General features: G+C 42.8%; 2 protein-coding genes across 7 annotated transcripts; both read right to left on the reverse strand.

Moving 5' to 3' along the window:
• Window positions 1-6,139: 6,139 nt before the first annotated feature.
• LOC106561064 (protein inscuteable homolog) lies at window positions 6,140-104,787 on the reverse strand. 3 transcript variants are annotated; one of them, XM_014124675.2, is made up of 14 exons: window positions 104,262-104,787; window positions 95,643-95,722; window positions 54,041-54,297; window positions 38,351-38,699; window positions 37,171-37,223; window positions 36,927-37,050; window positions 35,989-36,102; window positions 31,545-31,670; window positions 21,447-21,618; window positions 21,009-21,187; window positions 20,853-20,919; window positions 18,248-18,403; window positions 11,204-11,280; window positions 6,140-7,677 (listed from the first exon to the last, which is right to left on the reverse strand). In XM_014124675.2, the coding sequence occupies exons 3-14, from the start codon at window positions 54,277-54,279 to the stop codon at window positions 7,549-7,551; spliced, it is 1,785 nt and encodes a 594-aa protein (XP_013980150.2). In that variant the 5' UTR covers window positions 54,280-54,297; window positions 95,643-95,722; window positions 104,262-104,787; the 3' UTR covers window positions 6,140-7,548. The 3 variants fall into 3 exon arrangements, with proteins under 3 accessions (XP_013980150.2, XP_013980151.2, XP_013980154.2); XM_014124676.2 differs by lacking the exon at window positions 95,643-95,722; XM_014124679.2 differs by lacking the exons at window positions 54,041-54,297; window positions 95,643-95,722; window positions 104,262-104,787 and adding an exon at window positions 39,016-39,109.
• A 10,259-nt stretch (window positions 104,788-115,046) lies between these two features.
• calca (calcitonin/calcitonin-related polypeptide, alpha) lies at window positions 115,047-120,378 on the reverse strand. Of its 4 annotated transcripts, XM_014124089.2 has the most exons (6): window positions 120,265-120,378; window positions 119,152-119,243; window positions 118,266-118,409; window positions 116,583-117,382; window positions 116,018-116,203; window positions 115,054-115,709 (listed from the first exon to the last, which is right to left on the reverse strand). In XM_014124089.2, the coding sequence occupies exons 2-4, from the start codon at window positions 119,235-119,237 to the stop codon at window positions 117,193-117,195; spliced, it is 420 nt and encodes a 139-aa protein (XP_013979564.1). In that variant the 5' UTR covers window positions 119,238-119,243; window positions 120,265-120,378; the 3' UTR covers window positions 115,054-115,709; window positions 116,018-116,203; window positions 116,583-117,192.
• Window positions 120,379-144,179: the final 23,801 nt, after the last annotated feature.

Here is a 144,179-nt window from a genome sequence, read left to right on the forward strand (position 1 = left end):
CTTTGCATTGGGGCAGGTAGCGTTCTCCTGGCATCCACCAAATATTCATCACTCCAGAAAACATGTTTCCACTGCTCCAGAGTCCAATGGCAGCGAGCTTTACACTACTCCAGCCGACACTTCGCATTGCACATGGAGATTTTAGGCTTGTGTGCGGCTGATCGGTTATGGAAACCCATTTCATGAAGCACCCGACTAACAGTTCTTCTGCTGACGTTGCTTCCAGAGGCAGTTTGGAAGTCGGTAGTGAGTGTTGCAACCATAGTAGTGAGTGTCACTGTACATAGATTTTTCTATCATGTTTACATTTACATTTACATTTAAGTCATTTAGCAGACGCTCTTATCCAGAGCGACTTACAAATTGGTGCATTCACCTTATAATATCCAGTGGAACAACCACTTACAATAGTGCATCTAAATCTTTTAAGGGGGGGGTAGAAGGATAACTTTATCCTATCCCAGGTATTCCTTGAAGAGGTGGGGTTTCAGGTGTCTCTGGAAGGTGGTGATTGACTCCGCTGTCCTGGCGTCGTGAGGGAGCTTGTTCCACCATTGGGGTGCCAGAGCAGCAAACAGTTTTGACTGGGCTGAGCGGGAACTGTGCTTCCTCATGTTATTGACTGTACATTTGTCTGTGTAACTCTGTGTTGTTTGTGTCGCACTGCTTTGCTTTATCTTGGCCAGGTCGCAGCTGTAAATTAGAACTTGTCCTCAACTGGCCTACCTGGTTAAATAAAGGTGAAATTTATATTTTTTAAACGAGGACAGATGATTTTTACGCACTTTGCTCCGTTCTGTGAGCTTGTGTGGCCTACCACTTTACGGCTGAGCCGTTGTTGCTCTTAGACGTTTCCTCTTCACAATAACAGCACTTACAGTTGACTGGGACTGCTCTAGCAGGGCAGACATTTGACGAACTGACTTGTTGGAACTGAGCTATTGAGTAAGGCCATTCTACTGCCAGTGTTTGTCTATGGAAATTACATGGCGGTGTGCTCGATATTAGACACCTGTCAGCAACGGTGGTTGAAATAGCCGAATCCACTAATTTGAACGGTTGTTATTGGGAATTTTCCAGTACATGTGACATCTTGAAGTAAAATAAGTGCACTCTGTGTGTCTAGGTCATTAGACACCATTAGACATGCACCTGTCTTGGGAGTGGACATGTCTGTTTTTTTTGTACCATTGCAATGGCCTAATATTTACTTTTGTATTGGTTAAGCCTATTGGGAATTTTCTAGAACATGTGTGCACATTATACATCTTAGAGTGGTCAGCAGAATAAGTGCACTCTACATGTGTGCCTAGGTCATTAGGCACCATTAGACATGCACCTTTAGACATTGTCTTGGGTGTGGACATGTCTGTTTATTTTTGCACCATTGCTATGGCTCTAATGTTTCTATGCCCTAATGTGAAACCAAACTAAAATTAGTGCAAGGCAAAAAGATAACGGTGGCTAAATGCCAGAGGGGATGAATCATGAACATAAAGAGGAGTTACAATGTGTGTGACATAAGGATGAAACCTGTATAAAAAGTGTGTGACAAGGCTGGAAAGGGAGTTACTTCATGAACAAGCTCGGCTTATATTACTTTGTAATAGAAGTCTATATTTGAGAAATATTATTGACTGAATATTTCCACGACATTGTCCACATACTTTTGTCTATGAAGGGTATATGGGGGATACAACCATCCCAGCTCTGCAGATTTTGCTGCAATGAGACAAAATCATTAGATCACTTGTTTTGGTACTGCCAATTAGTAGTTTGTTTTTGGTCGCAGGTTCAGGAATGGCTGAAAAAATGAAACATTTACTTGGAGCTAACTCTGCAAATAGCACTGCTGGGTGATTTGAAAAGTCATAGTCAATCGATCAATAATATAATAATACTCTTAGCAAAGCTGTTTAACTTTAATCTGCAATCTGTAGAAACTATGAGAATAGAAAGATTCAGAACTTTTGTGAAACATCACAGCACAGTTAGATAGATGGTAGGGGTTGAGGGTAGCTGAAGGCTGGGACTAAAAACAAACAACAAACAAAAGATTACTAATGTAAAATATACTGTCCGTGAAATGTATTTAGTATGTATAAATTGGAAGTGTAAGCCCAAGTATTGTTGTCCATTAGTTGTCTATGTCGAGTCTCATATCAAAGGGTCTGAATACTTCTGTAAATAAGGTATTTATGTTTTTTATGTTTAATACATTTGCAAAAGTTTCTAAACCTATTTTGGCGTTGTCATTATGGGGTATTGTGTGTAGATTGATGAGAGGGATTTACATTTTTTTAATCCATTGTAGATTAAGGCTAAAAGTAACAAAATGTGGAAAAAGTCAAGGGGTCTGAATACCTTCCGAATGCACTGTTACAATTTTTTTTTTGAAACATCCCCCCCATCAAACACCTGAAGTCAGACATTTCAATACATTTTACAATGAGATTTTTTTTTTATTCAAAAGGTACTTGCGCATCTGAGCTGTCTTTGTTGCGGGTGAATGGTAACATTTGAATAACATGAGAAAAAATAAGAAACTGCTAGTATCTCTGTTCTTTTTCTCTGCTCTTTATTAAGCCTTAAGTAGGCCTTCGTACGTAAAGCATAATAAAGAGCAGCGATACTAGCTAGAGTAGTGTGCCGGTTTCTTCTTTTTTCTCATGTTATACAATTATATTTTTTTCATATCAGCATAAAGCAACAATTGTATCAGCCACTATAACCCTACTTTCCACTTGGTAGTACTTCAGGATGTGGTACATGGCTCACACATGGTCATATTCCTTTGTTTCTGTCGTCTGGTAGATGTTAGACCAGGGATCATCAACTAGATTCAGCCACGGGCCGATTTTTTTTCTTGAGCGGATGATCAGGGAACATAATTACAAATCATTTCTAGACTGCAAGAAGCCCAAACATATATGTTTGACTAAAACATCATAATTTCAAACCTTGCTTACATTTGTATATGATCCTGTGTCTCTATTTGCATGGGAATACTTGGGAACAGATTTCTCAAATTGATTTACTGTTACAGTCTTATATCCAACATGAAAAAAATATTGCTCATAAAACTTGGGGTCCAAATAAAACCACTTGCGGGCCAAATTCCCTCACAGAGCCCTTCTTCACTAGCTCCATCAGCAGCACGGTGACCAGGAAGGTATACATTTCACTGATGTTAGTGTTCACTCATTTTGAGAGCTTCCCTTTTACGCCAGGGGTAGTCTTCTCTTTCAGTTCATGAGAATACCTGCAAACAAATATGTATATTTAGTAGGCTAAAGGCATTCTGAATTTTGATACATTTGAAGAGAGCTTTTTCTGTAATATGATAATGGGCATACCTGTTGGTTTCCTGCACCACACTCATCATCAATACCTCATCAAGGAACAGTTTAAAACACTGCCTCTTTTTTTAATCTTTATTTAACTAGGCAAGTCAGTTAAGAACAAATTCTTATTTTCAATGACGTCCTAGGAACAGTGGGTTAACTGCCTTGTTCAGGGGCATAATGACAGATTTTTACCTTGTCAGCTCGGGGATTCGATCTTGCAAACTACTCTAACCCCTAAGCTACCTGCCGCCACATAAATGGAGGGGGCAGAGATTGCACCATCTGAGGGGCAGTATGCAAATTGGATGGGTCTAGGGTTTCTGGGATGATGGTGTTGATGTGACCCATGACCAGCCTTTCAAAGCACTTCATGGCTACAGACGTGATTGCTGCGGGTCGGTAGTTATTTAGGCCGGTTACCTTAGTGTTCTTGGGCACAGGGACTATGGTGGTCTGCTTAACCTCTCTAGGGTAGGTGGCACCAAATCGTCCCACCTACGTAACAGCCAGTGTAATCCCGTGGCGCGTTATTCGAAAACCTCAAAAATGCAAAAACTTCAATTTTTCAAACATATGACTATTTTACACCATTTTAAAGACAAGACTCTCGTTAATCTAACCACACTGTCCGATTTCAAAAAGGCTTTACAACGAAAGCAAAACATTAGATTATGTCAGCAGAGTACCCAGCCAGAAATAATCAGACACCCATTTTTCAAGCTAGCATATAATGTCACATAAACCCAAACCACAGCTAAATGCAGCACTAACCTTTGATGATCTTCATCAGATGACAACCCTAGGACATTATGTTATACAATACATGCATGTTTTGTTCAATCAAGTTCATATTTATATCAAAAACCAGCTTTTTACATTAGCATGTGACTAGCATTCCCACCGAACACTGCCGGTGAATTTACTAAATTACTCACGATAAACGTTCACAAAAAGCATAACAATTATTAAAAAAATTATAGATACAGAACTCCTCTATGCACTCGATATGTCCGATTTTAAAATAGCTTTTCGGTGAAAGCACATTTTGCAATATTCTCAGTAGATAGCCCGGCATCACAGGGCTAGCTATTTAGACACCCAGCAAATTTAGCCCTCACCAAAGTCAGATTTACTATAAGAAAAATGTTATTACCTTTGCTGTCTTCGTCAGAATGCACTCCCAGGACTTCTACTTCAATAACAAATGTTGGTTTGGTTCAAAATAATCCATAGTTATATCCAAACAGCGGCGTTTTGTTCGTGCGTTCAAGACACTATCCGAAAGGGTAAATAAGGGTGATGACCATGGCGCAATTCGTGACAAAAAAAATCTAAATATTCCATTACCGTACTTCGAAGCATGTCAACCGCTGTTTAAAATCAATTTTTATGCCATTTTTCTCATAAAAAAGCGATAATATTCTGACCGGGAATCTGCGTTTAGGTAAACAGACAAAAGAAAATAAAGCATTCGGTCGACTCGGGCACGCGCCTAAGCCCATAGTACTCTGATCGGCCACTTGCCAAAAGCGATAATGTGTTTCAGCCAGAGGCTGCCTCGATATCGTTCAGCTTTTTCCCGGGCTCTGAGAGCCTATGGGAGCCGTAGGAAGTGTCACGTTAGAGCAAAGATCCTCAGTCTTCAATAAAAAGAGCCAAGATGAAACACAACTTCTCAGACAGGCCACTTCCTGCATGGAATCTTCTCAGGTTTTTGCCTGCCATTTGAGTTCTGTTATACTCACAGACACCATTCAAACAGTTTTAGAAACTTTAGGGTGTTTTCCATCCAAAGCCAATAATTATATGCATATTCTAGTTACTGGGCAGGAGTAGTAACCAGATTAAATCGGGTACATTTTTTATCCGGCCGTGTCAATACTGCCCCCTAGCCCTAACAGGTAAAACATTTTGACATTACAGACTCGCACAGGGAGACGTTGAAAATATCAGTGAAGACACTTGCCAGTTGGCCAGCGCATGCTCGCAGTACACATCCTGGTAATCCGTCTGAATGTTGACCAGTTTTAAGGTCTTACTCACATCGGCTGTGGAGAGCATAATCACACAGTCTTCCAGAACAGCTGGTGCTCTCATGCCATGTTTCAGTGTTATTTGCCTTGAAGCGAGCATAGAAGTAATTTAGCTCGTCTGGTAGGCTCATGTCACTGGGCAGATCTCAGCTGTGCTTCCCTTTGTAGTCTGTAATAGTTCGCAAGCCCTGCCACATCTGACAAGCGTCAGAGCCGCTGTAGTACGATTCGATCTTAGTCCTGTATTGATGCTGTGCCTGTTTGATGGTTCGTCGGCGGGCATAGCGAGATTTCTTATAAGCTTCCGGGTTAGAGTCCTGCTCCTTGAAATCGGCAGCTCTAGCCTTTAGCTCAGTGCGGATGCTGCCTGAAATCCATGGCTTCTGGTTGGGGTATGTACGTACGGTCACTGTGGGGACGACATCATTTTGTTAGTGATAAAGAAACAAATTTGAGCATTGTTCCTTGGAGATGTATGTCTGGCAGTGTAGCAGCTCTCGTGAGAGAGGCGTGGCTATGGACCTTAGGCCCTCATTAGGCCTTATGAAGGGATATAAGGCATCATTGATAATTGAACAGTCATCTCCTGTGACATGGTCTCGCTTTGATGAGCCAAGTTCTACCTTTGGCGTGCCGTGTTACTCTTGTTCTTCATAGCTTTTTCTGGTCACATTAGCACAGTAGTGAAGCCGAGTTTCAATGGAGTCAGTTTCTGAATGGATACTTGTCTTGACAGTGACAAACAAACACAACATTCCGTTATAAGATATGCTCCCTTTATTACAGTATATGCATGCTATACAATGTCATTTATTTTTAAATATATATCTTTTTTAAAACAGTTTCACTGCAGATATTGTGTTTTACGATCCATTTATGTTTCTTGGTAGCAAATACAATGTTTGAGATCTAAGGCGAGATTGTAAAATACAATATGGTCAATTTCAAATAACTTTGTTGCCAGATAAACCTACTTCAGGAGTCGTCTTCTGCTCCAAACAGTAACCTATTTTATTAACTCTGAACTAGGGAGGTTTAATTAGATCATGTAATCAAATACCTTGACAAGATACTGTTTGTGCCACAAACTCATTTTACAAATTCTTATCTGAAAGTAACAGAGCACAATAGTAATTTCTAATATATTAACAACCCATTAAATTGGCAGCTGACAAGATGTAAAATAGACAGTCAGTGAAATCTTTGACAAACTGACTGATTTTAAAATGATGCAGGAACTGACCAACAAGCTGTTCATTTCCAACACCTACACTGTGTTGGGAGCCTGACACTTCAAAAGGTAGACTCGGTGAAATGTTGCAACGAGCAGCACCTCAGATATTGAGATGAGCAAGATACAGGACTATACAGTCACACAGTTTCTGCACGTGTGCACAGGTTCACTTCAGGTTGTTCATAGTGTGGTTGCCAGGGCACCAGAATAGTGGAGAAGTTGAGCCTTGCGCTTCAACGCTGTTGTTGCGGAAATTGACCCACCGCTGTTTACGTTCTGCTTCTACGTCATATCGCTGAGTCTACCTTTAAAGTGTTCTTGGTTCATTATCTGTCACTTTGAATTTCCTTTCTAGCACCCACAGTGTTAGGAGCCTAACACTTTAAAAAACAGCTCTTGATTCATTATGGGTAACTTTGTACATTTCTAACACCCACTGACTTTTTAACACTTGGTTTAATGATGGTCCCATATGTACACTGTGGGTGTTAAAAACACTAAGGAGATTTTGGTACTAATTCATGAATGCTTCCATCATGTACATTATTTTAGCTTACCAGCTTGTCCTCAAATTTTGGTGATATGTACTCTGAGAATGGAAGTTCTGAAATGACTAACGGCAATTCCGTTCATGCTCAGATTTCTTTGGTAAACAGTCAAGGCGTGCGTTGGGATATAGGGACTGATTTCATCAACCCTTCCTTTGTCTGTGTTTTTAAGTCTCAAGCTGAAACAAAAGCTCACTGCGACTCCCCCAGTACCTGTGCACCAGTGGAGGCTGCTGAAGGGATGACGACTCATGATAATGTGCGGAACGGAGTCAAACACGTGTTTGATACCATTCCATTTTTCTCCATTCCAGACATTATTATGAGGCGACCACCCCTCAGCAGCCTCCACTGCTGAGCACCCAACCCCTCTGCTCTGGATCTTCTCATACAAAGCTCTCTTCCATGTTGGAGCACAGCAGGAAAGAGTCCACCAGTCTGGGCTTGATCAGCTGCTGGTGGTCGGCGGCCTCGATGCTGTCTGGACACCCCGCCGCCAGCCTCCTCAGGGCAGCCTGCAAAGCACAAGGAGGGGAATGGATCAGTGAAGACACTCAACATCTATTCCAATGACTGCACTATAGCACATGACATAGCATAAAATAAGATTAATCTATATACAGGTAACTGACAAAATGAGCGTTGGGCCACCAAGAGCCGCCAGAACAGCTTCAATGCGCCTTGGCATAGATTTTACAAGTGTCTGGAACTCTATCGGAGGGATGCGACGCCATTCTTCCATGAGAAATTCCATAATTTGTTGATGGTAGAAAACACTGTCTCAGGCACCGCTCCAGAACCTCCCGTAAATGTTCAATTGGGTTGAGATCTGGTGACTGAGACACACACCCTTTAAACCCGCTGTGCTCTTTTAAGACCCCTCTTTCAAAGTCCCAGATCTTTTCTTCTATCCATGGTAGCCAAAATAATGGGCATATTTATACATGGCCCTAAGCATGATGGGATGTTTTAATTGCTCAATTAACTCAGGAACCACACCTGTGTAGAAGCACCTGCTTTCAATATACTTTGTATCCATCATTTACTCAAGTGTTTCCTTTATTTTGGCAGTTACCTGTAGAGCAATAGACTATAGAGCTAGATATTGCTGATTCGCAGATATACAGTGCCTTCTGAAGGTATTCAGACCCCTTGACTTTTTCCACATTTTGTTATGTTACAGCCTTATTCTAAAATGGATTAAATATAAGAAAAAACATCAGCAATCTACACAATACCCCATAATGACGAAGCAAAAACAGGTTCAGAATTTTTGGCAAATATATATAAATAAAAAAAACACGTATTTACATAAGTATTCAGACCCTTTGCTATGAGACTCGAAATTGAGCTCAGGTGCATCCCGTTTCTATTGATCATCCTTGAGATGTTTCTACAACTTGATTGGAGTCCACCTGTGGTAAATTCAATTGATTGGACATTATTTGGAAAGGCACACACACACCTGTCTATATAAAGTCATGTCAGAGCAAAAACCAAGCTAAGAGGTCGAAGGAATTGTCCTTAGTGCTCCGAGACAGGATTGTGTCGAGGCACAGATCTGGGGGAGGGTACCAAAACTGAGCAATCAGGGAAGAAGGGCCTTGGTCGGGGAGGTGACCAAGAACCCGAAGGTGTAACGATCGTCGAAAGGAGTAGACCAAGGTGCAGCGTGGAAAGTGCTCATATTTATTGTAACTCAGAACACTAAATCAAAATAACAAAACAACAGAAACCGAACGTCACGTTCTGCAGGCTTTACTGAGCTGTACCAAAAACAAGATCCCACACGGAAGGACTGCCTAAGTATGATTCCTAATCAGAGACAACGACAGACAGCTGCCTCTGATTGGGAACCATACTCTGCTCAACACAAAGAAATAGAAAACATAGAATGGAACATAGAAATACCACAACCTAGATTGCCCACCCCATATCACACCCTGACCTAAACAAACTAGAGGAAATAAAACGTCTCTCTAAGGTCAGGGCGTGACAGATGGTCATTCTGACAGAAATGTAGAAATCCATGTTATTCAATTATTGCATCCACGCTGCTCGCGCGCACCAACGAGCATCTGCGTTGCCAAGGGCTAAAATAGAAATTGGTTCTATTTCTGACCCAGATCGCACTGCAAGTCCTGCCTCTCCCATCTCACTGGTTTGTAGAAGCAGGTACCCACGTGCCATCTCCTCATTGGTTATACCCACATGGGTGACTGAAGACGAACGAGGTCAGTGGCGGTAATGCACCTAATTTATGAAAGTTGCCAATCGCAATATAAAGTCAAGAGAAGAAAAAGCCTGGAAGGAAGAGAGATGATTAGAAACGATTCGGTTGACAGTTTTATGTGTGGACTAATTGTAGGAGTAGAGGACCTTGGGCATTTCAGGTAAAATAACAACTAAATGTTTATCCCAGGACAAATTAGCTAGCAAGTGCAAGCTAGCTAGCTAAATTGCCATACATGTTTAATGCTTTTCGACCTGTCCCAAAATGTATGTAATTGGTTGAGTTTGTTTTGATATTTTAACCTGCATGTCGTGATCGCGTTTGGTGTGGGGGGACAAAATACATTTATGCACGATGGCGCACGCGCGCAGCTGGTTTGGGTTCCGTGTAAAGACTCTCAGACCATGAGAAACAAGATTCTCTGATAAAACCAAAATTGAACTCTTTGGCCTGAATGCCAAGTGTCACGTCTGGAGGAAACCAGGCACCATCCCTGCATCATGCTGTGGGGATGTTTTTCAGCAGCAGGGACTGGGAGACTAGTCAGGATCGAGGCAAAAATGAACGGAGCAAAGTACAGAGATATCCTTGATGAAAATCTGCTCCAGAGCACTCAGGACCTCAGACTGGGGCAAAGACTCACCTTCCAACAGGTCAACGACCCTAAGCACACAGCCAAGACAACGCAGGAGTGGCTTCAGGACAAGTCTCTGAATGTCCTTGAGTGGCCCAGCCAGAGCCCAGACTTGCCCCCGATCTATCATCTCTGGACAGACCTGAAAATAGCTGACAGAGCTTGAGAGCATCTGCAGAGAAGAATGGGAGAAACTCCCCAAATACAGGTGTGCCAAGCTTGTACCGTCATACTGAGTAAAGGGTCTGAATACCTATGTAAATGTGATATTAGCAAACATTTCTAAAACCCGTTTTTGCTTTGTCATTATGGGGTATTGTGTGTAGATTGATGAGGGAAAAGGCTGTAACCTAACAAAATGTGGAAAATGTCAAGGGGTCTGAATACTTTCCGAAGACACTGTAAATACTTCAGCTACTTGCTGATGGGCTGAGGATTGACTGACTGCAGTGCATGACTGCTTCAGTATTTTGTATTAAAACAAGAGGGAGCATGGCAGTATGAAACAAAATTACAGTTCTGCAGCAGGGGAATACCACATATTTACATATCAGTTAACAACATTATCTCTGAATGCCAACCCTCTTTGAAGGCTGGTTCAAGTCCTACAATATCTCAATTTTACCCCTGACGATAGCGATTAAAAAAAAATCCTATTAAATTGACTTGATTATAGCAAACACTGTAAAACAGTGAAGGAGATAGCCCTTATGTGCAAGAGCCATCCAGCAGTCTTAATTAAGCCTATGACTCTTACACACAGATCTAAAGAGCTCTTTATCTAGCCTGTGATCTGGCCTTATCAATTATGAGCAGGCTGACTGAATGATACAGGAAGGATGAACAGGAATATGTATGATATGTGCCTATTTAAGCATACCCGGCTACATAGCGGGATCTCCTTATAATGAGAAGACTGGTTCAGATGCAAGGACTGCAGTGTCTTTCTACTTTGCCCCATGGACATCAACCTCTCATTACTTACGTCTAAGTAATTAGGTACACTTATGCACTGGAAAGATATTACTTCAGAGTGCAGTACAGGTGTATGGGAAATATACATAGCAGAGGCTTTAAAAATGTACATACAATACACGTTCAAACACATTCTCAGGAATATAACTATTGTACACAGACAATCATACTAACACATACTCAAAGATCTAATACATACCAGACATGCAACCAGAACAGAGTCGCTGTTGTTCCTCTCTGCTGGTGAGCGACACAGTTCGATTAGTCGAGGAACAGCTGGAGAAATGGAAGACCATGGTTAGTTTAGCAATTGTGTTGCAGATTGTTCTACATAAAGTTCCTTTGATTACTGTGATTTAGGGCTGGATTCAATCCATATCACCGGAGATCCACGGTATAGCGCGATTCAAATTTAAGGTCATTTCCGATTGAGCGTTTATCCTTAATGCAGTCTCCATAAACATTACTTGGGGCCCCACAAGGGTGCGTGCTCAGCCCCCCTCCTGTACTCCCTGTTCACCCATGACTGTGTGGCCATGCACGCCTCCAACTCAATCATCAAATTTGCAGACCACACACACACACACAACAGTAGTGGGCTTGATTACCAACAACGACGAGACAGCATACAGGGAGGTGGTGAGGGCACTCGGAGTGTGGTGTCAGGAAAGCAACCGCTCACTCAACAAAACAAAGGAGATAATTGTGGACTTCAGGAAACAGCAGAGGGAGCACCCTCCTATCCACATCGATGGGACAGTAGTGGAGAAGGTGAAAAGCTTCAGGTTTCTCAGCATACACATCAGACAAACTGAAATGGTCCACCCACACAGAGTGTGGTGAAGAAGGTGCAATAGCGCCTCTTCAACCTCAGGAGGCTGAAGAAATTTGGCTTGTCATCTAAAAACCTGAAACTTTTACAGATGCACAATTGCAAGCATCCTGTTGGGCTGTATCACCGCTTGGTACGGCAACTGCACCGCCCTCAACCGCAAGGCTCTCCAGAGGGCGGTGCGGTCTGCACAACGCATCACCGGGGGCAAACTACCTGCCCTCCAGGTCACCTACAGCACCCGATGTCACAGGAAGGCCAAAAAGATCATCAAGGACAACAACCACCCATGCCACTGCCTGTTCACCCCACTACCATCCAGAAGGCTAGATCAGTACAGGTGCATCAAAGCTGGGACCGAGAGACTGGAAAAACAGCTTCGATCTTAAGGTCATCAGACTGTTAAAACAGCAATTACTAACATTGAGTGGCTGCTGCCTACATACAAACTCAAATCATTGGCCACTTTAATAAATAGATCACTAGTCACTTTAAATAATGACACTTTAACAATGTTTACATATTGTAGCAGGTTCAAGGGTGTGGGGTGTCCACGTCACCAAGTTCAATAACCAAACACGCACAACTAGAATACAAATGGGGAGTTTGGCACCTTGGGAAAAAGGGGGGAATTCACCAACCATTTCACAATCCGTTCTCGTTGTCCGTTCCATTCTCCAGGGGTAATCTTAAAACTCGAGTCCTCAGCCAAACCGGTTCGGTACACAGTGGGGGTAATCAGACAGCTAGTTGTCTCTCCTCACACCCTTTCCCATTCTCTGCCCCGTTGTGCAGGCCACTCCGTTCTTTATCCCCAAGCACTCCCTGGCTTAATGAACCACAGGCTCGCCTCGTTGGGGCAGGAAGTCCATATATGGCTCGGGTGGTGGAGCCAGCAAGCAAGGTATCTCCTTCCAGTTCCCTAGAGCATCCCTTCTGGAGAGGGCATCAGCATTTCCATGGGCTGCGGCTGATCAGTGTACGACAGAGAAAGCAAAGGGCTGTAAGGATAGGAACCAGGGGGTGTTCTTATTCTGTAACGTCCAAACTAGTGGTGCATGGTCCATTACGAGGGTGAAGTGCCGTCCCAATAAGTAATATTTCAGCATCACCAGGTGCCCACTTGATCGCTAGACATTCTTTCTCCACAGTAGAATATCTTTGTTCCCACGGCAACAGCTTCCGGCTAATGTACATGACTGGGTGTTCCTCACCTTCTTGTAGCTGTGATAGGACGGCACCCACCCCTGTTTTGGATGCATCAGTCTGTACCTCCTGTGGTTTGGGGAAGTCCGGGGTCACCAGCACAGGTCCAGAACACAGTGCTCCCTTTAGGTCCTTGAAGGCTTTTTCCGTCTCTTCTGTCCTCATCACCTGGGCGGGCAGACAAGGACCCCAAGTACTCAGCCTCCCACAGGCCAAGCCGACATTTCTTTGGGTTTGCTGTTAGCCCCGCCTCCCGTAAGGCCTGCAGTACCGTGCTCGTCTGGTTTAGATGTGTCTCCCACTTGCTCCCATGGATCACAATATCATCGATGTAGGCTGACGCATACTCACGATGGGGATGGAGAATCTGGTCCATCAACCTCTGGAAGGTGGCTGGGGCCCCGTGCAGCCCAAAGGGCAGCTTCTTGTAGTGGAACAGTCCATCAGGGGTGGCGAAAGCAGTTTTCTCCCGTGCCTCGAGAGCTAAGGGCACCTACCAATAACCCTTCGTCAGGTCGAGCATGCTGATAAAGCGGGCGGTCGCTAGCCATTCGATTAATTCCTAAATTCGGAGCATGGGGTAGGCGTCGAACTTTGAGAGTTCATTTACCTTTCTAAAATCATTACAGAAGCGAATGGTGCCGTCTGGTTTCGGCACCAACACTATGGGGCTGCACCACTCACTATTCGATTATATCAGCTTTTAACATTGTTTTTACCTCGGTCTTGACAGCCTCTCTCCTTGCTTCCGGTATGCGGTAGGGTCGCAACTTCACCTTTTTCCCGGGTTCGGGGATGATGCTGTGCTTTACCAGATTGGTGTGTCCTGGGTCACTGGAGAACACATCCTGGTTCCGGCCGACCAACTCCCTCAGCTCCTGCTTCTGTACTTGGTTCAGCTGCTCCCCCTTGGATCGAGAACATCAGGTAGGGTAGCAGCTGGTCCCAATTCTTTCTGTCTGCCTCCATCACCTTCTTTTGCATCTGCTTCAGGGTTCGATTGAATTGTTCCACCAACCCATCGGTCTGCTGGTGATACACTGAGGTGTGCAACTGGGTTATTTTCATTAGTTTGCATAGATCCTTCATGATTCGCGACATGAACGGGGTGCCCTGGTCGGTCAATATCTCGTCGGGGATGCCTACTCGGGAGAACAGCATAAACAACTCACGTGCGATTCCCTTGGTGGCCATAGTGCGCAGGGGAATGTCTTCCGGGTTCCTGGTGGCATATTCCAGAATCACTAGGATGTATTGGTGCCTTCGGTTGCTCTTGGGTAGAGGTCCCACGAGATCCATTGCGATCCTGCTGAAAACGGACTGAAATAATAGGTGGGGGAATTAAGGAGCATCGAAAGTGGAGTTTAGGCGCCACCTGCTGGCACTCTGGGCAACTGTGGCAGTAATCTTCCACTGCTCTCTTCACCCCCGGCCAATAAAATCGTGCCTTGATCCTGTCTAAGGTTTTCTCCACCCCTAGGTGAGCCCCAAGAAGGTGGGAGTGCGCCAACTGCAGGACAGATGGTACAAAGGGATGGGGCACCAACAACAACAACAACATACATTCGTCATTCTTCACAACCTGATATAGCAACTTCTTTATAGAAAAATGGGGGTTGGTGATTTGAATTACCCCCTCCACTTCCTGGAATCCACACATCTGGGCATCCCTCCTTCTGGCATCCCTCCCACCTCTCCGGGCTTCTGGTTCCCTCAGTTCCTCACGTCTCCGGACATACTGGTACACGGTTGGTGGAACATCGGGAAATCCCTCCCAATAAGGACCGGCACAGGCAGGTTCGGGACGACTCCCACTGGCCCCATGTGTTGTCCCTTTGCCGTTGTCCCTGAGGCCGAAGGACATTTCCTGCTGTCCAGTAAGCGCGTTGTCTCGGGGAGTTGGCTGTTGTTGTCCCCTCCATCCTTGGCCGGGGTCCTGGCGTGGTCCTCCGCTCCTTCAGGCGAGTGGAGGGTTCCGCCTTCCGTGATTGTCCGCTGTGCAGGAACTCCAAAGCCACCTGTTGTCCCTTCAACAGTTCCACCAGCTGATCTGCGCTCTGCGGGTTAGCTTGGCTTGCTAACCTTTTAGCTTTGAACAGGAGAGAGCATAGAAATGTATCTATGACCACTTTCTCAATGGGCGTGAGCATTAGTGGTTCAGCAGTTAGCCAGCTCTTGGCCAGTCTAATTAGATCATGCATTTATGATCGGGGGAATGCTGTAGGATCATACGCCCAATCATAGAATCTTTGTGCCCTGCTAATCAGGGTGTAACCATACCGGCGCATAATTTGCTTTTTCAGCCCCTCGCAATGTGTCTCCTGGTCAGCCGTCAGATCCTGATAGGTCTTCTGTGCCATGCCTGACTGGAAGGGTGCTAGCCGGCTGGCCCATTGCTCATGGGGCCATTGCTCTCCGCCATCCTCTCCAAACCTTCGAGGTAAGCCTCAAAGGGCTATGTTCACCACCACCAGCTCTTTCACCAATGCTTCCATTGTGCTCTGTGTCTGTTTAGTTATTGGGTTTGGTTTGGGTTGCCTGCATTCTCCACCACATATAGCAGGTTCAACGATGTGGGGTTTCCACATCACCAAGTTCAATAACCAAACACGCACAAGGAGCACAACTAGAATGCAAATGTGGAGTTTATTAGGGAGTTTTGCACACTGGGGAAAAGGGGGGAATTCACCAACCATTTCACAGTCCACAATCCATTTTCATTGTCCGTTCTGTTCTCCAGGGGTAATCCTAAATCTCAGGTCCCCAGCCAAACCGGTTCGGTACACAGTGGAGGTAATCAGACAGTCCAGGTCACAACAGGTAATCACACACTTCTCACACTCTTCATAACATACGCTTCCCTCTCCTTTCTCTGCACCTTTGTGCAGGCCGCTTCCTCTTTTATCCCCAAGCACTCCCTGGCTTAATGATCCACAGGCTCTCCTCGTTGGGGCAGGAAGTCCATCTACCACAGCCAGCGGGCTGCAAGGTATCTCCCTTCAATCACTACTCCCCTCACCTCTCCCTGCCGTCTGCCACAATATCTTACATTACTCATATGTATATACTGTATCTTATAACATCTATTGCATCTTGCCTATGCCGCTCGACCATCGCTCATCCATATATTTATATGTACATATTCTTATTTAGCCTGTTAGGGCTAGGGGGCAGCATTGACACGGCTGGATAAAAAACATACCCGATTTAATCTGGTTACCACTCCTACTCAGTAACTAGAATATGCATATACTTATTACATATGGATAGAAAACACCCTAAATTTTCTAAAACTGTTTGAATGGTGTCTGTGAGTATAACAGAACTCAAATGGCAGGTCAAAACCTGAGAGATTCCTTTACAGGAAGTGGCCTGTCTGACCATTTGTTGAACTTCTTTTCCATCTCTATCATTTACTAAGGATCTCTGCTCTAACGTGACACTTCCCACGTCGTCCATAGGCGCTCAGAGCCCGGGAAAAAACAGAATGTTGTCATTCCAGCCCCAGGCTGAAACACATTATCGCCTTTCTCAAGTGGCCCATCAAGAGACACTAGCTTATGCGCGTGACCCCGACCGCCCCCGCCTTTGGGATTTTTTCCTCTGTTTGCCGAAAAGGAGATTCCCTGTCGGAATATTATCGCTTTTCTACGAGAAAAATGTCGTAAAAATTGATTTTAAACAGCGGTTGACATGCTTCGAAGTACGGTCATGGAATACTTAGAATTTTATTGTCACGAATTGCGCCAAGCGCGTGACACTTCTTTACTATTTCGGATAGTGTCTGGAACGCATACGAACAAAACGCCGCTATTCGGATATAACGATGGATTATTTTGGACCAAACCAACATTTGTTATTGAAGTAGCTGTCCTGGGTGTGTATTCTGACGAGGACAACAAAAGGTAATGAAATTTTTATAATAGTAAATATGATTATGGTGAGTGCTAAACTTGCCGGGTGTCTAAATAGCGAGCCCGTGATGCCTGGGCTATGTACTTAGAATATTGCAAAATGTGCTTTCACCAAAAAGCTATTTTAAAATCGGACATATCGAGTGCATAGAGGAGGTCTGTATCTATAATTCTTAAAATAATTGTTATGCTTTTTGTGAACGTTTATCGTGAGTAATTTAGTAAAATGTTAGCGAATTCCCCGGAAGTTTGCGGGGGTATGCTAGTTCTGAACGTCACATGCTAATGTAAAAAGCTGGTTTTTGATATAAATATGAACTTGATTGAACAAAACATGCATGTATTGTATAACATAATGTCCTAGGGTTGTCATCTGATGAAGATCATCAAAGGTGAGTGCTGCATTTAGCTGTCTTCTGGGTTTTGGTGACATTATATGCTGGCTTGAAAAATGGGTGTCTGATTATTTCTGGCTTGGTACTCTGCTGACATAATCTAATGTTTTGCTTTCGTTGTAAAGCCTTTTTGAAATCGGACAGTGTGGTTAGATTAACGAGAGTCTTATCTTTAAATGGCTGTAAAATAGTCATATGTTTGAGAAATTGAAGTAATAGGATTTTGAAGGTTTTGAAAATCGCGCCACAGGATAGCCGTGGCTGTTACGTAGGTGGGACGAATTCGTCCCGCCTAGCCTAGAGAGGTTAAATCTCTTTAGATTTGTGTGTATTAGGTAGTTGTTGTGGAATTGTTAGATTACTTGTTAGATATTACTGTACTGTCGGAACCAGAAGCACAACCATTTCGCTACACTCGCATTAACATCTGCTAACCATGTGTATGTGACCAATAAAATGTAATTTGATTTGCTTTGATTTTAAATTTGAATCACGCTATACCGAATCGAGCCCTAAGAGAGCCAAAAAAGGCTTCAAAGGTAAGAATTTCCTCTAGTAAAATCAGTTCCTATAAATAGATATCCCCCCTAGAGGGAACTTCTGTTGCGAGTTGGACACATCACACCAAAATGTCTCAAAAGTGGGGTCATCCCAGTCGAGATCTTGAATGCAAATAAAAAGTAAAAGGCCAAAACAGCAGTTGAGAGTCTAAATGCTATACGCTTAAGTAGCAGAGAAGCCGATGGCCTATGAATTAGGGGGATGTTGCCTCTAAACACTAATCTTGAATCAGTTTAGCATTTTCCCCACTAATTGTGAAATGTAGGATTGGGGGAGGGAAGCTAATCTTAGATCTGTACCTAGGGGAAACTTGACCCCAGAGCAATGGCCTATACCTCGCAGCTGGATGGCTGTTTGGGCCACGTCCGGGTCTCTGCTCAGACGGGCCAGTGTGACAGCGGCTTTCTGCTGGACCCGCTCGCATGCCGCACCCTCCGATGGACTGGAGGAGGATGGCTTCTCGCCCAGCAGCTGGAGCAGTCTCTCAATACCTAGCAAACAACAGAGACACAGTCAGAGTACGTAGACACACAACACAGACAGTCAGAGGCCGTAGACCAGGGATCATCAACTAAATTCAACCGCGGGCAGATTCTTTCCTTGAGCGGATGGTCGGGGGGCATGAACATAATTACAAATAATTTGTAGACTGCAAATTCACCGCAAGAAGCCCAAACAGATATGTTTGACTAAAACATAATCATTTCAAACCTTGTTTACATTTGTATACGATCCCATGTCTCTATTATGCGTGGTAATACTTGGGAACAGATTTCTTAAATTAAAATCACTTGGAGCTGATTTCCTGGGGTTTTTACAGTATTTTATGTCCAACAATAAAATAAAAAAAGTGTATACATTGTTTTTGGCTCAGAAAACTTGGGGGCCCTGCCGTAGACCATGCCCGCTACTGGCCGTTCTCCCGCCGTAGACAAGGCCAAAAAATTGTAGCCCTCCTATACCCTGCAAATCTAGAATAGTCCCAGTAAGCAAAAGTATGTTGAAAAGGCATTTAAAACTGCACATTTTAGAGTGGCCTTTTGTCCCCAGCACAATGTGCACCTGTGTAATGATCATGCTGTTTAATCAGCTTCTTGATATGCCACACCTGTCAGGTGGATGGATTATCTTGGCAAATGAGAAATGCTCACTAATAGGGATGTCAACAAATTTGTGCACAAAATGTGAGAGAAATATGCTTTTTGTGCATATAGAACATTTCTGGGATCTTTTATTTCAGCTCATGAAACAAGGGACCAACACTTTACATGTTGCGTTCATATTTTTGTTCAGTATATTTTTCAGACGTTGAAGTTAGGTTCATTTTAGGTTCTAAACAAAAGGTGAAAATACGTATTTTCCAGACATTGAAAATACGTATTTTCCGGATGTTGAAAACAGGATAATTTTTCAGTTCTGAAGGAAAGTTGAAAATCTGTAATTTATAGATGTCTTTTTTGGACCAATTCAAGGCCGGTCCAGACTGGACCAAATCTGAACCAAACATTGATGTGTATGTTTGGGCCAAAAAAAGATGTCTGGACAGGACCAAAAAAAAGATGTCGGCGTCAGCCTGTGTTTACTGGGGTGTAGCCTACAGTACAATGGAGAAGAAAAAAAATTCCACTACAATGGAATTTTATAAATGCCCATACACATGGTAGGCTTACCGTTTGTAAAACACAAAAAAAAGATGTCCAGACAGGACCAAAGAAAGACATCAGTCCGTGCTTACTGGGGTGTATCCTACAGTATCAGCCCACAATGGAATTTTATGAATGCCCATCCATGTGGTAGGCCCACCATTTGTAAAACAGGCCGTTGCATTGGCTTTATTATTCCTGATTTCTGTGACTAATCAATTTGGCTATTTAAGCTCTGAATATCAGTTACCAAACTTTATCAGGAATTATCCTGAGCTTATTTGCAATGTTTACACAGAGGGAAATGCAGAAGTATTTTCTTTTTCGCTATGATCAGCTCGTAAAAAAATGATGGATACAAACTTGAAACCACTGATTCATGACAATTTAGCCCATGAGTTGAAACTCCTAGACAGCAGTTGTAGAGTATCTTCATTGTCCATTCCATTTTGTCCATTTTACTTTGACCTGTTTGTGCACTATTTAGGTTATTTGATCGGAGGTAACGTGCATGAAATAAAGTGTGCACTGCTTATCACAGGGCAGCATCGGCGCTCACCAAAAACCCAAATGCCACTGGTTGAGAGAAATTGTTTTGGGGCAGAATTATGTGAGGTTTTATGTGTTGTTAGAGGTGCGTCTTTGTCAATTAACTTGGAAAATACCGCCCTTGTCAATTTGCCACAATAGGCGGCCGCCTAATCCTACCTCATGGGCGGGCTGGCCCTGCCGTAAGAGGACATAGATACAAAACACACAGAATATGAAAAAATAGATAAACACAGAGGCAGGGGCTCAATACAAAACATAAACAACAACAGGTCAGACGACAAACTAATAGGGTTGAAGAAGCAGGCAACATGACAAAAATGTGGGTTTACGTTGCCATCTTGAGGATTTTAACTGCAATACAATGGATGGGTTTTTCCCTTTAGCTGTCCTGTGTGATTCTGTCATTTATCTGCAATAATTTTGATAGCATTCTTTGATATTAATCAATTTCTCCATCATGACCAGTGAACACACGTGTGGAGATGTCAATTGTGAAGTCATCCTCATTCAGTGCCTTCCTGTATTATACTTATGCTAAAACGTTTATTCTGTTCTACTGAGCCATTTACTAAATGTTCATATTCTTATATTTTATTATTTCTTATTGTTGTAGCATTGATGAGAAGGAACCTGCAAGTAAACATTCCATTGAACTGTATATACCATGTGTATCCTGGACATATTACTAATAAAACTTGAAACTTGAGATATCAAATACTAGTAAAAACATAGTTTTTTTGCATACCCTTCTCTTGCAGGACTTCAGATGAAGACTGCTCCAAAACAGAGAGGTTTGCCAAGATGGTCACCACCTAAAAAGGACCACAGTCAATAGGGCATGTTACACCAGAGATTTGACCACGCTCAACACATTTTAGCTATGGATCAGTGTGTCTTCTACCTGATCTTTAGAGTAGGGAGTATCCACTCTTTGGCGGTCTTTGCAGGACTGGAAGAGGATGTGGATGGCGTTGAGCTGAAGGAGGATCTCACAGGCCATGCTGTCGAAGAAAGTGATGTTGGCAAGGGCAGCAGACGCCAGGAGGAAGACCTCACCACAGGAGGCACTCTCGCACAACTCTGGAAGAAACACATGCACACGTTTATCTCCGGAAATCATCTCAACCTCATCTTGACCTTACATTCATAGCTCCGTCTATGAATTTGAGAGTGGTCACATTTCCGCAGCCCCATCCCAGAACAAAGTTAGCTGCCGTTCTTTTGTTTTTCGTATTAAAGCGTGGGCCTTTAAAGTGTTTCAGAATGAATAATGATCTAGCTCAAGGACCTGTGGCCATATCAAATCCCTGAAGTACAGCAACCAAGTACAGCAACTCACGGATGAGGGCGGTGACGATGTCCTGCATGCTCTCTAAGAAGCTGCCCAAGTGCTGGGTGGAGGTGTGGTGAGGCGAGGTGATCTGGGCCACCACCGCCGCTGCCTCAGCCCTCGCCGCCTCAGCACTGTTCTCATCGGTCAGGATGTCAGCCAGGCACAGGATCCCATCCACCTAGAGTATAGAAGGATTGACACATTACACGCAACGACAAGCACATTCTGTTATGTCAAATCTCCTCATGCTAAACATAAGGATAACACGACAACGTAGCAACTGGTTCAGTGGCATCAAACCAGTGGTGGAAAAAGTACCCAATTGTCATACTTGAGTAAATGTAATAGATAAGAACTCGCGTAAAAGTGAAAGTCACCCAGTAAAATACTACTTAAGTATCAAATTACATGTAATTGCTAAAATATACTTAAGTATCAAAAGTACAAGTATAAATAATTTCAAATTCCTTATATTAAGCCAACCAGGCGGCACCATTGTTTTAGTTTATTGTTTTTTTTATGGATAGACAGAGGCACACTCCAACACTCAGACATAATTTACAAATGAAGCATGTGTGTTTAGTGAGTCCGCCAGATGGCAGTAGGGATGACCAGGGATGTTCTCTTGATAAGCGTGTCAATTGCACCATTTTCCGGTCCTGCTAAGCATTCAACATTTTTGGGAGTCAAGGAAAATGTATGGAGTAAAAAGTATATGATTTTCTTTAGGAATTTAGTGAAGTAAAAGTTAAAGTTGTCAAAAATATAAATTGTAAAGTACAGATACCCCATAAAACTACTTATGTAGTGATTTAAAGTATTTTTACTTAAGTACTTTACTACACTGCATCAAACTTTATCTGAGGGAATTCAGTACATAACACATTCCACACACACACATTAGCCTAGCCCCATACCCACATATTGTATTTTCCATGGTCAACTCTTCTATCATTTTTAAGCCCTACATACAATGCATTCGGAAAGTATTCAGACCCTTTGAAGTTTCCACATTTTGTTACGTTACAGCCTTATTCTAAAATGTATTTAAAAATTGTACACACAATACCCCATAATGACAAAGGTTTTTAGTAATGTTTTCAAATTTATAAAAAACAGAAATACCTTATTTACATAAGTATTCAGACCCTTTGCTATGAGACTCAAAATTGAGCTCAGGTTGATCCTGTTTCCATTGATCATCCTTGAGATGTTTCTACAACTTGATTGGAGTCCACCTGTGGTAAATTAAATTGATTGGACATGATTTGGAAACACACACACACACCTGTCTATATTTATTTTACCTTTATTTAACTAGGCAAGTCAGTTAAGAACAAATTCTCATGTTCAATGACGGCCTAGAAACAGTGGGTTAACTGCCTTGTTCAGGGGCAGAACGACAGATTTTTACCTTGTCAGCTCGGGAATTTGATCTTGCAACCTTCCGGTTACTAGTCCAATGCTCTAACCACTAGGATACCTGCCGCCCCTATATAAGGTCCCACAGTTGACAGAGCATGTCAGACCAAAAACCAAGCCATGAGGTTGAAGGAATTGTCCATAGAGCTCCGAGACAGGATTGTGTCGAGGCCCAGATCTGGGAAAGGGTACCAAAACATGTCTGCAGCATTGAAGATCTCCAAGAACACAGTGCCCTTCATCATTCTTATATGGAAGAAGTTGGAACCACCAAGACTCTTCCTAGAGCTGGCCGCCCAGCCAAACTGAGCAATCTGGGGAGAAGGGTGTTGGTCAGGGAGGTGACCATGAACCCGAATTGTCATTCTGGCAGAGCTCCAGAGTTCCTCTTCCTCTGAGAAGCTTCCAGAAGGACAATAACCTCTGCAGCACTCCACCAATCAGGTCTTTATGGTAGATTGGCCAGACTGAAGCCACTCCTCAGTAAAAGGCACATGACAGCCTGCTTGGAGTTTGCCAAAAGGCACCTAAAGGACTCTCCCGACAATGAGAAACAAGATTATCTGGTCTGATGAAACCAAGATTGAACTCTTTGGCTTGAATGCAAAGCGTCACGTCTGGATGAAACCTGGCACCATCCCTATGGTGAAGCATGGTGGTGGCAGCTTCATGCTGTGGGGATGTTTTTCAGCGTTAAGGACTGGTAGACTAGTCATAATCGAGGGAAAGATGAACGAAGCAAAGTACAGAGACATCCTTCATAAAAACCTGCTCCAGAGCGCTCAGGACCTCAGACTGGGACGAAGGTTCAGCTTCCAACAGGACAATGACCCTAAGCACACAGCCAAGACAACGCAGGAGTTGTTTTGAGACAAGTCTCTGAATGTCCTTGAGTGTGTCAGCCAGAGTTTTGAACCAGATCAAACACCTCTGGAGAGACTGGAAAATAGCTGTGCAGCGACGCTCCCCATCCAACCTGACAGAGCTTGAGAGGATTTGCAGTGAAGAACGGGCGAAACTCCCCAAATACAGGTGTGCCAAGCTTAGAGCATCATATCCAAGAAGACTCAAGGCTGTAATCGCTGGCAAAGGTGCTTCAAGGAAGTACTAATTAAAGGGTCTAAATACTTATGTAAATGTGATAGTTGCGTTTTTTGATTTATATACATTTGCAAAAATGCTTAACCTGTTTTTCTTTGCAATTATGGGGTATTGTGTGTAGATATAATATATATATTTTTTTTTAGAATAAGGCTGTAACGTTACAAAATTTGGAAAAACTCAAGGGGTCTGAATACTTTCTGAATGCACTGTACATGCATTTGGCCTTGTTTCGACGACGGAGGTCATTAGAATAATATCCAGCATGCTTTGAAAGTATTAATGTTTACATTTTGGTCATTTAGCTGACACTCTTATCACAACATAGTTCCATCAGACTTCTGATACAAATGTAGGGTGAAAAGGGGAATTGCAATAAAAAAAACTTTTACTTCACTACATTCCTGACACCTGAAAGTACTTGTTACATTTTGAATGGTTAGCAGGACAGAAAAATGGTCCAATTCACACACTTATCAAGGGAAAACCCATGGCCATACCTACTGCCTCTGATCTGGCGGACTCACTAAATACAAATGCTTCATTTGTAAATGGTGTCAAAGTGTTGGAGTGTGCCCCCGGCTATCTGTAATAAAAAATAAATAAAACGGTGCCGTCTAGTTTGCTTAATATAAGCAATTTGAAAGGATTTATACTTTTACTTTTGATACTTAAGTATATTTAAAACCAAATACTTCTAGACTTTTACTCAAGTGGTATTTTACTGGATGACTTTCACTTTTACTTGAGTCATTTTCTATAAAGGTATCTTTACTTTTACTCAAGTATGTAAATGTGTTACTTTTTCCACCACTGCTGGAAGGAGACCGCCTGGGAATATCAGGTGCTCTAAGATCCTCCCCAAAATGTATCTGGATGTTTTTGCCCTGCTTTTATCTTAATTCTGATTGGACATTGTTTAAGGTGGCCAAGGGTTGTGGGTGGGTATGTGTATGTATGCGTGTGTGTTGTGTGGTAGGGGTAGGCAAACTAAGAGACATACATAGCATGTTTGTGTGTGTGTGTGTGTGTGTGTGTGTGTGTGTGTGTGTGTGTGTGTGTGTGTGTGTGTGTGTGTGTGTGTGTGTGTGTGTGTGTGTGTGTGTGTGTGTGTGTGTGAGAGAGAGAGAGAGAGAGTGCGAGTCAACCCAAGGAAGTTGAGTCGAATGAGGAGTGTCTGTCTATACAGTGGACTTTTTCATCCAGGTTTGGAAATAAAATCTTTATCCACATGGTGGCAATGTTGTACAGACAAAACTCTGGTACACTTCCCACTGCTACACTAAACTTTTTTGACCTTGCGTCTTTGAGCAGTGGTGCCAGTGACCTAGCATATATTAGTGCCCAAATATACTGTGGAAGAAAATGTGTATTTTTATTAATATTAGCACAGATATTACCTTAAAACAAATAACCTGTATAACTCTGCCCTTTGAAGAATTTGACGGTCTAGTCTGTAAGAGTAGCGAACAAATTACAATACAGAGCACGCAAACAGAAAAACATTGAAATAATTGCCACTTTTTGCTTTTATATCTCAGCTTGAGTAGAATTGTTTGAGTGAGCTCATACAAACTATCCATCACAGATTCACCTGTCAGAGTCATTTCCTGAAGACCATCACTATGAGCTTCACGATAGGACAACTCCATATTTCTGGCTCCTAATCCGTCACCAGTGTGCCCATTGACGCAGAACACCTCAAACTCCCGTCTTTCTCAGCAATATTCTGCACTGAGATGAACTTCTCATTCACATTTTGCCCCCGGTCTACTCCGGGTCTCTTCCTAAAATTGTTCCTCATCGGAAGGAAGAAGACACTCACATGGCTTGATTTATGACAGTTTTGTAGCCTAATAACAAATGTCTACTACCTACTTTTTGAAAGGGGCATATATAATAACTTTGTACTGAAGTTAAGCTGCCCAAATACTATGTACTTTTTGTCAGTGTGAATTTTGTCTCCTAGTGCAGTAGACATTCAACCAAGCTCCACGACCATGGAGGTTAAACTTCATCGTGATCATTTGTGATATTTTAGGGCTCTATTTAATCTGTATCGCTGAAACATTACAGATTGCGCAACAGAAATGATGAAGTCATTTCCGATTGAGCCGACATATGCAGTGTTTACCGTGAATGCAGTCTCCGCTAACGCGGGAAACATTGCCTTTAATTTTCAATCAAGCTGTAACGCTGAACTTCCACGATACCTATTGAATCGAGCCCTTACTGTTTTAACCACATGCCCCAACAGACGTAAACAAACAGTTTCCAACCAATGAGATAAAAGGTGGGAATCAGTCCCTTTTCTCCATCACCCGGCAACTGCGACAGGTGTGGTTGTCGCGGCTGAGCGATGGCTTGCGTTCGGTTCGTAGCATCAACTTCAGCAACAGTTCCCCCCCGGAGGCATTGGATCTAATCTGGGGCCCATTGTCGTTCTTGTTCTGTCTGGCGTTTCTACACCTGACTGCCTCTGTTCTCCAAGCTGCTCTTTGAGCAAACACAGACGCCGGTGTGGCATCATTAATCAGTGAATGGGATTGTATTTGTCTTTCATGGCTGCCATTGGGTTGAGATACTTTGTGTTTTTTGTTTATTCTCAAAAGAAGGGAAAAAACACAGAAAAGACTGTTTATATAGGTCGAAAAGCGCGAGAACTTGCAGGCGTGCACGCTACGCACTCAAACACACACACACCACACGCACACATTTATCCGTCAACTGTGTCTAGGTCCAGTGGTCTCTTACCAACCTAAAATTCTTGCTTGCAGAGCAAATTGAAACGCAACGTTACATAAATCAACCTGCAAAGAGCCCATGGTGAGCAGTGAAATAAACGCTCCTTTGTACGGTATCTGTGAGCTCCTGATCAGCGAGCATCGCTCACGTGGCCAAGTCTCCCGCTACTCTCATTGTTAGCATGTTTTCACCTGTGAAAATAAACTTGCGCCCCTGTGAAAATATGCCATGCATGTGTGAGGCCTACAGTCCCAGTGTGTATTAGAGGAGCATTATACCTGCCCACAGGGAGACTAAACATCTCCCACCGACACTCTCACTCCAGCAGACCAATGGAAAGAAGTCTGTGTCTGTCTGTCTCTCAGCCTGTCTGTCTGGTCTGACTGTCTGGTCTGCCTGTCTGCCTATCGTCTGCTGCTTATTAGTACAAACGTTTTAGTGTATGGATGTACAGTACCAGTCAAAAGTTTGGACACACCTCAAGGGTTTTTCTTTATTTTTACTATTTTCTACATTGTAAAATAATACTGAAGACATCAAAACTAGGAGATAACACATATGGAATCATTTAGTAATCAAAAAAGTGTTAAACAAATCAAAATATACTTTATATTTTAGATTCTTCAAAGTAAGCCACCCTTTGCCTTGATGACAGCTTTGCACACTCTTTGCATTCTCTCAACCAGCTTCACCTGGAATGCTTTTCCAACAGTCTTGAAGGAGTTACCACATATGCTGACAATTTGTTGGTTGCTTTTCCTTGACTCTACGGTCCAACTCATCCCAAACCATCTCAATTGGGTTGAGGTTGGGTGATTGTGGAGGCGAGGTCATCGGATGCAGCACTCCATCACTCTCCTTCTTGGTCAAATAGCCCTTACACAGCCTGGAGGTGTGCTGGGTCATTGTCCTGTTGAAAAACAAATGATAGTCCCACTAAGCCCAAACCAGATGGGATGGCATATCACTGCAGAATTCTGTGGTAGCCATGATGGTTAAGTGTGCCTTGAATTCTAAATAAATCACAGACAGTGTCACCAGCAAAGCAGCCCCACAACATCACACTTCCTCCTCCATGCTTCACGTGGGAACTACACATGCAGAGAACATCCATTCACCTACTCTGCGTCTCACAAAGACACAGCAGTTGGAACCAAAAATCTCAAATTTGGACTCATCAGACCAAAGAACAGATTTCCTGTTTCTTGGCCCAAGCAAGTCTCTTCTTGCCATGGCCAAGGCCTGATTCACGCAGACTCCTCTATACAGTTGATATTGGGATGTGTTTGTTACCTGAACTCTGTGAAGCAGGGCTGCAATATCTGAGGCTGGTAACTCTAATGAACTTATCCTCTGCAGCAGAGGTAACTCTGGGTCTTCCTTTCCTGTGGCGGTCCTCATGAGAGCCAGTTTCATCATAGCGCTTGATGGTTTTTGCGACTGCACTTGAAGAAACTTTCAAAGTTCTTGAAATGTCTTAAAAGTAATGATAGACTGTCATTTTCGCTTATTTGAGCTGTTCTTGCCATAATATGGACTTGGCCTTTTACCAAATAGGACTATCTTCTGTATACCACCCCTACCTTGTCACAACAGAACTGTTTGACTCAAATGCATTAAGAAGGAAATAAATTCCACAAATGTACTTTAACAAGGCACATCTGAAATTCATTCCAGGTGACTACCTCATGAAGTTGGTTGAGAGAATGCCAAGAGCGCGCAAAGCTGTCATCAAGGCAATGGGTGGCTACTTTGAAGAATCTCAAATATAAAATATATTTTGATTTGTTGAACGCTTTTTAGGTTACTACATGATTCCATATGTATTATTTCACTATTATCTACAATGTAGAAAAAAGTAAAAATAAAGAAAAACCCTGTAATGAGTAGGTGTGTCCAAACTATACATTTTTTTATATTTGTTTATTTTGTTACTTTTACCCCTTTTTCGTAGTTACAGTCTTGTCTCATCGCTGCAACTCCCGTACGGACTCGGGAGAGGCGAAGGTCGAGAGCCGTGCGTCGTCCGAAACACAACCCAACCAAGCCAAGCCGCACTGCTTCTTGACACAATGCCCATTTAACCCAGAAGCCAGCCGCACCGATGTGTTGGAGGAAACACCGTGCACATGGCAACCGTGTCAGCTAGTGTGCGAAGGGACAAGGATATCCCTGCCGGCCAAACCCTCCCCTAACCCGGACAACGCTGGGCCAATTGTGTGCCGCCCCATGGGTCTCCCGGGCATGGCCGTCTGCGACAGAGCATGGACTCGAACCCAGAAACTCTAGTGGCACAGCCAGCATTGCCTTAGACCACTGTGCCACTCGGGAGGTCTAGGTGTGTCCAAACTTATGACTGGTACTAGAGGTCAACCGATTATGATTTTTCAAAACAGATACCAACTTTTGGAGGACCCAAAAAAGCCGATACCGATTAATCGGCCGATTTAAATAAAAAAATAAAGTATTTATTTGTAATAATGACAATTACAACAATTGTCACGACTTCTACCGAAGTCGGCCCCTCTCCTTGTTCGGGCAGCGTTCGGCGATCGACGTCACCAGCTTACTAGTTACCACCGATCTATGTTTCCCTGTTCGTTTGGTTTTGTCTTAATTTTACACACCTGTTTCATATTCCCTGATTATGTTCATTATTTAACCCTCTGGCTTTCCTGTTTGTCTTGTCCGTGATTGTTTCCTGTTTTGTAGTTGTTGGAGGTGTTTCTCCCAACCATGTTTTATTGCTGTGGGAGAAGTTGGATTATTGTTTTTGAGTAAAACGTTTTGTTTGCACTCATCCCTGTGTCCTGCGCCTGACTCCGATACTTCTCCTACAAAATTCATTACAACAATACTGAATGAACACTTATTTTAACTTAATATAATACATAAATACTATCAATTTAGCCTCAAATAAATAATGAAACATGTTCAATTTGGTTTAAATAATGCAAAAACAAAGTGTTGGAGAAGAAAGTAAAAGTGCAATATGTACCATGTAAAAAAGCTAAGCTTCCTTGCTCAGAACATGAGAACATATGAAAGCTGGTGGTTCCTTTTAACATGAGTCTTCAATATTCCCAGGTAACAAGTTTTAGGTTGTAGTTATTATAGGAATTATAGGACTATTTCTCTCTATACGATTTGTATTTCATATACCTTTGACTATTGGATGTTCTTATAGGCACTTTAGTATTGCCAGTGTAACAGTATAGCTTCCGTCCCTCTCCTCGCTCCTACCTGGGCTCGAACCAGGAACACATCGACAGCAGCCACCCTCGAAGCAGCATTACCCATGTAGAGCAAGGGGAACAACTACTCCAAGTCTCAGAGCGAGTGACGTTTGAAACGCTATTAGCGCGCACCCTGCTAACTAGCTAGCCATTTCACATCGGTTACAAAAGCCTAATCTCGGGGGTTGAAGTCATAAACAGCGCAATGCTTGAAGAATTGCGAAGAGCTGCTGGCAAATGAATGTTTGAATGAATGCTTACGAGCCTGCTGCTGCCTACCATCGCTCAGTCAGACTGCTCTATCAAATATTAAATCATAGACTTAATTATAACATAATAACACACAGAAATATGAGCCTTTGGTCATTAATATGGTTGAATCCGGAAACGATCATTTCGAAAATGAAACATTTATTATTTCAGTGAAATACAGAACCGTTCCGTATTTTATCTAACGGGTGGCGTCCCTAAGTCTAAATATTCCTGTTACATTGCACAATCTTCAATGTTATGTCATAATTATGTACAATTCTGGCAAATTAATTATGGCCTTTGTTAGGAATAAATGGACTTCACACAGTTCACAATGAGCCAGGCGGCCCAAACTGCTGTATATACCCTGACTGCTTGCACGGAACACAAGAGAAGTAACACAACGTCACATCCCTAGTTATAAGAAATTCAAGTTAGCAGGCAATATTAACTAAATATGCAGGTTTAAAAATATATACTTGTGTATTGATTTTAAAGAAAGGCATTGATGTTTATGGTTGGGTACATTGGTGCAACGGCAGTGCTTTTTTTGCAAATGCGCTTGTTAAATCATCACCCGTTTGTCAAAGTAGGCTGTGATTCGATGAGAAATTAACAGGCACCGCATCGATTATATGCAACGCAGGACACGTTAGATAACTACACATGGTTGATGATATTACTAGTTTAACTAGTGATTATGTTAAGATTGATAGTTTTTTATAAGATAAGTTTAATGCTAGCTAGCAACTTACCTTGGCTTCTTGCTGCCCTCGCGTAACAGGTAGTCAGCCTGCCACGCAGGCTCCTCGTGGAGTGCAATGTAAGGCAGGTGGTTAGAGCATTGGACTAGTAACCGGAAGGTTGCAAAAACGAATCCCCGAGGTGACAAGGTAAAAATCTGTTGTTCTGCCCCTGAACAAGGCAGTTAACCCCCGTTCCTAGGCCGTCATTGAAAATAAGAATGTGTTTTTAATCTGACTTGCCTAGTTAAATAAAGGTGTATAAAAAAATAATAATCAGCAAATCGGTGTCCAAAAATATCGATTATCAATTGTTATAAAAACTTGAAATCGGCCCTAATTAATCGGCCATTCCGATTAATCGGTCGACCTCTAACTGGTACTGTATGTGTGTCAGTTTGTATCTGCATCCATATGTTTCTGTGTAAATCCTTTTGTTTGTGTATCAGACACCAGTAGTGGTGTCCAACCACACCTCCACCCAGCACCTGGGCAGCTTTCTGGAGTGCATGCAGGACATATTCCACTGCCCACATCGGTGAGTACCAACCTCTGAATGTGTGTGTGCGCTAGTGTCTACATGTTTAAACTCTGCACTACAGTACCTTCTCTAGCTGGTTGATGCCCTCCTCCACGCAACATATGGAGGCGACCGTCCTCAGGGCATGTGCGTAGAGGTCGCTGAAGCAGTCCTGCCGGCAGATCTTAAACAGTGCCACCACAGCGCCCTCCTGTGGACAGACAAAAACAACACCATTAGCATCATTAGCATCGCAAACAATGCTCAGTGCTAAACAAGTTAGCCTGAGCTTATGTCAAATTGATAGTCCCTCAAACCAAACAGACAAACTAAGAAACAGAACACATTGTGCTAGGTCAAACCTTCCAATAGGCTAGCCAACAGTATAAAATAAGATGGCTAGTCCATTGGACCCTTTTGGCTAACAATTGATTACCCAACAAGGCTGAGTATTCAAGCTGACAGTTATCAGTGTGCTTGCCAACCTGACAAGCTATCCAAATGACTATTTAATCATTATTAAGTTTTGAGCACAAGGGTTTGATATGTTCAAGGGTCTGAGCACAAGGTTTTGATATGCTTCCTATAATGGTTGTTTATGTCTTTTGCATTGTAGATTAGGGTAAGCAAACGTAAGCAGTCTGTCATTTCCACATTCTGCCATTTCCTCTCACAAAAACACTTGCTGGCAGAATTCTATTCACCATGGAGATTGATAGAATTACCTGCAAGACAAGGTCTTGTAACTACCACCATTATCCTAATAAGGCCCATTATAGGAGGTGGTGGTATGTCTCATGCACAGATAGGGCCACACAGCCAAACCTGGAGTGGCTAATCGTCCTCCCCCTACACCCTAAACACTCTTACCTTCTCTGCCCACGCAATACATTCCCTAGAAAACCAAAGCACCAAACATTTTAGCCAATCCCCGAGGAGCATTCTTCATTCAATCTTTCAATTTAATTGAACCTTTATTTGACCAGGATGTCCCATGTGATAAATAGTAAATGTTTTGAGGAGAGGAAAGAGGTTTACCCATTGCTTTATATGTGAATATTTAAATATTTTTCATATCACGTCATACAACTCAATGGCGTTTTTACGTGTGTTTGTGAAAGTGGATTCAGAAAAAAATGGCATTACAGTAGACTTACCACACATGCAAGTGTATGAAGTATAGCACGAGACTAACTCATGAAAGAGCTGATCTACATTTATGATGTAATGCCTGCATGGCCGTCGCCTTTGATGGAGTTCAAAAAGTCTGAACTCTATCTAAATCAATCAAGTAAATGGTGCCTCTCCAACACAAGGTTTGAATGAATCCATGATTCATCCACGATTTATCCATGAAGCTGTCTTTGACATGTTAACATATGGTTTGTCTCTGGGAAGCCTAATTATTCATTTTAGCGAATAGAGACAAAGAGAGAGAGAGAGACAAAGAGAGTCAGAAAGCGAGAGAGAGAACACAGCCTCTGTCCTTACATGGTGTGTCTTAGTAATGGATCTGAAAACTCCCCATGTTAAATGTTTCTGAACTCCGTGGGAACTCCCGCATGGTTTGAACAGGACTCACGTGACGATTGCGTGCTACAATTATAACTAGATTATGCTTTTACACCCCAGCTTTTTATTTGTTTCAAACGGCTGCAGGAGAGCCAAGATGTAGATTTGTGGAATCTGCAGACATGGCCGACATTTAGATCCATATACTGTACATAATCACAGAAGGTGAACAGCAAGCTAGTGAACTCCCATTAAATCATGACGTGGTCTTACTTCTTCTTCCTGTAGCCCTCCAATGTACAGTACCAGTCAAAAGTTTGGACACAGCTATTCATTTAAGGGTTTTCCTTTATTTTTAAAATGTTCTACATTGTAGAATAATAGTGAAGACATCAAGACTATGAAATAACACATATGGAATCATGTAGTAATCAAAATATATTTTATATTTGAGATTTTTCAAAGTAGCCGACCTTTGCCTTGATGACAGCTTTGCACACTCTTGGCATTCTCTCAACCAGCTTCACCTGAAATAATGTTCCAATAGTCTTGAAGGAGTTCCCACATATGCTGAGCACTTGTTGGCTGCTTTTCCTTCACTCTGCGGTCCAACTCATCCCAAACCATCTCACTCCATCACTCTTCTTCTTGGTCAAATAGCCCTTACACAGCCTAGAGTTGTGTTGGGTCATTGTCCCGTTGAAAAACAAATGATAGTCCCACTAAGCCCAAACCAGGTGGGATGGCGTATCGCTGTAGAATGTTGTGGTAGCCATGCTGGTTAAGTGTGCCTTGAATTCTAAATAAATCACAGACATTGTCACCAGCAAAGCACCCCCACATCATCACACCTCTTCCTCCATGCTTCACGGTGGGAACCAAACATGTGGAGATCATCTGTTCACCTACACTGCGTCTCACCAAGACACAGCAATTCGACCATGAAGGCCTGATTCACGCAGTCTCCTCTGAACAGTTGATGTTGAGATATGTCTGTTATTTGGCTGGTAACTAATGAACTTATCCTCTGCAGCAGAGGTAACTCTGGGTCTTCCTTTCCTGTGCGTTCCTCATGAGACCCAGTTTCATCATAGCGCTTGATGATTTTTGCGACTGCACTTGAAGAAACTTTAAAAGTTCTTGAAATGTTCAGGATTGACTGACCTTCATGTCTTAACGTAATGATGGACTGTCATTTCTCTTTGCTTATTTAAGCTGTATTTTACGAAATATGGCTATCTTCTGTATACAACTCCTACCTTGTCACAACACAACTGATTGGCTCAAACGCATGAAGAAGGAAAGAAATTCCACAAACTAACTTTTAACAAGTCACACCTGATAATTGAAATGAATTCCAGGTGACTACCTCATGAAGTTGGTAGAGAGAATGCCAAGAGGGTGCAAAGCTGTCATCAAGGCCAAGAGTATCTACTTTGAAGAAATGGAAATATAAAATATATTTCGATTTGTTTAACACTTTTCTGGTTACTACATTATTCCATCTGTGTTATTTCATAGGCTTGATGTCTTCACTATTATTCTTTAATGTAGAAAAATGTACAAATAAAGAAAAACCCTGGAATGACTAGATGTGTCCAAACTTTTGACTGGTACTGTATATGCACCAAAACGCAGCTCTGTCTATTCTCCTCATGCTAAATCAAATGTCTTTCTTTCATGGCTCAATTCATATTTAGGCTATGGACAATACTCATGCGTGAGTCTGGCAAGGAAGCAGGGTGTGCATTGAACATGAGTGAGCACTGCCTGTATATACTGTGCAGAATGAGCAGACCTAGAATACATAGTGGTTGGTGGGAGGATTTAAACACCGGTGATTGAAACACCAACAGACAATTAATTATACAGTAACATACTCCGGGCTAAAAACAGACTCTCCAACAAACAGGCTAGGCTTCGCACACACCCTCATCTCATGGAGTCAAGTTAGCACACTGGACACCTGATTGGGTTCCAGTACATTCATCGGACCTGCTGCATCGAGCTTCTCATCTCGCCACTGCCAGACTTTATCGCAGTCCGTTATGCAGCACATCGTAGACTAAAAGCACATCTATCAACAGTTCCAGGAAGTAGGGGCACGGAGAGGGGTGGAAATAGATGGCAAATGGCAGATATTCAACAGCAAAAAGAAGGGGGATGTCAGCGCTACCAAAGCACAAAGATGACAGAGGAGCTTGGCTATCCACCCGAGAGACAAAGGCTTAAGAAAGAAAGCAGAGTAATAAATTCAGATGCCAACAGATGTTTTGTGCTCCGTATTCATTAGCCCCATTGGCAGCCATGATTTCTTAACCAGCCCTCTGAGGGTTCTCAGAATGGAGAGAGAGATGCTGCATGGGGGAAGGTAGAGCGGAGTGATAGGTAATACAGAGGCGGGGAGGCTGTGTGATCAATGCCCAGTCCTAATGGTAACTGACAGTATTGATCTCATCTGGCAACAAGGGAGGTGTGTGTGTATGAGTGTGGGGGGGGGGGATTCTTATCAAGAGCATCCTGGAAGCGTCTGGTTGGCTAATGGCCACATGGACATAGTGTCTGGCCTGTCCCCTCTTATCTCCTGGAGCAAATTACTCTTTAGCTATAGAGCTTATTATGGTGGGTGGGTGCCCAATCCCAAATCAATCCCTAGCCCCTTTACGATCTGCAAGGAAGAGTGAACAGGCCCAGGGATCTGTTTGGGATTGGGCCAAGGGTTCATGTGGAAGGATGGGGAAGTTGATGGCAGAGAGAGGTGGGACTGCGTTAACATGGGGATGTAGCAGGGCCATGTTCATTTGGCACCAAACAGAAGAAAACAGACTGAGACAGGGAGGAACTACTTGCACTTGTCCAATAAGAAACGCTCAATTTCTGTTGCATAATGTTTTTTGGGGGGGGGGGATCTGTTGCGTGTCCTAATGAAAATGACCTAGACCATCATCCCCTCACATAATGGTCCTCCTGTGTGTATGCAGACACAAGGGTGGGTCTGTCTGAGGGGTGTGTCTCACCTTGGCGATGATTCTGCAGAGCTGCGGGCCGTCCTGGGTGAGGGAAAGCAGGTTGCTGATGGCACTGCCGATGGTGTACACACTGTCTGATGACTCAATCTGCCTGATCAGGATCTGGAGAGGACCCCGGGACCGACACACACACACACACACACACACACACACACACACACACACACACGAAAGTCGCTGAGATTGACATCTCTTTTCAGCAAGGGAAGCAGCAAGTGAAATTTCAATGAAAGGAGGAAGTTTTGGAAGATCAATATTAGCACTAATTAATGACTGTATTGTGGATAGCACTGTGGTTAAGTTTATATGCAATATTATATACAACAAACTCAGCGTCATTTCATTATCTGAATACAGGTTTCATTTTCTTTTGAACTCAGTACGCAATTCCTTATTACCAGTTCATACTCCACACTATTGTGATCATTGAAATAGAGGCGAAAGTCTAAACCAGCGATGCAGGAATGATGTAATCCCATATTATAGTGGCGGCTATATTAGACTTGGTAAATGTTTACCTTAGTATTCACCCTTCCTGAACTGTTCTGATTTGTTTTTTAGTCTCTATAACAATACATCAGGGAGAATAACGGGCTAGCCAGGAATGGGTCTGATTGTGGAGTGTGTGTGTAAGTGGCTATCAACCACATCAAGAATGAGTAAGGCATGAACACATCATTGTCCGTTTCTGTCCGTCAATGGTACAACTCAAGTCAACTATTCTCTGACGATTTTGCCCATCAAAAGTTGACAGTTTCTGGGTTTTTTTTGTCGGACAGTCATCATCCGTTGTCATTCATCAGGCAACGGATGACTTCTATTGAGAAAGCATTGGCTCCATTCAAAATTCTAGGAATCTAAATCCCAGTGTGCCAATGGCCTAAGTAGGTCAAAAGAGAATTCTGGGTGTAGTCAAAGCCTCATACCTGGATCTCATTGGCCAGGGCCATGTCAATCATGTGGCTGAACGAATCGCTGACATCAGTGAGGATCTCGTGAATGGCCTCCCTCATGGACTTCAGGAAGAATTCATCCTCGGTATGAAGGCATCTGTAGAAGAGAGGGCAATGGTTTGGATAAACCTTGAACATAAACACGTGTTTAGCTACTGTGTTCAAATGTGTATGACAATATTCAGAGGTCATTAAGAGTTTTGTATGAATGTTTTACCTCTCTGTTATGGTGGTCAGCTCCATGCACTTCTCAAGCAAAGACTTCTCATACTGCACTCAAAAAGGAGAGGCACATTTCAAGTTACAATAAGACAAAACACACATTAGACACAGACAGTAGAACACCCACACACAGACAGTAAAACACCCACACACAGACAGTAAAACACCCACACACAGACAGTAAAACACCCACACACAGACAGTAAACACCCACACACAGACAGTAAAACACCCACACACAGACAGTAAAACACCCACACACAGACAGTAAAACACCCACACACAGACAGTAAAACACCCACACACAGACAGTAAAACACCCACACGCAGACAGTAAAACACCCACACGCAGACAGTAAAACACCCACATGCACACAGGCAAACACACACAGACAGTAGAAAACCCACACGCACACACAGACAGTACATACATACACACACAAAGCAGAAGCTAATGCAATTCTCCAGTCGCGGCGGATGATCAGGCCGTAACAGAAGCGGAACCTTCACATCATTTTAAAATGGATGAAGTGAGTGTACTCCGGATCATACGGTGCAAGTGTGATTCCACTCGACGGGAAACCTGCATGAACTGCTTTAGGGAAAGGGCCATCCGTGGCGGCTAATTTGTGTCTTCAGCAGCCTGTCCAAGATGGAACCAGACGGGTGGCTCTCAGAGACTCATTTTAATATCATTTTTGTCTGAATTTTGCTCTGGGCATGAATAGCGTATGGGACCTATAATAGGGACTATTTACATGCGGCAAATGTACAAGAGAGTATTCCGGAAGTCTTTATTCATTTGTCCCTCTAGTGTTACTGACTAAGAGCCAAACAAATGCAAATACAGTAGAATCACACAGTCAGAAGATTACTGGAAGCGCGTAGTTATGATTCAACAGCACTCCTTTGGTGTTAAACAAGTGAGTGTAGGAAGTAGCTAAACTCCTTTAAAAAAAAGCCGGTTCTCATCCCCCCCAGAAGAAGGCCACCCACTGGGCACACACTGGTTGAATCAATGTTGTTTCCACGTCATTTCAATTAAATTAAATTGAACCAACGTGGAATAGACAATGGGCAGTGCCACAACACTAAACCTTCTCCCTAGAGTTTTAGACCACCCCTCCAACCTCCACTTGCTCAACCAGCCCAGTCCACCCTTCCTCCATCCTCACCTTCTGCATCTCTGCGGGGGTGTTGCGAGCGGCGCTATACTCATGCACCAGCGAGCGCACGTGGCAGTTTGCCCGGACGGCGGTGCTGTGGACCCGCTGCCAGCGGCCCTTCTCCAGCCGCTGGAACATCTTGCCCAGCTCGGTGCTGACCACCAGCGCCCGCCGCAGCAGCGTCTGCAGGTTGTTGCGGGCCACGTGGTCCCCTGTGGCCACGATGAGTTCGCCCTGGGTGTCCTCCTCCACGCCGATGGGCTTGGCCTGCAGCACGCACATGCACTCCACCTCCGTCATGTGACGCAGGTCCTCCATCCAGCGCTGCACCGAGTCCACCTGGAGCGAGTGCATCCTGCTGCACGCACACACGTACATACAGGCACACACAAACACACACAGGTAATGTGAGTATAGACCAGTGGTCACCAACCTTTTCTGAGTCAAGATCACTTTGAGTCAAAATGCAAGTCGAGATTTACCTCTTAGATTTTTTTTTTTATATGACTTAAAAAAATGTAAGCCTATGCAACATTAACCAATTAAAAACTGTTCTGTGTCAATGAGGTTTGTGTAGTAGGCTATAGGCCCAATACATTATCACTGCATATTGACTATGCTTGAATTGCCCTGCCAATGTTGTTCTTCTCTGACCATTTAGAAATGATATTTACCAAATGTAGGTATATGATCACACTGGTAACAGATCATTTGTTATATTTCTTGTGTAGCACAGCTAAGTGAGCATAATAATTGGCTTTTTTTATGGACTGATGGCCTGCATCTGATGGTCAGTCTGAGGGGAGGAGTAGCGTTGAGGCTGCCTCTCACCCGATGTGCCGTGCCTCCGCCCTCCTTCCCTCCACTGAGAAAAGGGGGCGCGGTCTTCCAGCTGATAACGAAATTGAAGTTGCTCTGCCTCACGCACCAAGTCATGTTGTTACTCCTATGACCAGAGAAAGTGAAATATTCCTTGCTATTAAAAAAGGCACACGCCGCGAATAATAACAATGTAAGCTTATCGGAACACTTTGCTGTACTCATTCATTGCAGCTGCAGTGCTGGTTGTAGCGTGTGAAAGTAGTGAGAACGCGTATTTTATGGTTTATAAAGATGTTGAACAAAGTGTTGAAAGTGCTGAGTAAGAACTTGAAGTTACACATAAAAACAGCAGCTCTTTGGTGTATTCGTTGTGTATCTCTCTAGTCATAGCTTTACATGTTTTGAAATCTCACAGTATCAACTTTGCTGTGCGTTCAAGGGTTCTTTTTACAGTCTGTGGCTCGAGGAAACTGTGCAGACACAGTGATCTGAGCTATGTGATTGGCCAGCGGTAGGCCTTTAGGTGCATTTGATTTGCTCCCTGGGCCTGCCGGGTAGGTGGAGTTCCACCTCCAGACACATGAAATGGTTTGAAATGGGAACATTTTGTTTTCCCGGCGCTAGGGCTGCTGAATCAAGTGCACCTACCTCCAACAGCACTAAACAAATACAAAAAAAATTGGCTTTATTGGGTTTTTTACAAAAACGTTTGGTGATCGACTTGGAATGCCTTGGTTGGTGACCAGTGGTTTAGAGCATGCATATCTACTTTGGGTAGTCATGACAGAGATAGTATCACATATTCGTAACTTGTCCCAATATTGCTACTCCAATGAAACAAGCATACTCGGATCTCCTCACACAGGTACGGGCCGAGACGGTTCAAATCTAGGTGTGTTTTTGTTTTCAAAACTTTAGCCTAACCATAACCTTAACCACTCGCTAGCATGCCTAAACCTAACCTTTCCCTAACATGCCTAAACTTAACCTGGTGCGCTAGCATTTACGGATAAAAAAAAAGAGGAGGCTGTTACGAATCGGAATCAGACAATTTTTATGTTTCTTGCGAGACCAAGTTGATTCTTCCATATCCATACAAAACATATAGTCTTGATTGCTCATGAAATGAGATCTCGTCAGTGCTGCTCTAGCCTTTAGTTGATATCCCCAAGAGCAGCCAAGTTTTCAGATCAAATACCCAGGGATCTCAGAATCAATAGTGTGGGAGTGAGGTCAAATACCCACCAATAACTGGTGGTGTTAGGACTCGTTAGTCAAACCTATTATTTCACCTCGGTGGAGAGACTGCGTTATCCACTGGGTCGAACAGACCAAACACTTCCCACTGGGCACACACTGGTCGAATCGATGAAATTACGTTGAACCAATGTGGAATAGACGTTGAATTGACGTCTGTGCCCAGTGGGTTCTTTCTCTCCAGGCTTATTGAACCTAATGAACGTGGGCTTACTGGAGGCTTCCAGAGGGGTTTCTCCGGATGAGTGAAATCAACCCAGCGTTAAGGAGGCTGAGAGGTTGATCGCTACAACACCCTCCTCTGCTTTGAGTAAACATAGGGGTGGAGGTTCACCAATCTATATTCTACGCCAAGCTTTCCCAAACTCGGGTCCTCAGCTTGATGATGAGTTCATTGAATCAGCTGTCTAGTGCTAGGGCAAAAACCAAAACGAGGTCCTCAGGACTGAGTTTAGGAAATGCTGTTCTACACCAAACTCAGACTATCTGGCATTCATGGTAAATACTGAGTCAATGAGTTAATCTGGATATTGCATCAGGATTAGGGTTGCAAAGGGAGGGTATATTACTGGAAACTTTCGAAGCTTACGTATATTTCAAGGATTTTATGTAATCTATCACAACACATCTATAGTGGCCCTTTTGGGTACTTCAGATTTTCACAAGTGTCTAATTATCTCTGGCCCTCTGTGGCCTTATCACATGGATTATATTTAGAACAATGTTTTACAGCTTTGTCATTCAATTTTTTTTTTTATGTTGAAATCATCTTATTTAATTATTTTATATATTCATATATGTGATGAGGCTCAAACAAAAGTCATTCGCTGCCAAGATTATAATAAATTGTTCCAAGTAGAAGTTTGCGACACTAATTCCAAAAATAGTCAAGGTAAAAATATATCCACAGGGAAAAGCACATGCAGGATATCAAAGTTATATGCTTAGTATTTTTGATTTATTTAGAGCCAGCACATAAACACCCAAGACCAAGTCAAAATGTTGGGTGTAATATATAATGCCATAGTTCACGTCAAACTCCTTCCACGGAGGGCCGAGAGTCCGCGGGGCTTTCGCTCCATCCTTGTACTTGATTGATGAATTAAGGTCACTAATTAGTAAGGCACTCCCCTCACCAGGTTGTCTAGGTCTTAATTGAAAGGAAAAAAAATCAAATCCACATACACTCAGCCCTCCGTGGAATGAGTTTGACACCCATGCCATAGTTGATTAGATGCTTTAATAATTTATACTTGAATAACGTTTTAAAAATGTATCCATATAGTATTTTATATCTGTGTCCATATTGTCCATGAGTTTCTAGTAGATAGTCCATATGGTTCAAGAGAAAATAGCCTAATTAATGAAACAAGTTAAGAGAGTGCCATAGATTTTCTTTTAATTACCAAAATTACTGAAGATTCGGTAACTTTGGTAAACTACCGGAAGCTTGGCATCTCTAATAATACCCCAATCTCATTGGGTGATTGGGTGCTAAAAGGAAGCGTCATTATGTGCGAACTTTAAACAAACCAAAAATCCAATTTGAATAGTCAAAGCCTGCCTTTGAGACAAATTTAGCTCTGAATCACTGTAGGACCATGGTGATGATGGATGATGATGATGCATGTCTGGCATTGTCTGGTATCATGAATTTTATTGACCCATAGGAACAAACATTGCCTTTATTCTGTCTTTCCGCACGTATCGAGTTTCAGCTTTTTACACAGAGCTGGGTAAACATTGTCGTGCCATTGAGAAGGCACGTTTCCAATCGAGAGTATTTTCAATATCAGTCACTATTGAGTGTGTCTGTTTACTAAAGAAAACCATCCATTTGTTTTATGAGGTCAGCAGTGGTGTGGTATCTGATTTCACCAAACTATTGTCTGAGGCAGACTGAAATGAGTCATCCAATGACACATAATTGAATATATCCCCTTTTGGAATATAGCTATTAGAATATCTACAGTTTGATTGAGTTAACGGTTAAAATAACTATACTCAACTATGAACAAGTGTCATGTTTTCATTATCACTACAGAATTCCAACTTTGTTGGAAATACAAGTGTAGGCATTCTCCCTTTTTCTAAATGTTTCTCTCTTTTTCTCTCTCTCTCTCACACACACACACACACACACACACACACACACACACACACACACACACACAAACAAAAAAAAACAAATCAAATCCTAACTCTACTCTTGAACTTCGGGAATCGACATCGTCCTCCGCCCTGTCACTCGTCTCCTCGGTGCGGTGACGTGGGGATGCATTATGGGAAGCTGTAGGCAGAGATTTCCGACATCATCCATAATGATGAGGTTCACCGGTTCAAATATCTATCCCACAAACCCACTCACTTTGGAGAGGAGATATGCTCTCATTTGCTTCCTAATGAAGAGGGGTGCTACTCTCAAGGTCAAAGGTCACACTCTCAAAAGGTATCATGTGATTGATTTCATCAGTTGGGAGTGACATGACGAAAATAGGCCTAGCTCTTGAGGAAAAGAGGAGCAGCTCTAACTCTCTCAACTCAAGAGCTGGGCCTTTTTTTCCTCGGCTGCACCTTGTCTCTCGGACATACAAAAGTGAAAAATAAAATGTTTCCTTTGAAGGCCCAGATAGAGCTGCTGATGCCGATAGTGTCCCTAGCCAATTAGCCCAGGAGAGCTGTGTGTGTGTGTCCACATTCTAATGGTTTGATGGTGCACCCACCTTCATGCTGCAGAGACACGACACAGCCATGGTTGCTGAAAACTGCAACCCACCAGGTCACCCCAGCAATCAGACGGGCAGCACTTCTGCAGCCCACCTGGACCCCCCTCTCAACAGAGTGGACGCTAATTAGTAATGTGTCACGGGTGACGGGGAGATTGGAAGGGTCAGGGGATTTAATTGCCTGCCATTTGTTTCACAAGCCCTGCAGAGATGCCCGAGCAACATTTTACCAGGTGAACATGACTCAATGGTGTATAAAAAAAATGAAAACAGGAAAATGACCACGTTTGGATTTCTCCCGCAATATCATGCCATGCTTACATCTAATGCTGGCAATGATCATCTTAAAAGTTTACTGACAGAAATAGCTGTTTTCATTAAACACTATGAGGGACATTTTCTATCTGTAGAAGGTCCTCTCAACATGACCATAACATTTGAAATAAATCACTGAATCTAAAATGGATTGGAATAGAAAAGCTGGTGATTGTGTCACATGCAACACATTTTCCAGCTGATGTATTTAAATCTTCATTTAAATAATTGCCACCTTCTAACATTGTAAAAAAAAATACGTAAAAAATATAATAATTCACGCTACAATATTGTGATTATCATCGTGATCTGAAGCGAGTTATTCTAAGGTTCAGTCAGAAAATGCACAGTCTGGGAATTTGCTTTTAAAACCTACTTGGGGCACACAGACACAGTACAAGTCCAGATCATTTCGGAATTTAAAAAACTAGAGGTTCCAGAATTACATGAATGTATACACACAAAACCTCCAGTAAAATGACCCTACCTCCGCTGAAGCAAATCATAGTAATAATAGGTTTGTTTTCCAAAAGGGAGTGAAAAAGCCCACTCCAGTTTTGCGGGAGATGACAAATATTTACATAGGGGGCCAGGGATGGGGTCGGCCGTGCCAGCGGCTGTGTTATCACAGACCGGGGACTGTGAAGATGAGGCGTCTCTCTCCGCCTCTGGAGGCTGGGGGACAAGGGAGAGTCGTTTACACAGTGGTTGGAGTGTAAACACACTCGAGGCGCAGTGACAGAAATACAGAGACAGAGAGATGGGGCCCCGGTGTCAGCCGGCTTCCGGAGCCTGGAAAACTATGGTCTGAGATACATGGAGACATGATGTATGTTAGTGGGATTGGGCAGTGAAGAGGTGGGGTTATGTTACAGCCTGAATTTAAAATTGATTAAATTGAGATTTTGTGTCACTGGCCTACACACAATACCCCATCATTTTAAAGTGGAATTATGTTTTTAGTTAATGAAAAAATGAAAAGCTGAAATGTATTCAACCCCTTTGTTATGGCAAGCCTAAATAAATTCAGGAGTAAAGATGTGCTCAACAACTCACATAATATGTTGCAAGGACTCTGTGTGCAATAATAGTGTTTAACATGATTTCTTAATGACTACCTCATCTCTGTACCCCACACATACAATTATCTGTAAGGTCCCTCAGTCAAGCAGTGAATTTTAAAAACTGATTCAACCACAAAGACCAGGGAGGTTTTCCAATGCCTCACAAAGAAGGGCACCTATTGGTAGATGGAAAAAACATATCCCTTTGAGCATGGTGAGGTAATTAATTACACTATGGATAGGGTATCAATACACCCAGTCTCTGCAAAGATATAGGCTTCCTTCCTAACTCAATTGCCGGAGAGGAAGGAAACCACTCAGGGATTTCACCATGAGGCTAATGGTGACATTAAAACAGTTACAGAGTTTAATGGCTGTGATAGGAGAAAACTGAGGATGGATCAACAACATTGTAGTTACTCCACAATACTTAACAATACTTAAATGACAAAGTGAAAAGAAGGAAGCCTGTACAGAATAAATATATTGCAAAACATGCATCCTATTTGCAATGAGGCACTAAAGTAAAATTGCAAAAAAAATGGCAAAGAAATGCAGATTCCAACATGTATTGACTCAGGTGTGTGAATACTTATGTATATTTATGAGATATTCCTATATTTAATTTTCAATAAATGTGCAAACATTTCTAAAAACATGTTTTCACTTTATCATTATGGGGTATTGTGTGTAGATGGGTGGGAAAGAAATCAATTTAATCTATTTTGATGCAGGCTGTAACACAACAAAATGTGGAATAAGTCAAGAAGTATGAATACTTTCTGAAGGCACTGTACATAAACATTAAATTGTTTAACAGTTAAATCATTTAAATGTGCATTTTATGGAGAATTATCAGTGCTACTTTGAAAATGACATTCTTAAATGCTAAATTGAAATGTTAAAATGAGAAATACATTTTAGGGCCCTCAAAAGGCTAGGACCGGCCCTGTCTGTGTGTGTGTGGCAATGCCCTTTATGAGCCTCTGAGAATGATGTCACAGAGCATAGTACCGGCTAATAGGGCCCAAATGAATCGTGGATAGTAAATAAGCTCCATCATTCCTCCCTGGTTCCATTTGCGATATAATTGATGTTAATGTGTGAAGCACACGTCCATTGCGTCTGACAACACAATCACAACATACTGTACATTAGAGTAGCGCCGTTAAGACACACAAAGCCAAAAAAATGAATAGTCTCTCATAGACCATTTCACAGTAGGGTAGGCTGTGACTAAGCTTTATTCCTAATCTTTATGACTGTGATAGACGCAAATAACAGTGTAATATTATATAATTCTGATTCTGCACACAGAGCATGTCTCGGCACAATGTGCTGAAGAGAAAAGAAAATTGGAGAATTGTATTTCGCACAATGAATTGCGGAGGTGGAAAGGAACTAGTAGTTATAAATAGAGGACAGCAGTCATTCCCAGTGTAGTTTGTAGGTGGAGTATGCTATCTAGGGCCCCAGTAAGCAAAATTACGTTGACGACAGGTGCATTTTAGGTGCTGAATTAAAAGGTGAACATATGCATTTTCCAGATGTCGAAAATACGTATTTCCCAAATGTTGAAAATACATATTTTCCATACGTTGAAATCAGGTGCATTTTAGGTGCTGAATGAAAGGTGAAAATATGTATTTTCCGGACATCAAAAATACATCTTTAAATATGAATTTTTCGGTTATTGATTCTATGGCCAAATTTCAACAGCACACACATTCTCAATGAAGTAAGAATTATATAACAAAAATAAATAAATCAAGTCTCTTAAAATGTAACCCGTTTCAGGAAACGAGGTGTATGTTGCGGGTCGCTGCTTCACACAAGAGACATTTAAACGTATTTTTTTTTTTTTAATCAAAATGCGTTTTTTTGGGCAGAAATGCCTTCTGGAACATCTGAACTTTCATGTGCCTTAATAACAAACTTGTATGCCATCTGTAAATATGAATAAAATTGTTAAATTATGAGCCTAGTTGGTTTAGCTACAGAAAAAGTGAGCAACCTTCCCGCTAGCATTGATTGGCTGAGATAATGAGTGGGCTGGACATGCCGAGAGAGGAATTTGTATTGGTCTGCCATATAGCACACTTCTGTCTATTTGAGCTGGTTAGTATGTGTAGGTAATCCTGTCTAACGCTGCTTTTAAATTGCTTAGTAGAGCTGCATAAGTGTTGCTCTCCTCTTTCTGGAGGACCGAGTTTTAAAATCAGTGAAATTAGAGTATGATAGCTAAAACACTTGTCTCCGGATTATATCTTCAAACTAAGGGCAACTATGGCATCCGTGACAGGAAGAAGCGTCCAACCATGATGTATATGGGTAAGATAGTCTAGCTTGCTACATTTACAGATATTACACATTTCTAATTTTGACGTAGTCTTTTCCTTTCAAGTTAAAGTGTACTGTTAGCTAGCTAGCTAACATTAGCTGGCTTGCAGGCTAACTTTACGTGTATGATCTTATTATTTATATCTCAGAGCCATTTGCTTGGCTAGATATAGCCTAATGTTAGCTAGCTAACATTGAACCTGGTTGGTAGTAATGTCATGAGTTGGGATTATGGTTCATTGTTTAGCTAGCTAGCTACATGTCTAAACAAAAGACTCCACTATGCAAGTAACCATTTCAGTGTGTTCGTATATTCAGTCTGGCCATCTACTCCGATTTCAGAGCACTCTCGTCTGAGTGTGCCAGAGCGCAGAATAACTAATGAATGAATGAACGTCCATTGAATATGGCCGGTGTCAGTAAACTTCAGCAAAAAAGCTTAATGAAATTGTTGCCAGCAGCACAGTTACAGTCACCAACGCTCTGGGTAACATGAAAACAGCCTAACCAGCTCTGCTAGGGGGAGTAAAATGGTCAGAATGGGATGTTCTCTCATTTGTGTCTGGAAGTAGCTAGCAAGCTAGTGAATGTTAGCCAGTTAGCTTGGGTGCTTGACTGCCATTTCACAATGCTTGGATCAACCCTACTCTTGTCCAGAGCATCCAGTGTGCGCTCCGAGAGCGAAATGCTCTCAATTTACAAACGGACAATCTGACAACACAGTTGCAGTCACCAACGCTCTTGATAACATAAAAACAGTCTAACCAGCTCTGCTAGGACGAGTAATGTTCAGTGAGATGTTCTCTCATTTGTGTCTGGAAGTAGCTAGCAAGTTAGTCAGTTAGCTTGGGTGCTTGACTGCTGCTGTTAGTACAGAACGATTGGATCAACCCTTAAAGAGATGGGTGGGGCTAACGCTTAAGAGGGTGTGAACAATACTGAATGGGTGTAGACAAAGAAGAGCTCTCCAGTTGGTACCAAAATATTCAAAGACCATTTTCTCAAAAGTGAGGTTACAAGTTTATCAACTTTCAAAGCAGAATTACTTTCCCATTGTTCTTCAAATCCAGTGTATGATATACCATTTTGTAGATTTGTGTCTCTGCTTTTATCCAATGTAAAAAACATAATTTCAAATTTTGCTACATAAGACTGAATCAAGGCGGTCAGTCACATAGTATGTGCTTCCAACTGTCAGTGATGATATTCAATGCATTCCAATTTACAGAATAAACCAACAGACCACATCAACTACAATAACATTCTCAGTAACGGTTACAAATAAGTCAAATTTTGGACGATACGGACCAGCTCCAAATCTGAACGAATGATAGATGTCTAGGCCATGTTTCACAAGTTTGAACATCACATTACAATACGGCACAGATTAGTACAGTAAAGCACAGTAGAGCACAGTATGGTACAGGAGAGTCAAGTTTTATTCAGTAGAGTACAGTACGGTACTATACAGAATAGTTTAATTCAGTGGAGAAGAGCACACTACAGTACAGTAGAGTTTAATTAAGTAGAGTACAGTAAAGTTTAGTTAAGTAGAGTACAGTAGAGTGCATTAGAGTAAAGTAGGACACAGTACACTATACTTTACTGTGCTCTACTGTATTGTACTGCACTGTACTCTACTGTACTATACTCTACTTTTATTTAATGTTCAGTGTACCGTAATGAGAGGTACTGTGCTGTCCAAACTTGAAATATAGATGTCTATGTATGATAGGTTCAGATTTGGTCCAGACTGGACCAAATCTGAACCAATTACAGACCTCTATGTTTGGGCTAAATCAAGTCCAGACCGGACCAAATCTGAACCAATTACAGACCTCTATGTTTGGGCTAAATCAAGTCCAGACCGGACCAAATCTGAACCAAACACACAAAAAAGACGTCACCGCCGGAAAATGCTTAATGGGGCTGCTCTTTGGGATAGTGTAGCCTACTAGCCTTCCTCTTGATAGCGAACCTACAAAATGTTCAATGCATATAACAAGGAATATACAGTATAACACCAGCCACGTCAATAATTGAACCATTCTCCTTATGTTTGAGATGTTAACTATCTCTCACCACTCTGCATAAAGTGTCAGATTTCTCCAAAATGGAATCCTTAAAATTGGCAAAGCGGGTTCTTCTTTCAGTTTCCTCGCTGAAAGCAGTGCTTCTTGGCAATCGTCACAAGCTTAACTTGCGCTGAGGCCCATATACGGTAACCGGGATGCATCAGTGTCTCGGGACAACCCGTCAGATGCAGAGAGAGGTCAACCTCTAGTGATGGAGACCAACCAACCGGGGCTGAGGCTAAACTTTTTTCGCTGAGGGAATTCATCATCATCGCACAGCGAGTCAGTGTTTTGAGAGCGAAATAAAGCATTGCCCAGTGCTAGCATAGCATTAGCATGTTGCTAGCATTCTCTCTGGTGTGACTTGACGCTCTGTTTGTGTGTCACGCAATTGCATCACAGAGACAAACATCCAGGCACGGAGAGATAAACACGTTCAACTTTCAACGCCAATGCTACGCTATTTATAGTTACAACTATGTGTATATAACTATATTTTGGTGCTTGGGTGCTTCGTCGATAAGCGCTGTATGGTAAACAGACAAGTAAAGCCCAGCGGTGTTGGGAAGGCCACCTGTCTTCGATCAAGCGCAGCGCGAGTTATCGGGCAGGAGGAACTCGCATTGCAAGCACCATGCTCTATGGGAGCCACATGGGACTACACCAGACAATCACCAATTGTGAAACCTCCACCTGGTACGTTACAGTAACTCAGTGATGCATTGGGCTGTGTAAATCTTCAAATGTCTTTGGAGACTGAATTCACTTCATAAGCGGCTAGTTTGGCTGTGCTGTGTGAATGCATAACAACTGAATCACATCCGGGGCAGAAAAGGTATGGCAATTGGAAGGTTCCAACCCCAAGTAAGGACAATTGATGGGAGCCAGAGACAAACGCTCTTAGACTTCTCAGCAAAAGATTTCTACTTAGGTCTCCAATAAGAAAAGCTCTATTGTAGCTTGTGAACCCACATGTGCTTCAATGTCTGGTTTGCATGAATGGCACCATATAATGTCTGGCACCGCATATGAATATTATTCAGATACCACAAGAGAACCACATTCAGACAGTCTGGGGGAAAATGTAGGCTGAATGAGCTGTGAGATTTTGAAGAGCAGGTCGTTGAGGCTTTGGAGAAGCAGAGGAAACGGAAACAAGGAGACTCTTGTCCCACACAAAGAAATAAACATGTATACAAATGTAGTAAGCAAGAATGCTTATTGGGTTCTGAACATTAAATACACATGAATGGAAAATCGTGCACTACATTGGCAGGTAGCCCAGTGGTTAGAGCATTGGGCCAGTAATCAAAAGGTTGATGGATTGAATCCCGAAGCTGACAAGGTAAAAATCTGTCGTTCTGCCCATGAACAAGGCAGTTAACCCACTGTTCCCCGGTAGGCCATCATTGTAAATAAGAATTTGTTCTTAACTGACTTGCCTAGTTAAATAAAGGTTCAATTTGAAAAATGTCATTACATTTGGCAAACAGTCTTTGCCACAATAGCAGTGCTTGAGCTGGGAGATTCCATATGAATACAAAGAATGTCTAGTCTTTCCTGTTTATGATAGCATTGCAGAGTGGAATTGACAGAAAGGTATGAGTGATAAGGGAAGGGATGAAGAAACCACTTGGGTGACACTTTATTTGGATATTCCATCTGTAGATGCTCTACAGACTATCAGTAACATTTCAACTAACTATCTACTAACCCTAGCCCTAACCTTAACCCTTATCCTAACCCTAAACTAAACCCTTACCCTAACCCTTTCTTTAAACCTAACACTAAGTATAACCTTAGCAACAATTGATTATCCATAGATACACGATACATATACAAAAGTATGTGGACACCCTTCAAATGATTGGCAGGTGTATAAAATCGAGCACACAGCCATGCAATCTCCATAGACAAACATTGGCAGTTGAATGGCCTTACTGATGAGCTCAGTGACTTTCAACGTGGCACCGTCACCTTTCCAACAAGTCAGTTTGTCAAATTTCTGCCCTGCTAGAGCTTCCCGGTCAACTGTAAGTGCTGTTATTGTGAAGTTGAAATGCCTAGGAGTAACAACAGCTCAGCCGTGAAGTGGTCGGCCACACAAGCTCACAGAACGGGACCGCCGAGTGCTGAAGAGCGTACAAATTAGCTGTCCTCGGTTGCAACACTCACTACCGACTTCCAAGCTGCCTCTGGAAACAACATCAGCATAATAATTGTTTGATGGGAGCTTCATTAAATGGGTTTCCATGGCAAAGCAGTCGCACACAAGCGTAAGATCACCATGCGCAATGCCAAGCGTCGGCTGGAGTGGTGTAAAGCTCGCCGCCATTGGACTCTGGAGCAGTGGAAATGCTTTCTTTGGAGTGATGAATCACGCTTCACCATCTGGCAATCCAACGGACGAATCTGGGTTTGGTGTCTGGGTTTGATGCCAGGAGAACCCTACCTGCCCCAATGCATAGCACCAACTGTAAAGTTTGGTGGAGAAGGAATAATGGTCTGGGGCTGTTTTTTCATGGTTCGGGCTAGGCCCAGTGAAGGGAAATCTTAATGCTACAGCATACAATGACATTCTAGACGATTCTGTGCTTCCAACTTTGTAACAACAGTTTGGGGAAGGCCCTTTCCTGTTTCAGCATGACAATGCTCCCGTGCACAAAGCGAGGTCCATACAGAAATGTTTTTTTTTAAATCGGTGTGGATGAACTGAACTGGCATGCACAAAGCCCTGAACTCAACCTCATCGAACACCTTTGGGATGAATTGGAATGCTGACTGCGAGCCAGGCCTAATCGCCCAACATCAGTGCATGTCCCCGCAGCAATGTTTCAACATCTAGTGGAAAGCCTTCCCAGAAGAGTGGAGGCTATTAAGCAGCAAAGGGGGGACCAACTCCATAGTCCATGATTTTGGAATGAGATGTTCGACGAGCAGGTCCCCACATACTTTTGATCATGTAGTGTAGTTTGTTGATAGATGCTCTACAGATGGTCATACTAACCAACTTTATCTCGGTGCAGAGCCGAATATACCTACCCACTGTCTAAATAGTCAGGTAAACAATACTTTCCTGTGGATATTTTGTCAAAACTTTAGAGCAGCTGAAGGATAAACCGCACAGACAAGCGCTAGAGTATGTTCAAAGGTCATTTTACTTAACATTCTGGCTTGTAAGGAACATTTACACAATTTTGCACACAAATGTTTCAGGCTGTATTAGGGTTGCAAAGGGAGGGTATAACTGGAAACTTTCAAAGTGTGCTTTTCACTTTGGATATATTTTTACATTGACTCTTTTTAGAATTAGCACCGCAAACATCTACTTGGAGCAATTTATTATAATCTTGCCTGCAAGGACTTTTGTTTGAGCCTTATCACATGTCAAATATTAAATAATAAAATAAGATGATTATAATGTAAAAAATTGAATGACAAAGCTGTAAAACATTATCCTAATTATAAACCATCAATTTAGTGAATACCATTGGTGTTTAATATGAAGGTTTCAGCATGAAATTAAAAAAATGTACACACTAATTTATTTTACTTGTTTGTTGTCAATGTTTTGGCGTCGTACTGGTGGCAGTTGTAAAGAAAACGTCAATAGTTGGAAGACTTGCAGAGTAAATTGAAAATAATAGTTCATTAGATGCTTTTTTCATTAATTAGGCAATTTTCTCTTGAACCATATGGTCTATCTACTATAAACTCATGGACAATATGAATACTATTTATGAATTTGAAAAAAAGTTAGTTATTCAAGTATCAATTATTAAAGTTACGATAGATTGCCATAGATTTTCCTTTAATTACCAAAATTACTGAAGATTACGGTAACTTTGGTAAACTACTGGTAGCTTTGCAACCCTAGGGTGTATATACCAATTAATTAGCCTGCTGTGCTTTCATGATTGAGGTTGTCGCATACACTCCTCCTGAAGTAGCACATGGGATAAAAATGCCCTGCCCTAGACTAAGAGACGGTGATTGGGATCTGGGGTATGAGGCAGACATCTGACTTCCAGATGTTTCCATCAGCGCAAAGCAGACTGACAGCTCTAAAGTGCAGTCCAGGAATGGGCTCCATATTCTCACTTCACACACACACACACACACACACACACACGCACGCACGCACGCACGCACGCACACACACACACACAGACACACAGACACACACACACAGTAGGCCTATGCACGCAAGCACACATAACATCATCTGTAAAAGAGCACACACGCACATCTGGCTGATTATGAAACTGCTGGTATCCTGGCTGCAGTGCATGACATGGCCTCTTTCAGGCTTGAACCTGAGGCAGAAGGTAACCAACCAAACAGTTTGCATGCAGGAGTAGTGTCCTCTGTTTTCTTATAGGGTTTATTTCAGTGTATGTCTATGTAGATGCAGATGTTTTTGCAATATCTGCAAATGTGTATGTTCTTTTTTTATTCCTATGTGTATGTGATTCATGTGTATGCGATTCATTTGAATCTGATTGAAAAGTAAGTGTGTGAGAGCACGTCTCATGTGCATTCCTGACTGTCTCTATGTGAGTGCCATATGTTGGAATCTTCAGTATACGAAACAGCACAGTGCATTTGAATGTATTTGCGTACATGGAGGGATACGTCTATTCCTAGACTGTGTGTGTGTGTGTGTGTGTGTGTGTGTGTGTGTGTGTGTGTGTGTGTGTGTGTGTGTGGTGTGTGCTCAGAGACACACCCCACCCTAATAGCGTCAGGGCGGTGATGCATTCACCCTCAAACCCAGGCAAAGACTGCATAATGACACCATATAGCCAATGTATTTTTAGACCCATTTACAGATCTGAATCTGAAGTTATTTTATTACCAGTATTACTACTATTAGTAGCAACAGTGTACACAACATTATTGTGTAGACTATACGTGTGTGTTATTGTGTGTGTGTTTGTATTTGTGTACGCATGCATAGGTCCTTGCATTCTTGAATGTGTGCACAGCTGTGTGTGTGTTGGTGTGTGTCTCATGAGACTGATGCGAGACTGACAGTTCCGTAGATACAGACAAAGCTTATTATGTCATATGTGCACCATGCGAGTCGTGTGCACTTACCTCATTGGAGATGATGAAACAGAGCTACTGTGTCTGGAGCTCTGAGGAGTGGCCATTCTGGAGCTCTGTGGACTAGCCATTCTGGAGCTCTGAGGACTAGCCATTCTGGAGCTCTGAGGACTAGCCATTCTGGAGCTCTGAGGACTAGCCATTCTGGAGCTCTGAGGACTAGCCATTCTGGAGCTCTGAGGAGTGGCCATTCTGGAGCTCTGAGGACTAGCCATTCTATCTGTGTCCATACCACTTCAGCACAGCACCTGCAATAAACAACATTCAATTATTATTAGACAAACCAAAGTCACACATTGCTATTTCCTATCAATTTCACCATATAGTAATGTAGAGTAAGTAATACACAATTTATTGCATCACGTATCCACTTGAACACAATTTGATACTTTATTAGAATCCTAAATCGAACATTTTAAAAGAAGGACCTGAACACTTTACATAATCATACACAGACAGATGCACACACGCGCTGACGCACACACACATACACACACTGCCTCTTTGGCTGTGTAGTTTCCACGGCACCGTATCCACTACAATCTCTCCTTATTGATCTGCATTCAAGCCTACTATTCTTTTTTTACCAGAGTAATTCAATTATCAATAAAGCCCCCGTTTTAAATAGCTATAGGCCCCGGTGTGCCAGTGGAATAATATTTCTTATCTTCTAATTTATTGGCTGGCTGCCAGCCAGTAACTCTCCACTTTGAACCCAAGCAAAGGAGCTGAAGTTCTTAAGTGCCTGCAAATTTTGTTCTGCATTTTTATTGATGTATCCCATATAGATTAGTCAATTTTTAAAACCCGCCATGGCATGAGGGGGGGCCGGTCCCATATTATAATCCATTTAGTTAATGGCATCCTGCTGTGGAATGATTACAGAGTTCATGTTTACTGTAGGACTATGATTAGCACATAGCTACATATGAGACTCATATGAGATAGTCAACTTCTCTGACCCAGTGACTTGGAACAGGTTTGGCCACCGTGATTTGGCTTATTAAATGATGAGTGTTGTTGAATCAATAGATGTGAATAACCCCTTATATACCACTTATTTCATTCCCATCAGTCACAAATTAACATACACAGCTCCTCTGGTACTCTTTAACGTGTGTGAAATGGCAAACAGAAATGTTTTGCATAAGTGTGTCCAATTTGAATAAGGGCTGTTGAACAGTTGTTGCCATTATGCTGCTCAGTGGCAGAGCCCCACCTGTTTGGATGTTATTTTGGCATTAATACGTGTCACATATCAGTTTGCGTAAACTATCAAAATAAAGAAAGTCGCACACTCCATGTATAAACTCCCAGCAATTGAATGGGTATTTACCAACGTTTCGGCATCACCGTTAGTCAGCACCTCCACACAAACTATTTTTTCTGGGTGTGTGCCAGTGTCACGTTCGTGTGTATAGACGGACCAAGGCGCAGCGTGAGTAGCGTTCCTCATCTTTATTATAAAGTGAAACTTAGCAAAATACAAAACAAACAATAAATGAATAAACGAACCGTGACTACAGAGATGCTACGTGCACTAACTCAAAACAATATTCCATAACCCACAGGTGGAAAAAAATGCTACTTAAGTATGATCCCCAATTAGAGATAACAATAGCCAGCTGCCTCTAATTGGGAATCATACCAAACACCCAAACATAGAAAAACTAAACTAGAACCCCACATAGAAAATAATAACTACAAAAAACCCCAGTCACGCCCTGACTTACTCTACCATAGAAAATAAGAGCTCTCTATGGTCAGGATGTGACAGTACGGACTCCGACCGCAAAACCTGAAACAAAAAGGGAGGGTTAGGGGGGGGTGTCTAGTGTCGGTGGCGGCTCTGGTGCAGGGCAAAGTACCCGCTCATCCCGCAGATCCACCAGCATCGGGGCGGCTCTGGTGCGGGACGAAGAACCCGCTCATCCCACGGATCTGCCAGCTTTGATGGCGGCTCTGGTGCGGGCCGATGAACCCGCTCATCCTGCTGGACCCAGGCTGAACACTGTGCCTGGACTGGGCACCAACGCAGAAGAAGACTCTGGCCTTGGAGCTGGACTGGACGCCGTGCTTAGACTGGGCATCGGCACAGGGGAAGGCTCCGGCCATGGAGCGGGACTGGATGCTGTGCCTGGACTGGGCACTAACGCGTTCCAGACCGTGGACCGTCATTGGACGTTCCGGACCGTGGACCGTCGTTGGAGGTTCCGGACCGTGGACCGTCATTGGAGGTTCCATGGACTGGGAACTGTCGCCGGAAGCTCTGGACTGGGAACTGTCGCTGGAAGCTCTGGACTTGGAACTGTCGCCGGAAGCTCTGGCCTGGGAACTGTCGCCGGAAGCTCTGGCCTGGGAACTGTCGCCGGAAGCTCTGGCCTGGGAACTGTCGCCGGGAGCTCTGGACTGGGAACTGTCGCCGGGAGCTCTGGACTGGGTACTGTCGCCGGAAGCTCTGGACTGGGAACTGTCGCCGGAAGCTCTGGACTGGGTACTGTCGCCGGAAGCTCTGGCCTGGGAACTGTCGCCGGAAGCTCTGGACTTGGAACTGTCGCCAGAAGCTCTGGACTGGGAACTGTCGCCGGAAGCTCTGGACTGGGTACTGTCGCCGGAAGCTCTGGATTGTGAAGGCGCACTGGAGGCCTGGTGCGTGGAGCCGGGACAGGTGGCACCAGACTGGTGACACGCACTTCAGGGCGAGTGCGGGGAGCAGGCACAGGATGTACCTGACTGGGGACACGCACTTCAGGGAGAGTGCGAGGAGCAGGCACAGGATGTACCTGACTGGGAAGGCGCACTTGAGGGAGAGTGCGAGGAGCAGCCACAGGACGTACCGGACTGGGAAGGCGCACTTGAGGAAGAGTGCGAGGAGCAGGCACAGGACGTACTGAACTGGGAACACGCACTTCAGGGAGAGTGCGAGGAACAGGCACAGGACGTACCGGACTGGGAACACACACTTCAGGGAGAGTGCGAGGAACAGGCACAGAATGCACCTGACTGGGAAGGCGCACTTGAGGGAGAGTGCGAGGAGAAGGCACAGGACGTACCGGGCTGTGGAGACGTACTGGAGACCTGGTGCGTATAGCCGGCATCAATTGTACCGGAACTTTAACACACTTCGCACGGCAAGTGCGAGGAGCTGGCACAGGACGTACTGGGCTGTGAAGGCGCACTGGTGACCTGGTGTGTATAGCCGGCCTCAATTGTACCGGAACTTTAACAAACTTCTCAGGATGAGTACGGGGAGCTGAATCAGGTGGCATCGGACGGCTAACACGCTCCTCAGGGCGAATGCCGTGCATACTACGCCAAACCAACAGCTCTCTCGCTTCACTCTCCTCCAATTTATCCAACAACTCCTCGAAGGTCTCTAACTCACCCCTCTGTTCACTCTCCTCCAATTTATCCAATAACTCCTCGACGGTCTCTGACTCACTCCTCGGCTCCGCCGACGACTCCATGTGCCCACCCCAAAAAACTTTTTCGGGCTGTCTTTTCGGCTTTCTCTGTGGCCACAAACCCCGGTGTCGTCGCTGTTGTCCCTTCGCTGCCTCCGCCTGCTTCCATGGCAGGCTTCTGTCTCCTGCCATGATTTCGTCCCACGTCCGGAATGTCCTCCACTCCTGGCTTTCCTCCCAAGCCCAGGATCCCTGCTTCTCCAGTCACGCCCTGACCTACTCTACCATAGAAAATAAGAGCTCCCTATGGTCAGGACGTGACAGCCAGCTCATGTTTTTTAATCTACATATCAGTTTGCAAACAATGTAAACAAAATATTTTTTAAATCATTGAGTTAATAAAGCCGCATACAAACATGGTCTCTTTTCTGCTTTCTTGAGTAAGGCAGCTCCGAAATGCAGGTGTTTCAGCCTAGCTCAGTGCTTTCTGTGGTGGTGGGGCAGCTAGTGGAAAATACGAAGTGTAGGGGTTGGTAATGTTCTCTAGTTGCGTCGTGATTGGCTCAGTGTTCTGTCACTCATGGAGACACTACGTCACCGCAAAATGTACGGGTAGAGCTAAAAGATTCAAGCCTCTTGGGTGCTGCCATAGACTTACATTAGAAGTGCCCATCCAACAAGGCTCAAGGTCATTGACCACAGATAAAATTACGTCAAATCACGTTATATCTACCTTAGCTTTGATTGGAGTGATTATGTCCACATCCTACTTTCAAAGACTTAGCTAGCAAACTAAACAAGGAGTCATCATCATGCATCAAGTCAGCAATCTACAGGAAAATCATTTTCAATCCTTGTCATATGAAGATAAATAATAAATAAAATGTATCGGTGCTCATCGGCCACTGGACATAAACATTACACAACAAGTTGGAAATCGCAAATTCAACAATGAGTGCTAGGGCGCCACTGCAGCCCCAGGTTCGATCCCAGGCTGTGTCACAGCCGCCCGTGACCGAGAGACCCATGGGACAGTGCGCAATTGGCCTAGCGTCGTCCGGGTTAGGGGAGGGTTTGGCTGGCCGGGATGTCCTTGTCTCATCGTGCTCTAGTGACTCCTTGTGGCGGGCTGGTCGGTCGTCAGTTTGACAGTGTTTCCTCCGACACATTGGTGTGGCTGGCTTCCGGGTTAAGTGAGCAGTGTGTCAAGAAGCAGTGTGGCTTGGCTCTCGACCTTCGCTGAGTCCGTAGGCGAATTGCAGCAATGAGACAAGATCGTAACTACCATTTGGATATCACGAAAAAGTGGGTAATGCCATGGGCCAGAAAATACTACAGTGAGTTCAATACAACTGGGAACTCAGATCAAATTAGCTCTGGCTGGGAAAATACAGAAAATATTTTGAATGGTCATCCAACTCTGAATTCCAAGTCGGGATTTGGGCCTCTTTCTAGAGCCTACAAGAAGCACCGCCGCACCACCTTCCTGTTCAAGTGAGCACAGCACAACAAGGTGAGTCCAACAATGTCTTGTATGCTGCTGCATAAATGATTTAATATACCAGGGATATATGTATACTGTGGCTAAGAAAGTAATACTAAGTGTATGTTGTGTAGTAAGCTGTTAGGAGCCCATGTGCCTCACCCTAATAATTTGCTCCCTTTTCACTACATAACTTAGCCTACTGTTCTGACTTGGTGGTGCAAATTTAGCCTATAGCCTGTTTTAGAGAAATGTTATCATCAAATATTGTAAGAGCTTTCATTGTCTGCTTATGTGCCCCCTTTATTTATCATACGGTTCTAAGTTGGTGTACAGGGAGAATACTGTAAGAATGGCCCATGTTTTGAATTCTGTCGCCGTACATTTCAAAAGGGCTGAACAACTAGTTATATTGACTACGTCCGTCCTAGCTCGCTCATTAATGTCTTCATCGAAATTACGGATTGCCTCTTATCCGCTCGTTGTCCCCTTATGCCATAGTTTGTACATCTCAATTGTCAGTAGAAACCACATTTGTTCAAACAAGTCAGCCATATCAGCTATGTTTTTTTAAAAGGCAGTAAATTAGGCTGAATGAACCGTTTCACTGCCAGAAAAGGCTCTGCTGATAGCCAGGTGTAGCAGTGGTAAGGTGTTGTGACTGCTGTTGGGACAGCTTTATGTACATTTACATTTAAGTCATTTAGCAGATGCTCTTATCCAGAACGACTTACAGTAGTGAATGCATACATTTCATACATGCATATTATTTTATTTTTTTGTACTGGCCCCCCGTGGGAATCGAACCCACAACCCTGGCGTTGCACACACCATGCTTTACCAACTGAGCCACAGGGAAGGCCCTAACAGTTTGTTGGCACCGTTTGTCACCGTTATAGTGCAATTAATGTATTGTTTAGTGTTGAATAGTGGCTTTGCTGGCATGCATCAACAAAATATTTTATTGCCCCACCAAGATATACATGCTAAAATCGCCATTGTTGGTGAGAAAAATAACGACAGAAGTCAATTAGACAAATCTACTATGAGAGAGAGAGAGAGAGAGAGAGTAAAGTGAATACTATTTCACTACAGTCTTGGGACCAGAAGTACAATACTCTGCTTAGAGAGAGCAAATCTGATATTATCACTAGCCAGGTTTTTATCCAACATTTTATGCGAGTAAAGTACATGTCGGATAAAAAATGAATCAAAGTTGTTTTTATCTGCACTATGTCATCACGCACAGCCTTTTATCCGCAACAAGTCAGTTTGATGGAAATACCTTTGGTGGGAAAATGCACATACTGTTTTTTAGCACATTTTAATAATATGAAGGGTAAGATTGTTGCAGCTGTTGGTAAATAGCATCAACTTTGTTTTGAAAGGAGGCAGGAAAACTGTCACAGAGGTCAGAGGTGATTGTGAGAGAGGGGTTGTCCAATGGGCGGAGAAGTTTGTTGATGGTTGAGAAGAGTAGTCTTGGGTTTCCTTGTTCATTCCTTATGATGTTGGAGAAATAGGCAGATTTGGTTGTGGCAAGTAAGTCCTTGTGGTCTTGGTAGGCCTCCTTATGGACAATAAGCTCTGTCCGTGTGTAGAGCCATTCTAGTTGTCATCTTATGGCTTTCATGGCACGCAGCTCAGGAGGGTACAATGGTGCTGGGATGTTGACGGAGACCACCCTTGTTTTAAGGGGAACCAGAGCATCCAGGTGGGAGGAGAGCTCAATGTTATAATGAGCCACCAGGTCAGTCACTGAGGATACATGAGGTTCAGGGGTGTCATGTGATTGCAGCATATCCAAGCTGTGTTAATTATTTTTATATTTCTCTAGGTGATGGTGCACTTGTTGTTGGGCTTGGGCATGGGGGCGGGCACACTGAACAGTATGGCCTCATGCTCAGATATGGGTTTTTCCAGACCTGACAGGTTGGAGGGAGCCATGCCTGTTGTGCACACAAGGTCAAGTACATGGCCTCTGTCATGGTTGGGGAAGTTTACATGCTATGTAAAGTTGAAGCAATCCTAAAGGGCCATAAAGTCTCTGGCAAAAGCACATCCTTCAGAGTCCACATGAATGTTAAAGTCCCCTAACAATAGTTTGGCAAGACACAGAGAGCTCAGCTAACTCAGAAAAGAGGATTGTAGAGGTTTAAGGTGGCCGGTAGATGAGGACTATAAGCAGTGGATGAGGGACAGATATTGTACAGGCTATATGTTCAAAAGAGGTTACCTGCAGTACATGTGTGACTTTGATCTTCAAGTAAGACCAATGAAGGACAGCAAGCCCACCTCCACGACCCAGAGCACAAGGTTTGACAAGGTAAACATAGCCAAGTGGCGTTGCTTGGTTAAGCAGGTAATAGTCATTAGGTTGTTGCCATGTCTCTGTTAGGCACAGAACATCAACACATTCGTCCACAATAATGTCACTGATGAGTAGGGCTTTGTTGTTCAGGGATGAGTATTAAAAAGAGCAAAATTGCCAGGTGACTGGCGAGTGGAGTGGGCTGGGATGGCTGGGCTTTTGGGCAATGTTCTTAAATTGTTGCGGTCAACACCACAACATTCAGCCGCGAGAGGGGCAACAGAGGGAGGCATACAGTTCTGTGTGGACTCTTTTGGCTTATTAATGGATTTCCTAACGCCTCGTCATCTTGGATGTTTGAGTTTTTTCCACAAGGATTCCAAAGTGGAAGAAGTACATTTTTGAGCTCCTTACTAAGGGTTTGTTTAATCCTTTTGAGACTAAGATGGAATCCACTTGAGTAAAATATGTGAGTGTCTCCCATTCCTGTACTTCGTGGTCCTTTGTAGTCCTCCAGGAGATAACTTCAATGCAGGTATTCAATGAAGGAATTCAAAAGAAAACAAATCAGCTGGCTAGCTAGAATCTGTTGATAGGAAAAAGTCACCTTTCTTATCCGGTTTCGACGTCGAGGTTCAAAATTACTAGATTCAAATCCTTAAGAGTCAATCTAATGAACATGATGAAAAAATCCCCATCAAAATCTGTCAGTTTAAGCTAGACATCAGATAATTTTTGCATGGGTTGCGAATCCACCGCATCCGCTTGTCGCCATTCCGCATCTGTGGTGGAAAGTGGCATAGCTATGGCACTGTTTGTCAAACCTGGAGATTTGTCTCCTCACACAATTGTCTGTAGCGTCCAAACGGTTTGGCCTACTAACTCGCCTGAAGGTAACCCAGACAAATGAATGGGAGCATGGAAGCAGTTTTGTGGCAACAAAAATAAGGGGTTAAATATGTTAAATATATAAATATTTCCTGAGCTTATTCCTTATAAAAAAAATTGCCATTTAGGACATTATGCGAAAGATTGCGGCTGCTGGCAAAGGGTCTTCCTGTGAAGCGACCTCGGGAATGGGGTTGTCTGAGGCCGGGAGAGCCAAGTGAGACTCATTCCGGTTTTCTTTGGCAGTGTTCAGAGTCCGGATTACGGGGATGATACACTGTATACTATCCCTGGTTGGCTCTGGAGGGTTTTCAGAGTGTGAGTCAGATGACATCAGTCCGTGGCAGCCTAAAGCCCCGGCTTTGTATTTATAAGGGGTGGTTAATACGCCTTTGACGGAGCTGTGTCGTAGGACGGAAGATCACCTGGCGGTGGACTGGTTGTCTTCTCCCCCGCAGTGGAATTCCTCCAGGAATTAGAGGTCGGTTTTTTTACCGTCTTGGTGCTTCTGGGCAGCGGCGGACGTCTTGGCACAGACACCGTTCTGGGTCGAAGGAGAGTGGGGTGAAAGCAGATTCCTCCACAGCGCAGGGGAAGAAGCAGACCTCGCGACCATAGCTGGAGGCTGGGGGTTTGTTCCTCCTCCCCAAGCATTTAGGGTGACTGCAGTGCTCCCAAGTGGCTCGTCAATGGGGGCAAGTTACCGATTTGCCGAACCCGGTGTGGGCCGGGTATCAGACCGGCTGTACCACAAAACACATTGTTTCTACCCAAGGTTCCTCTCTGTTCAGGGGTATCAAGAGTGCGATATCGTCCAGATGTGGGCATAATAAACAGTTTCTTCCCCACATTCAGACACACAGTTGTCAATAGTGGTGGATATTTAAAAAAGCATGACAGAAAAAAACAAATGATCCCAGTCCTCAGAGCAGCATTCTGCCCCTTCAGGAGATACTGTATGAGAGACTGGCAGCGTGCTCCGTCCAGTGGCGTTTCACCATGGCTGATGAGGGCAGTGACAAGGGGGTAGAGTTTGCAGATCGCTGTGCTCCTCTTTTTTGTGGCGTCATTACGTCAATGATCCCCGAGGTCATAGCGCCTGTCTTGAGAGAGGAGATTCAGGTGGTCCCTGTGTCAAAAGTAGAGAGCGGTTGGTACAGCCAGTGCTTCTTAATTCCCAAGAGCGAAGGAATGTTGCGTCCCATCCTGGACTTCAAAATGCTCACACTTCGCCGGCTATTGCAGTCGGTGCGTCCCAGCAATTAGTTCACATCCATAGATCTGAAGAATGCATTTTTTATGTGTCTATACATCCTCCCCACAGAAAGTTTGAGGTTTAATTTTGAGGGTGTGGCGTATGAGTTTCTGGTCCTGCCTTTACCCTTTAACTGGAACACCAAGAAAAAAATATCTTAAAAAATGTTTGTCTGCAAAACATGTATTTAGACTCAGTATATTTCATAAATTAAGAATTTTGGGGTTTGCATTACATAAAGTGTGATGGATAATGCATCGCAAACTTCTCAACCAGCTGGTTGAGTTGCGCAATTAGAGTAAACAAATTTTGTATTGGAATTTGCATAGACTTAATAGATCTCATAAATTATATAAGAATTTACATTGTCTGCTTAATTTACTTAATGAAGATAGGCCTAGTTAAATGAGGACTGATATAAAATATTCATAAAATATGATACATTTGTGTCAAAATATGAATATTCAAATGCATGTAAGTTAATGTGTTTATATGCTTAGAATACCAGTACAATTACATGTACTGAATGATATTGTGAAACATACTGTATTGAAGATAACAGGCAGACAGGAAATCATATGGATTTTAAAGGATTTTTGTATTTGCACAGACAAATAAATCCCATAACAATATTTCTCCATTGTCTATTATCACTAGCATTGACTTAATAGCATTCCTTGAATTCCTTCAACCGCCTGGTAGAGCATATTTTTACAAGAATTACAAACATTGCTAAACAACAACATATTAGGAATTATATCATTCTTAAATTATGTTATAGAGATCAACAACATTTTACAAACTTGCAATTTCCCTTTTTTTGCGGGGGTTGCAATTTTAAAAATACGACCCTGCCAAGCCACACTGCTTCTTGACACACGGCTTGCTTAACCAGCCGCACCAATATGTCGAGTGGAAACACCGTCGATCTGGCGACTGAGGCAGCTTGCAGGTGCCCAGCCCGGGGCTGGTGCTTTTCCTTCTGATGTTGGAGGGCCAGCATATGTTGGTAAGGTACGACAATAGGATGGTGGTGGCTCATATGGAGCAGTGCTTATTTCTAACGTATCTTCCCGGATCTCTCAACGTGGGTGCGGATCTACCTTCCAGGGGGGATCCTATCTCTACGGAGTGGAAACTGCACCCCTCGGTGGTTGCCCAGATATAGGACCGTTTCAGCAGAGCCGACGTAGATCTTTAAGTATCATGAGAACTTGCATTGTCGTCTGTTTTTCTCAATGAGCAATCTGGCTGGGCTCTCTGTTGGGAACCAGTGGTGTGGCGTATCAGTGGCCTCGGACCCTGCGCTATGATTTTCCTCTGGTGGACCTGATTCAAGCCACCGTGGCGAAAGTCCGTCAGGAGAGTCTGTTATTGAATCTTGTGGCTCCTCGTTGGCCCAGACAACCCTGGTTCCCGGAGATGATCCACCTGTTGGGCGGGGACCCTTGAAGGGTTCCGTGTCATCGGCGCACGGGAGAGTTTGGCACCTACAACCACAGATCTGTGGGGTTGGGCCCTGAAAAGGTTGAAATTGACGGATAGTGATTATGACTATACAGTCGGCTTGTGCGCCCTCCACGAGAAAGTTATATACATAAGTGGTGCATGTTTAAGGTTCTTTGGTGGACATTTTGATGTTCTTGCAATAACTTTTTGAGCAGGGCCTTTCTTTTTCCACATTAAAGGTTTATATGGCAGCCACGTCGGCGTGTCATGAAGAGATTGACGGCTCTACCCTGGGGTCTCATCCTCTGGTGGGGCGGTTCCTGACAGGCATGCGTCGGCTCAGACCAGTGTCTAAGCCTATGGTACTGACCTCAGGGACCTGGCTTTGGTCCTGGACACTGTGTGAGCCTCCGTTTAAACCATTGAAGTCTGTGGACCTGAAGGTCCTTTCCTACAAGACTACCATGCTAATGGCCTTGGCGTCAGCCAAGCTCGTTGGGGATCTCCACGAGCTATCAGTACACGCTTCCTGTTTGGAGTTCTCACATGGGGTAGGGTGCTTTCTAAGCAGCGTATTTCTTATTGGATTGTGGAGTATATCTCCCTGGCATATGACAGCAAATGACAAGGGTTGCCTAGCGGTGTGTGGTAACCCTTAATCCACTAGGGGTGTGGCTGCTTCTTCGACATAGTTCAGGGGCATGATGATTGGTGATATCTGTGATGCAGCGAGTTGGGGTTCCTCACATACCTTTGTGAAGTTTTATCGCTTGGATGTAACTGCTCCAAGTGTGGCTCCTAGTGTTCTTATGGCTGGTTCCAGGAGTGGGTGTTAGGCAGTGCGCAGGTTGAGCATTTATTCGGGTTACCAGAGTTCCCTGTGGATTTGAGCCTTGGGCTGTCGTGTGGTGCGGCAGCGCATGAAGTGCGCATTATCTGGGTTACCACAGTGTCCTGTGGGTTTGAGCCTTAGGCTGCCTGGGAGTGCCTGAGTACACAGTATCCAGGTTACTGCAGGTTCCTGTGGGTTTGAGCCTCAGCCTGCCTTGTTCATCGATTGGTCGATAATATGCAGCAGCGCGTGTGTTCTTCACCAAGTCACGACAGGGGTTCTGTTTTGGACTTGCGGTTCCTTGCGGTACGTGTTCTGACATGTCAGGCTCGCAAGTTAAGTATTGTTCTTGGAACCATGAGGTCTACTGTCAGTGCGCGTAGCAGAGTTGCAGCAGGTTCTGATTCCCTATATGGGCTCTGACAGTTCAGGCCTCATGAGGCGCTGACAGTTCAGGCTTCTCGGGTAACTTAAGCACATTCTTACTCCTGAACCTATTTAGGCTTGCCATAACAAAGGGGTTGAATACTTGACTCGAGACATTTCAGCTTTTCATTTCTAATTCATTTGTACAAATTTCCAAAAACATAATTCCACTTTGACATTATGGGGTATTTTGTGTAGACCAGTGACACGAAATCTCAATGTAATCCATTTTAAATTCAGGCTGTAACACAACAAAATGAGGAAAATGTAAAGCAAGGGGTGTGAGTACTTTCTGAAGGCACCGTAGTTGCTCCGCTACCATCAAGAAGGCAGAGACAGTACAGTACCCTGCCCTGAACCTTAGAGATTGCTGGCCTATATACTGTACATACTGTATTTTAGTCATGACTCATCCTACATAACTACCGCTGTACACACCTTTTCTATTCGTACACTGTCCATACTGTCTATACACACACCATTCACATAAATATATATTTAAGATCCAGGCTGACATTGCTCGTTCCAATATGTCTTACTTTCTTGTTCTTTTTTGTTGTTGTTGACATTTTATTGTGGATTACGTGTGTATTGTTATTGTATTGCTAGATATTGCTGCAATGTCGGAGCTAGAAACATAAGCCTTTCGCTACACCTGTGATAACATCTGAAAAACTGTGTACTGTACACGACCAATAAACTGTGATTTTATTTGTGACTTGCACATCATTGTACTATTAGAACATGTCAAAGATCTGACATATAGGTCTTTTACTGACTTGAAATGATAGTGCTGCTGAGGTATTTTCCTAACGTTCCTCGGAAACCATGTTTCAGTGTTATTTTCGAGTCTGAACGGAAATCTGAGTGTCCAAATGGCTTCCTGCCCGTGCCATGGAGAATGTGGTCGGCTCAGGTGCAGAAACAAAGGACACTTCTGTTTTAGCCGTGTCACATATGGGGTAGAATAACAACCGCCTAGTGGCTTGTGTGTCTAAGGACTGCTGAGGGAAATCACTCAGGTGTGCACTTTAATTTATTGCGGCATTTGCAGTTTGTGTGTGTGGGTGTGTGTGTGCGCGTGTGTGATGTCTTATGTAGTATCCATCTCCAGCGTGTATTATCAGCCCCTGCATTGTACATGAGATCGATCTCGCTAATTCACCACAAAATATTCAATTCCTTAACAGTATGGGGTAGCAAACCATGTGACATACACTGCACAAAAAGGTTTATGCTGATTACTATGAAAGTCCTGAATGTCGGCCATTTAAAAACTGAGCTACCGTACAATTGACAGAGTCACTGAGACACCACACCGTCGTTGCTATTTTCCTTTATTTGGTGTAAGGTACTGTAAACAGTTCCAGACAAACATGTCATTGTCTGCAGGCCTCAATGTCTGTGGTCTTAATAATTGCAGAGTCACAGTTAGAAATACATTTTCAGGACTTTTTAATGCTTTGTGGGGGAACATGAAGCCCTTTTCAGTCTCTACATGAAACCACTGCCTGGATTCAGCAATTGGGTCCACAAGCCAAAAACACAAAGCAAAATACAGCCCTATAGAGCTCCTCATTAGTTTGCCAGAGGAAATAAAATAGCATATAACAGAAGAAGAAACGGGATACTATGCAGTTTAAGAAGGAATAAGGAAACCCACTTACCATCTAATAAAAAGCTTTACATTCAGAGTGGTGCTAGACAAATTCCTCAAACCAATCCCACAGCTCTGTTTTCCCTTGGGAGAGTGGGTTCCCAGGAAGTATCTAACTAGCGCAGCCATCTGACCTCCCTGGCCTTTAAATAGACTTGATATGCCCAGTACGGGCGACTAGACGGCATAGTGTCCTACCAGTCCTCTAATTGAGCTATGAGAGGAGGTTCACAGGAGGAGACTGTGGTCACAACCTCAGCTACGGGGCTGTCATCGGGAGGGGAAGGCCTGGGAAGGATGGGTAGGATGGCTGGGTGGGTGGTGGGAACATGACGGAACTTTGCTCTGCTCTGGCATTCCAGTCCCACACACAGTGGGCTGTCTCAATGTGGGCCCTGTCCTCTCAGACCCACAGGGCAGCACTAACAGAGCCTGTTCACAGCGACTGAGGCAGCTAACAAAAGCTATAGGCATGCTAGCAACAAAAGCTCGCTATGCTGGAACAGACTACGGTAGCACTATGGAACACATAGTGATATAAACACCAGCATGGTGGGCACGGGTGGAGATGGTGTTAAAAGAAACAAACCAGTATATCAAAAATGCTGCTAGCTACACTATAGGTGGCTAAGCAGATTGACACCAAATAGTCAACGACCAAATAATCAGTGGTACACTGAACAATCTGCCCTAGGTTTAAGAATATTGCAAAGATCAACAGGTTCTTTCCAGAATCAAAAATCCCCTCTAGCTGATATCTCAAGTGAGTCTAAAAGTAGAGCATTCCCCAGATAACAGTGGTATTTTTTGTTTGAGTTAGCTTTTTCCCGAACTAGCGGTCACCTTATTTGAAAATGGGGTCACGAGAGAAACTGAAAATGTAAAGAAATTGCGCTTGGTTCATAGAAGTTATGTCAGTAATAAACAGAGGAGTTCTGTTTTCTTCCTACAAATGTGGCTCTACCTTTTGAACAGTTTAAGCTGCAAAATATTATAACCCCATCACTGAAAGATAAAACTGTTTTGCTCTACAATGCCCACAAGCCGCATAGGTGTCAGTGTGGACAAAACCAGGCACTAAATCAGACTGGGGGGAAAAGAACATCATCAGTGATAACTTTATTTTCTACACAGAAGATCATACATAATTATTGCATGATGATCTTCTGAACTTCCCAATACCTTTCTGATTGATTTCAGTCACGTCAAACCATACTTCCTTCAGATTGAAATACTGTAAAAAGTACTGTCAGACTGATTTGTAATAGACTGTCATAGTCCATTGGCCATTGATTACATCACCTTTTTTTTACATGGTGGGGTCATGAAAAATTATTTATCAAATTGGGGTCACGGGCCCCAAGCTTATGGCTTGCCAATGCTAACAGTGGGGGGAAATAGCTAGTTACTTATTTTAGGCCCATGGACTGCGGTAACTGCTGGTAAGTTTTAAACAAATGTGTATGAAATCACTGAGCATAACTATTAAGCTATCTAACATCTATTCAAACTACAGGTTCTAGGCACGTTCATACAAATATTTCTGTAAAATCTGAATAAACAAATACTGATAATCAAAGTAAACACATCCAGTACCTTAGTACAATTGACCACCCCCCCATTTTTGAATTCTCAAAATGGTTCTCAGACACAGCAAGACACCACAAAGTCTCTACAAACCTCAGGTATACGAGCTCTCCCCTATGCTACTTCTTTTCTTCTTCTTCTTCTTCTTCTTCTTCTTCTTCTTCTTCTTCTTCTTCTTCTTTGGTATTATGACGGTCTGCAAACAGATGTTATAGGTGCATGCCGCCACCTACTGTAGTATGAATTCATTATACTTTGTCAAGAAATTGCCCTACCAACTAACCCGGCACCTATTAAAACCTCACCACTATACCACTACTTTGGCCCTATCTGATCCAATTCCAGGCCAGCAGCCTGGGAGGATGGGGCACTATCGTTCAAAACATCTTGTAACTCTTCTGCAGTAAAATCTCGTACACCCAAGTACTTCTCCGCAGCTGCCACCACAATATCTATCCTCTGTGATTTACTTTCCATTCCTGCAGTACAATTGACAACCATGACCATGAACGCCAAAAAACGAACCTTACTGAAGCACATGTTATTCCTATCACTCTTTATTGACCTCGGCCTACTCACAGGGATCCTCTTAGAATCCCTCACCCTGGACCCATCTTCTGCACTTCTCTGATCCTGGCAACCTCAACCTGCTTTTCTCACACCGGACACCTCTGATCTCCAGCACCATGGGAGACCACCCATACAGTTAACACACACAACTTTTTCCACCAATACTACACATTCTTTTGTCTCATGTTCTCCTGCACATTTCTCACATCTAGGGATCTCCATCCTACACACTGCTGCCACATGACCATAAGCGTGACACCTAAAACACTGCAATGGATTCAGGACAAACACACAAGGAATAACTGACTTTATCTGTTACAGACTCTGCATCAAAACTCAGTAGTACAGACAGTGTCTTCTCTGTTTCACCACGCTCTCCACTGGGTCTGCGCCGCACCAATTGGCGGGCGTCACAGACACCGGGACTCTTCAGCTTCAGTTGATCCTCCTCAACACTTAACACCACCCTAGTTATCACTCCTTTTAACGGCGCCCTACTCCGGAGAGGAAAGCAAGTCACAGTTCTTGTCCCCAGTCACGTGGTGTGGTGCGCATGCTCCCTCTGCTATCTACACGATTCCACTTCGAGTCACTTTCCCCAACCTGCTTTCCACCCAACCTGACACCACATATGGATCTACCAGAAGACAAGGATCAATTCTCCCCAACAAAAATCTAACTTCTACTGGGCCAGAATCATCGTTGTCATCATCAGGAAGAGGCTCAAACTCAGCGGTCTTCACCGCACCTGCCACCGCAGTTAATTCATCCTCACTCATTCAATTTCCTTCTGTTGCTTTTCCAAAAGTTCTGTGTCATCCACCACTCCATATTCACTCAAAACATGTTCCACTTTACTCCTTTTTTTCTGTCCACCATCTTCTTCTTCATCAGATCTTCCGGAAGGCTTGTGGATTCCCCCCATTCCATATTTACTTATAAAATGTTCCACATTTCTCCTTTTTTTCCTGTCGTCCATCTTAACTTTAAAGAGAAAGTGCCACAATATATCAGAAGTCTGATTCACTGAGGACAAGTTTCACTTGTTTTGTTGAAATACTTCTCCATTCGTCGAGCAAGGGAGAACTGTGAAGCTTCATATTAAGAAAAGCTTTGATGTTGTTGGAGCTATACTCTGGTAGAGCTGGGGTGGCAGCCCATTGACACAAGCAGAGAACATACAGTGCATTCGGAAAGTATTCAGACCCCTTTCCTTTTCCACATTTGGTTACGTTACAGCCTTATTCTAAAATGGATTAAATAATTTTTAATCTACACACAATACCCCATAATGACAAAGCAAAAACAGGTTTTCATATACCTTATTTACATAAGTATTCAAACCCTTTGCTATGAGACTTGAAATTGAGCTCAGGTGCTTCCTGTTTTCATTGATGTTTCTGCGTCTTGATGTTTCTACAACTTTTTTGGAGTCCACCTTTGGTAAATTCAGTTGATTGAACATGGTTTGGAAAGGCACACACCTGTCTATTTAAGTTCCCACAGTTGACAGTGCATGTCAGAGCAAAAACCAAGCCATGAGGTCGAAGGAGTTGTCCGTAGAACTCCGAGACAGGATTGTGCCGAGGCCCAGATCTGGGTAAGGGTACCAAAACATTTCTGCAGGTCCCCAAGAACACAGTGGTCTCCATCATTCTTGAAATGGAAGAAGTTTGGAACCACCAAGACTCTCAAAACTGAGCAATCGAGGGAGAAGGGCATTGGTCAGGGAGGTGACCAAGAACCCGATGGTCTCTCTCCAGAGTTCCTCTTTGGAGATGGGAGAACCTTCTAGAAGGACAACCATCTCTGCAGCACTCCAACAATCAGGCTTTTATGGTAGAGTGGCCAGACAGAAGCCACTCCTCAGCAAAAGGCACATGACAGCTCGCTTGGAGTTTGCCAAAAGGCACCTAAAGGACTCTCAGCCATGAGAAACAAGATTCTCTGGTCTGATGAAACCAAGATTGAACTCTTTGGCCTGAATGCCAAGTGTCATGTCTGGAGGAAACCTGGCACCATCGACTACGGTGAAGCATGATGGTGGCAGCATCATAATGTGGGGATGTTTTTCAGCGGTAGGGTCCGGGAGACTAGTCGGGATCGAGGGAAAGATGAATGGAGCATGATGAAAAATATTTCAAATATGTTCAACCCCAATTTGCACCATTTCGGTAGAATCACCCATATACTACCATTCTGTGCCCTGTCCTGACATTAATTCTCGTCCTCCTCATGTCCTCTCCTGCCCCTCTTTCTCTCTATCCCCCTCTTGATTTGCCCTCTTCTGTGTCCTCCCTTTCTCTTCTGCTCTGTTTATTTCCTCCCTACTTCTATCTCTTCTCCCCCAAATCGTCCACCCCCTCTCTTTCGCTCTTTGCCATATCCCACTATCCACAAGAGAGACAGCACAGTGAGAGTTGGCCTCTTCCTGGCTCTGGATGACCCCCCTCACCGACCTTCCCCTCCCCTCCCTTCTCTGCCATGGAGATGGAACTCTCAGAGTCAGAGAGCCTAATTAGCCCTGACACTCCTGTATAGTGACTCACTTTGCACAGGATGCACCCTCCCTCCCTCCCCTCCCCTCCTCCCTCGCCTGTCCCCTTAGCTCCACGGCTCTTTCAACCTACAAAACAGGAAGCAGCAACTTTCGATAACAGCAACTTCAACAAAAAACCTGGACCCCCCCTCCCAATCACCTCTCCCAATGCATTCTCCCGCCCACTCCTTCCCAGCATCGCTCCGTGCGTCTCAGCCTCTTACATCTACGGCGCTCCTGAACTCTATCCGTCAGCATCCCCAGGCAGGCAGAGGCATCTCTCAGGAAGACGTCAAAACGTTCTACACCTTTTTGTGTCATTAGCTGCAGAGTAAGACCACCTGTGGAAATGGTTAGTGCTATAGGTCCTAAACTATAATAGGTATTGTATCAAGTTATTCTTTGATAGCGATAAGGGAATTTTTTAAAGTGCACATGCAAGACCATATAATAGGCACTTGGTAAAAATACAGTGCGCATGAGATTATAAGGTTCTAACCCAGCGTTTCTCCAATTGGCCATGGGACCCCAAGCACTACACACCTGATTCAAATGATCAACTCATCATTAAGCTTTAATTATTTGAGTCAGCTGTTTAATGCTAGGGTAACAAACATAATGTGCACCCTTTGGGGTCCCCAGGAACGCTGCGCCAACCCTTTACATGAATTAGGTGTGCTTGCTGAAGGCAAATAATTTGTATTATTATTATTTGACTTACTTAGAAGAAGAAGAACAAAATTCACCCTCAGCAGCCTCGCGGCTGTGCCGCAGTCACTACTAATACCACTTCTATTACATTAACTACCACTACTACTACCACCACTACTGTCACAGTCCCCACTACTTCCACTACTAGCCCACTATAACAACTCTTGAACTGTTCAAGCTAGATACACCAAACCAACTTTCACATGTTCAAGCTATCCGTTCCTATCGAATCAATCAATCAACCTTTCCCTCTACCTACTTCTTCAACTATAATCAGTCACCACCATTACTATGGCAGTCACTTATCACTACTATTTCTTATTTCAAAACTGTAAATATTTTTTTAAAAGCTAGCAAGCACACCACATCTTTTTATCTTCAGGAAATGTACTTCTCTAGTTCTAAATTCTTTTCAAGTAGACCATATTTGAATATTGTCAAATATATCATAAACCCTTAAGTTGTCAGGTAAAGTTTTAAATTGAATGGAGTGTATCTCCTCATGCACCGGAGAAGCTCTGATTACGTGAAGCTAGGCTGACTGCGGGAGCTGTCAGTGCTTTCCGTGGAAGGTCCCTTACTCTGTTTGACTGCTCTGTCTGAAATGATTGAGTGGCACTTTGAAGGCTATATTATTTTGACAGGCCAACTTAAAGGCCTCATGTGGGCGATGGGAGAATCAATAAAACATGGCAGTGTTGCTATTTCAATAAAAGCCAAGTTTAGACAAACTGTAATATAAATAGGGAGACATGTAGAATGCACACAGTGGATTGTTCACTTCCTGGATTTCACATTGCACACCATTTTAATAGAAAACTGAGAAATAAAGTGTCAGAGAACTTTTCAAAATACAACTTTATTTACTTTACTCTCCGTTAGCAGGTTTATTTGACAGGGACAATGCTCATTTATCAACATTTACGTAAATGTGCCAAAGTTAGCCAGCTGTCTAATTTTAACGGTAGTCTTTGGACAGGAAGATAAAAGTACTTCCTGTTGTTTGGAAAGAGTGATGTTTAAATATTTGTTGTTTGGTGTGTTTGAGAACCACCCTCAAAGTTACATTTATATGAGTAGAATAGTGCAGAGCAACAACACAAAAATCCTTGTTGCCCTTTAAGCTACCTCTTAGACCTGCAGTGCATTCGGAAAGTATTCAGTCCCTTTGAATTTTTCTACAATTTGTTACGTTACAGCCTTATTATTAAATTGATTAAATAGTTCTTTTTCGTCATCGATCTACACACAATACCCCACAATTACAAAGCAAAAACAGGTTTTTAGAAATGTTTGCAAAAATAAATAACTAAATAAAATATCACATTAAATAAGTATTCAGACCCTTTACTCAGTACTTTGTTGAAGCACCTTTGGCAGCGATTACAGCCTTGAGTCTTCTTGGGTATGGTAATCGGAATATCCAGTAGGTCATTTAATCAATTTTAGAATAAAGCTGTAATGTAACAAAATGTAGGTGGTCAAGGGGTCTGAATACTTTCCGAATGCACTGTATATATAGGTAGGGATAAAGTGACTAGGCAACAGGATAGATAATAAACGGTAGTAGCAGCGTATGTGATGAGACATTTTTGTTGTTGTTGCAAAAACAGTCAATGTAGATAGTTAAATAGTTAACAAATAGCTACCCGGACTAACTATTTAGCAATCCATTGGCTTGGGGGTAAAAGCTGTTCAGGGTCCTGTTGGTTCCAGAATTGGTGCTTCGGTACCGCTTACCGTGCAGTAGCAGAGAGAACAGTCCATGACTTGGGTGTCTGGAGTCTACTATAATAAACAGGAAGCAGCACAGGTCCTAATCCAGGCCCTTGTCATCTCCCATCTAGACTACTGCAACTCTCTGTTGGCTGGGCTCCCAGCTTATGCCATCAAACCCCTGCAATTTATCCAGAATGCTGCAGCCCACCTGATGTTCAACCTTCATGAGTTCTCCCATGTCACTCTGCTTCTCCGCACATTCAACCATTCACACATTCAACCATCCTATGACAGGAAACCTTTGATACATTTTAAAAGGTTATCATAACATGTGCTACAAAGAATGCAGTCTATTTAAACACCCTTGAGACCTGGCCTATGTGGGCAAAATGCGCCTGGCACTCAAGACACGCATATCCGAACATAGGAGTAGTATCAGAAACCAAGATCCCAAAAGTCTAGTCACTATGCAGGTAGCCTAGTGGTTAGAGCATTGTAACCGAAAGGTTGCTAGATTGAATCCCCGAGCTGACAAGGTAAAAATCTGTTGTTCTGCCCCTGAACAAGGCAGTTAACCCACTGTTCCTAGGCCATCATTGTAAATAAGAATTTGATCTTAACTGAACTGACTTGCCTAGTTAAATAAAGTTTAAATATATATATATATATTCATTTTTTTTTTAACTGACTGCCAGACACAATGTTGCCTCATTAAATTACATGGGTATCGAGCATATCAAAGTCCCAAGGCGAAGGGGGGACATCAATAGACCTCTATTACAAAGACAATCCTATTGGATATTCCAATTGGAAACCATGTCGCCAAAAGGACTAAAGAAGGACTTTTCCATTAGACATTGTCTGTGAACGCCATCTGATTCATTTATAATTATGACAACCACTGTTGGGTATTGTAACAAATGTTTGTTTACCTGATATGAATGGTTATACAGTCAGAATATTCAAGAAGGGTATACAGTGCCTACGGAATGTATTCAGACCCCTTGACTTTTTCCACGTTTTGTTACGTTACAGCCTTATTCTAAAATTGATTAATAGATTTTTCTCCCCAGCAATCTACACATAATAACCCATAATGACAAAGCAAATTTTTGCAAATGTATTACAAATAAAAACTGAAATATCACATTTACATAAGTATTCAAACCCTTTACTCAGTACTTTGTTGAAGCACCTTTGGCAGCGATTACAGCATCGCGTCTTCTTGGGTAGGATTCTACAAGCTATGCACTCCTGTATTTTGGGAGTTTCTCCCATTCTTCTCTGCAGATCCTCTCAAGCGCTGTCAGGTTGGATGGGGAGTGTTGCTGCACAGCTATTTTTGATGTTCCATCGGGTTCAATCAATTGAATTTACCACAGGTGGACTCCAATCAAGTTGTAGAAACATCTCAAGGATGATCAATGGAAACAGGATGCACCTGAGCTCAATTTTGAGTCTAATAGAAAAGGGTCTGAATACTTATCTAAATAAGGTATTTCTGTTTATTATTTTTTTATACATTTGCTCAAAAAAATATATATACTGTTTTTCGCTTTGTCATTATGGGGTATTGTGTGTAGATTGCTGAGGATATTTTTTTTAATCCATTTTAAAATAAGGCTGTAACGTAACAAAATGTGGAAAAAGTCAAGGTTGTCTGAATACTTTCCGAAGGCACTGTATGAATTATTGTTTTTGTGCTGCCCCTTTCAACTTAAATATGTTTATACAACGGGTGGGTCTAATCCTAAATGCTGATTGGTTAAAACTGCATTCCAGCTCGTGTCTATTCCACAAGTTACCACAGGCTATATCTATGATGTTAAAATGACTATTTACTCTGTTCCATCTGACTGTGCAATCCACTGTTTCATCAGCCCAGCCAAGCAATTTATAAACTTGATCTCCACTATAAAAAGCATCTAGACATTATTTCACATTTCTTTTAGACTAACATTCAGTTTTCAACAATGGAGATTTGCATAAACCTTGTTGTCTTTCTCACAGACATTTGCAGCATTGTTTCAATATTCAAATCCGATCTCCAGCTGTCCCATAGTAATGAACGAGTCGGGATGAGACAGACAGGCAGGCAGCGTTTCTCAGCCAGTCTAAATCATAAATCAGCTGGCAATTTTTATGGATATATACAAAGAAATGTCAATTGAAAAAAGGTCAAACAAAACGAAGTGCAGCTAGTTTGCAGTCTTTCCATCTTCTGTTTGAAGTGATTGTGTCAGCTGTCTTGTTGGCTACCTCATTGTTGGCTACCTCATTAGCTCATTGTTATGGATGCATCTAAATAAATGTCACTAGAAAACAGCTTAAACAAATGCAAATGCAGCTACTTTACTGTTATTCTGTCTGACTGTAAGTTAGCCGTAGTTGGCTAGCTACCAAGCAAGGGATAAGAACATTGCCAACCAGTATGGCAATGGAACATTTAGAACAAACGACTGAGTCGCATCCATAGATACAGAACAAAAAGACTGAACGACTGGGTCGGGTCTCTGGCAACTGAATCGATAGGACGAACAACCAGCCGGCTTGGGTAGCAACCCTAGATTTGTGTCAGGACTATATCTTGTGGAAAGATGAACTAGTATGAATAAATTCATCAAAGTAACGTTTTTAATGAAAATATGTCAATCATTATTCGAATATGTTGGTAACCCGTTGTATAAAAGTGATAATGCCATCAAAGCTGACGTTTGGAGGATACATTGGCAGGGTTTGCCGGCCAACGACTTCGTCTCGGGCCTAACACCTGTGCCAATATATTCTCCAAACACTGGCCTCTCGGCCGAATTGGTGCTTGTTTTAGGTCTATAAACATGGGTGTGGTACACTTCCGGTGAAATAACCTGACAAAGATCCTTGTAGGATCGAAACTCTGTTTGTTTATTAATAAAGGTACGTGGTGGAGCTCATTAGGCTCCATTTCTTTTTTAACTACTTTTTTCATCCCTGCATCGCACTAAATGATGTGTGTTTGATCAAACTTGACTAATGAATTAAAACATATCATGATGTAAATAGATTTCCTACGTTTGGAGACTTATGCTTTTTTTATATCATTTTTTTTATTGGGGACAGCAATTTGCATCACTTCTATAGAATCATCCATATAGGGAAACCAAGTTTCATTGGAGAGACTACAAGAAAACAAGTGTGTGAATAGGGGAATAAGGGACGCAAGAGAGGGAAACAGAGGAGAGAGAGAGATGAAGCATATTGGGAGGTATATTATAAAGTAAGGTATATGAGCTCCTTTCTGCCTGACTTAAGTGGCCGATTACGGAATGAAAGAGAGAAAAAGAGCCTGCTATCAGAGAAGACAAAGATGGATGTCTGACATATTAAGTGTGCGTGTTATCCCCAGCTGACAGGTGGCACAAAGTATGAACTTTCCTCCTATCACTCTTTTCATTTCCCTCTCCTCTCTCACGCATCGCTCACCTCACATGTATTGTACATATCATGATTGTTTCATCAACTTGGTCTCATTTGTATTTGTATTTATTAAGGATCCCCATTCTTCCTGGGGTCCAGCAACAAACATTAAGACAGTTACAGTATGTAGAGTTTAAAATATTACATCTTATCATGTGTGTGTGTGCCTGTGCCTGTGTGTCTCATCACAGTACCCGCTGTTCCATAAGGTGTATTTTTATCTTTTTTTTAAAATCCGGTTCTACTGCTTGCATCAGTTACCTGATGTGGAATAGAGTTCCATGTAGCCACGGCTCTATGTAGTACTGTGTGCCTCCCACAGTCTGTTCTTGACTTGGGGATAGTGAAGAGACCTTCGGTGGCATGTCTCGTGGGGAATGCATGGGTGTCCAAGCTGTGTGCTAGTAGTTTAAACCGACAGCTCGGTGCATTCAGCATGTCAACACTTCTTACAAAAACAAGTAATGAAGTCAATCTCTCCTCCACTTTGTGCCATGAGAGATTTACATTCATATTATTCTTGTTAGCTCTCTATGTACATTTAAGGGACAGCCGTGCTGAATTGTTCTGAGCCAATTGTAATTTTCCGAGGTCCCTCTTTGTGGCACCTGACCACACGAGTGAACAGAAAATAAAGCCTGTAGGACCTGTCTTGTTGATAGTGTTGTTAAAAAGGCATAACAGCACTTTATTATGGACAGACTTCTCCCCATCTTTGCTACTGTTGTATCAACATGTTCTGACCATGACAGTTTACAATCCAGGGTTACTCCAAGCAGTTTAGTCACCTCAACTTGCTAAATTTCCATATTATTTATTATAAGATGTAGTTGAGGTTTAGGGTTCAGTGAATGATTTGTCCAAATACAATGCTTTGAGTTTTTGAAATATTTAGGACTAACATTTTCCTTGCCACCCATTCTGAAACTAACTGTAGCTCTTTGTTAAGTGTTGCAGTGATTTCACTCGCTGTAGTAGCTGACGCCTATAGTGTTGAGTCATCCGCATACGTAGCCACACTGGCTTTACTCAAGGCCAGTGGCATGTCGTTAGTAAAGATTGAAAAATGTAAGGGGCCTAGACAGCTTCCCTGGGGAATTCCTGATTCTACCTGGATTATGTTGGAGTGGCTTCCATTAACTTCTATGGGCTACGTGGGACACACTATTCAACAGCCAGTGAAATAGCATGGCGTGAAATACAAAACAGCATTTTCTCAAACAATCAACTATTTTACACCATTTTAAAGATAAACTTCTCATTAATCTAACCACATTGTCCGATTTCAAAAAGGCTTTACGGCGAAAGCATAAAATTAGATTATGTTAGGACATAAACTTCACAAGAAAAACCACACAGCCATTTTCCAAGCAAGGACATGCATCACAAAAAAACAAAAATACAGCTAAAATATTCACTAACCTTTGATGATCTTCATCAGATGGCACTCATAGGACTTCATGTTACACAATACATGTATGTTTTTCTCAATAAAGTTCATATTTATATCCAAAAAACCCATTTTACATTGGCGCGTGATGTTCAGAAAATGTATTCCCACCAAAACTTCTGGTGAATGAGCACATCAATTTACAAAAATACTCATCATAAACGTTTATAAAATTTACAACAGTTATTGAAAGAATTATAGATATACTTCTCCTTAATGCAACCGCTGTGTCAGATTTTAAAATAGCTTTACGGAGAAAGCACATTTTTCAATATTCTGAGTACATAGCTCAGCCATCAAAGCAAGCTATACAGATACCCGCCAAGTTCTGGAGTCAACTAAACTCAGAATTAGTATTATAAATATTCTCTTACCTTTGCTGATCTTCGCCAGAATGCACTCCCAGGACTCCTACTTCCACAAGAAATGTTCTTTTTGTTCGAAATACTCCATATTTATGTCCAAATACCTCCGTTTTGTTCATGCGTTCAGATCACTATCCAAAGGCATAACGCGCAAGCGTAAATCCAGACACAAAAAGTCAAATAGTTCCATTACCGTTTGTAGAAACATGTCAAACATTGTTTACAATCAATCCTTAGGGTCTTTTTAACATAAAACGTAGATAATATTCCAACCGGACAATAGCGTATTCATTATAGAGGAAAAAGAAGGAGCGGCGCGCCAAACGTGCCTGCGCAGTAAACAACTCACTGGTCCCAGGCAGTCCACTCATTGACTGAGCTCCTATTTTCTGCCCAGTAACAGGAGAAGGATGAAACACATTTCTAAAGGCTGTTGACAGCCAATGGAAGCCTTAGGAAGTGCAACGTGAACCCACAGACACTGTAGTTTCGATAGGGATTCAAAAGAAGAACTACAATTCTCAGATTTCCCAGTTCCTGGTTGGATTTGTCTCAGGTTGTTGCCTGCCATATGAGTTCTGTTATACTCACAGACATCATTCAAACAGTTTTAGAAACTTCAGAGTGTTTACTATCCAAATCTACTAATACTTTGCAAATATTTGACTCTGGGCCCGAGTATTAAGCAGTTTACTCTGGGCACGCTTTTCATCCGAAAATGAAAATACTGCCTTAAATACCTTAAGTTAAATAACACCCTTTATGTTCTGTTGGACAGGTGACTTTATCCACAATATAGCAGAGGGTGTAAGCCCATAACGTATACGTTTTTCCATCAGCAGACTATGATCAATAATGTCAATAGCCCCACTGAAGTCTAAGAATATAAACATAGCAAAAAAAGAATTCTCCTCTCACTGTCAACTGCGTTTATTTTCAGCAACTTAATATTTGTATGAACATAACAAGATTCAACAACTGAGAAATAAACTGAGCAAGTTCCATAGACATGTGACTAACAGAAATTGAATAATGTGTCCCTGAACAAAAGGGGGGTCAAAATCAAAAGTAACAGTCAGTATCTGGTGTGGCCACCAGCTGCATTAAGTACTGCAGTGCATCTCCTCCTCATGGACAGCACTAGATTTGCCAAATCTTTCTGAGAGATGTTACCCCACTCTTCCACCAAGGCACCTGCAAGTTCCCGGACATTTCTGGGGCGAATGGCCCTAGCCCTCACCCTCAGATCCAACAGGTCCCAGACGTGCTCAATGAGATCCGGGCTCTTTTGCTGGCCATGGCAGAATGCTAACATTCCTGTCTTGCAGGAAATCACGCATAGAATGAGCAGCATGGCTCATGGCATTGTCATGCTGGAGGGTCATGTCAGGATGAGCCTAAAGGAAGGGTACCACATGAGGGAGGAGGATGTCTTCCCTGTAACGCACAGCGTTGAGATTGCCTGCAATGACAACAAGCTCAGTCCGATGACTGTGACCTTAATTGCCTACTGTCTGTAAGCTGTTAGTGTCTTAGCAACCGTTCCACAGGTGCATGTTCATTAATTGTTTATGGTTCATTGAACAAGTTTGGGAAACAGTGTTTAAACCCTTTATAATGAAGATCTGTGAAGTTATTTGGATTTTTATGAATTATCTTTGAAAGACAGGGTCCTGAAAAAGGGACGTTTCTTTTCATCATCACTTTCTCTCAGCCAATCATCAGTAATTTGTTTAAGTTCTGTGCTTGTTGAATGTCCTTCCCTATAACTGTGCTGAAAGTTTCTTGGCAATTTGTTTACAGTAAATAGCATTGTATCTGGTCAAACACAATTTTTCCCAAAAGTTTACTAAAGGTTGGTAACAGGCTGATTGGGCGGCTATTTGAGCCTTTAAAGGAGGCTTTACTATTCTTGGGTAGCGGCATTACTTTTGCTTCCCTCCAGGCCTGAGGTCACATACTTTCTAGTAGGCTTAGATTGAAATATAGGAGAAATAGGAGTGGCAATAGCATCCGCTATTATCCTCAGTAATTTGCCATCCAAGTTGTCAAACCCCGGTGGCTTGTCATTGTTGATAGACAACAATTTTTTTCACTTCTTCCACACTCACTTTACGTAATTCAAAATGACAAAGCTTCTCTTTCTTAATTTTATTACTTATACTTGGATGTGTAGTGTCAGCGTTTGTTACTGGCATGTCATGCCTAAATGTGCTAATCTTGCCAATGAAAAAATAATTTAAGTAATTGGCAATATCAGTGGTTTTTGATGGAGCTGAGTTTGCCTTTTTGCCCCAAATTTCATTTAGGGTGCTCTATCGTTCTTTATATAATTTATCTTTGTTTCATAGTGTAGTTTTTATTCAGTTTAGTCAAATGATTTCTCAATTTGCAGTATGTTTGCCAATCGGTTGTGCAGCCAGACTTATTTGCCATTTTTTTGCCTCATCCCTCTCAACCATAACATTTTTCAATTCCTCATCAAGCCACTGCATACAATAGCTGTAGGATCAGCAGAGGACATACATTAGGTTACTTACATTGTGTCTTCCAACGCCCCTGGGATAATGTACATTTGCTGAAGCATTATGACAACTCAGCGACACAATGGTAGGGATTAACTGAGCTGGGCTTGGGTCATTGATAAGTAATTGTCTCTACGCAGCCTTATAAATGCTGTGGAAGGATCCAGGAACCCAAATGATTTGGGTGGATCGCTTTGTTTCCAGAAGGTATCAAAATTGTCAATAAAGGTTATACCCACAGAGCTGCAACAGTCTTGTAGCCAGTTATGGAGGGATAAAAGTCTGCTGAAACGTTCAATGGCACGATTTAGGGATGGCACAGGGCCAGATATTATGCGACATTTGTAGGTGTCAAGCAGAGACCCAATCAGTTCTTTAAAATCCATCTTCAGCTGTTCTGAGCTGCCCTTTATAATGTAATTGAATCCCACATGAAATATGATATCAATTTCCTGATGCTGGTTTAAATTGTTTGGGTGCAGCTTATTGATGTTCTGTACTTGTGCTCCTGGATAGCACAAAGTTTTTTGCTCCAGGGACTGAGACATTTCTCACCATAGAACTGTCCAATACAACAAGAAGGGGATGGAGAAATCCGCCCATTCCTACCCCTCACACAATTCGCTGAACCTTTCACGGGCCCACGAGAAGTAGGATAGCGTACAACAGCTGCTCCTGGTGATAGGTCCAGACCTCCCACAGCAAGCAGTGCCCCACCAGATCCAGAAAGAGGAAAAGGAGCCGAACTCGATGACGAAGCCACTGCTGGAGTCAGTGTAGCTGGAGTCATCACAGCTGTCGCAGACACAGGCAATCTCAGCGATGAAGGCACAGGTAGATCAGGCACCAGTGCAGCGAAGCTATTCCTTATGTCAATCTGATCCGAACCTCTTGCAGCTAATCCAGTCCGCTTAGCAGCATGCCGCTGCCTTCGGTTTCCACGACTTGTGATATGGGACCAGTGCTGATTGGAACAATCTTCTTGCTGTTCTCAGTCTACTCCTCTACAAGATAGAGGAGGAGAAGCAGATGGAGATGACTTCCTTGGCAGGCAAGTTCCAGGTAGCACAGGCCATTTGGATAGGGACAGATGACAAGGCGGGGAAACATCCATCATGCCCGAGTGGCGTCCAGCCACAGGAGTTGAGAACGGGAGAGTTCCAATTTGTGTTTTCCCCATAAATTCGCACAAAATTGAGATTTGCTTGCTTAGGATATCCACCTCATTCCTGTAATTCTCCGCTAGCAAACATTTGCTGCATTGGAACTCCAGATTGTCAATATTGTCCCAGACAAGAGCGTAATAAACACAGCTTCTACAGCGCTGAAAACGTTTGTTAGCTATTCCAGGTGAAGCGGGCTCCATTGCAACCTAGCTAGCTGGATAGTTGGTATGAACAAAATAAAACAAAATAAAAGTTAGGAAAAAACAGGCCGGAGCAACAGGTCGAGGCGCAGGAGGTATCCGAGTTAGCTACATTTATTGTTTCCTAGTGAATACATGCATTCCTTGTCTGACTTTACATGGATGCATCTGATGTCTCATATTTGTCTCACTCTGGAACAGTCTCTCTTTACCTGCATAATCCTGTCTCTCCATTTATTTATTTTTAAATATATGTATTTTAAGGAATTTTCAGATTGTATTGAACAGGTAGAGAGGTTGACAGATAGCGAGAAGTTGTGTCAAACGGCAGTAGGCCAGATTTGAACCTATGCCGACACTGTAGACGTGACGGAGGCTGCAGCATGCTGCTAGACCAGCCAGGTCACTTTCCTTCACTGCCCTAAATAGCTTTCTCTTTTGCAATAAAGGGAAATCAGGGTTTTCTGGCCTTTCGATTGTGACAATTTTGTAACTCTCACACACACACATAGAAAACACAATCTTCGCACACCGCATAAAAGTTCTAGTTCCACTTCTGGCTACACACAAAAGGTCTGTAAAAACACACTGTAATGAGGCTTTGGAGAGAGTCCCGCAGATTTGGTTTTCTCTTGTATGCCACAATAATTCCTAATTGCCCTCTGGAGCCTTGTTAGTCACCAGTTTGGGAGAGGACGACTCAACGCTCCAGTCAGAGATTGATTTGACTAAATAAGAGGACATCCTTGTATGGCCAAGTCAGGCCGACAGTGGTCTACCAAAAACCGCGTGAAGTATTTGGGCCCCAGAAAATATTTTCCGAAGGCATTGTATCAGAGGACCAGTGGTCTGCTGCCTATAGTGGTCTGCTCTCTCCCTAAGATCTCATAGCAACCTGCTCTCTTTATGTAACTCGGGGAGAATGAGATCAGCCTGGGTCAGGTTACATAGACACGCTTGTGCACACACAAAGACACAGACACAGACACAAATGCATATACACACACACGCACGCACACACACACACACGCGTGCGCACACACAACACACACACACACACACACACACACACACACACACACACACACACACACACACAGGCAATCATACAAAGGCACATAAACACAAGTGTGCTCTGAGGTCAGCTGCTCTGTTAAACATCACGCTAACAAGCATAGACAGATACGCTACAAATTATGGAACCTCTGCTTCAAAGTGAGTGTAATCTCAAAGTGTTTCCCAACCATCTCATCTGCTTAGACACCAAGAGCCAACGATTCACCCTTTTTTCCAAATAAAACTCGGGCCCGTAAACATCCCAATAGCTTTACCACAAGCCTGCTAAAACAAACACACCGTCATTTTAATACTTAACGGTCAATAAGAAATAAAAAATCATTGACTTTAAAAATAGTGGATGATGTAATTGCCATACCTTTTGAAAGATGACCGGCAAGCCAAGAGAAATATCCAAGTGCATTCTGAGATCCCCGTCCATCAAAAATAGTGAGCTAAATACATATAATGCGAGAGAGAAGCCGCGCCACAGCTAACACACAGCTCATAGAGGCCCTGAATGGTTCTAAGCAGCAGGGACACAACGAAAGTCTAAGCCTGCTTCCCAAATGGCACTCTATTCCCTATATAGTGCACTACTTTTGACCAGGGCCCATTGGGCTCTGTCCAAAAGTAGAGCACTATGTTGGCAATAGTGTGCCATTTGAGACACACTCTTAAGCTGCAAATGGATCCTGAGCCTTGGTCCAATGGAGGAGATTGTTGCTATACCTGACACCGAGTAGCGGAGGGGAGGAAAAACACCAGGAGCTTCTTATTAATAATGAATGGGGTAGAGAGAGCGAACGAGACCACACAACACAACAGGTGACAGAGTCCTGTAATACGGTCATTATTGGAGACCAGTTATCACATGGCCAGGTAGTGTGGTAGTGCACTCTTAGAAAAAAGGGTTCCAAACAGTGGAGGCTGCTGAGGGGACGACGGCTCATAATAATGGCCGGAATGGAGTAAATGGAATGGTATGAAACATGTTATTGTTTTCATGTGTTTGATACCATTCCATTCGCTCCATTCCAGCCGTTATTATGAGCCGTCCTCCCCTCAGCAGCCTCCACTGGTTCCAAAAGGGTTCTTCGGTTGTCGCCATAGGAGAACCCTTTTTGGGTTTTGTGTAAAACCCTCTGTGGAAAGGATTCTACATGGAACACAAACAAATTCTACCTGGGACCAAAAATGGTTCTCCAAAAGGTTCTCCTATAGGAACAGCCTTTTAGGTTCTAGATGACCCCTTTTTTCTAAGAGTGTGTAGTATACTTGACACATGCTGGTATTAAGGCCTTTAGGCATGAAGGCATCACCTGATGAATAAGATAAGATGGCTTTGTACTGAACATTTAGCCAGGTAACGGTACTGATAACATTTGAGACAGACTGAATTCACAGACATTGATGAAACAACGGCCACATCACGAAGAAAATCTGGCACTAATACGCCACAGCGTAATATTTCTGGTAAGGTTTTATGAGATTGGTGTGTTCGTCTCCCATGGCAAGAAAGAGATCAAACCAAAAGGTCCTTTGAAGTAAATTCTCAGCCATCGCAGACGACACCATTTTGGTTAAATCTTCTACTGTAAATCTCTTCCCAATGCCTTTGGAGTTGCCGTGATACTGCTCCCCAGTTAGATAGTGTCTTTCCAATGGCTTTGCCACAGTTTGCTGCCTGTGAGAACGACAGACCTACAAAACACAGGAGTCAAGTGCAATTAATCCATAGGCCAGATTTACTGTACAACCCGCTGTCCATCCATCCCCAGCCACTGACACCTGCCATGTAAATAATGGCCTTCATATCCCATGCCCAAACCATACATTTGCACTGTGTGGATACTGTGTTGGGTTCCTCATTGGGTGGGGAATCAATCCTACATTAAAGGGACACACAGAAAGCTTGAGGGCATGAAAGTGAAAGAAGGGGAGGAGGAGAGGGAGGGGAAAGGGCGGGGCAGTACGATCCTTTGCAACTCTGAAATTATTCTGCGGGGCCCAGCTGGTTGACATTAGAAGAGGGGGGCGAATTGTGTGTGTAGGTGGAGAGGGGGGCAAGTCCTATGCCCAGTCCCTACGCATGCCAATAAACACAGGCATCGCTTCAGAGCCAAGGTAGAATTCTGTTTTTTGGTGGGGGGGGGGGTTATTCCACCACACCATCAAAAGCCCACGGTAAATGGGGCGCGCATGGGGTCAATGAGATAAGTAAATTTAGTCTGAAAATTCGCTGGGCATGTACAAAAACCTTGGCACATAACCGCTAAGCACACAGGCCACTTCAAAAACACCGCTGGTGAATCAAATTAAACGTGGGTGTGTAGAGGTCACACACTCAGTCTTGTCTCATTTAATATGAACAGGCACATTCCCAAGAGGTAAGGCATGGATGGAGATCATGGGAAACACACTTCTTCATTCGCTAGCATTGCTAAAGGACAGACCAGCTTGTAAAGGAAGTAGCGAGGGAGTACAAGTGAGAGGCCACAGAAACTAGAGGAGAGAGTGAGGAGGGTTGCATTCCATCTGTCACCCTATTCCCTTTATAGTGAACTACATTTGAATAGAGCCCTGTGGTCCCTGTTCTAAAGTAGTGCACTATATAGGGAATAGTGTTCCATTTGCGATGCAGCTGAGAAGTCTCCTCTCAAGACTCCCTGAGGAACCCTCCACTGCATCAACACTCGCTGTAAGGAGGAGATAGATAGACATGACCCTTATATGTACTGCACATACACAATGGATTTCTATGTTCACCCACTCACTCAACTCAAAAGTTCCCCTAGTCCATCTCCCAATAGTCCAATACAAAAGACCTTCCAGCTCATAGACCTCTTCCACCTTTCCATTCAGAGCTTAGAGAGAGAGGGGGGTTTAGAGACAGGCAGTGGAGGTAGAAATGAAGAGAGGGGGAAACAAATGAGGTAGAGACAGAGGGGGAAAGACAAGAGGTACAAAGAGAGGCAGGCGAGGTAGCTAGAGAGGGGGGTGGGAAGAGGAGTAACATACTGTAGGAGGAAACTCCCCACTGGGCAAACACTGGTTGAATCAATGTTGTTTCAACTTAATTTGACAACGTATTGTGACGTGGAATCAACGTGGAAAATACATTGTATTTGAAAAAAAGTCACCAACTACAGTACTACTGTTTTTTTCTCATTTCAACCAGCGTTGTAAACATTGAAATAAGGGTAAAACTTAAACTTAAATATATTGACTTAACATGACTAATATGTTGTTACATCAATTGAATTTCAAAATAATCATCAGAACTATGTATATGTTGAAAGTGCGTTGAAAATTCCACATACAAATGTGAAAAACATTTTCATATTTTTCATCCTATATTCTGTCGTGACGTGACTATCATTAATGTGATGACTGCTATTTATCGAATAATTAACTACTACGTTTAATTATTACTCGATTCAATTGATCATGTAACAATTAACTCATTAGGAATTTGGGGCACCACAGGAAAATATATTTCCCGAGTTACTATTTCCCGACTTAAACTTTAAAGATTCATAAATATCTCTTACATCAATGACAGTCAATTATTAATTATTACCTCATCAGTCTCATTCTGAACATCGCAATATCCCTGGATCCACAAGAACCCTAGCCCTTTTGAATATTCAGTACTACACAAATGTATTTATTTATTAACTAACTAAATAATATAATTTGTACAATCGCTTACACACTAAAAGTGGTACTTGAGGCACACTCAGTGAAACCATTAACTCATGTACCTAATCCTCAGACCAAGTCTGCAAAACTGCAAGCACATTATCTGCTTTACACTCAGTTTGCAATTGTAAAACACACTTTTTGCAAAACACTAAACACAGTTCATTAGACACATCATTCAAAACTAACAGGTCTTGTGTTTAATTTGAGAAACACTTCCATTCAAAATGCCACACTCATTTACCGATTACCTACACCCAGTGCTCACGTGTGAAAACACTTACAGCTAATTTCTTCACTTAGAAATCAGAGCTTGAACACTATAAATAGGCTTCAGGTTGGCTTTCTTGGTTTGGACAACAATGGAGGCTAATTTTGGAGACAGGGTTAGAGGAAGAGGAGTGAGAGTAAGAGGGGGATGAGGACAAGGAGGAAGAGGAAGGAGAACAATCACAGATGAGATCCGGGCCACTTTGGTTGACCATGTGTTCAACCGTGGTTTGAGTTTTAGGGAGGCTGGGCAGAGGGTCCAGCCTAACTTGAGCCGTTACACTGCAGCAAGTGTCATCCGGACATTTCGAAATGAGAACAGGTAAGTAAACCCACCCTCTATACCATGCTACTGTACTTACAGCACTGCAGCACTTACAGCACTACAGTAACATTTCATTTCATACTGAAAGAAGTCTTGCACCATAACCATTCACATCATGTTTTTGCATAATTGCTAGATGATCCTTCAATGAAGGAAGAAACCGGCTGTTCACAGCAGGAACAACACATAGTGAATATGGTCATTTCAAACAACGGCATACGTTTACGACAACTGCAACACCACAACACTGACAACACAACATTCAGTAACATAAATAGGGTGAGTCTCCTGAAACGCCATCAGATTCGTATGAAACAGCTCTACAAAGTACCATTTGAGCTAAATTCTGACAGAGTTAAACAACTGCGCTATGAATATGTACAAGTAAGCTATACTATCCTGTCATTGGTATTGTATTCCAGTGTATTGTGCTACATATTGACTGCTCTGTCTATTCATACTGTCATACAATAATGTCTTGTCTGTTTCAGAGAGCTATGAAACTAGATGCTGGTGCAGTGCATCATGATTATGTCTACATTGATGAGGTCGGTTTTAACCTAGCCAAAACAAGACGTAGGGGAAGAAACCTCATAGGACACCGCGCCATTGTCAATGTCCCTTGACACCGTGGTGGCAACATCACAATGTGTGCAGCCATTAGTCAGAACGGTGTCCATCATCATGCCAGTCTTGGTCCTTACAATACTGCCCACATTATTACCTTCCTTGACACCCTGCATAATATCCTCATTCCCAATGACCAGAGGAATGGGCCAGAGCAGTCCTGGTATGTTGTCATCTGGGAAAATGTAAGTTTCCACTGGGCTGCTCTGGTCCGCAATTGGTTCATTGACCATCCGCAAATTTTGATGCTCAACTTGCCACCATATTCTCCATTTCTAAACCCAATAGAAGAGTTATTTTCAGCGTGGCGTTGGAAGGTATACGATCGCCAACCTCACCATACCCCTTCTCCAGGCGATGGAGGAGGCCTGTGGTGACATAGACGAGGTGGCATGCCAGGGCTGGATACGCCACTCCAAACGTTACTTCCCCCGCTGTTTAGCCAGAGAGAACATCGCCGGTGATGTTGATGAGGTGCTGTGGCCAGACCCAAATAGGAGACAGAAGGCACCCTAATTGTTTTCTTCTTTATAGTAACAAGCCTATTCGTTTAACTTCTACTGTATTTGTTACTGTTCATCCTGAAATCTGGATGAAAATACAATGTTTTGAGATAGAAAACATTTTATTTCCCCCCTTACATTTCTGTTTATAGTGTAAATATATACTGAACATATTTGTGCACATGTATGTGTGAGAGATATGACAAACTGCCGTGGAGTCCACTGAACATGCAAAAGACACAAGATAGTAGTGTATTACATTTGTCACATCTGTGTAGTTGGCGTGTATAAGAGCTAATCATTTGATGGTTTGTGTGTAGAGTTGATGCAAAAACATTTTGAGAAGAGTTAAACTAGTTTTTAATTAAGTGTTTGGTGTTGCAAGAGATGTGACGTTTTGCATGTTGTGTGTGTGCGTTTTGTGTGTAGTCTAAAGAAAAGGAGCCATAGTTTCAGAAATCATGTATAAGCAATTGTCAAAAACTGTAACACAGAGTACCATACACACTTACATGAGATAAAAGTCCCTGTTGGACTGACACGATATGACAGATTGTTACACAATGAAAAGGAGGTGGGGAAAGACAGAGTGGACTTATCGTACATACATTTGGAAACTATGCTCACCGTAATATGAATACACAACTGCACAAGATGACAAATACATTAGAGTGTCTAGTTTGAGAAACAGACACCTCACAAGTCTTCAACTGGCAGCTTCATTAAATAGTACCCGCAAAACATCAGTCTCAACGTCAACAGTGAAGAGGCGACTCCGAGTTCCTCTGTCCAGTGCCTGTATTCATTTGCCTATCTTAAACTTTTTTTTTTATTGGCCAGTCTGAGATATGGCTTTTTCTTTGCAACTCTGCCTAGAAGGCCAGCATCCCCGAGTCGCCTCTTCACTGTTGACATTGAGACCGGTGTTTTGCGGGTGCTATTTAATGAAGCTGCCAGTTGAGGACTTGTGAGCCGTCTGTTTCTCAAACTAGACACTCTAGTATACTTTTCCTCTTGCTCAGTTGTGCACCGGGGCCTCCCACTCTTTCTATTCTGGTTAGAGCCAGTTTGCGCTGTTCTGTGAAGGGAGTAGTATAAAGCGTTGTACAAGATCTTCAGTTTCTTGGCAATTTCTCGCATGGAATAGCCTTCATTTCTCAGAACAAGAATAGACTGACGAGTTTCAGAAGAAAGGTCTTTGTTTCTGGCCATTTTGAGCCTGTAATCGAACAATAGGCATTTACAACATTAACAATGTCTACACTGTATTTATGATCAATTTGATGTTATTTTAATTGACAAAAAAATGTGTTTTTCTTTCAAAAACAAGGACATTTCTAAGTGACCCCAAACTTTTGAATGGTAGCATATATATATATATAAACTCAGCAAAAAAAGAAACATCCCTTTTTCAGGACCCTGTCTTTCAAAGATAATTTGTAAAAATCCAAATAACTTCATTGTAAAGGGTTTAAACACTGTTTCCCATGCTTGTTCAATGAACCATAAACAATTAATGAACCTGCACCTGTGGAACGGTCGTTAAGACACTAACAGCTTAGGAAATTAAGGTCACAGTTATGAAAACTTAGGACACTAAAGAGGCCTTTCTCATGACTCTGAAAAACACAAAAAAAAGATTCCCAGGGTTCCTGCTCATCTGCGTGAACGTGCCTTAGGCATGCTGCAAGGAGGCATGAGGACTGCAGATGTGGCCAGGGCAATAAATTGTGAGACGCCTAAGATAGCGCTACAGGGAGACAGGACGGACAGCTGGTCATCCTCGCAGTGGCGGACCACTTGTAATAAACCTGCACAGGATCGGTACATCCGAACATCACACCTGCGGGACAGGTACAGGATGGCAACAACAACTGCCCGAGTTACCCCAGGAATGCACAATCCCTCCATCAGTGCTCAGACTGTCCGCAATAGGCTGAGAGAGGCTGGACTGAGGGATCGTAGGCCTATTGTAAGGCAGGTCCTCACCAGACATCACCGGCAACAACCTTGCCTATGGGCACAAACCCACCGTCGCTGGACCAAACAGGACTGGCAAAAAGTGCTCTTCACTGACGAGTCGCGGTTTTGTCTCCAGCGGTGATGATCGGATTCGAGTTTATCGTTGAAGGAATGAGCGTTACACCGAGGCCTGTACTCTGTGGCGGAATCGATTTGGAGGTGGAGGGTCCGTCATGGTCTGGGGCGGAGTGTCACAGCATCATCGGACTGAGCTTGTTGTCATTGCAGGCAATCTCAATGCTGTGCGTTACAGGGAAGACATCGTCCCTCTCATGTGGTACACTTCCTGCAGGCTCATCCTGACATGACCCTCCAGCATGACAATGCCTCCAGCCGTATTGCTCGTTCTGTGCGTGATTTCCTGCAAGACAGGAATGTCAGTGTTCTGCCATGCCCAGCGAAGAGCCCAGATCTCAATCCCATTGAGCAGGTCTGGAACCTGTTGGATCAGAGGGCGAGAGCTAGGGCCATTCCCCCCAGAAATGTCTGTGAACTTGCAGGTACAGTGCCTTGCGAAAGTATTCGGCCCCCTTGAACTTTTCGACCTTTTGCCACATTTCAGGCTTCAAACATAAAGATATAAAACTGTATTTTTTTGTGAAGAATCAACAACAAGTGGGACACAATTATGAAGTGGAACGAAATGTATTGGATATTTCAAACTTTTTTAACAAATAAAAAACTGAAAAATTGGCCGTGCAAAATTATTCAGCCCCTTTACTTTCAGTGCAGCAAACTCTCTCCAGAAGTTCAGTGAGGATCTCTGAATGATCCAATGTTGACCTAAATGACTAATGATGATAAATAGAATCCACCTGTGTGTAATCAAGTCTCCGTATAAATGCACCTGCTCTGTGATAGTCTCAGAGGTCCGTTTAAAGCACAGAGAGCATCATGAAGAACAAGGAACACACCAGGCAGGTCCGAGATACTGTTGTGGAGAAGTTTAAAGCCGGATTTGGATACAAAAACATTTCCCAAGCTTTAAACATCCCAAGGAGCACTGTGCAAGCGATAATATTGAAATGGAAGGAGTATCAGACCACTGCAAATCTACGAAGACCCGGCCGTCCCTCTAAACTTTCAGCTCATACAAGGAGAAGACTGATCAGAGATGCAGCCAAGAGGCCCATGATCACTCTGGATGAACTGCAGAGATCTACAGCTGAGGTGGGAGACTCTGTCCATAGGACAACAATCAGTCGTATACAGCACAAATCTGGCCTTTATGGAAGAGTGGCAAGAAGAAAGACATTTCTTAAAGATATCCATAAAAAGTGTTGTTTAAAGTTTGCCACTAGCCACCTGGGAGACACACCAAACATGTGGAAGAAGGTGCTCTGGTCAGATGAAACCAAAATCAAACTTTTTGGCAACAATGCAAAACGTTATGTTTGGCGTAAAAGCAACACAGCTCATCACCCTGAACACACCATCCCCACAGTCAAACATGGTGGTGGCAGCATCATGGTTTGGGCCTGCTTTTCTTCAGCAGGGGCAGGGAAGATGGTTAAAATTGATGGGAAGATGGATGGAGCCAAATACAGGACCATTCTGGAAGAAAACCTGATGGAGTCTGCAAAAGACATGAGACTGGGACGGAGATTTGTCTTCCAACAAGACAATGATCCAAAACATAAAGCAAAATCTACAATGGAATGGTTCACAAATAAACATATCCAGGTGTTAGAATGGCCAAGTCAAAGTCCAGACCTGAATCCAATCGAGAATCTGTGGAAAGAACTGAAAACTGCTGTTCACAAACGCCCTCCATCCAACCTCACTGAGCTCGAGCTGTTTTGCAAGGAGGATGGGCAAAAATGTCAGTCTCTCGATGTGAAAAACTGATAGAGACATACCCCAAGCAACTTACAGCTGTAATCGCAGCAAAAGGTGGCGCTACAAAGTATTAACTTAAGGGGGCTGAATAATTTTGCACGCCCAATTTTTCAGTTTTTTATTTGTTAAAAAAGTTTGAAATATCCAATAAATTTCATCCACTTCATGATTGTGTCCCACTTGTTGTTGATTCTTCACAAAAAATTACAGTTTTATATCTTTATGTTTGAAGCCTGAAATGTGGCAAAAGGTCGAAAAGTTCAAGGGGGCCGAATACTTTCGCAAGGCACTGTACCTTGGTGGAAGAGTGGGGTAACATCTCACAGCAAAAACTGGCAAATCTGGTGCAGTCCATGAGGAGGAGATGCACTGCAGTACTTAATGCAGCTGGTGGCCACACCAGATACTGACTGTTACTTTTGATTTTGATCCCCCCTTTGTTCAGGGACAAATTATTCCATTTATGTTAGTCACATGTCTATGGAACTTGTTCAGTTTATGTCCCAGTTGTTGAATCTTGTTATGTTCATACAAATATTTACACATGTTAAGTTTGCTGAAAATAAATGCAGTTGACAGTGGAGAGAACATTTCTTTTTTTAGCTGAGTTTATTTACGCATAGATGGTTCTATGGGAAGTGGTTCGATGTAAGTCTCTGGTTGTCCACCAGAGGTCACAATGTCCTTCTTAGTTGTAGGCCTCTTTGTCTTGGAGTGTTCTAAGAACGGTTCCTTCAAGTGTACCACACGGTGGTGAGAGGGATCTGTCTTCCCTCCCGTCTTTGGTCAATTGTCCTAGACTACTTTACATACCCAGCTCCAGACTGTGAATGTTCGGTCTAGTCTTTACCTTCTTCGCTCGTCAAGAGTTTCAGAGGGTCTTACCATTTTCTGATCTTGTAGTTTTAACCATTTCTACTTGTGGACCACATCCTCACATTCTCTGGTCTGTATTTAAATTCTCAGTGAGCCTTTTTAAGCACTCTGGCCTGAAAGGCAGTTCCATCATGTTGACACGAACTCTGACCTCATTATGGGTGTGGCTTAGTTAGAAGTCTGAACTCACATTTCTATCTTTTCAAACATAGTTTAATCATTCTTCATATTGTATTAACATCCTATAGGGTGGAAACTTTACAGCTAAAATGTGTTTCCTTCCTAAGTTACAGTATTTCCGTTACGTTATACAGTCTTTCTGATCATTTTAATGACATCACAAAATAGACATTCATTTTCCATACTCTATTTCTCACCATTCCCAATATTCGGATGTTGAAATATATTGTCCCAGTGTCCATTGTTTGTTGTTGAAGTCCTTATGCGGCAAACTCTTCTGTAACACAAAAACACATTCCATTCGCCCAAATTAGGCACCAAAAGGAATCATCTGCTGCCTATGGTTTACGATCGATGTGAGGTGTCATTAAATCTCCACATCCATCCCTCTCCTCCTCTGTGGGAGAGAGAGAGCTCTGTAGAGCTGATCCACTGTAACCTGATCTGTTGGGTCCTCACAGGAGAGTCATGACAATTCATTGGGTAATTGGTTGAAATTATGTTGAATTTCATATTTGATTTGGCATATTTGATTTGTCCTTGTTTCAATGTTGATAGGAAAATGTTACGTTTTAATCTATGTCATTGTTTCAACGTCATGCTATCAACCTAAATAAGGAGGTATATTGAAATAAAATGGTAAGGCACAGTCCAACAGTTCCTGCCTGAACATTGACTCCTACTGGTATATGAAGGGTAATGCACTTCAGTGAGAGCAAGTCTACCAATCAAATACCAACCTCGATGTACGCCGCTTAGCTTTGGAAACAAGAGGTGCTCGATTCAGCTGACCTATCAGGTCAACACATTGAGACGTTGTTCAGCTTCCATACTCATTTGGTAGACTACCTAAATAACATTGAATAGTTGAAAGTAACTAACTTTTCTAAGACAAGCTGTATGTGAAAGTCAATTCGGAGTGAGGTTTATGTAGGCTAAATAGACATCTGATTTGCTCAAAGGACAACATTTCAACGTTAAGCTAACTATGCTATCATTCGTCCATGGTTGACTGGATCTTTGGAAGTAGTTAACATTAGCCCTATAAATCGAATGTCAAATTCATTATATTAATAATACACTTTTACATTTGGAAATTGTTTTTATATATGTTATTCATGTATTTATACCTTTGACTTATTCCACATTTTGTTGTGTTTTAGCCTGATTTAAAAATGGATTAAAAAAAAAAATAATTCAAACCACCCATCTACTGTACACACAATAACCCCATAATGGTCATGTGAAAACATGTTCTTATATTTTTGGGAACATTTATTGAAAATTAAATATATAAATATCTAATTTACATAAGTATTCACACCCCTGAGTCAATACTTTGTAGAAGCACATTACAGCTTTCAGTTGTCTTGGGTATTTCTGTATCAGCGTTGCACATCTGGATTTGGGGATTTTATACCATTGTTTATTTTATTTTACCTTTATTTTACCAGGTAAGTTGACTGAGAACACATGATCATTTACAGCAACAACCCGGGAAATAGTTAAAGAGGAGGGGGGGGGTGAATGAGGCAATTGGAAGCTTTCTTGCAGATTTTCTCAAGCTCTGTCAGATGTGGAATTTCAATGGGATTCAAGTCTGGGCTTTGGCTGGGCTACTCAAGGACTGTATGCATGGACTCGTTGTCCTGTTGGAACGTAAATCTTCGCCACAGTCGGTGGTACTCTGAAGCAGGTTCTCATCAAGGATTTGCCTGCGTTTGGCTCCATTTATTGTTCCCTCTATTCTTACCTGTCTCCCACTCCCTGCCGCTGAAAAGCATCCCCATAGCATGATGCTGCCACCACCATGCTTCATGGTAGGGATGGTGTTAGACGGGTGATGAGCTGTGCCTGGTTTTCTACAGAAATAGCCCTTCGCATTAAGGTGAAATAGTTACATTTTTGTCTCATCAGACCACAGGATCTTTTGCCTAATGCTCTGTCTTTCTGCAAACTCCAGCTCTAGGCAGAGTCTGGGTTGTTCCATATTTTTGGAGACCACTGTGCTCTTGGAAACTTTCAACACTCTAGAAATTATTTTATATCCTTCCCCAGATATATGCCTCATCACATTTCTACCTCCGAGATCTACCAGCTCTTTGGACTTCATTGTTAGTTTCTGCACTGACAAATACTGTCAACTGTGGGACCTTATGTAGACAGGTGTGTTTCTTTCTAAATCATGAATTGACCACAGGTGGACTCTAATCATCTGAAGGATGATCAAAGGAAATTAGATGCACCTGAGCTCAATTTGGAGTGTCATAGCAAAGTGGTGTGAATACTTATGTAAATTTGATATTTCTGTATTTAATTTTCAATAAATTTGCAAACATTTCTAAAAACATGTTTTCACTTTGTCATTATGGGGTATTGTGTGTAGATGGGTGAGAAAATAAAACATATTTAATCAATTTTGAATTCAGGCTGTAACACAACAAATTATGGAATAAGTCAAGGGGTCTGAATACTTTCTGAAGGCACTGTACTATCCAAGCAGAAGATACATCAACAAATGTTGATATTTCGTTGCGTTCACAATATCCTGTTTGTCTATAAATTAGTTATTGATATGTTGGATTCCCATCTCCATCTCAACCAAAAATCTATCAAACTTTAAATGCACTTCAAATAATGTTTGATTTGATTTAGTCCTATTTTTCAACTTAGATTTTTGGTTGAGATGGAGACATGAAACCAACATATTAATAACGTGTAGATTACATTTAAATTCAACCAACCATCCTTCATATACACAATATGCAAAGGTAAAAGTGTATTATTGATATTACGCATTTGGCATCCTATTTATAGGGCTAATGGTAACTACTTCTAAACTTCTAAACAACGAATCAACCGTGGATGAATGATAGTATATCAAGCTACATGTTGAAATGACGGTGTCCTTTGTTGGACAAATCAGATGTCAATAAACTCAACCTCACTCTGAATTTACTTTCACATACAGCTTGTGTGAGATAAGTTAGGAGTTACTTTCAACTATATATTCATTGTTATTTAAGTAGTCTACTCAAATGAGTGTGGAAGATGATCACTGTCTAAATGTGTTGACAGCAGCGGGGGCTGCTGAGGGGAGGACGTCTCATAATAATGGCTGGAATGGAGTCAATGGAATGGTATCAACCACATGAAAACCCACGTGTTTGATGTGTTTGATCCCGTTCCGTTGAGTCCGTTCCAGACATTATTATGAGACGTCCTCCTCTCAGCAGTCTCCACTGGTCGACGTGACAGCTCAGCTGAAAGTAACACAGTTTGCTTCCAAAGCTAAGCAGGGGACAGAGGTAGTCATCTGGATGCTAGACTTGTTCTCACTGAAGTGCACTACCCCTCACATACCAGTAGGAATCCCTATTCAGGCATAAATTGTTTAACTGTAGCTTCACAATATACTGTATTTCAATATACCTCTTTATTTAAGTAGACAGCATGACGTTGATTCAAACATACCATTTAACTATCAACATTGAAACAAGGTCAAATAAAATATGTCTAATTAAGTATAACATTCTAACATCATTTCAACCACCCAATGAATTTCAATGTTTACTACGCTGGTAGAATTTTTTTAATTTTTTAATTTTTCAAATACAATGTATTTTCCACGTTGATTCCACGTCACAATATGTTGACAAATTACATTGAAACAATGTTGATTCAACCAGTGTGTGCACCACGACGCGGAAAAGTATACGTGCACCCTCTTAATAGGAGTCCAACAATGGGGAGAGCCTCCACTGAGTCACAAGCCCCCTTTCTCTCGCCGATGCATTACTGTCCACAATAAAGAACCCAGAGATGTCCAACGGTTAATGCCTGTCATCCATTTGTGCTGCAAATAAAAATGACAGCAGAAGCTTCTGCTTAACCTTGGCAGGCCCATTAGGTAACGTTTGTCTGCAATTGACTAGGTGTCTTGTCTTTAGCTTGTTAGCAGTTAGCATGTAAGCGGTGGCTAGCTCGTGTAATGCTAGCCTACTCTATTATTAGTGACAGAGACAAGCATCTGGCTCCATGTGGAGGGCGATACATTGAACTCCTTCCCGGGGTTAAAAGTCAACAGCTGGGAGTCAACCGGCTTGCTGTCATGGCAATGCCTGCCTGGAATGTTTCTAAAATTGGGAATGGTTCTGGAATGGGCCCGGCTCTCATCTCTGCTCTCAATTGGTCTGTCGAGAAGCTTGATGAAACTGAACAGAAGACAAAGTTTGTTTTTGCGTATGGACTTTCACGTAGGGACGTTCTGCTAACCTGGCAAAGTATTGTCATGACTAATAGCAGCATGACTGTGTCTTTAAACACAGCTAACCACTTCAGTTGTTGCCAACTTTTGAAACATTTGCAATTCATCAGGGATTGCACTAACTTACTCTTTTGGCAGTGGACGTTTCCATAAAAAAACATCTCAAGAGAAGAGAAAAGAGGTCTGACAAAGTTTTAGAGCGTATTCTGACTTTGAGTCGGGTTTGAAGGTGAAATCTGTGAAACCTCAGAGTAGGAGTGCTGATCGAGGATCAGGTCCCTTCCTGTCCATATAATCTTATTTATAATGACCTAAAAGGAAAAACTGATCCTAGATCCTGCACTCGAAGACTGAGATGCTTTATGAATACGGGCCCTGAGAAAAACACAATATTAGCTTGGGTTGGAAATGTGAAGACGAGAGCAGGCCGACACCATGTGAGCGATGGATTAAGCCAAGGGACTCCAGACAGTAGGGAGCGAAATCCGAACTGACCTCGCCTTGACTCACGCTTCGGCCACACAGATGCAGACAGAAGAGGAGAGACAGAGAATAACAACCGAGAAGGATGGAAAGTAGCCACTTGTGGAAAAAGATACTTGCCACGTCCAGACACAGCTAAAACGTCATGGGCATGGCAAAATGCTAACTGGAGGCCAAACTCTTATCATTGAAGGTCAGAATTCATGGTGATAGAAAACAACAGCTCACCAATCTAAGAAGATAACCATAAAACATTAACTCTATGGGCCGGTTTCCCAGTCACAGATTAAGCCTTTTCCTGGTCAAAAAATAGTAATTCTCCATTGAGAAATATTTTTTGTCCTGGATTAGGTTTAATCTGTGACTGGGAAACCCGCCCATTAATGGTATATTTAGTATATTTTTATTTACAAGGATATTTTAACGTTTTTATTATTTTAAATGTCTCTGTAGAGCTTCATTCTCCATTTATTACCTGGAGGAACCTACTCTGGTAGCTTAGCTACAAGAAGCACAAAGTTTCCAGCTAAGCTAGACATTACAATAAAACAGTGGGATAAAGTACTCAAGTAGTACTTTAAAGTATTTTTACTTAAGTAGTGTTTTGGGGTATCTTTACTTCACTATTAACATTTTTGACTAATTTTACTTTTACTTCACTACATTCCTAAAGAAAATAATGTTCTTTTTACTCCATACGTTTTCCCTGACACCCAAAAGTACTCAAATTCATGCACTTATCAAGACAACATCCCTGGTCATCCCTATTGCCTCTGATCTGGCGGACTCACTAAACACAAATGCTTTGTTTGTAAATGATGTCTGAGTGTTGGTGTGCCCCTGGCTATCCGTAAATAAAAACAATTAAAAAAAATAATGCAGTCTAGTTTGTTTAATACAGAAAATTTGAAATGATTTATACTTTTACTTTTACTTTCAATACATAAGTATATTTTAGCAACTACATTTACTTTTGATACTCAAGTATATTTTCAAACAAAATACTTCTAGACTTTTACTCAAGAAGTATTTTACTAGGTGACTTTCACTTTCACTTGAGTCATTTTCTATTAAGGTATCTTTACTTTTACTCAAGTATGACAATTGGGTACTTTTTCCACCGCTGTAATAAAACACATTTAAGTAAGCTGAAACATAATGAGTTCCAACTATAGTAGTCGTCCCTGGACTCAGCCACACCCACAACAATCATGCTATACCCATGATCTGACAAAGGCGACGACAACACATTATCCCATCATAGCTCTCTTATGATGAGTAGTTAATACGGGTGGAGGGTCATGATGGAGGAGAGAGAGGAGGTTTTTTCAAAAAGTTGAAGCCACCAATTACCCCACCCATGGAGAGAATCTAATTAAACAGTATGGTAGTAGAGTCAGGAGCCAGAGCTAGGGGCCACACCTACACGGTTGGTTCATGTTAGTTAGTTAGTCAGGCAGGCCACTCCCCTTCCCAGCTGTTCAACAGGCCTGAGAAGAATGAGAGAGACTCTCTTCTAATGTGGCAGGCAAGCAGTCAGTAGATCCAAATAACACACAACCATGAAAGTATGCATGCACGTGGCATACACACACACACACACACACACACACACACACACACGCGCACACACACACACGCACACAGACCTATCATTGTTGTCTACTCATCATTATCATTAGCATCACTATAATCACTGTCATCTTCCACAGCAAACAAAGCTGGCGTCCACATCCACCCACACCCACTCCACAGATTTACAGACTCCAGCCAGCCGTGGCCTCTCAGTGGTTTATTGCTCTGGCACATATTGCTCTATGAGAGGCAGGGTAGGCCATGATGTTGTCTTGATGGCAGCAATTGGCAAGTTGGGGGATGTATGGGCGAGGTGGGGGCACAGTGAGTTGGCAGTTTCTCTGTTAGGGCACATGATTCCCTGTACTGTTAAGAGTGGTGTGAATCTTTGTCTCTCAGTTTGACTGTGCAGAGAATAGCACTTACTATACACAAACACTTCTCAAATACAGTAACAGTCAAAAGTTTGGACACACCTACTAATTCTTTTGTAGAGTAATAGTGACGACACCAAAACTAAGAAATAACACATATGGAATCAAGTAGTAACCAAAAAAGTCTTAAACAAATCAAAATATATTTTCTATTTTAGATTCTTCAAAGTAGCCACCCTTTGCCTTGATGACAGCTTTGCACACTCTAGGCATTCCCTCAACCAGCTTCACCTGGAATGCTTTTCCTACAGTCTTGAAGGAGTTTCCACATATGCTGAGCATTTGTTGGCTGCTTTTCCTTCAATCTGCGGTCCAACTCATCCCAAACCATCTCAATTGGGTTGAGGTTAGGTGATTGTGGAAGCCAGATAATCTGATGCAGCACTCCATCACTCTCCTTCTTGGTCAAAAAGCCCTTACACAGCCTGGAGATGTGTTGGGTCATTGTCTTGTTGAAAAACAAATGATAGTCCCACTAAGCCTAGACCAGATGGGATGGCGTATCGTTGCAGAATGCTTTGGTAGCCATGCTGGTTAAGTGCGCCTTAAATTCTAAATAAATTACTGACAGTGTCACCAGCAAAGCACCCCCACACCATCACACTTCCTCCATCATGCTTCATGGTGGGAACCACACATGCGGAGATCATCCGTTCACCCACTCTGCATCTCACAAAGACACGGCGTTTGGAACCAAAAATCTCAAATTTGGACTCATCAGACCAAAGGACAGATTTCCACTGGTCTAATGTCCATTGCTCGTGTTTCTTGGCCCAAGCAATTGGTGTCCTTTAGTAGTGGTTTCTTTGCAGCAATTCAACCATGAAGTCCTGATTCACACAGTCTCCTCTGAACAGTTAATGTTGAGATGTGTCTGTTAGGCTGGTAAACTCTATTGAACTTATCCTTTGCCACAGAAGTAACTTTGGGTATTCCTTTTCTGTGGCGTTCCTCATGAGAGCCAGTTTCATCATAGCGCTTGATGGTTTTTGTGACTGCATTTGAAGAAACATTCAAAGTTCTTGACATTTTCCGGATTGACTGACCTTCATGTCTTAAAGTAATAATATACAGTCTTTTGTCTTTGCTTATTTGAGCTGTTCGTGCCATAATATGGACTTGGTCTTTTACGAAATAGGGCTATCTTCTGTATACCACCCCTACCTTGTCAAAACACAATTGATTGGCTCAAATGCATTAAGAAGGAAAGAACTTCCACAAATGAACTGTTAACAAGGCACACCTGTTAACTGAAATGCATTCCAGGTGAATACCTCGTGAAGCTGGTTGAGAGAACGCCAAGAGTTTGCAAAGCTGTCATCAAGACAAAGGGTGGCTACTTTGAAAAATGTCAAATATATTTTGAATTATTTAACACTTTTTTGGTTACTACATGATTCCATATGTGTTATTTCATAGTTGGGATTTCTTCACTATTGGGTTGCCTGGTAATAATGGCAGAACAACATTTAAGTGATAGTCCCACTTTCAACAATAATCTGTTCTGCTTTGTAATGCATAGACCTTTTACCGTTGTAATAACAATGTTATTACTTTGTTCTTGCAACCTAATCAATGTCGGTACACTATGTTACAGTGTTGTTATGTAGCATTTACAGCTGTGATACCTGTCTGTGATTTAGGCAAAAAGTTACTCCATTAATATGTCAGTATTGGCACTACCACCGTGCCCCTGACGGGCACTAACTCCATCTCCAGTTAAATATCCCGCCCCGCAGATGAAGATAGCACTGCCATGGGAGATGCTATTGTAATGTGGCTTACAGAGTCTATGAATCAACTAACATAGTAACAGCGGTAACCGTGAGAAACGGTCTCAAAGATGCCCTGAGCTTTCTATGAGCTTAGAGGTGAGTGAGCAAGAGGCAAATGATGCTACCCAGGACTTAGTCAGACACCAGGTAGTAATAGACAACTCTCAAGTTGATCCCATTGTGACGTTACTTATCTCTTAAAGAAGTACAGACAACCTCGCAAGACCCGTCTTACGTGATTTCCCAGGGAGTAAACACAAGGGGAGTGTTTGCCAGACTTACCCCAGCCTCAGGTCAGCGTCGTAAAGGTTAAGTGTCCCCTGGAGTTTTCATTGTCGAGGAGCAAGCCTCTACCAGTGCCCTGCGAGCTCCTCTCTCCTCGCAGTTTAACTGAGGAACTGGTAGCTCAACTGGAAGGAGCTCCCTCAGTCTTTCGTAAGGATTTGTGACCTTAAGGTTTTTCTTGGGGAGAAAAAGCCCACATCCCTCTGTCAGTCAAGCAGCGGAGCATAGTTTCAGCTGGGCGGCCGTCCAAACAGACATGAAAACTATTCTATTTCTGTCTGCCATATGAGCCGCAGCACTGTATTTTGGAGAGAATTTGTGGTCAAGCATGTAATTGCTGAGTTGACCAGTTATGGCAAAATGTAATTGTAGACCTCATCAGATTTGTGGAGAAACTGCCAAGTGAACAAGGTAAAGGACTTTTAAAGTCCCACAAAAACAAGGGAGACCACATAAATAAATGAGGAACTGGGATCCAGATGTGGGAACAGAGGGAGGGGGAGAAGAAGAAGAAAAGGGGTGAAAAAAAGAGCCAGACGGCAGAACTTGCCATCGCAGCAGAATGAAATCACATTTCTAACACGGCGAAAGGGTGTTTACCTTCCTCTGAGAAGTCACAGGAGAAAAAGGGGTTTTGGGAAGGTAAGAGGTTGTGGCTGTGACTATGTTGTTTCTGGACTTTTATCATGAGCTTTTCAGGGTGTCTGGTTGCACGTCAGGGTTGGAAATGACTACCTCCTGGAAAAATTGGTAGCTTTAAATAAGAGTCGGGTGGTTTGCGTTACGAGGAAACACATGGAGTCTTTGGCGGGTCTGCATTGCTTCTTGCTAGGGCCCAGAGTTTTTCCCGGTCTGGTCACAAGGTCCGCAGAAACTCCTAACCATAGTTATTACACGTTTGATTGAATAATTGGTTGGTTATTTTTTTTCAATTATTTAACCTTTATTTAACTAGGCAAGTCAATTAAGAACAAATTCTTATTTACAATGACGGTCTACACCAGCCAAACCCGGGCCAATTGTGCGCCGCCCAATCACGTCTGGTTGTGATACAGCCTGGATTTGAACCAGGGTGTCTGTAGTGACGCCCCTAGTACTGAGATGCAACGTCTTAGACAGCTGCGCCACTCGGGAGCCCTAAGGTTCTGTTATGTGCACTAATGCATTCATACATGTTTGTATGTATGCAAGAGCGTGCACGCACACACACTCACACACAAACACACATACAAGTATTGCGTGTCAGATAATCTGGCGCCAAACGTGCTAATTTCCTCATAAATTTTAGCTCATTTCCTGACATTAGCAACAGGAAGTGTTTGAAGTCACTGTATGTGGCAGAGAGAGTCACATTGGAAGGTGTGAAGGTAATCCTCACTTATCCTGACTGTTCAATTGACTGAATCAGCGTCAAAGTCCTAGGTTTTGAAACAAGAGTTGGGTTGTTGTATACAGTACCAGTCAAATGTTTGGACACCTGCTCAAATCAAAATATATTTTATATTTGAGATCCTTCAAAGTAGCCACCGTTTTCCTTCATGACAGCTTTGCAAACTCTTGGCATTCTCTCAACCAGTTTCATTAGGTAGTCACCTAGAATGCATTTCAATTAACAGGCGTGCCTTGTTAAAGGTTAGTTTGTGGAATTTCTTTCCTTCTTCATGTGTTTGAGCCCATCAGTTGTGTTGTGACAAGGTAGGGGTGGTATACAGAAGATAGCCCTATTTGGTAAAAGACCAAGTCCATATTATGGCAAGAACAGCTCAAATAACCAAAGAAAAAAATAGAGTCCATCATTACGTTATTAAGACATATGGGTTAGTCAATCCAGAAAATGTCAAGAACTTTGAATGTTACTTCAAGTGCAGTCGCAAAAACCATCAAGCGCTATGATGAAACTAGCTCTCATGAGGACCACCACAGGAAAGGAAGACCCAGAGTTACTTCTGCTGCAGGGGATAAGATCATTAGAGTTACCAGCCTCAGAAATTGCAGCCCAAATAAATGCTTCATAGAGTTCAAGTAACAGACCCATCTCAACTTGAATTGTTCAGAGGAGCCTACATGAATCAGGCCTTCATGGTCTAATTGCTGCAAAGAAACCACTACTAAAGGACACCAATAATAAGAAGAGACTTGCTTAGGCCAAGAAACACGAGCAATGGACATTAGACCGGTGGAAATCTGTCCTTTGGTCTGATGAGTCCATATTTCAGATTTTTGGTTGCAACCGCCATGTCTTTGTGAGACACAGAGTAGGTGAACGGATGATCTCTGCATGTGTGGTTCCCACCATGAAGCATGGAGGAGGAGGTGTGATGGTGTGGGGGTGCTTTGTGGGTGACACTGTCAGTGATTTATTTAGAATTTAAGGCACACTTAACCAGCATGGCTACCAAAGCATTCTGCAACGATACGCCATCCCATCTGGTCTAGGCTTAGTGGGACTATCATTTGTTTTTCAACAGGACAATGACCCAAAACACCTCCAGGCTGTGTAAGGGCTATTTTACCAAGAAGGAGAGTGATGGAGTGCTGCATCAGATGACCTGGCCTCCACAATCACCCGACATCAACCCAATTGAGATGGTTTGGGATGAATTCGACCGCAGAGTGAAGGAAAAGCAGCCAAAAAGTGTTCAGCATATGTGGGAACTCCTTCAAGATTGTTGGAAAAGCATTCCAGGTGAAGCTGGTTGAGAGAATGCCAAGTGTGCAAAGCTGTCATCAAGGCAAAGGGTGGCTACTTTGAAGAATGTCAAATGTAAAATATATTTTGATTTGTTTAACACTTGTTTGGTTACTACATGATTCCATGTGTTATTTCATAGTTTTGATGTCTTCACTATTATTCTACAATGTAGAAAATAGTAAAAATAAAGAAAACCCCTTGAATGAGTAGGTGTGTCGAAACTTTTGACTGGTACTGTATATTTCTAGGAACTGGATCAATGGTAAATCCTTCTCTCTTGAAATTGCTGTTTTCTGCTAGCTCTTACGAACCATCTAATTTCCAACTGAAATGACCCAATGAAATGCAGATGTTCACTATTACAGTATGTCTGTTTATCTCATTGGCAAAAGGGAATGGTTTGCAGAGAAAGACGCACAACTCTCCCCAATCCAGCTCTCAACCTCCAGTCTCCCTCAATTATCAAAATATGGAGTTTTTTTCCCCCGTCATCCAAGAAAACTTTCCATGTGGATTCCAGCATGGCCCCGATTACTCCGTAGCTGATTCCAGCCCAGACAGAGAGAGACAGCGGTAAGGCTGTAAAAATAACCAAATGACAGATGAGGCCTCTATACTGCTGGTGGGGAATGGAGTACAGCTCCACAGTTCTGTCTAGTCTCTGTGTAGACAAATAGCATAGAGGAACATACAAACACCAGGGGCCGTATTCATAATAAAGCGTTCCAGGGGCACATATTGTATATAGCATTGTTTCAGTGCCATTAGACTTCTAAAACATATGGATGAGTTTAATGTAGTCTTCACTGCAAAAGCCTCTCCCTGGAATGTATAATCAGTGGATTTTGTGTGATAGCGGTCCGCTCCAAACTGTTCCAACTGGGAGATTTTGTATACATACTTGTGATTGTGTTATTCATTGTTTCCACTTATCTCAGATCAGGTTCACAAAGAGGCCTAAGATCTTGATGCATCATCTTAACTGGAGCTGTCTGTAACTCACTGATCCTGATGCAGCATCTTAACTGGAGCTGTTTGGAACTCACTGATCCTGATGCAGCATCTTAACTGGAGCTGTCTGGAACTCACTGATCCTGATGCAGCATCTTAACTGGAGCTGTCTGTAACTCACTGATCCTGATGCAGCATCTTAACTGGAGCTGTCTGGAACTCACTGATCCTGATGCATCATCTTAACTGGAGCTGTCTGGAACTCACTGATCCTGATGCATCATCTTAACTGGAGCTGTCTGTAACTCACTGATCCTGATGCAGCATCTTAACTGGAGCTGTCTGGAACTCACTGATCCTGATGCAGCATCTTAACTGGAGCTGTCTGTAACTCACTGATCCTGATGCAGCATCTTAACTGGAGCTGTCTGGAACTCACTGATCCTGATGCATCATCTTAACTGGAGCTGTTTGGAACTCACTGATCCTGATGCAGCATCTTAACTGGAGCTGTCTGGAACTCACTGATCCTGATGCATCATCTTAACTGGAGCTGTTTGGAACTCACTGATCCTGATGCAGCATCTTAACTGGAGCTGTCTGGAACTCACTGATCCTGATGCAGCATCTTAACTGGAGCTGTCTGGAACTCACTGATCCTGATGCATCATCTTAACTGGAGCTGTCTGTAACTCACTGATCCTGATGCAGCATCTTAACTGGAGCTGTCTGGAACTCACTGATCCTGATGCAGCATCTTAACTGGAGCTGTTTGGAACTCACTGATCCTGATGCAGCATCTTAACTGGAGCTGTCTGGAACTCACTGATCCTGATGCATCATCTTAACTGGAGCTGTCTGTAACTCACTATTCCAGTACAAGTATGTAGGCTGCATCCTGATTCTCCACTCTTCTCCGAAGTCTACACTTGCACACTAAGATAGATTTGACAATAGTGGAAACTCCCTTTTTTATTTTTTCCTATTTCACCTTTATTTAACCAGGTAAGCTAGTTGAGAACAAGTTCTCATTTACAACTGCGACCTGGCCAAGATAAAGCAAAGCAGTGCGACACAAACAACAACACAGAGTAACACACAGAATAAACAAGCATACAGTCAATAACACAACTGAAAAAAAGAAAGTCTATATACAGTGTGTGAATGGCATGAGGCAAGGCAATAAATAGGCCATAGTAGTGAAGTAATTACAATTTAGCAAATTAACACTGGAGTGATAGATGAGCAGATGATGATGTGCAAGTAGAAATACTGGTGTGCAAAAGAGCAGAAAAGTAAATAAAAACAATATGGGGATGAGGTAGGTAGATTGGGTGGGCTATTTACAGATGGGCTATGTACAGCTGCAGCGATTGGTTAGCTGCTCAGATAGCTGATGTTTAAAGTTAGTGAGGGAAATATAAGTCTCCAGCTTTAGCGATTTTTGCAATTCTTTCCAGTCATTGGCAGCAGAGAACTGGAAGGAAAGGCGGATAAAGGAGGTGTTGGCTTTGGGGATGACCAGTGAGATATACCTGCTGGAGCACGTGCTGTGGGTGGGTGCTGTTATCGTGACCAGTGAGCTGAGATAAGGTGGAGCTTTACCTAGCATAGACTTATAGATGACCTGGAGCCAGTGGGTCTGGCGACGAATATGTAGCGAGGGCCAGCCGTCTAGAGCATACAGGTCGCAGTGTTGGGTGGTATAAGGGGCTTTGGTGACAAAACGGATGGCACTGTGATAGACTGCATCCAGTTTGCTGAGTAGAGAATTGGAAGCTATTTTGTAAATGACATCGCCGAAGTCGAGGATCGGTAGGATAGTCAGTTTTACGAGGGTATGTTTGGCAGCGTGAGTGAAGCAGGCTTTCTTGCGAAATAGGAAGCCGATTCTAGATTTAATTTTGGATTGGAGATGTTTAATATGTGTCAGGAAGGAGAGTTTACAGTCTAGCCAGACACCTAGGTATTTGTAGTCCACATATTCTAAGTCAGAACCATCCATGGTAGTGTTGCTCGTCGGGCGGGCAGGTGCGGGCAGCGAACGGTTGAAAAGCGTGCATTTGGTTTTACTAGCATTTAAGAGTAGTTGGAGGCAACCGAAGGAATGTTGTATGGCATTGAAGCTCGTTTGGAGGTTAGTTAACACAGTGTCCAAAGAATGGCCAGATGTATACATGATGGTGTAGTCTGCGTAGAGGTGGATTAGGGAATCACCCGCAGCAAGAGCAACATCGTTGATATATACAGAGAAAAGAGTCGGCCCGAGAATTGAACCCTGTGGTAACCCCATAGACACTGCCAGAGGTCCGGACAACAGGCCCTCCGATTTGACACACGGAACTCTGTCTGAGAAATAGTTGGTGAACCAGGCGAGGCAGTCATTTGAGAAACCAAGGCTGTTGAGTCTGCCGATAAGAATACGGTGATTGATAGAGTCGAAAGCCTTGGCCAGGTCGATGAAGCCGGCTGCACAGTACTGTCTTTTATCGACGGCGGTTATGATATCGTTTAGTACCTTGAACGTGGCTGAGGTGCACCCGTGACCAGCTCGGAAACCGGATTGCACAGCAGAGAAGGTACGGTGGGATTCGAAATGGTCAGTGATCTGTTAATTAACTTGGCTTTTGAAGACTTTAGAAAGGCAGGACAGGATGGATATAGGTCTATAACAGTTTGGGTCTAGAGTGTCACCCCCTTTGAAGAGGGGGATGAACGCGGCAGGATTCCAATCTTTAGGGATCTCGGACGATACAAAATAGAGGTTGAACAGACTGGTAATAGGGGTTGCAACAATGGCGGCGGATAGTTTTAGAAAGAGAGGGTCCAGATTGTCTAGCCCAGCTGATTTGTATGGGTCCAGGTTTTGCAGCTCTTTCAGAACGTCTGCTATCTGGATTTGGGTGAAGGAGAAGCTGAGGAGGCTTGGGCAAGTAGCTGCGGGGGGCGCGGAGCTGTTGGCCGGTGTTGGGGTAGCCAGGAGGAAAGCATGGCCAGCCGTAGAGAAATGCTTATTGAAATTCTCGATTATCGTGGATTTATCGGTGGTGACAGTGTTACCTAGCCTCAGTGCAGTGGGCAGCTGGGAGGAGGTGCTCTTATTCTCCATGGACTTTAGTGTCCCCTCTAGGCAATGCTTACACCAATCCTATGTTTTTAACTCCATGATGGGGAGTGTGCAAGTGCACACTTCTGGAAGAGTGGAGAATTGGGACGCAAGCCTTATGCACTGACCTATAGGTATTCTGGTAGCAACTCACAATAGAGGCCACACGCTTACTTAATTTGTGCTTCACCATACTGATGATACCATGTAATGTTGTGTGATTGTTCCCACCGGGGACCAGTACGGAGAAAACAAAGTATGCACTCAATACTGTAAGACACTCTGGATAAGAGCATCTGCTAAACTACTGTAAATAGTACTTAATTCATATTGGTAGATCTTGTAGAATTACAGCTATCACTAGCCGGCTTCCACACGGTTACACAACCCTGCACCTTATAGGCTGCTGCCCTATATACATAGACTTGGAATCACTGGGCACGTTAATAATGAAACACTGGTCACTACAATAATGTTTAAATAATGTTGACATACTGCTTTACTCATCTCATATGTATATACTGTATTTAATTCTACTGTAGTTTAGTCAATGCCACTCCGACATTGCTCAATCTAATATTTATATATTTCTTAATTCCATTCTTTTACTTTTAGATGTGTGTATTGTTGTGATTTGTTAGATACTACTGCACTGTTGGATCTAGAAACACAAGCATTTCGCTACCCCTCACAATAACATCTGCATAATATGTGTGTGACCAATAAAATTAGATTTGTGACATGTAGTCCATTTATGCAAAGGCTGTTTTATCGCCACCTGTTGGAACATTGTTGTAAAAAGAAGAAAACCCTACATCCATGGGTGACAGGCTACAGTAGTTTAGCAGCGCCCTATAAACTAACACCTGTAGTGATGTAGGTTTGTAGCATGTCCTGGAAAAGAAATACAATGCAATTCGATGCTAAATTAGGAACCAGAATACAGAATGATCACTTTAAACCAGGGATGGACAACTTTGATGGGGTGAGGAACACAAAAATCTGAACTTATCATCGGGTCCGCTGTGGCTCACAGGTCTGCTTACCCACATCCATACCCACACATGCAATCAGAGCCAGCCCTAACCTTTTGAGGGGCTCTAAAATACAAAAATCTGTTTTAGAGTTAAGTTGCTGCAATTCTACACATTTTGCCATGTACGAAGAGAACATTTTGCAACTGTATAACTAATTTCATGCAATTCTGCTCATTTTGCCATGGGGCGGAGAGAAAAATGAGAAGATTTACAGCTAATTCCCTGCAATTCTACACATTTTCAATAGTGTGCAGAGAAATGTTTGCCGTTTCTAAGCAAATTTCTTTAAATTCTACACATTTTAACCTGACTTATATCTGAGTGAGAGTGACTACCAAAATCCATAAGGGCCCCCCGGTCTTTAACTTACCAATTTCAAAAATGGTAGCTGACATGGGCTAATTGAGTGACTGTCAGTGACTGACAATACAAAGGAAGAACTGTAGATGCACAACCACATTTTGAAATTGCACCTTGTGTATTCTACTATTCTAACTCTCAACAGTAAGTTGAGTCCCCGACAAAGTTCGTAAAAAAAGGAAATTGATCCGCGGGCCTACAAAAGGGGGCATGCGGCCCATTGGCCACCAGTTGCCCATCCCTGCTTTAAATGAATAGTTGTACTTGACAATTCCACGTGAATTAAAAAAAATACAGGATGAAATCCACCACAGGATTGTCATCATGGTAACCAAATATCAACATAGACAAACCTTCTATAAAATACCAGAATGCTGTGGTAGCCATGCTGGTTAAGTGTGCCTTGAATTCTAAATAAATCACTGACAGTCTCACCAGCAAAGCACCCCCACACCATCACACCTTCTCCTCCATGCTTAATGGTGGGAAATACACATGCGGAGATCATCTGTTCACCCACACCGTGTCTCACAAATACACTGCGACTGGAACCAGAAATCTCAAATTTGGACAGATTTTCATCGGTCTAATGTCCATTGCTCATGTTTCTTGGCCCAAGCAAGTCTCTTCTTCTTATTGGTGTCCTTTAGTAGTGGTTTCTTTGCAGCAATTAGACCATAAAGGCCTGATTCACACAGTCTCCCCTGAACAGTTGATGTTGAGATGTGTCTGTTACTCTGAACACTGAAGCATATATTTGGGCTGCAATTTCTGAGGCTGGTAACTCTAATGAACCTGTCCTCTGCAGCAGAGGTAACTCTGGGTCTTCCATACCTGTGGCAGTCCTCATGAGAGCCAGTTTCATCATAGCGCTTGATGGTTTCTGAACTGCACTTCAAGAAACTTTCAAAGTTATTGAAATGTTCCATATTGACAGACCTTCATGTCTTAAAGTAATGATGGACTGTCGTTTCTCTTTTCTTATTTGAGCTGTTCTTGCCATAATATGGACTTGGTCTTTTACCAAATAGGGCTATCTTCTGTATACCACCCCTACCTTGTCACAACACAACTGATGGGCTCAAATGCATTAAGGAAAGAAATTCCACAAATTAACTGTTAATTAACAAGGCACACCTGTTAACCGAAATGCATTCCAGGTGACTACCTTATGAAGCTGGTTGAGAGAATGCCAAGACTGTGCAAATCTGCCATCAAGGCAAAGGGTGGCTATTTGAAGAATCTCAAATGTAAAATATATTTTGATTTGTTTAACACTTTTTTGGTTACTACATGATTCCATATGTGTTATTTCATAGTTTTGATGTCTTCACTATTTTTCTACAATGTAGAAAATAGTAAAAATAAAGAAAACCCCTTGAATGAGTAGGTGTTCTAAACCTTTTGACCGGTAGTGTATATTGAATTTGTACCTTTAAAACAACACCAGATCTTCAATTTTATATCCACTTTTTTTTTTTTTTTTTAAACGCTGGGCAGCACCTCCTACTGGAGAATTGATCTACAGCTACCCTTGTCTCCCATCCAGGGTTTTAACCAAGCACAGCCCAAGACATGTTTGACAACTAAATAAAAAAATCAGACATTGTTTTTCCATTGGAATTTGGTTGTGCTTTTAGATTGTTGAAAACATAGTGATAACACATTGGAAATTCAACTAACTTTTGATCAACATCTCAACCAAATATGACCCAATTATTATACATTAAAAATGTATGAAATGTATGCATTCACTACTGTAAGTCGCTCTGGATAAGAGCGTCTGCTAAATGACTAAAATGTAAAAAAAAATGTAAAAATTATCCATGTTGAAACGAAGTGGTGTTCCCAGTAAGCGGTATATGTAAAAATAGATATCATGGAAATATGGAAATGTAATAGAATCCTTATAAGCCTTCATTGACTCAGAGGAACAGCTGGTTGGAGGAGGGTTGTGCCTCTTAAGCTAAAACAATTTATCATACCATTTACACTTGAATTGTCTGACGTAGACAATGCAACACAACGCTTTCACAGACTGAGCAAGACCAAGTGAACACTGGCTTAAGGTTTCGCTGATTTTATTGTGCGATTCATTTCTATTGTCTCTTATTTTATAGTTTTATTTTCTTATTCAAACTCATATGAATGTGTTCATGTTATCTTCAACCTAGTATTAATGCAGGTTAGTGACTGGGACAAAGCATGCTTGAATTCTCCAATTGAGGTGGAATAGTCTAGTTTTACAATAGGAAAATATTTCTTTGACAATATTGGTTTCCATTTTTGGGGATTTACTATGAAAGGTTTGTCTTTTGTATGGAAATGGATGTGTCACAGGACCTTTCTGTGTCACAGGACCATTGGCACAAGTTGTGTACAGTATGTTTAAAACAGTGTGAACGGTTTGGACTGAACTAGTTTGGACAGATTTCTGTGCTGTAGAATTACCAACGTGTGTCACACAGTGAGACCAATGCATTCACGAGTTCCGGAGAGTTCAGGAGAAAATCGGCATGGTCTGAAAGCTACTCATCGCATGTACAGTAAAGGTGAAAGAAAATCAACAACACAACAGTTCTCTCTTCACCTAAATACTTAATTAAACCTTGAAGAACAACACAAGTACCCCAAACCCGAATGTATCTAAAATACATTTTAATCTTGCTGAAATTCACAATTGTTACAATATTAATCTCTTGAATATTTTTTCAGTGACATTCTCTTCGTGGTCTTCTTATAATCTTGATACATACTATACAGTCATGTGATGTAAAGTGTTTTACATCAAGGCACAAGACACAGCCGTTGTGAGGGAGCCTAGGGAAGGCTGATCTTTAATGTCGATCCCTGCAGGGCACAGCACAGCAAACAGGTGCCGGTGGGGACAGGGAGGGATGAGTGACGGGGAGAATGGTTCACATGGTACAAATGTGCTCTATAGACAGAATAAATAATAATAAATAAGCACTGGTGCTTTTTTCCAATTCATTTTAAATGAATTTCATGTATAAAAAAAAAGGAATGTGGACATTTTCTTTGGGATTTGGGGATTCTGCTGTCAATGTACATAATGGAGGTTGCTGTCATTCTCCCCCTTTTTTCTCTGGTTTGCCAAAAGCTAAATTAAAGTTTCATAACATTATGGTATTGAGAGGAGGAGTCCTAATATCCGAAGGGGTTTATTTCTGTAGATGTGGGGGAGTGGATGAAGGGGCCAGTGTGTTTTTTCTCTTTGTTTGTTTTGTTGTTTTCCCCCAGATATGTTCTGATGTCATCGCGTTAAGAAGGATCAACCTCTGAAAGGGAAGAGAGAGAGGAAGAGAGAACGGACAAGTCAACAACTTAGAGCCCAGCGCCTTCTGTCTGTCACAAAACGTACATCTCTGAACAAAAAACAAGACCAAGCAATTATTTTTCATTAAACACAGGAAATCAATTCTCAATGTAAAATCTTAATTCAAAAAATGGTATCTTAATTTAGTCAAGTAAACTATTTGCCTATGGTGATGTGAGGCATTTAACTAATTAAAAAGCTACAGAATTTAAATAAGAGATAGCTGAAAGAACAGAGACAGAAAGGACAAAGACGAGGAAGAGTATTCACCGTATCCCTGAAGGTTGTTGGAATGTTCATATCTGGGTGTTTCTCCTCCGCCGGCCGAAAGCCTTGGAGCCCACATTGGTGGGGACAAAGTTACTGTTGCCCATGCCCCCCGACCGGCTCAGGAAGTCTGCCAGGCGGTGAGTCACGCAGGTGGCCGTGTTGCAGGCTCGCTTCTGTGCTGTAACGCTGCTTTGGGAATGGAGACGGGGTTAACAGTACCTCATACACATACATTACACAGACGCACAGAAGCATTTGTGTTCGCACTCATGCCAGACACGTACAAATGTACACATACTCAAGCACACGCACAAACTGTCCGTACAAACAAACACACACACACACTATCAAAACACACACACACACTATTTCCTTATCTAATCAAGCAATACTGTTCTATTTTGTACAAAACATCTGCTTTACGACACCTCCATGAAATGAAAGTATCATTGTCATTAACAGGAGTAAAACAATTACAACTAAACACATAAAAGTAGACCGTGGATTAATATAGTCTCTGAAAATGTTAGATCATTAGAATGGTTCAGTCGATCATAATTCTTACCTTGAGACTTGGTGAAGGTTCTAGAGATAGATCAAGGGTATTGGAAATGCTATAATAACTATGATTTACTCTATCCTGCAATGAAAAAAATATTGAATGCCATTGTTGGAAGAGCCAAAGCTAGGTCCATAAAACAAATTGTTTAATTACTAATATTCTATTTCTTAAGAAAAAAAAGGTAAAAGCCTTCCTGGTAGAAAAATAGGTTTATTGAACAAGAAACATGGTGACGGCACGAAGAAACTATTTATTATGGTTGAATGTTACTTAGGTTATCTCTTAGGAATTTGGGTTATAAGGAATTTGAAATGCAATCAAATTATACGAATATACACAGTGAAAAAAAAATCGATATATTTTGATTCGTTCTTTTGAATAATTGTAATTTACAAGAGTTGATTGTCTGAACAGATACAACATGTCATTCTTTGCCGAAAACGGAAAAGGAATTGTCAAAAGAAGAATAGAAAAATTAAGAAGTGGGGGTTGCAATGGGAGATTCGCTCTTAGGTCAATCAAGCAGGAAAAATCCACATGCACTGAGACTTGTCAAACAAAAACCAGGAGGACGTGATAATGAAAAGAGAGGGAATAGGAGGAGGGCGGAGGGTTAGATGCTGTCAAACGTCTTCCCGTAGCTTGCATAGCGTTCGCTCTCGGGCGCGCTGCGTTTCTTGCCAGGCGTGCCCGCGCCCACGTCCGTGCGGGGAAACGTTTGTAATTTGTGCAGGTCCTGGGACAGTTTGCCCAGCACGCAGGTGCTGAGGTTAGAGCAGCGCTTGGTAATGGGTCTTTCCATGCTGTCAAGAGGGGAGAGATAAACATGCAGAAAACAGGCTCATAGTAGCAGGACACATGCAGATTGCTCTCTCTCCCGCACTCACACTCTTCTCTGTCGCTCTCTCTGTCGCTCTCTCACTCATGTTAGTACTGTATCACCCCCTTTCCTTCATGCATTTTCCCTACAAAACGCATTGTCAGACATGCTGTCATTGGCAAGAAATGAACATTTCCAAAACATCATGCTTCCCTTCCAATCACTTGAAGAACTTGAACATATCAAACCCCATGCTCCAACTCCATTAACGTCGTCATACCCCACCCTCATATCAACCCAAACAGAACAGAACGGGTATAGCTTCCCGCTGTCATGCGACTCTTTCCGCCTCCACTAACTGAGAGCATGCAGTTATCCATCAAGGTTAAGCATTCCCCGCTAATATAATATCTTCAGCAGGCAAACAGGCTGTTAACATTCGTCCATTCAAATAAATGAATAAATCAAACTCATCCATGCGGGAGGGTTACGATAGAGATATTGTTGGGGGGGATTAGGTAGGATATCCCTCCTTAAAATGGGGAGAACCAATTTGTCTGAGCACATACCTCTCTATATGGCTTAAATTAAACTCCAGCAGGACACACTGCTAAGGTGGCTAAAAGACATATCTCCAGACAGGTAACACAATTGTGGTTACAATTGTTACGAGTTCATTCTTAGTTTAAAACGTTTGGTCAATGGACCGTTGACGCACTTCCACTCCATACGAAAGTAGCTCTTACCGTCAATACTGACCATCACGTTTAATTCATCATCAATCCCTTAATTGGTAGCCCTGAGCTAGGAGGCAAACTCGGGTATTGTTAAGAATGAAGAAAGGAAGAAGGAGCAGTTGTCTGTACCTGTTGCCTTCGTTGCCTTCGTTCTCTTGCTGCTCCAGCTCTTCGGCTGTCATCTGCACAAACTCCTTGACTATGGCGTTGAGTAACCTTCTTGCCTCGTAGTCCGTAAGGGTGACTCGGTCTGTCATGGACTCTATGCCCGGTCTAGAGGAGGAAGGAAGAGGGTGGGTGAAGCACAGGGATCCGCATAAAAACAAAAGTTATCAACCGCAGTAAAAAAAGAAAAGAAATAACATGCACGGAGCGTCACTAAGTCTAAAAGGTATGACGTGAGACTGGAAGGGACCCTAGCCAACATTGAAAACAGCCATCTGCTAACAGTCCTCCTGCTAAAAAGGGCCGACTAGTGATCAAATTCAGATTTATGACTAAATCAATAGCTTCATGAGAACGGGGAGTGGCTTGGATGTTTTTATATATCAAATGTGTCTCTTCTAAATTAAATAACTTTTATTTTTTATTGTATTTTTTTTTTTATTACAGCACTTTTACACTTAACTGGAGTGCACTTATGTGATATTGGATTAAGGAACATATGAATTTATGTATTTGTAACAGTAGACTAAATTACCCAAAAAATCAGTAGTCTAAATTCACAGAAAAAAATATATGTATTATATTCCTTTGATCACAGAAAAATTATAAATTTCCCCCAAAATGTCACTGAAAATGTTCATTATTAAATAATAAATGTATATTTGGTAGTACTTCCAATCCATATTTTCATGTCATATTAAACATGTGTGTGTGTGTGTGTGTGTGTGTGTGTGTGTGTGTGTGTGTGTGTGTGTGTGTGTGTGTGTGTGTGTGTGTGTGTGTGTGTATGTGTGCGTTGAGTGTCATTTCTTAATTTCCGTCTGTCTGTCAGCAAGTCTGTCTGTCTCACCTGGAGGGGGCTGCTTGTGAGCTGTACATCTGGCAAATGACCAGGGCATAAGCAACAAGGAAAGCAGAAATCTTCAACATAACCATGGTTCCCTACAGCAAAGAGACAGTCCCATGAGCTCCACAGACTTGATACAATTACATTAACATCTACATTTAACAAGAGAGAAGCAGGTCGCCATCACAATAACGATCAGCGTACATTTACCAGAATGAGATTAAGCATTGTACGGCTAATGTAACACAAATTGTTTTTAAAGGATTAATTGTGAAGTGAGCTACTACATATATGGCTCTTTCTAACTCTGTATTGAGATGGCAGACTCCGCTCTACCATGCTAGCTCAGCTCAGTACCACTGATCTCTCAAGCTTCACATCCATCCTTCTATCGCTCCATGCAAACAGCCAAAAGGAAACGGATCCACGTGATAGTCCTGCACTCTTCTCCATGGAGCGAACTATCCCTCCATCTCGCCTTCCCCAGTACAGGACAGGACATTCTCTGAGTTGAGCCTTGGCGTGTCCAGGCATGAATGGGGTCCAAGCATGTTGCTCGGTGTGAACTGAGGGGACGTAGCATAAGCTAGCCGATGTGAGGGGAGAGTGGCTCCATCCAGCGTGCCAACTCCCGGGGGGGGGGACACACCAGTGCATTAGTGTAATGAGCTGCTACCACTCTCTCACACACAGGCATTCCATCTCTCCTCTCAGAGAGCCTCCAGCCTCCATTCATCCATCCCTCTCTCTCGCTCTATTTCTAGCTTACTCGCTGTTTCCTTCTGTTTTTTTCTCTCTCTAACTCACTATTTGGTCTTTCACTCGCTCTTACTCACATTTTCTTTATATATTTCTCGCTCTCTCCATCTTTCTTTCCCTCTTTTCTGTTCTGCCTCCACCACAGAGCAGACCGGACCCTCACTGAGGGAGAGTTGTGACCCCTACGACCACACTTCAATCCCATTAACGTCGCCATCACACTGCACCAAAACTCAGGTCCACACTTCCCCATATCTGACGAGTTACAATGGAGCACTAAGACACAACCCATTAAGTCAACCTTCATCTAAATACAGTCCGTCCACCATGTGAATCTGGTTTAAAGAATCCACTTACCTTTTGTGTTAATCAACGGGCAAAAAAAATATATAGCTTTATATGAAACGCCTAAGTTGACTTCTCTCAACTTGAAGACCAACTCTTGGTTGTGTTGCATGCAGTGCCGATGCACAAGCCTATATATCCACCACTTGGATATGTGCATTGACTGTGTAGGTGTTTAATTATCGCCTGTCGGCCAATCGCGTCGATGAGACGCACCCGCGAGCCAATGGGACGATGCCCCTTACTTCTGGCACACTAATAAGGGATATGGCTTTGCAATGACGTCATTCTTTTGTCACTAAGTGCTCCATTCACAAAATCCACTGTCATTTGGACCATTTGATATCCACATTTGCATTGAGGTCATTCATTAAACCGGAGCTAATCTAATGAATGGCCACAGAAACCCTCCCCAGCAATAAATATTTTATAGGATTCCAAAAATGTTACATGCATGCTATTTTTCAAATGCCAAATCGATAAACCCACAGCGAAGTACTTGTGGGCAGGGCCATCTACTGGGAACGACGACATACTGCAGTCCCATCCACTCCTGGCTTGGTGCTACTCGCCAGTCAATTCCACCGTCTCAGGCTGAAACTCAAAGGATTTTATGTCATATGATCCAAGATTTTAGATTTGAATCATCCGATAATGGTTTTAATGTCATCTCAGTTGAGTTTATGAGTACGAGTCTTTCTAAATTATCCACAGTAACACTTTAAATTAAGGTACCCTTATGAAGGGTTTATAGAGGGTTCATAACTGCTTTATTAATGTAACATGTTATACTCATGCCAAAAGATAACAGTGGTATGAATTATGATAACATGGCTAATGCTTTATAATGATTATCTCTGCCCCAGTCCCTCTTGAATGTGGATAAATCCCCGATTATCCCTCTACAGTGGATACATGAAGTGGACAACAGGGAATCAATGCAGAATCAGTGATGACAACGAGAGTTGTTTTTCAAAAGCAATTACAAAACTGTTCGTCAGTTGGCATCATCTAATTCCCCTTCCTTTTCATTAGTGGGCAAAGCATCATAAAGTGTGTATGCGTACGTGCTCGCGTGCGTGCGTGAATATGCGTGTGTGTGTGTACACTGACTATAGAAAACATTAAGAACACCTGCTCTTTCCATTACATAGACTGACCAGGTAAATCCAGGTGAAATCTATGAATCCTTATTGATGTCACTTGTTAAATCCACTTCAATCAGTGTAGATGAAAGGTAGGAGACAGGTTAACCAATAACAGTCTAAGCCCTGTCTAAACCACTCCATCTACACTGAGTGTACAAAACATTAGGAACCATGGCAGACTGGCCAGGTGAATTCAGGTGAAAGCTATGATGCCTTATTAATGTCACTTGTTAAATCCACTTCAATCAGTGTTGATGAAGGGGAGGAGACAGGTTAAAGAAGGATTTTAAGGCTTGAGACCATTGAGACATGGATTGTGTATGTGTGCCGTTCAGAGGGTGAATGGGCAAGACAAAATATTTAAGTGCCTTTGAACGGGGTATGGTAGTAGGTGCCAGGCGCACCAGTTTGTGTCAAGAACTGCAATGCTGCTGGGGTTCACGCTCAACCGTTTCCTGTGTGTATCAAGAATGGTCCACCACCAAAAGGACATCTAGCCAACTTTACACAACTGTGGGAAGCACTGGAGTCAACATGGGCCGGCATCCCTGTGGAACACTTTTGACACCTTGTAAAGTCCATGCCCCAACGAATTGAGGCTGTTCTGAGGGCAAAAAAGGGGAGTGGGGTGCAACTACATATTAGGAAGGCGTTCCTAATGTTTGGTATACTCAGTGTGTGTGTGTGTGTGTGTGTGTGTGTGTGTGTGTGTGTGTGTGTGTGTGTGTGTGTGTGTGTGTGTGTGTGTGTGTGTGTGTGTGTGTGTGTGTGTGTTAGAGAGAGAGAGAGAGTGAGCGTGTGTGTAAGAGGAGGAGAGTGGGGGGGCCTTTCCCTGCATGCGTTGCAGAGGAACCCCATTAGACAGGATGAACCTTTTAGTGCTATTGAAGAGTGAGCCGGGCGGATGTCACAGGCACTAAATCACTGCAAAATGGACCGTCCAGGGGTCCCAGACCCTCCTGCTGATGGAAGGGAGAGGGTGTGTGTGTGTGTGTGTGTGTGCATGCGTGCGAGAGAATGAGTATTCCTGCATCTATGTCAGTGTGCAGCACGAGCAGCCATGGGAATCATGAGTCCACATTGTTCTCTCTTGAAAAACAACCTCTTGAGTTTGGAGTTGATACAGTAACCTTTCATGACTGGCCTCTTCCAGCTTGGTTCAGCTCACCCATCCTAGTGGAACTTACTACAGAACAAATTGAATGATTTCCCCATTTCGAGGAGAGGGAGGCTTTCAGATTTGTCCTGGATCGCTATGTGTATGTATTTCATGTGGTTTTCATGACAACACTCAAGGTTTATGATACTGTAAGAAGTGATGATTTTGAAGTCAAAGTTGTAATGTAGCCCTTTCCTGCAGTCAAATGACCTAGTGGCCTCATGGGTGGAATGTTATTAATATTTTCATCGTTTCATAATTAATCAACATTAATGAACGGTTAATACAGTGGCAAGAAAAAGTATGTGAACCCTTTGGAAATACCTGGATTTCTGCATAAATTGGTCATAAAATTTGATCTGATCTTCATCTAGGTCACATCAATAGACACAGTTTGCTTAAACTAATAACATGCAAACAATTATATGTTTTCCTGTCTTTATTGAACACACCGTGTAAACATTCACAGTGCAGGGTGGGAATAGTATGTGAACCCTTGGATTTAATAAATGGTTGACCCTCCTTAGGCAGCAATAACCTCAACCAAATTTTACTGTAGTTGCGGATCAGACCTGCACAACGGTCAGGAGGGATTTTGGACCATTCCTCTTTACAAAACTGTTTCAGTTCAGCAATATTCTTGGGATGCCACAGATTTTTTTGGACAGCAGTGGCTTCTTCCGTGGTGTCCTCCCATGAACACCATTCTTGTTTAGTGTTTTATGTATTGTAGACTCTTCAGAGATATTAGTATGTTCCAGAGATTTCTGTAAGTCTGGCTGACACTCTAGGATTCTTCTTAACCTCATTGAGCATTCTGCGCTGTGATCTTGCAGTCATCTTTGCAGGACGGCTACTCCTAGGGAGAGTAGCAACAGTGCTGAACTCCATTTATAGACAATTTGTCTTACTGTGGACTAATGAAGATCAAGGCATTTAGAGATACTTTTGAAAACCTTTCCAGCTTAATGCAAGTCAACAATTCTTAATCTTAGGTCTTCTGAGATATCTTTTGTTCGATGCATGGTTAACATCAGGCAATGGTTCTTGTGAATAGCAAACTCAAATTTTGTGAGCGTTTTTTATAGGGCAAGGCAGCTCCATCCAACATCTCCAATCTCGTCTCATTGATTGGACTCCAGGTTAGCTGACTCCTGACTCCAATTAACTTTTGGAGAAGTCATTAGCCTAGGGGTTCACATACTTTTCCCAACATACACTGTGAATGTACAAATTATGTATTCAATATAGACAAGAAAAATACAATACATTTGTGTGTTATTAGTTTAAGAACACTATGTTTGTCTATTGTTGTGACTTAGATCAAGATCAAATCAAATTTGATGACCAATTTATGCAGAAATCCAGGTAACGCCAAAGGGTTCACATAATTTTTCTTGACATTGTATTTCATTCTTCTGTGCTGTATATAAAGTGTAATATTGGGATGAATACAATATTGAATGCATTTCAACTCTATATCTGACATGGTACAGGTGTCTTCTTTTTAAGCCCATAACCATGTGTATGAGGTGTATACTTTTGCTTCAAAGTAGATTTGTTTAAGATGACCAAGAAACACTGTGTGACCCTGATTTAGCCCACTGCAGTAAAAGGTTAAAAAACAATTATGAGTCTCTAATCTCATACAGGAAAGTAACATTGGGGAAAATAAACTGTAATTACATTTATTTAACTACTGGAATCCTATTAATAAAATGACATGACCGGGGGAAAAAACTGTCCCCTGACAAGTAAATTGACTAAAGTAAAGTGAAATACAACTTGCAAAAAGGCACACTGGGTAATATGTTAATGAGACAAATGTATTTAAGCCAACACAGTATTTTATGTTGCGGGTCTCATCATCAAACTTAGCTCTTTTGTGTGATTAAGTCAGCTGTTTGTGTTGCAAAGGCAAACTTCAGTTTACTCAAGATTGTTTTTCAAATTAAACTCAAATTGAGCAAAAATGATTTGCTTAATTCCACGTGAGCTCAACAATTTCCCAATTTGAAGTCCAGCCAACTTGGATATTTAAGCTATATGGACTTTTAATATGTTGCATTTTTTTTGTGTACATATTATACTGTGTACTAATCATACTACATACTATTTAGAACATACAGTTTAGTAAAAATGTATGCAGTAAGCAACAAATATCAACATACTAGGCTCACCCATACTGAGAATGCGTCAACTAATGCGCAATTGTATGGCTTCACACCATTCGTTCTTTTTGGTACAGCCCATCCCCTTATCTGATTATCAGCTGTTTGTCAAACACACGTGGATCTGTAAACACTGTTTTCTTCCTCAGTAGCATGCAGCGAATTTGTAGTAGATGAAAAGCCGAAATGTGTATGACATCCTGGCATTCAGGATGTCATACAACATTTTCCAAATTTAACATACTAGAAAACATCCTATTTTTGCATACCCAAACAGCCTACTATTTAGGATGCAAATATGGGTCTCCGGACACCTCCATACATTTAGACTGCTAAAGCAAACACCCACATTTTCTTCAGGACATTTCTAGTTAATTCATTAGTTTAAAATGTTTTACTGTTGTTCTTTGCAAGGGATTATCTGAAGTACAGTAAGTACATAACAGTACATAACATTAAGATGACGCCAGCAAAATATTGAACCTTTTATTGACAGAAAAAGATTTATGAGGATATAGACACCTTTGAACGTTACAAAGTACACCAATATGGATGACAAATATCACATCTGATGTACAGAGACCGTAAATCCTGATATCAGAGATACATGCTTATCGTGAAAGGGCCAAAGAGGGGTGATATGATCTAAGGGTCTATCATTGTCTCCATTCACTGCTAGGTGCTCTGAGGTTCGGGGCAAGTACCCTGCCCAGATAAATCACTTCCTCAAGAGAAAGGAAAAAACAACAGCACTTAAGTCATTAGCAGACTCCAACCTTCTGTAATGGCTTTCAATCTCCGAATCTAATCAGTGCTGTACACCACCACCAGCAAGGATGCTCTCCCTTGATTAAATGCAAGTTCAAGTGTGTGACCAAGCTAAGGGAACATTTGGGAACATTTGAGGGAACATTTGAACACCTGGCGACATACATGCACACACAAACACACCTACAACATAAATATATTCATCCATTATGATAGCAGGATAGGAGGCTCAAACAAATACCAAGCTTACATTTGTGGACAGGTCATTACTTAAAGGCCCATGGGAAGTGCCACTTGACTTGTAAGAGCAGCCAAGCACTTGCTGGGTTTGCTGTTGTTCATCCTGGAAACATTACACTGGGTGAAACGGGTCAATATCAGGGAATATCTTTATCTACAGTGCCTTCGGAAAGTATTCAGACCTCTTGACTTTTTCCACATTTTGTTACGTTACAGCCTTATTCTAAAATTGATTAAATAAATGTTTTTCCTCAGCAATCTACACACAATACCCTATAATGACAAAAAGAAAACAGGTTTTTAGATATTTTTGCAAATTTATAAAAAAGAAAAATAGAAATACTTTATTTATGTAAGAATTTAAACCCTTTGCTATGAGACTCGAAATTGAGCTCAGCTGCTTCCTGTTTCCATTGATCATCCTTGAGATGTTTCTACAACTTGATTAGTAAATTCAATTGATTAGACATGATTTGGAAAGGCACACACCTGTCTATATAAAGGTCCCACAGATGACAGTGCATGTCAGAGAAAAAAAACAAGCCATGAGGTCGAATTAATTGTCCGTAGAGCTCTGAGACAGGATTGTGTTGAGGCACAGATCTGGGGATGGGCACCAAATCGATTTGAACACAGTGGTCTCCATCAATCAATAGAAGAATTTTGGAACCACCAAGACTCTTAGAGCTGGCCGCCCAGCCAAACTGAGCAATCGGAGAAGGGCCTTGGTCAGGGAGGTGACTAAGAACCCGATGATCACTCTGACTGAGCTCTAGTGTTCCTCTGTGGTGATGGGAGAACCTTCCAGAAGGACAACCATCTCTGCAGCACTCAGATCAGGCCTTTATGGTAGAGTGGCCAGATGGAAGCCACTCATCAGTAAAAGGCACATGACAGTCCGCTTGGAGTTTGCCAAAAGGCACCTAAAGACTCTCAGAACATAAGAAACAAGATTCTCTGGTCTGATGAAACCAAGATTGAACTCTTTGGCCTGCATGCCAAGCGTCACGTCTGGAGGAAACCTGGCACCATCATTATGGTGAAGAGGATCTGTGGGGACATTTTTCAGCGGCAGGGACTGGGCGACTAGTCAGGATCAAGGCAAAGATGAACAGAGCAAAAAACAGAGAGATCCTTGATGAAAACCTGCTCCAGAGCACTCAGGACCTCAGACTGGGACGAAGGTTCACCTTCTAAGAGGACAACGACCCTAAGCACACAGCCAAGACAACACAGGAGTGGTTTCGGGAGAAGTCTCTGAATGTCCTTGAGTGGCCCAGCCAGAGCCCGGAATTGAACATCTCTGGAGAGACCTGAAAATAGCTGTGCAGCAACACTGCCCATCCAAGCTGACACCGATTGAGAGGATCTGCAGAGAAGAATTGGAGAAACTCCCCAAATACCGGTGTGCCAAGCTTGTAGCGTCATACCCAAGAAGACTCGAGGCTGTAACACTGCCAAAGGTGCTTCAACAAAGTACGGAGCAAAAGGTCTGAATACTTATGTAAATGTGATATTTCTGGGGTTTTTTTTATAAATCAGGAAACATTTCTAAAAAACAATTTTTGCTTTGTCATTATGGGGTATTGTGTGTAGATTGATGAGGGGGAAAAAACAATTTAATACATTTTAGAATAAGGCTGTAACGTAAAACAAAAGGTGGAAAAAGTCAAGGGATCTGAATACTGAATTTTACTGATTTTACTGACAGATAAAAGGAAATCAGTCAATTGAAATGCATTCATTAGGCCTTAATCTATGGATTTCACATGACTGGGCAGGGGCACAACCATCACCAACTGGGGAGCCAGGCCTAGCCAATAAGAATTAGTTTTCCCCAAAAAATGACTTTATTATGGACAGAAATACTACTCAGTTTCATCAGCTGTCTGGGTGGCTGGTCTCAGACGATCCCGCAGTTGAAGAAGCCCACTCTGGAGGTGCTGGGCTGGCGTGGTTACACGTGGCTTGCGGTTGTGAGGCCGGTTGGACGTATTGCCAGATTCTCTTAAAGGACGTTGGAGGTGGCTTATGGTAGATAAATTAACATTAAATTCTCTGGCAACAGCTCTGGTGGACATTCCTGCAGTCAGCATGCCAAATGCACGCTCCCACAAAACTTGAGACATCTGTGGCATTGTGTTGTGTGACAAAACTGCACATTTTAGAGTGGCCTTTTACTGTCCCCAGCACAAGGTGTACTTGTGTAATGATCATGCTGTTTAATCAGCTTCTTGGTATGCCACACCTGTCAGGGAGATGGATAATCTTGGCAAAGGAGAAATGCTCACTAAGAGGGATGAACATTTCTGGGATCTTTTATTTCAGCTCATTAAACACTTTACATGTTGCATTTATATTTTTATTCAGTCTATACAGTACCAGTGAAAAGTTTGGACACACCTACTCATTCAAGGGTTTTTCTTTACTTTACTCCTTTCTACATTGTAGAATAATAGTGAAGACATCAAAACTATGAAATAACACATATGGAATCATGTAGTAACCAAAAAAGTGTTAAACAAATCAAAATATATTTGACATTTTTCAAAGTAGCCACCCTTTGCTGTCACGATCGTCTAAAGGAGTAGACCAAGGCGCAGCGTACTTAGAGTTCCACATGTTTAATAAATATGAAACTCATCAAAACAATACAGATGAAAACGAAGCGTGACGTTCTGGGCTGCTCACAGGTAGCTACACAAACACAGTATCCCACAAAGCACAGGTGGGAAAAGGCTGCCTAAGTATGATTCCTAATCAGAGACAACGATAGACAGTTTCCTCTGATTAGGAACCATACTCGGCCCAAAACAAAGAAATACAAAAACATTGAAAAAGGAACATAGAACACCCACTCAAGTCACACCATGGCCTAACCAAAATAGAGAACAAAACCCTCTCTACGGCCAGGGCGTGACATTTGCCTTGATGACAGCTTTGCACACTCTTGGCATTCTGTCAATCAGCTTCATGAGGTGGTCCCTTGGAATGCATTTCGTTTTTTTTTTTTACTATTTTCTACATTGTAGAATAATAGTGAAGACATCAAAACTATGAAATAACACATATGGAATCATGTAGTAACCAAAACAGTGTTAAACAAATCAAAATAGATTTTAGATTCTTCAAAGTAGACACCCCTTGCCTTGATGTCAGCTTTGCACACTCGTTGCATTCTCTCAACCAGCTTCACCTAGAATGCTTTTCCAACATTCTTGAAGGAGTTCCCACATATGCTGAGCACTTCTTGGCTGCTTTTACTTCACTCTGCAGTCCAACTCATCCCAAACTATCTCAATTGGGTTGAGGTCGAGTGATTGTGGAGGCCAGGTCATCTGATGCAGCACCCCATTACTCTCCTTCTTGGTCAAATAGCCCTTACACAGCATGGAGGTGTGTTGGTTTATTGTCCTGTTGAAAAACAAATGAGAGTCCCACTAAGCACAAACCAGATGGGATGGCGTATCGCTGCAGAATGCTTTGGTAGCCATGCTGGTTAAGTGTGCCTTGAATTCTAAATAAATCCCAGACAGTGTCACCAGCAAAGCACCTCCACACCATATCACCTCTTCCTTCATGCTTCACTGTGGGAACCACACATGTGGAGATCATCCGTTAACCTACTCTGCGTTTCACAAAGACACAGCGGTTGAAACCAAAAATCTCATATTTGGACACATCTGCTCCCTCTCCTCCCCTCCGACGTTGCCGGTGTACTAACTTCCCCAGTCAGTATTCATCCTGTGTTTATGCAAAGACGCTACTGTGATGTTGTTTCGTTCCATGTTTGTTGTTTTATTAAACGTTTCACCTGCACCTGCTTCTCGACTCACAGCGTCTTCGTTACAGAATACTGACTCAAACAATGGAAGCAGCAGGAGAACAAAATATCTGTCAGACGGTCAACGAGCAGGGACACCTTCTACGGCATCAACAGGACCAGCTGGCACAACTGGGGACGGCTATGGGAGAAGTTCTTCGCAGTGTGCAATGTCTTGGACATACCTGTGAGGCGTTGCCGTCAACTAGCGGAGGATACTCTACAACCAGTCGACCCAGGGAGCCAGCACAACAGCCCATTCAGCAACCCACTCAGGTCGCGATATCCATTTGTCCCTCCCCGATCAATATGACGGCACCCCATCTAAATGCCGTTGCTTCCTACTTCAGTGCTCCCTCTACTTTACGCACCAGAGGGGATCTCCCACCACCGGTAGGTCCAAGGTTGCCACGGTTATATCTCTGCTGACTGGGCGGGTGTTGGAGTGGGCCACGGCCGTTTGTGAGAGAGGAGAGGAGGAGCTAGATTCATATGAGGGGTTCATGGCTCTGTTTAAATGTATCTTCGATCATTGCCCAGAGGGCAGAGAGGGGGTTGAGCGTCTTCTCCAATTACGGCAGGGGGACCAGACGGATGCCGAGTACACGCTCACCTTCCGGACAGTAGCAGCATCCAGCAGATGGAACGAGCCCGCGCTTTGTATGCTATTCAGAAGAGGACAGCGTGAGAAGGTCCAGACGGAACTGGCCTGTCGAGATGACAAGCTCTCCTTGGACACACTCATTGCGATGGTCATTCGTCTGGATAACCTAACCTACTTCGGGAGCGTCGGTACTCTGATCGCTTCTCTCCCCCCTCAGTGAACACTCTGGATCAGAGTCTGAACCCATGGAGGTAGGGGTCACACGCCTCCCCACGGCGAAGCGACGCAGACGGAGACAGCTGGGGCTCTGTCGGTATTTTGGTCAAGGAGGGCACCAGCTCCAGCGGTGTCCGGCACTTCCTAATCCGGGCTCTACAAGAGCAGAGTGAAAGTCACTTGATCTTCCACCTCCTGAGGCAGGAGTGAGTATTCCATCTTAATCACTCTCTGCTAAACTCTTTTTGGTGTCCATCCCACTAGTTGACTGTCCCTCATGTATTGTGTCTACAGTGTTAGTGGATTCCGGTGCCGCAGAGAACTTTATTGACCAGACCCTTGCCTCCTCTCTTAAAATCATTTCATACTTGCTCTCCTCTCCTTTCCCGATTCAAGCCCTCAATAGTCGGCCACTAGGATTCGGAACCATTACACACATCACCCAACCACTCACCCTCACTATGGAGTCCATTCATCGGGAGAACATTCCCTTCTTCATTACCAGTGCACCAGTTCACAAGATCATCCTCGGCCTCCCTTGGCTTCAACGCCATAACCCCACCATCTCATGGTCGTGGATGAGAATCAGACTGGTCACCTGAATGCCGGAGGACGTGCTTCCCCATCCCCTGTGGTTCCACGTCGGTTGAGAGTCCTATGGTTGCCCTTCAGCCTGACATCCCGGAGGTATACCAGGACCTGCGGGAGGTATTCTCCAAGACCTGCGCCACCTGTCTTCCTCCTCATCACCCGTGGGACTGTGCCATCGATCTGCTTGCAGGTTCAGCGCCTCCACGCAGACGCATCTACCCTCTGTCGATGGCTGTGAGCCAGGCCTCGGAGGATTACATCCAAGAGGAGCTCCAAGGTTTCATCCGCATATCCACTTCTCCTGCGTCGGCTGGTTTCTTCTTCGTGGCCAAGAAGGATGGAGGATTATGTCCATGCATTGATTACAGAGGACTCAGTGAAATCACCACAAAGTATCGGTATCCTCTCCCGTTGGTGCCGGCAGCCATCGAACCGCTCTGCAGGGCCCAGTTCTTTACCAAACTGGACCTGCGAAGTGGTCACAATCTCATTCAAATCTGGGAGGGGGATGAGTGGAAGACTGAGTTTAGCATGATGTCTGGTCACTACGAGCATTTGGTAATGCCATTTGGCTTAGCCAATGTTCCGTCAGTGTTCCAGGCATTCATTAACGAGGTGTTCAGAGACATGCTCGGACGCCAGGTGGTCGTGTATATCGATGACATCCTGGTCTACTCGGCTACCCTGGAGGATCACATCACTCACATTCTAGCAGTCCTGGAATGCCTCCTGGCTAACCACTTGTTCATCAAGGCTGAGAAGTGCCAATTTCATAAGAGGGCTGTCTCCTTCTTAGGCTACCAAATCAGCCCGCAGGGAGTGAGGATGGATGACAAGAAGGTAGATGCGGTCAGGTCATGGCCAGTCCCAACAACCATAACGGGGTTACAATGGTTTTGGGGTTTGCCAACTTCTACCGCCGTTTCATCAGGAACTTCAGCTCCATCACCGCTCCTCTCACCTCTCTCCTTAAGGGTCGTCCCCGTAGGTTGGTGTGAAGCCCAGCAGCCGATGAGGCATTCTGTCTACTCAAGGGACGTTTCACCACCGCCCCATTGCTCAAAAACCGAGATCCCACGATATCCTTTGTGGTGGAGGTGGACGCTTCAGAGGTGGGCGTGGGGGCAGTTCTGTCTCAATGACAGGATAATCCACAGAAATTGTACCCGTGTGCATATTACTCAAAGAAACTGTCCCCTGCAGAGAGGAATTACGACGTTGGTGATCATGAGCTCCTGGTGTTGAAGTTGGCATTAGAGGAGTGGAGACACTGGCTGGAGGGCGCCAAGGAACCATTTGTCATCCTCACTGACCATTGGTAGCTGGAGTACACACGGACAGTGAGGAGGCTGAATCCGCGCCAAGCAAGGTGGTCCCTTTTCTTCACAAGCTTTGACTTCATGCTGACCTATCGCCCAGGTTCAAAGAACAACAAGGCCGATGCCCTGTCCCACCTCTACGATTCGGGAGAGGGTCCTGTCCAAAATGCACCTATAATCCCATCCTCCCGAGTCGTTGCCCCTGTGGTCTGGGACATAGATGTGGACATCCACTAGGCTCTGGCGAGGGATCCCGCAGCCACTAACTGTCCTCCTGAGCACATCTCCATTCCTACGGGGATAAGCTACTGACCTGTGCACACACAGCTGTCGTCACTGGACATCCAGGTATTTATTGCACTACCCAATCCATCTCTGAGAAATACTGGTGGCCCACCTTGGCACAGGATGTCACCAGTCAACTCCTGTTCCGTATCTATTCAAACCAAATCCCCCCGGACACTCCAGCAGGGAAACTCCTTCCCCTTCCAGTGCCTCAGCGTCCCTGGTCCCATAAATCCCTTGACTTTGTTACTGATCTCCCCTCCTCTGATGGTTTTACCACCATTTTGGTGGTTGTTGATAGATTTTCAAAATCCTGTCGTTTAATTTCTGGTCCTGTCCTGTCCCTCTTTCTGGTCTCCTTACTGCTCTCCAGGTTGCTGAGGCACTATTTCAGCAGGTCTTCTGGCATTAAGGCCTTCCGGAGGACATCGTCTCCGACCGTGGCCCCCACGGGTATGGAGAGCGTTTATGGAGATGCTTGGGGTCACTGTCAGCCTCACTTCCAGGTACCGGCCTCAGGTGGAGAGGATAAACCAGGAGCAGGGGAAGTTCCTAAGGAGTCACTGTCAGGACCGGCAGTGAGAGTGGGCTCGATTCCTTCCATGGGCAGAGTACGCCCAGAACTTGCTACGTCACTCCTCTACTGGGTTGACCCCCTTCCAGTGTGTTCTGGGTTTTCAGCCAGCCCTGGCTCCATGGACCCCAGGCCTAACCGAAGCTCCTGTGGTTGATGAGTGGTTCCGGCACGCAGAAGAAGTGTGGAGCGATGCTTATGTGAGACTCCAGCGTGCTGTCAAAAGGAGCAGGCAGACTGTCACCACAGTGCGACCCGTGTTCCACCCTAGGGATCGTGTCTGGCTTTCTATCAGGAACCTCCCACTCCACCTGCCCTGCAAGAAACTGAGTCCCTGGTTTGTGAGGCCGTTCAAGGTTCTCCGGAGGGTCAACGAGGTGACGTATAGGTTATAGCTTCCCTGTGACTACCGTATCTCACCTTCTTTTCATGTCTCCTTTCTCAGGCCAGTGGTTCCTGGTCCCCTAGCTGATGCTGTCCCCCACGACCCCCCTCCACCCCCCCCTGGACATTGAGGGGAGTCCGACCTATGCCGCCACATCCCCATTGGACTCCTAACATTGTGGGGGTCGGTTCCAGTACCTGGTGGACTGGGCGGGGTATGGAGCGGTGTTGGGTTCCGGTGGAGGGCATTCTGGATCCCAACATCACGTCTACTCCCACTCCTGTCATGTCTACTCCCGCTCCTCCCCTCTGGCGTTCGATGTCGCCGGTATACTAACCACCGGTCCTGGGATCCATCATTACGCACACCAGAAAGGGTATGTGTCAACATGCTAACATATCTAAGCCTTTGTACTTAGGCATGAACGAAGCCAACATCGTCCTATTTAATCCAAAGCATGATTCATCACTCTAGAAAACACATTTCCACTGCTCCAGAGTCCAATGGCGGCGAGCTTTACACCACTCCAGCCGACCCTTGGCATTGCGCATGTGTGCAGCTACTCGGCCATGGAAACCATTTCATGAAGCTACCGACAAACAGTTATTGTGCTGACGTTGCTTCCAGAGGCAGTTTGGAAGTCGGTAGTGAGTGTTGCAACCGAGAACAGACGATTTTTACGCTCTACACGCTTCAGCACTCGACGGTCCCATTCTGTGAACTTGTGTGGCCTACCACTTTACAGCTGTGCCGTTGTTGCTCCTAAAGCGTTTCCACATCACGATAACAGCACTTACAGTTGACCAGGGCAGCTCTAGCATGGCCGAAATTTGACAAACTGACTTTTTAGAAAGGTGGCATCTTATGACGTTGCTCTGTTGAAAGTCACTGAGCTCTTCATGTAAAGCCATTCTACTGCCAATGTTTGTCTATGGAGATTGCATGGCGGTGTGCTCAATATTATACACCTGTCAGCAACGGTGTGGCTGAAATAGGGGGGTCCACATACACTATACTTACAAAAGTATCTCAGAATATTGAATGAGTCCATATCTGGCCATAGGAAATGTCCATGTGTGATATTCGGAGTAATCCGAATATCGTACATGTCTAAAAGACATATCCAGATTCGAATATGGTTAAAATCCACAAAACTCAAAATATGCATTGGAAATGGTCTGGATTTTCTAGAACATCAAAAACGTGTCATGTAAAGATATCCCCTGATATGGACCCTTTTCCCCCAGTGTTAGGGAAATTACATTTAATCGTTGAAACTTTGCGGCATCAATTAGTTGGCAGTGGCGTATAGTGCGTGGGAGGAAGCTTGACTAGCCCTGACATCATCCAATGCGGTCTACAAGCACAGCTCTGCTACTGTAGTAGACTGCTTCCTCCACTCCCATTCTAGAAAAAGAGTCCAGAGATATAAGAGCAATCAACGTCTAGACCAGTGGTTGATGTGGGCTGGTGCTGGGCTAACAGAATCTGAGTACTGGATCTTTATACAGTACCATGAGTACAGGCTCCTTTTTCATTCTACTTCATGCACTGCTCTAGACATTTAAAATTATGTGGTTTGAGAGAATAAAAAACATTTCTGAAAAGTGCCTTTGAAATATGTCTTAAATATTTCATGAAGTTGTTGCATGTGAAAGTTACACAATGAAAAACACTTAAATGTACAACCACAGAGACAAGGTTTGGTTATAATGCATATGGCTCATCACAAATAGTCAGAAGAAATGTTGCAGGTGGAGCATCACATGCATTACAGCCATTATGTATTGTTAAAGTCTTAACTGTTCAACTCATATCACCTGCAACAACAGATATTTTCACTGGTTATTTTTCATATATCTGATATCCCCCTTGGATCCATATCCACTTATACATGGGATTGGGATTTGGTTTCCCTGGAATAGGATTTGATATGAAGGAACAAATGAAGCTCTTCCAATTGACATTTAACATAGTCATCTGTGTTGATCAGAGTTAATGAACACCAATGAGATACTTTCACACAGTGGCACATTACATGTATCTAATGCAGCAATATACATGGCTCAGTTCTACACTTCTAAAAGACACACATCTTGCTTTGGGGCACTGATATTGCAGCGACACCACTGTCTGTTTGGCTCAATCACCACTGGAGAAGAAATCAGAAGGGTGCCCTTTCAGAAGCTAGAATGGAGGCAAGCAATTCCCCTCAAGAAAACTTGGCTCCCACATTTGGAGCCATTTCAGATTCAATCACACTTGATCAACTTGGACTGAGTCCCACGGTATTTATAGAAAGTTAAACGGTATGCGGGTATGAAACATGGCAGACGCTAATGTCTGCCGTTATTTCTGCATCCACAGCAAAGCTGGGAGTTTAAAAGGAAAGAGTCTCAGATTCTTTCTGAACTGTGCATTTAATTTCTGAAGTGTCTAGTTAAAATATCTGGTCTACAACCAGATTGCCGAGTCATTGAAAAACGCAGTAACACTTTACATTAACTTGCTTTATTACCTGTGTAATAACCCTGTATTGCTACAGCAATAACATTGTAATAGCATGTTGTTAAATGGTACTTTAGTAACTGCATTATAATCACATGGTAATAGTTGAGCAATCACAATGCAATTACTGAAATAATGTTTTTTAACAATGTTATTGTATTAATAAATAAGTGTTACTACACAGGTATAAGAGCAACTTAATGTTCTCGAAAAACTATTTTATTGATGATTAAGGGGAGAAAATGGATTGTATCGTTACTCTTGTGTAGGACTAGTGTGAGCGCTACTTCACGCATGTCAGTCAACCTGCTTGTTGAAGAGAGGACCTGGAACAATCTATACACCGTCTGAGTTCCTTGACATCCATGGCCACCATTCACTTCATGCATGTTGCATCTCTTCAGAGGAACTGAAGCAGGAGGCGGCAGGAGGCCATCCCATTCTTCACCTCTGACACTACTCTCTCACCTCTATGGCTGTGTCACCCTCATTGGCGTAATTGAGTCTTGAAGCTAATGGCTTGGATGGTGTGGCGACGATGAAATTAATACACCATGTTCAGATGCAGCGATTGCATTTTCCTTCCGCGCTTGGAAATGGGGCCAATCAGTCAAACGCAGTAAAAGTTGTGAATCTTAAAAAGCCATTATTGTGACTTGATGGATTCCAAAGCACAAGAGCCCATTATCAACTTTAATGAATAGATTAGCCAGAGGAGCAGCCAGGTAGCTCAGGAACAACAATTGACCACTCGTGACCCACCTAACTCCTGCAACACTAACTTATAGCATTAGATCTTAGCAGGCTTGGATGCAAACCCAGACAGTTGTTATGATGAGGACATTGACTGGTAACTTGTTTTTTTAATTGCTGGGCTGGTATTCATAAAGTGGTCTCAGAGTAGGATAGCTGATCTTGGATCAGGTGGAACTTTATTAAGGCTGAGATTCAATCAACAGAAGATTGTGTATTTCTGATTGTGTATTATGTATTTCAACCCCCTTTATAACAGATATGCTGCTGTGCAAATCAAACAACTTTGAAAGCACAATGTGGGAAACCGCTATATGAATCCTGGCCTGAAGTTTCACTATCTACCACAGGAAATAAAAATACCTGTAGATGACAATGCAATTTAGAAGAAAAAAAGTCTCCACATGCAATTTCAGAGTTTTATTTTGCTAAGCGTTCTGCTGTTAAATGTCCCATAGTAAGTTCATGAGTTCATTCAAAAGTGTCCGAAGTACACAGAAATACGTATTTGTTAAGCACTTGATATTATGGATTGTATTTTTCCATGTCTGTACCCACAATATTGATAAACAAGGTTCTCTGTCCTATTTTGCTCTCATGCTCAGTCCTCTTTGATGGGATACAGTTCCACAGGGTGGACTGGGACAAGAATTTGGCCCTGGCATTTAATACACACCTGCATGCGCCACCAACTCTGTACTTCCTGGTATCTATCTATCTATCCGTCCGCCCATCCGTCCGTATGCTCAAGCCTTATACGCTATAAAAGCCAAGCTAATGACTTATTAGCGCCTGTCATATGTTTTCCCCTGAAGCAACACCTACCCTAAGTGTTGACTACTACTACGTGTCACAGCCTGATCTGTTTCACCTGTCTTTGTGCTTGTCTCCACCCCCCTCCAGGTGTCGCCCATCTTCCCCATTATCCCCTGTGTATTTATACCTGTGTTCTCTGTTTGTCTGTTGCCAGTTCGTTTTGTTTCCTGAAACCTACCAGTGTTTGTTCCCCTGCTCCTGTCTGTTCTTGCGCCTGTTTATTAGTCCTTCCCGGTTTTGACTGTTCTGCCTGCCCTGAGCCTGCCTGCCGTTCTGGACCTTTTGCACCCTCTCTGGATTACTGACCTCCTGCCGTTGACCTGTCGTTTGCCTGCCCCTGTACTAGAAAGAAATGTTTGTTTCTTCGACACTGTCTGCATCTGGGTCATACCTGAAACCTGATAACATGGCTCCAGATTAAAATTTTCCCCTGGTGCCACTAACTTTTACAGTTGGTGGCACCAGCCCATCACAAATGAGTAATCATTTTATAAAGTCATTCATAGCGCTTTATTAAGAAATATAATAGACTACTGAGCTATTCAATAAGTTGTTTCATCTAACACATCCAATCAGAAATGCATGATTCAAGATATTTTGATGTGCAACCTAATCCAGTGATTGTCAAGTATTTTGAGATGACAATTACAACTATAGTTGCTATTTTACTGTCAAAATAGGACTCCAGAATTTCCAGATTTTTGTTCAATAGAAATTAATTACATACAGTACCAGTCGAAAGTTTGGACACACCTACTCATTCAAGGGTTTTTCTTTACTTTACTCCTTTCTACATTGTAGAATAATAGTGACGACATCAAAACTATGTAATAACACATATGGAATCATGTAGTAACCAAAAAAGTGTTAAACAAATCAAAATATATTTGACATTTTTCAAAGTAGCCACCCTTTGCCTTGATGACAGCTTTGCACACTCTTGGCATTCTGTCAATCAGCTTCATGAGGTGGTCCCCTGGAATGCATTTCGATTAACAGGTGTGCCTTGTTAAAAGTTAATTTGTGGAATTTCTTTCCTTCTTAATGTGTTTGAGTTCTGGGGTGAAGGTAGGGGTGGTATACAGAAGATTTGGTAAAAGACCAAGTCCATATGTGACTCACCACCTGGATTCAGTCTTATGTAGCAACAGTTGAAATTGTGTTTTTTACATTGGATAAAAGAGACTCAGAGCTACAAAATGATATATCATACACTGCATTTGAGGAACAATGGGGAAGTAATTCTGTTTTGAAAGTTGATAAACTTGTAAACTGACTTTTGAGAAAATGGCCTTTGAATGTTTTGGAAGTGAAGAGCTCTTCTTTGTCTACACCCATTCAGCATCGTTCACACCCTCTTAAGCTTTAGCCTCACCCATCTCGATTTGCTCTCGGAGCGTTCAGAGGGCACAATTGACGCTCTGGCCGATGACTTGTTTACCTATGGATAACATGAAAACAGCTTAACCAGCTCTGCTGGCAACAATTTCATTACAGTTTTTTGCAGACATCTACTGACATAGGCCATATTCAACGGGTGTTGTACACTTTAGCCTAAGACATGTAGCTAGCTAGCTAGGTAAACAATGTGTAAGATCACACACACACACACACGTCACGTAACGTATATTAGCTAACTAGCCAGCCAGCTAATATTAGCTAGTTAAACAACAATGAACATAGTTCCAAATCATGTCGTTACAACAGTGCATGAATATGCTGGGAGCTAACCAACCAGGATCAATGTTAGCTAGCTAACATTAGGCTCTAACTAGCAAAGCAAACAGCTCTTGGATACGAATAATAATGTCAGCTAGGGAGCCAGACAGCTAACATTAGCTAGCTAGCTAACAGTACACTTTAGCTTGAAATGAAACCACTTTCTGTCAAAATTAGAAACTTGTAATATCTGAAAATGTAGCTGGCTAACACTAGACTATCATCATGCATGATGGATGCGTCTCACTGTCACAGATGCCATGCCACGGTTGCCCTTAGTTTGAAGATGTAATCTGGAGACAGGTGTTTTCTCCATCTCTTTAGCTATCAAACTCTAATTCCACTGATTTCAAAACTTATGCAGCTCCACTACACTATACATTAAAAAAAGCCGCGTTCAACAGGATTACCCCCCTGTGGCTCAGTTGGTAGAGCATGGTGTTTGCAACGCCAGCATGGTGTGTGCAACACCAGGGTTGTGGGTTTGATTCCCACGGGGGGCCAGGACAAAAAAAATGTATGTATTCACTACTGTAAGTCGCTCTGGATGAGAGCGTCTGCTAAATAACTAAAATGTAAATGTAAATTACCAACACAGACTGACCAGCTCAAACAGACAGAAGCCTGCTATATGGCAGACCAATCCGAAATCCTCTCTCAGCATGTCCAGCCCACTCATTATCTCAGCCAATCACGGCTAGTGTGAAGGTTGGTGACTTTTTCTGTGACTTAACCAACAAGGCTCGTAATTTAACAATTTTATTCGTATTTACAGATAAGAAGGCACATGAAAGTTAAAATGTTCCTCAAGGCATTTTTGCCAAAAAACGCATTTTGACAAAAAAATTACAAACGTTAAAATGGCTCTCCTGTGAAGTCGTGCGACATACTCCTAGTTTCCTGAAATGGATCACATATTATGGCAAGAACAGCTCAAATAAGAAAAGAGAAACAACAGTCCATCATTACTTTAAGACATGAAGGTCAGTCAATCTGGGAAATTTCAAGAACTTTTAAAGTTTCTTCAAGCGCAGACGCAAAAAACCACCAAGCGCTATGATGAAACTAAGATTTCCACCGGTCTAATGTCCATTGCTCATGTTTCTTGGCCCAAGCAAGTGTCTTCTTCTTATTGGTGTCCTTTAGAAGTGGTTTCTTTGCAGCAATTCAACCATGAAGGCCTGATTCACACAGTCTCCTCTGAACAGTTGATGTTGAGATGTGTCTGTTACTTGAACTCTGCTCTGACTCCAGCACACCTGCCTCCAACCACACAATCACACAGAGAGTAAGAAGGAGAGAGAGAGTGTGTATAGGGGGAGTAACTGCAGGTCAAGAAGACACCGGATGAACACCAGAGGGTGTAGCAGGAGCAGATGTGACAGTATGTAAACTTCCGACTTCAACTGTAAGTGAGAATGCTATTCATTGACTACAGCTCAGCGTTCAACACCATAGTGCCCACAAAGCTCATTACTAAGCTAAGGACCCTGGGACTAAACACCTCCCTCTGCAACTGGATTCTTGACTTACTGACTGGCCGCACCCAGGTGGTAAGGGTAGGCAACAACACATCTGCCATGCTGAACCTCAACACAAGGGACCCTCGGGGATGCGTGCTTAGTCCGCTCATCCCCCTGTTCACCCACAACTGCGTGGCAAAGCATGACTCCAACAACATCATTAAGTTTGTTGACGACAAAACAGTGGTAGGCCTGATCACTGACACCGATGAGACAGCCTATAGGGAGGAGGTCAAAGACCTGGCAGTGTGGTGCCAGGACAACAACCTCTCCCTCAATGTGAGCAAGACAAAGGAGCTGATCATGGGCTATTCGATGCTAATGCAGAACGCCACAGGATGTTTTTGTGCTCGTCAAGGGCAGACAGGTCTGGAGTGAAGCAAGGGCTATATCTATTCCTAGTTCTAAATATTTTGAATAGAGCATGCTTATTTAATTAAGATGGTGAGGAAGGCACTTTTAAAGAATAACCAGGCATGCTCTACTGACGGGATGAGGTCAATGTCATTCCAGGATACCCCGGCCAGGTCAATTAGAAAGGCCTGTTCGCAGAAGTGTTTTAGGGAGTGTTTGACAGTGATGAGGGGTGGTCGTTTGACCGCAGACCCATTATGGATGCAGGCAATGAGGCAGTGATCGCTGAGATCTTGGTTGAAAACAGCAGAGGTGTATTTGGAGGGCGAGTTAGTTAGGAGGATATCTATGAGGGTGCCCGTGTTTACGGATTTGGGGTTGTACCTGGTCGGTTCATTGATCATTTGTGTGAGATTGAGGACATCAAGCTTAGATTGTAGGATGGCCGGGGTGTTAAGCATGTCCCAGTTTAGGTCACCTAGCAGCATGAGCTCAGAAGATAGATGGGGGGCAATCAATTCACATATGGTGTCCAGGGCACAGCTGGGGGCAGAGGGTGGTCTATAGCAAGCGGCAACGGTGAGAGACTTGTTTCTGGAAAGGTTAATTTTTTGAAGTAGAAGCTCGAATTGTTTTGGTACAGACCTGGATAGTAAGATAGAACTCTGCAGGCTATCTCTGCAGTAGATTGCAACACCGCCCCCTTTGGCAGTTCTATATTGGCGGAAAGTGTTATAGTTAGGGATGGAAATTTCAGGGTTTTTGGTGGTTTTCCTAAGCCAGGATTCAGACATGGCTAAGACATCCGGGTTGGCAGAATGTGCTTAAGCAGTGAATAAAGAAAACTTATGGAGTAGGCTTCTACTGTTAACATGCATGAAACCAAGGCTTTTACGGTTACAGAAGTCAACAAATGAGAGCACCTGGGGAATAGGAGTGGAGCTAGGCACTGCAGGTCCTGGATTAACCTCTACATCACCAGAGGAACAGAGGTGAAGTAGGATAAGGGTACGGCTAAAGGCTATAAGAACTGGCCGTCTAGCACGTTCGGAACAGAGAGTAAAGGGAGCAGGTTTCTGGACACGATAGCGTAGATTGAAGGCATAATGTACAGACAAATGTATGGTAGGAAGAGAGTACATTGGAGGTAAACCTAGGCATTGAGTGATGAAGAGAGATATAGTCTCTAGAGACGTTTAAACCAGGTGATGTCATCGCATATGTGGGAGGTGGAACATCATGGTTGGTTAAGGCATATTGAGCAGGGCTATAGGCTCTACAGGGAAAAAAGACAGTAATCACTAACCAGGACAGTAATGGGCAAGGCATATTGATATTAGGGAGAGGTATGCGTAGCCAAGTGATCGTATGGGTCCAGTGAGTGGTTGGGCTGGCTGGGGACACGGCGATTCAGACAGTTAGCAGGCCGGGGCTAGCAGGCTAGCATAAGGGCCTTAGAGGGACGTCGCGATGGCGGAAAAGTCTGTTTTTGCCTCCTCGTGGGGTGACGTTGATAGACCAGTCGTGGAATTAGTAGGGTTCTAAGTAGCAGAGGGGTCCAAGTTCAATTGGCAAAATGGGTATAGTGGTCCAAGAAACTGGACTGTGGATCAGCTAACAGTCCAATATGCTATAGATAGCTAGCAGGCCGCGGTTAGCAGAAAGGGCCTTCAGGGGACGTCGCGCCTGAGGGGCCTGTTGGGATCCTCGGGCAGATTATGTCGGTATTCCAGTCGTGAAGGATCGGCGGGGTTCCGTGCACCGTACCGGCAGTAGAAGGGGTTCGGATATTGTAGCCGAGGAGTGGGCTTCAGGAGTAGCCCAGGAGCCCTAGCCGGGAGATGGGTCTAGCATGGGCTAGCCCCAGGCTAGTTGGTGCTTGCTACGGGACGGAAACGTTATCCAGGAGTAGTCAACCTGGGTTGCGGTTAGCTAGCTGCCATGATCCAGATGAAAGGATTCAGAGTTTGCGGTAGGAATCCGGGGATATGGAGAGAAAAATAGGTCCGGTATGTTCTGGTTTGAAACGCATTGTACGAACTGGCGAGAACTTTCCAAGCTAAAGGTTAGCTGACTGATAGCTGGTAGCCAGTTAGCTAGCTAGCTTCAGTTGAGGTATTCCAGTTCGAAGGTAAATAGAAATACTTTTTAAAAAAAACAGACCCACACCACATTGGGTGAGGCGGGTTGCAGGAGAGTATTTTGAAGTTGAGGTTTAGGAAAAATATTAAAAAGATTGCCAAGAAAAAGATATAAAAAGATATATACATGGGACGAGACAAGACAAAGACAAAGACGTCTGACTGCTACGCCATCTTGGATTCAAAAATATTTGGCCTTGTGATTTAGGTTATTGTCCTGCTGAAAGGTGAATTTGTCTCCCAGTGTCTGTTGGAAAGCATACTGAATCAGGTTTTTCCTCTAGGATTTTGCCTGTGCTTAGCTCTATTCGGTTTTTATTCAACAACAAAAAAACTCCCTAGTCCTTGCCGATGACAAGCATACCCATAACATGATGCAGCCAACACCATGCTTGAAAAATATGAAGAGTGGTACTACGTCAGGTATTGTGTTGGATTTGCCCCAAACGCTTTGTATTCAGGACATAAAGTTAATTTCTTTGCCACATTTTTAGCAGTTATACTTCAGTGCCTTATTGCTCTGTCATCACTCTGTCATTTAGGTTAGTATTGTGGAGTAACTACAATGTTGTTGACCCATCCTCAGTTTTCTCCTATCACAGCCATTGAACCCTGTAACTGTTTTAAAGTCACCATTGGTCTCATGATGAAATCCCTGAGCAGTTTCCTTCCTCTCCGGCAACTGAGTTAGGAAGGATGCCTGTATCTTTGTAGTGACTAGGTGTATTGAAACAACATCTAAAGTCTAATTAATAACTTCACCATGCTCAAAGGGATATTCATTGACTACTTTTTATTTTACCCATCTACCAATAGGTGCACTTCTTTGC

This window comes from Salmo salar, chromosome ssa10 (assembly GCF_905237065.1).
Source record: "Salmo salar chromosome ssa10, Ssal_v3.1, whole genome shotgun sequence".
Lineage (NCBI taxonomy): Eukaryota > Metazoa > Chordata > Actinopteri > Salmoniformes > Salmonidae > Salmo > Salmo salar.

Bases quoted from the DNA above. Each gene is read 5' to 3' on its own strand.
- calca (XM_014124089.2), bottom strand. From the start codon at position 119,237: ATGGTTATGTTGAAGATTTCTGCTTTCCTTGTTGCTTATGCCCTGGTC. The intron at 118,410-119,151 runs GTGAGACAGACA...TTCCTCCTCTAG, and splicing joins TCACAAGCAGCCCCCTCCAG to ACCGGGCATAGAGTCCATGA. The intron at 117,383-118,265 runs GTACAGACAACT...CCCTCTTGACAG, and splicing joins GAAGGCAACGAAGGCAACAG to CATGGAAAGACCCATTACCA.
- LOC106561064 (XM_014124676.2), bottom strand. From the start codon at position 54,279: ATGGACACAGATAGAATGGCTAGTCCTCAGAGCTCCAGAATGGCCACT. The intron at 37,051-37,170 runs GTAAAACATTCA...TCTCTTCTACAG, and splicing joins CTGACCACCATAACAGAGAG to ATGCCTTCATACCGAGGATG. The intron at 36,103-36,926 runs GTATGAGGCTTT...GGTCCTCTCCAG, and splicing joins CCCTGGCCAATGAGATCCAG to ATCCTGATCAGGCAGATTGA.